The following is a 135,364-nucleotide window of genomic DNA, read 5'->3' as shown; positions in this document are numbered from 1 at the left end:
GATGAGGGGGCCGTGCATGCCAGGATGGGAATGAGGGGGCCGTACATGCCAGGATGGGAATGAGGGGGCCGTACATGCCAGGATGGGGATGAGGGGGCATTGCATACCAGGATAGGGATGAGGCGGCCGTGCATACCAGCATACGGATGAGGGGGCCATGTATACCAGGAGGATATGGGGTACCGAATTGACCATTTTTTAATTCAATTTTTTGTTCTAATTTCCTCCTCTGAAACCTAGGTGCCTCTTATGGTCCGGTGTGTCTTACAGTCCGAAAAATACACGCCAGGTGACCAATTGGATGCATGGTTGAGGGAACTAAATAAGGACAGACAAATGGGAGGAAGATTTTAATCAAGGAAAATTGAAAAAAATATCTCCGAGATGTCTCTGATTATGAAACAAATACAATTTATTGGTGGCAATAAAAGAAGTCCGCTGCCCACCACTCCAGGTCAAGAGACCCCTCTGAAACCTCTACCGTTTCAGGGAATGAAACCAGATATCAACTAGTGACGCCGAACACTCTAGGGATTCGAACCCTCGTAGTGCTGTGAAAAAAATAGTGATCAATTTAAGGTAGTGAACATATGTCATGTAACACAGCACAGTTAAATTTTCTTGAACAAGGCCTAATTTTGTCTCCATCTTCCCGCTTAGATGCATTTATATCGGTAAAGGATTCCTATTTGTTCGCGAGGAAACATTCTGAAAAGACTACATTTTAAACTGAACCTGCAGATGTTTACTACTAATGAGGAAAAAAAGGCTCTGCAAACGCTCCAGTCCCTGGAGAAGGAAAATGAATCAAGTAAGGTCAGCACGATACCTGCCCACCTGTTCACCAAGTCCAAAAAATTCCTGAGTTAGGAATTTGTCCTGTGGTGGAACTTTTTACCAAATTACTATAGTTAGGACTGACATTGACTATCTAGCCTCCAACTACAGTAACCTCTCTAATTTGACCCAAAGCAAATTAACAGCACTATAAGAATTGAAATCATGGTCTGATGTTCTTTATAAGCCTGTGGATAAATTATGTAACTTGATCATTTGGCCTACCCAAATGTACGAAAAACAGGCATATAAGTTGTTAGGAGACAATAAGTGTTTTCGTAAACTCACGTTTAACCCTCTTACCTCATTTCAGACTGGACTTGTTGTCATACTTTAGAAGGCCCATCAGGACGGCATTATATCTAAAAAACTAATATTCAGGATTGCCAACCAAGATTACACACGTTCTAACAAGAATCCAATTGATCCCCCTGGACTTCCCTTTGTTACGGGAATTGGTGGGCTGTGTGAGGTCATCTCCGACATAGTGGATAATTTTTTAAAGCCTTTGGTTTCTACTAGTGATGAGCGAATATACTCGTTACTTGAGATTTCCCGAGCACGCTAGGGTGTCCTCCAAGTTTTTTTTAGTGCTCGGAGATTTAGTTTTCTTCGCCGCAGCTGGATGATTTACCTAGCGTGTCCTGTCCTGACTCTTTCCATGGCTGGTACTTTACATCATTCCTCATTAGGTCACTGTTACCTTTATTAGTGCACTCAAATTAATGAGATTATTCTTGCATTCTAATTAATTATGTGGTATAGGACTATTGTTGTTTCCATAGACCATGCCCTTTTTCTTAACCTGTTGCTATAGGTTTATTGCATGTTTAGGCTGGCGTGGTTTAGATTCCCCTATCTGAATGTGTCCGTATACACTGATCTAATTTTAGTCCTTTTATTGGTCATTACTCTCAGAAAGGCTACACCCACTGGTATCATTACTCCCAGAGGCCACATCTACTGGCATTATTACCATCAGAGAGACCACATCCACTGGCATTATTACTGCCAGGGAGACTACATCCACTGGCATCATTACTCCCACAGACAACACATCCACTGGCATGATTACTCCAAGAGACACCACATCCACTGGCATCATTACTCCCAAAGAGACTACATCTACTGGCACGATTACTATCAGAGACTACACACCGGTATCATTACTATCAGAGAGACTACATCCACTGGCATCATTACTCCCAGGGACACTACATCCACTGGCACCATTACTCTCAGGGAGACTACATTCACTGGCACCATTACCATCAAAGAGACTACATCCACTGGCATTATTACTCCCAGAGACCATGTCCACCGGCAACATTACTCCCAAGGAGACTACATCCACTGGCACCATTACTCCCAGGGAGACCACATCCACTGGCACCATTACTCCCAGGGAGACCACATCCACTGGCATCATTACTCCCAGAGACACCACATCCACTGGCATCATTACTATCAGAGAGACTACATCCACTGGCATCATTACTATCAGAGAGAACACATCCACTGGCATCATTACTATCAGAGAGAACACATCCACTGGCATCATTACTATCAGAGAGACTACATCCACTGGCATCATTACTCCCAGAGAGAACACATCCACTGGCATCATTACTATCAGAGAGAACACATCCACTGGCATCATTACTATCAGAGAGACTACATCCACTGGTGGTATTACTCCCAGGGAGACTACATCCACTGGCATCATTACTATCAGAGAGACTACATCCACTGGTGGTATTACTCCCAGGGAGACTACATCCACTGGCATCATTACTCCCAGAGACACCACATCCACTGGCATCATTACTCCCAGAGACACCACATCCACTGGCATCATTACTCCCAAAGAGACTACATCTACTGGCACGATTACTATCAGAGACTACACACCGGTATCATTACTATCAGAGAGACTACATCCACTGGCATCATTACTCCCAGGGACACTACATCCACTGGCACCATTACTCTCAGGGAGACTACATTCACTGGCACCATTACCATCAAAGAGACTACATCCACTGGCATTATTACCAGAGAGACCATGTCCACCGGCAACATTACTCCCAAGGAGACTACATCCACTGGCACCATTACTCCCAGGGAGACCACATCCACTGGCACCATTACGCCCAGGGAGACCACATCCACTGGCATCATTACTCCCAGAGACACCACATCCACTGGCATCATTACTATCAGAGAGAACACATCCACTGGCATCATTACTATCAGAGAGACTACATCCACTGGCATCATTACTATCATAGAGACTACATCCACTGGTGGTATTACTCCCAGGGAGACTACATCCACTGGCACCATTACTCCCAAGGGGGACCACATCCACTGGCATCACTACTCCCAGAGACACCACATCCACTGGCAGCATTACTCCTAAAGAGACTACATCCACTGGCACCATTACTACCAGAGAGACTACATCCACTGGTATCAATACTATCAGAGAGAACACATCCACTGGTATCATTACTCGCAGGGAGACTACATCCACTGGTATCAATACTATCAGAGAGAACACATCCACTGGTATCATTACTCGCAGGGAGACTACATCCACTGGCATCATTACTCGCAGGGAGACTACATCCACTGGCATCATTACTCCCAGAGACACCACATCCACTGGTATCATTACTGTCAAAGTGACTAAATCTACTGGCATCATTACTATCAAAGAGACTACATCCACCGGTATCATTATTCCCGAGAGACCACATCTACCGGTATCATTCCCAGGGAGACTACTTCCACTGGCATCATAACTGTCAAAGTGACTACATCTACTGGCATCATTACCATCAGAGAGACTATATCCAAAAATCCCAGAAAAACCAAACCGACTGGCACCAATACTCCCAGAAAGACCAAACCTACTGGCGTTTTTACTATCAGAGCGACTATATCCACTGGCAGCACTACTCCTAGAGAAACTACATCCACTCACCAGGTTGTGCTGAAGCATTCTGCTCTATTTCATTGGTGCAGTCTTTGGGCCAGATGCATCAAAGCTTTTACAACATTTTCAAAGCTTTTTAAAGGGAACCTGTCACCCCCCTCTGGCGTTTTTAACTAACAGAGCCACCTTGTGCAGCACTAAGGCTGCATTCTGTCAAGGTGGCTCTTTTTGTGCTCCCTTCCAACGCAGCAATATTAATTTTTATAATTTTGGCGCCATACTTTTAGTCTGTCCGGGGGGCACATCTTTTCTCCCGGACACAACCGCCTCCCAGCCATCAGTCAGCCCCTCCGGGCACCAGGCGCCGCCTCCTCTATCTTCAGTAATGTACCCGGCGCCTGCGCAGTGCTTTTCTTTTTCGGGCATGCGCCGTTTGCGCTGCCCTTCGACTTACATCATCTGATGGAATTCATCTCGTGCCTGCGTGTACCCGAGGCCCGAGATCCCACCCAGCAGTGTGTTCTGATTTATTCACACTGCGGGGCGGGATCTCGGGCATGATGAATTCCATCAGATGATGGAATCTTTGCCAGTCTCACAAGGGGTCTTGAACCTGTGCTTCTATGATTGCATAGATAATACACTGCACTGACCACATAGTGCAGTGCATTATTAATGCTAAACTGTTATGCAGACTAAAAAAAAAAATATATATATATATATATATATATATATATATATCACAAACTTCTTATGTATGCAATAAAACGGTACAAGTGTCACTAGTGTTTTTCACCTTTTTCATCAAAGTTTAATGTGTTAGTTTTTATCATTGGGTGTCTCCGGCGTGCTTAAAACATCCTTTTTTTTCCCTTGAGTCCCCGCGGCTGCATGTCTCGCGGCTGTTAAGAAAACTGCAACACACACAAGGATTGCCTAATAAACAGGCCATCACTGCATGTGTTGCAGCTGTCTAACAGCCGCGGGGACTCAAACATATGTTTCGAGCATGCCGAAATCATTTGGCTAGCACACGAGCATGCACAGATAACACCGTATCAGAGCATATTCGCTCATCACTGATCTTTATGAAAACTGACACGTTCCATACCTCGATAATGGGAATTGGTTAAACTAAACATGTACTGTGGTAATCTTGACTTTGTACTGAAATGATCAAAAACACAATAAAATGCTGAACCTTACATTGCGTAGGGCTTCGTATACAGCTCTAAATGCTGGCTGCTTATTGTCATGGTATACACCTCTATTCCCATGAAGAATGAAAATGCCATCTTCAGCCTCATTACAATTGCTTCCATAGATGCAGTGATCAGGGCGATAATTCCACTGGCAAGGGAAGACATACAGACTTTCTGTTGTAAAGGAATTAAAAAAAAAAATGTTATTTCTACATGGATACCACTGACATAAAACAAAAACGTATAGATATTTAAGATTTATATAAAACTACAATGAAGTTACATGGCATGATCACTGGCAAGTGTCACTTCTACAGACACTAATAGCCTGCATCCTGCTGGAACCTATGTTAGCACCCCCTGCTGGCGCAGTGTCTGTACAGTGACTGGTCTGCGGCATGCCATTTTAGATGTGACGGTTTTATATAGCCCACTGGACTAATCTTCCAGAATTCAGCAGAGATTAGTCCGCTGTATTATATCTGTTTAGTTAATGGGTAGGAAAGGACAGGTCAAATATAGAATGATGGGCTATACGGCAGGCTGGAACTCAAAAGTGATAGATCACTACAGCAACATGTAGGTCAGAGATAGAAATATAAAGCTGGCAAACGTACAGTCTCAAGAACAAAACAACCCATAGCGACCGAATAGATACAGATTATATGAAACTAAATGTTCCCATTGGTGCTAGAAATTTGGTAGTCTGGGTCTTACATTCCAGCTTTTGGTTTACGAACACTGCAGCAAAATAGTGACCAAAAAATTGTTGTGTAAAAGTACCTTACAGACATTGCAGAACAACATAATGTGATATTTGGGCTACAGTTATGGCGCATTTGTCATGGAGGACTGAAGATTATGCTATACGTATTGATAGTGGGTATATGTAAAATAGCAGGTACTCTCATTGCCAAATTATTCTTCTGGCATACATTTGGTAGTATATTTTATTTTGCACTGAAACCTTTCATCATCAGTGGACATCACATTCTGTGTGGCAGATTTATGTATCAGGTCACTGTACAGTTGCACACGTGAGACGTTTTAATGCGGCACCCCTGGATAGGATTTCTCCGGAGCCTAAGATGGATGAAGTACATGCATTCTGCACCACCCTCACTGCTTGCCGTACATATGGAGATCGCTCAGTTAGGACACCGCCTTCTGTAGGATCGGATATCCTCCTCAGTGATCATCACAACCTGGCTGTTAGAGTGTACTAACTTATGGAGTTAGAATCCCCTGAGTATACACTAAGCAGGAGAAAGCAGCTCAATCATGTCTTCACATGGGGAAGGACAACATTCTCATTTTTCTCTGAGTGCAACTGTAACCTGTGGGGCTTTTATTGTAAGGACAAGGATAGTCATGGTAAGAGTGTCCCAAATGGACTGAACAAGTACCACCAAGGAAAACCCAAAAGTCATTATCTCAGTAAATTAGATAATTTTATAACACCAGCTTGAAAAATGATTTTAAAATCTGAAATGTTGGCCTACTGAAATGTATGGTCAGTAAATGCACTCAATACTTGGTCGGGGCTCCCAGTGCATCAATGCGGTGTGGCATGGAGGTGATTAGCCTGTGGCACTGCTGAGGTGTTATGGAAGCCCAGGTTGCTTTGATAGGAGCCTTCAGCTCGTCTGCAGTGTTGGGTCTGGTGTCTCATCTTCCTCTTAACAATACCACATAGATTCTCTATGGGGTTAAGGTCAGGTGAGTTTGCTGGCCAATCAAGCACAGTGATACTGTTGTTTTTAAAACCCATTATTGGTACTTTTGGCAGTGTGGACAGGTGCCAAGTCCTGCTGGAGAATGAAATTATCCAAAAAGCTTGTCGGCAGAGGGAAGCATGAATTGCTCTAAAATTTCCTGGTAGACGGCTGCGCTGACTTTGGTCTTGATAAAACACAGTGGACCTACACCAGCAGATGACATGGCTCCCCAAACCATCACTGATTGTGGAAAATTCACACTAGACCTCAAGCAGCTTGGATTATGTTCCTCTCCACTCTTCCTCCAGACTCTGGGATCTTATTTTCAGATGAAATGCAAAATTTACTTTCACCTGAAAACAGAACCTTGGAACACTGACAACAGTCCAGTTCTATTTCTTCCTGGTCCAGGTAAGACGCTTCTGGCAATGTCTATTGGTCATGAGTGGCTTGACACAAGGAATGTGACACTTGTAGCCCATGTCCTGGATACATCTGTGTGTGGTGGCCCTTGAAGCAATGACTCCAGCAGCAGTCCACTCCTTGTGAATCTCCCCCAAATTTTTGTATGGCCTTTTCTTAACAATCCTTTCAAGGCTGCAGTTATCCCGGTTGCTTGTGCACCATTTTCTACCACCCTTTTTCCTTCCAATCACCTTTCCATTAATAAGCTTGGATACAGCATTCTGTGACCAGCCAGCTTCTTTAGCAATGACCTTTTGTTGCTTACCCTCCTTGTGGAGTGTGTCAATGACTGCCTTCTGGACATCTGTCAAGTCAGCAGTATTCCCCATGATTGTGAAGCCTACTGAAACAGCCTAAGGGACCTTTTAAAACACTTAGGAAACCTTTGCAGGCGTTTTATTAATTATTCTAATTTACTGAGATAATGACTATGGCTTACAGCCAATGAAAACCCAAATGATCAACATTAACAGAAATAAACCCTTGAAATAGATCACTGTCTGTAAAGAATATATAATATACAAGTTTCACTTTTTTGTATTGAAGAACTGAAATAAACTTTTTGATGATATTCTAATTTTGTGAGAAGAACCTGTATATTAACAGAAAGCTGCTAATCGGGGGGGGGGGGGGGGCCGGTCATACACATCTCAACATTGGAGCTCTGCTAAAACTGCAACAGAGAAAACTGATTCTATCATAACTGCTACATCCAGTAAACTGAGTGATACATAGCTGGAATCAGGGTCTCTGTCCCTACCCCCATGCGACTGTCAGATTACAAAGCAAAAGCCTGCTGACAGGTTCCCTTAAACAAAAAATAAATGTCACCAGATCAAAAGTGACCAGTATTTGCTCAGTTTCTTTTATCAGCAACACAGTCCCAGAGTAGTGGAACCTTCTTTTTTAGCGCTAGTCTTTATAGTCTTTACAAGGGGGCATGTCTCAAATGATTCTTTGGGTCTTTAAGATGCTCTAAAATTATTTTATGAGACATGCCCCCTTGATGAAGATCATACAAATCAGCACTAAATAAAAAGGCTCAGAACTCTAGAGCCATATGGCGGATTTCAAAGAATAAAATAAGAGCAGAGACTGGTCATTTTTGCCCTGGTGACAGGACCGCTTTAAGACTTACCTGGGTTGTGGGAAAAAATAATATTTAACAGATCTTGGTCCCCCCAAGTTATGTTTAGCTTGTACTTTTTCAGCAACGGCATAAGGATTTCCCCCCAGTGCAGGCGAACAGTCGTCATGTCATTCTAGTTCAAAAACAAAACCATTTATATTAAAGTTATTCTCATATTTAATTGTGATTGATATTCTAAATTACAATGTACAGAATTGTTTAAGTACACATTGTCAAACCAGCAAAACTCCCACCCTGATCATAGGGGACTGGTTACTGATGGGGCAAGGATTCAACACAGTCATTTCATGTTAAAGACACATTGAGGCATTTCTAACTGGTGACTGTTACAAGATGCAAGGCAGACGCTTGAGAAATGTGAAAGTCTTATAGCGCCACCTTGTGGACACCTTGGTGAACTACTGGAAGTGCAGTAATACAACCTTACATATACAGGAGAGAATACGGTACTTTTGTCAGTGTCTTTGGTACAAACCATCAGTGTAAGGCTATGGTCACACTAGCAGTATTTGGTCAGTATTTTACATCAGTATTTGTAAATATATCCACAAAAGTCTATAAATTGGCTACAAATGGCACTTCAACTATCAATATCAACCAAAAGCGGATTTAAATTTAATTAACCGCACGAAGAGATCCATCAAAGTTAAAACAAAAAATCTTTATTAATAATACTATGTAAAAACACACAACAAGACAAGACCTAATATATAGGCAACAAAGTGTCCAATGGGAGGAGAGACAGCACACACTAATAAAACATATTAATCAATCAATATTATAGGCACATGTAAAAAATCACCTACTATTAAAGTTGCCACTAGATACTATAAAATGAGAGGGCTATACAATTCACTGGTAAAACTGGGCATAGTACAGGATGGGAAAAATACAAAGGGGGGGGGCCCTGATGCCACCGTATGCCTAGGCAATAACCTTGTCCCCGTACCATATCACATATCCAGACTTCCTTTCAATGACTCATATGGCAAATATATAGCAAGTAGTGCAAAATATAAATACATTACCAAATAGCGCCGTGTGTCCCAGCTCCCACGTGCACCCCGTGGGAGCTGGGACACATGGCGCTATTTGGTAGTGGAAGGGGAGTATATTTTTATTTTTTAACCTGTGACATATGTGGCTGGGCAATATACTACGTGGCTCTGTGCTGTATACTACGTTAATGAGCAATATACTACGTGGCTCTGTGCTGTATACTACGTGGCTGGGCAATATACTACATGACTGGGCAATATACTACGTGGCTGGGCAATATACTACGTGGCTGGGCAATATACTACGTGGCTGGGCAATATACTACGTGGCTGGGCAATATACTACGTGGCTGGGCAATATACTACGTGACTGGGCAATATACTACGTGGCTGGGCAATATACTACGTGACTGGGCTATATACTACATGACTGGGCAATATACTACGTGGCTGGGCAATATACTATGTGGACATGTATATTTTAGAATACCCTATGCGTTAGAATCGGGCCACCATCTAGTGTAAATATAACAGCATGTAATTTATTAGTCTATTCTGTAAAAAAAAATGCTGCAATGGACGTCATATGCACACAATACAAGGGTAATGCACAAGCAATTACTTACTGGCAGTGTGTGTAGTAATGAGGACCCCAACCTGCTGCCCCGTTTACACGCGTTTTGAAGTATCTTCTTCAGGTGACGTGGCTAATCTGGGAAACGAGGTAGGTTTATATAGTACCATGGACCTACTGTGAGCGACCCAGGTGGTGACGTCGATCCGGTGCATGCTCCAGCCAGAGCACTTCCCTGTTGGCACTTCCCGTCATGCTCCTGGAACGCAAGTGGTCCACCGCTACCAAGCAGCAGGGGACACTGACGGACCGCGTGAGCACTTCGGAGGTCGGGGTGAACTTGGGCCTGTGCATGAACTAGGACCGAGTACCTAGTATACCCATGTGAGACTTAAGCCGTTCCCATAAGGGGAGTGAGGAAAATTATTAAAAATCAAAGTGCATGATGGTGTTATTGTGAAGGCTTGCAGGGGTGGTGGTCTTTAATATTGTGCATTGAGTTTTTGCCTTAATTCCATAAATATAGGGTTTTTCTTGGTGTCTAAAAAAAAGTTGGAAGCTGGCAAAATGGAAGCGCAAAAAAAAATGCAATGTCGGGAAGGGGTTAAAACAGATAAGTACCGCCAATTATACAACTTAGGATTCATTTCATTCAGCATTGGTAGTGAACGCTCTGAAGATACCCATTCTATAAATTAGAATTAGACACATGAGAGCAAGTTGTCGTGTATTGATATGGTAAAATAGTGCAGGGAATCGCTGGCTATTGTGCTTTATATGAAGCAATCATTCTTTACCTTAAAGTGTTTTCTTCTCATACGGGTCATGTTCATTAACATTACTCCAGAATTAATGCCAGTCTTTCCGTAAAAAGGGTGGCGTGCAAATCTGTTATACCAGCCTATACGTGGCTCTTCATGCTCTGGAGCCATAGCAGCAATCTGAGTAGTATTAAAGTCATGTAAAAAGGACCAAATATCATCCACAGGACGCAAGAAAAGAATGTCTGTGTCAACATACAGCAAGGAGTCCACATCTTTGAGTATAAGCTGGAAAGAAAAAAAACAGACTGTTATGCCGCCACCCAACAAAGTAACAGTCATTTCATCTGTGTCACCCATTGTGAACATCTTCAGTTCCTACTAGTGGGGAGCGAATGTCATCTGAGCATGCTCGTGTGCGGACTGCGTGTATTCCGCGTGCTCAACTACTAGTTTCTTTATACATACAAAACAAAACTTACAATTCTTACAATAGTGACTGGGGATCTACTATACAATTGTCTAAGGGTCACTTATGTTTTTCTGTCTGTACTTCTTTCTGTCCTTCTTTCTGTCATGGATATTCATTGGTCGCAAACTCTGTCTGTCATGGAATCCAAGTCGCTGATTGGTCTCGCCAGCTGCCTGTCATGGCTGCCGCGACCAATCAGGGACAGCCACAGTCCGATTAGTCCCTCCCTACTCCCCTGTAGTCAGTGCCCGGCGTCCGCTGCATACTCCCCGCAGTCACCCCTCACACAGGGTTAATGCCAGCGGTAACGGACCGCGTTATGCCGCGGGTAACGCACTCCGTTACCGCCGCTATTAACCCTGTGTGACCAAGTTTTTACTATTCATGCTGCCTATGCAGCATCAATAGTAAAAGGATCTAATGTTAAAAATAATAAATAAAAAAATTATATACTCACCTTCCGCCGCCTTTCCCGCTCCTCGCAACGCTCCGTTAACCGCTCCATGCAAGCGGCAGGTTCCGGTGGCAAGGGTGGTATGCGACAAGGACCTGCCATGACATCACAGTCACGTGACCGCAACCTCATCACGGGTCCTGCACTACCAAGCCTGGGACTGGAAGCTGCAGAGTGCACCCCACACAGGCGACATGACTACAAGGGCTCCCTCAGAAGGTGAGTATATGTTTATTTTTTAACCTGTGACATACGTGGCTGGGCAATACACTACGTGGGTCTGTGCTGTATACTACGCGGCTGGGCAATATACTACGCGGCTGGGCAATATACTACGCGGCTGGGCAATACACTACGTGGCTGGGCAATATACTAAGTGGCTCTGTGCTGTATACTACGTCACTGGGCAATATACTACGTCACTAGGCAATATAATACGTGGCTGGGCAATATACTACGTGGCTGGGCAATATACTACGTGGCTCTGTGCTGTATACGTCGCTGTGCAATATACTACGTAACTGGGCAGTATACTACGTGGCTGGGCAATATACTACGTGGCTGGGCAATATACTACGTGGACATGCATATTCTAGAATACCCGATGCGTTAGAATCGGGCCACCATCTAGTTTTATATAAGCATCTATAATATAACGCTGGGAGCGTCACTCTGTCCGAAGCCTTTATAGACTGCGCAAGCGCCGGCGCAGTCTGGGCCTCACAGAGTTAAGTAAATAAGGCAGCACTACACTTGCCTTACCTCGCTGAGAATAAACGTCTCCATCTGAATGGGTGCATGTGAAACCTCTTCCTAGACCAAAATTCTCTCTCTCTCTATGGAGGGGTATTGGACCTGCTGTAATTAAAACACCTGTAGGCTAGGAGGCGGAGTGCACGATCAGAAGGCTAGAGAATACATTTCAAAAACCTGACCGGCACATCCAAACATAGACTCAGTGTGAACAGGTGCTGAACCTAGAGTCGCCAACTCGTATATAGTTAAGTAAATAAGGCAGCACACTGCAGCGCTAGAACATACAAACTTGAAAAACGAAATTTGAACTGCATTACTGCACTAGAAATATGAAAAATTAGAGCGTTTAGGTTCAGCACCTGTTCACACTGAGTTTATGTTTGGATGTGCCGGTCAGGTTTTTGAAATGTATTCTCTAGCCTTCTGATCGTGCACTCCGCCTCCTAGCTTCAGGTGTTTTAATTACAGCAGGTCCAATACCCCTCCACAGAGAGAGAGAATTTTGGTCTAGGAAGAGGTTTCACATGTACCCATTCAGATGGAGACGTTTATTCTCAGCGAGGTAAGGCAAGTGTAGGACCTGGTATAAGAGAGATGCCGTAAAGGGGCTACCAGGTACACATAAAATTGGCCATTTTTATGCGCTAAAAGTTCTCATTTTTCATATTTCTAGTGCAGTAATGCAGTTCAAATTTCGTTTTTCAAGTTTGTATGTTCTAGCGCTGCAGTGTGCTGCCTTATTTATTTAACTATATACGAGTTGGCGACTCAAGGTTCAGCACCTGTTCACACTGAGTCTATGTTTGGATGTGCCGGTCAGGTTTTTTAAATGGGCCTCACAGAGTGACGCTCCCAGGAGATCGTGGTATGCGTAAACACTGAACGCACACCGCGATCTCCACCGGAGAGTCAGGGACCGCCAGGAGGGTAAGTATATTCACCTGTCCCACGTTCCAGCGCTGCGTGCGGCTCCGTCTCCCGGGTCCTCTGCTGTGACGTTCCCAGTTCAGAGGGCGCGATGACGCGCTTAATGTGCGCCGGCGCCGCCCTCTGACTGACCAGTCACAGCCAGAGGAGCCGGAAGATGGCGCGGAGCGCTGGAACGGGACAGACAGGTGAGTATAGCAAGTGCTGGGGGCCTGAGCTAGCGGTGACTCCGGCACCTGACCCCCACAGCGCGCCGGTGTCCCCGCCTGCTCAGGCCCCCAGCGACCATAGGCGAGTATGGTATTTTTTTATTTATTTTTTTATATATATGGCAGCAGCATACGTGGCATATATAATGGAGCATCTTATGGGGGGCATATAATACAATGGTGGCGCAAGATGGGAGCAGCACATGACAGAACGGGCGCAGGATGGCAGCAGCACATGACAGAACGGGCGCAGGATGGCAGCAGCACATGTCAGAACGGGGCGCAGGATAGAAGCAGCACATGACAGAACGGGCGCAGGATGGGAGCAGCACATGACAGAACGGGGGCGCAGGATGGAAGCAGCACATGACAGAACTGGAGCGCAGGATGGGAGCAGCACATGACAGAACGGGGGCGCAGGATGGAAGCAGCACATGACAGAACGGGGGCGCAGGATGGGAGCAGCACATGACAGAACGGGGGCGCAGGATGGGAGCAGCACATAACAGAACGGGGGCGCAGGATGGCAGCAGCACATGACAGAACAGGGGCACAGGATGGGAGCAGCACATGACAGGATGGGAGCAGCAAATGACAGAATGGAGGCGCAGGATGGGTGCAGCACACGTCACAATGGGGGCGCAGGATGGGTGCAACACATGACAGAATGGAGGCGCAGGATGGGTGCAGAACATGTCACAATGGGGGCGCAGGATGGAAGAAGCACATGACAGAATGGGGGCGCAGGATGGGTGCAACACATGACAGAATGGGGGCGCAGGATGGGTGCAACACATGACAGAATGGGGGCGCAGGATGGGAGCAGCACATGTCACAATGGGGGCGCAGGACGGAAGCAGCACATGTCAGAATGGGGGTGCAGGATGGGTGCAGCACATGTCAGGATGCGGACGCAGGATGGAGCAGCTCATGACAGGATGGGGACGCAGGATGGAGCAGCACATACCAGGATGGAGACCATATACCAATATAGATGCTAGCCACCCGGGCGTAGAACGGGTTCAATAGCTAGTTAGGCTATAAGGGAGCGTCATGATTAAAATGTACTACTTAGATTAAGTGTATAATGGTGTTATGATGATCTACATCAATTATATTAGTCTGTTTTTAAGTACATTTTTTATTGGTTTTTAATGCTGTTTGTTCGTCACTTTAGGGGGAGATACACTAGTTCAAATCTACACGTGGAGAAGTATGATATGAAGAATAAATCACTAATATAAATTTGGGAAGCGATACATGAAAACTGAGACCCTTGTGCTTCCGCTGCAGTTTATTGACATTAATAAATATACATCAATTGGATTTTTATGGTTTCTGTCTCTCCGTTATCTTGCTCTTACACCTTTTTCATCTGATTATGGGCTCAACTTTGAGGGATAAAAGGAATCTATCAGCAGGATTTTGCTACTTCATCTGAGAGCAGCCCGATGGATTCAGCTTCTTTTTGGCTACATCACTTAGATTACTGGTGCAGTTGTTGTCACAGAGTTTTTAGATTTTGCAATGAAGCAGAGCTGAGGAAGCTAACCCCACCCACACCAGACTGAGTATATACAGACAGTGAGCTGCCTCTCAGAGGAGAGAGCGTGTCGGACCCGCATGCAAGGGTTGCGGTGTTCTAACAATGATAACCTCCTAGTGCTAAAACAACCATTGCAAGCAAACAAAACCAAGGAGCTTGATAACAGAGGCATTTCTGTAATTGGGTTTTAACCCCTACATCATACTTCACATTACTTGGCAAAAACCTGCTGCTAGATTCCTTTTAAAGTGTTTGGCCAAATATATGGAGGCTTTTTTTGGACTACTTTATGTATAAATGCAGACACGAATTTACATTATTTGCACCCAGATGGATACGAAGTAACAATTTTCATGGTGAACCTAGATGCGTTTTTAATTATAGGCATGAGATATGGGGCGTACATGATGGTTTGTATGAGAACTGACCATAATGTGTTTGCACCAAGGAGTGTCTCCTAGATCCAGTCTGTTAGGCTACTTTCACACTAGCGTCGTACGACGCACATGGCAATGCGACGTATTGCAGAAAAAACGCATCCTGGAAAGTTGTTTGCAGGATGCGGTTTTTCTCCATAGGCTTGTATTAGCGACGCATTGCCACATGTCGCAACCGTCGTGTGACGGTTGCGTCGTGTTGTGGCAGACCGTTCGCACCAAAAAAAGGTGCTTGTAACGTTTTTTGGTGCGTTGTGTCCGCCATTTCCGACCGCGCATGCGCGGCCGGAACTCCGCCCCCTCCTTCCCACAACTCACAATGGGGCAGCTGATGCGTTGTAATAATGCATCCGCTGCCCCCGTGGTGCTGCGTTGTCACAGGATGCGTCGGTACATCGGCCCGACGCACTGCGACGGGCCGACTCTAGTGTGAAAGTAGCCTTATATAGGGATGGATTGGGGGGACAGAACTTGTAATATGCTCTAGGCATTGCCTGTAATGTGCTTTTGCCATTTTATAAAACTGGCGATTATTTTGATGATTGGATTGTGTTGCAGTGAGCCAGCTGCCCAGTTTTTGCGTCGTTTGCGGCCAACTGTATTTTCAGTGCACTGTGACTCTGCATGATCGGAGCCCATGGCCCGGTGCAGCTGGATGGAGTTGTAGATGTTGCTATGGGAGACTACTTACCTCTGTTCACAGGGAGGAACCAAGTCTGTTTTGCTGAATACCTGGCATATAGTGTAAGGCAGTGATCCTCTGACGAAAGTAATCATTTAGAAACAACAATACTAATGTTTTACCTCAGGAAGAGTTCAGAAATCAATATTTTGTGGAATAACCGTGATTTTAATTCACAGCTTTCATGCGTCTTGGCATGCTTTCCACCAGTCTTTCACACTGCTTCTGGGTGACTGTCACTCCTGGTACAAAAATGTAAGCAGTTCTTCTTTGCTTGATGGCTTGTGACTATCATCCTCTTGATTCCAGAGGTTTTCAATGGGGTTCAGGTCTGGAGATTGGGCTGGCCATGACAGGGTTTTGATGTGGTGGTCTCTTAATTTTTGCCAAAGTTGTATATCATAAGTGATTGGACGATTGCAGGTTCAAGTAACCCAATTAAAAAAAAAAAAATGTAATCACCTCCCCTTTACCTTATTAAAACTAAAGAAAATTTAGACAAAAAGAAAATTAGACATATTTGGCAATGCATCCACAAACGTCTGGTCTATAGAAGTATAAAATTAAACCAATTGGTAAATGTTGGAAAGAAGAAAACAAAAATGTAAAATTGTGGTTTTTCTGTCACCATGAGTCCCTAAACAAAAAAAAAATGCAATGAAGAATACAATCAAAAAATTACACAAACTGGTATCAATAACACAATCAGCATATGCAAAAAACAAGAAAAAAAAAAAAACTTCAGACAGCTCCCTCAATGGAAAAATAAAAATGTTAAGGTCTTAGAAAAAGGCAACAATTTTTTTCAACATAAAAAAAAAAAAAACAAATTACACAACTTTGGGATCACCATAACCATTCTAACCTGCAGAACTAGGCCATTAGGTCATTTTTAGAGCTGAACGAAAAACGAAACTCAGAAAAACACGGCAGAATTGCACTTTTTCACCATTTCATCTTGCTTGGAATTTTTTTCCCACTTTTCAGTACATTATTGGGCAAAATGGAGTCAATCAAAACTTAGTCTAATCCTGCAAAAAACAAGTCATCATATGACTATGGCTGAGAAAAAAATAAAGTTTTTGCTTTTGGAAGGAGGGGGTGGAAAAAAAAAAAAAAAGTACAAAAAAAACAAACAGAATTTGCTGGTCTTTAAGGGGATAACAAGGGAAGGTCCAGGTCCACAACTGGTTTTATTGTTCACCGCTCCCATGCGATCTATTTCAATGACTACAGACTACCCTGTATGGTCAAATTATAAAGTTATATTACCACTAGATGGTGGCCCAATTCTAACGTATCGGGTATTCTAGAATATGTTGGTAGTATATAGCACAGGCTACGTACTATATTGCAGAGTGACGTAGTATATAACACAACCGACGTAGTATATAACATAGCTACGTAGTATATAACGGAGCTACGTAGTATGTAACACAGCCACATAGTATATAACATAGCCACGTAGTGTATTGCACAGCTACGTAGTGTATTGCACAGGCACATAGCATATTGGTCAACCACATAGTATATAACAGTCACGTAGTATACAAGACAGTCACATAGTATATTGCACAGCTATGTAGTATATTGGTCAGCGACTTAGTATATTGTAGAGGCACGTAGTATATTGCATAGCTACGTAGTATATTGCACAGCCTCATAGTATATAACTGAGCCACGTAGTATATTGCACAGTTGAAGAAGTATCTAACAGAACCGACACAGCCACATAGTATATTGCACAGCTACGCAGTATATAACACAGAGCACGTAGTATATTGCACAGTCACGTTGTATATTGGTCAGCGACATAGTATATAGCAGGGCCACGTAGTATATAACATAGCCACATAGTATATTGTAGAGGCACGTAGTATATTGCATAGCTGCGTAGTATATTGCACAGCCACATAGTATATAACCGAGCCACGTAGGTCCCAGGGTTGGTATGAGTGCAGGACCTGTGATGACGTCGCGGTCACATGACCGTGATGTCATGGCAGGTCCTTCTCGCATAGCATCCTTGGCACCGGAACCTGCCGCTTGCACTGCCGAGGACAGCGCACGACGTGAGAAGGTGAGAATAACCTTTATTATTATTATTATTATTATTATTAGTAACATTAGATCTTTTTACTATTGATGCTGCATATGCAGCATCAATAGTAAAAAGTTGGTCACACAGCTGCGTTAACGGAGTGTGTAAGGCTACTTTCACACTAGCATCGTACTCGGCCTCTCGCAGTGCGTCGGCCCGACGCTAGCAGTGAATGCACCGGCCGCGCATGCGTGGTCGGAAATGGCGGACTGTCGGCAGCAAAAAACGTTACATGTAACTTTTTTGCTGCCGGCGGTCCGCCACAGCACGGCGCAACCGTCGCACAACGGTTGCGACGTGTGTCAATGCAATGCAATGCGTCGCTAATGTTAGTCTATGGGGAAAAAACGCATCCTGCAGACAACTTTGCAGGATGCGTTTTTTCCCCTAAACGACGCATTGCGACGTATTGAAAATGACGCTAGTGTGAAAGTAGCCTTACACCGTGGTCCGTTAACGCTGGCATTAACCCTGTGTGAGCGCTCAGCGCTGACTGCAGGGCAGTAAAGCAGCGGCCATTTTGCTGCCAGACTATGGCCGTCCCTGATTGGTCGTGGCAAATGGTCGTAGGCGTTTTGCCACAACCAATCAGCAACTTAAATTTCCATGACAGACATAGGCTGCGACCAATGAATATCTGGGACAGACAGACGGAACTACCCCTTAGACAATTATATAGTAGATATACCTGCTCCCAACTCGTTACCATACTGATGGAAGGGCACTGGCAGGGGAGGACAACTGACTGGCATTGTATTGTCATTTCCTCCCAGAAGACAGAGCAGTGTAGGCACATAAAGGGAGGGAGCACGGTACCCGTCACATTTAGGAGGCACTGTGGTTGGTTCTGCTGAAATGCTGCCAGGACCATAACACATCATACACCTAATGCATATGCAGAATACAAGACCTTGTAGAGAACAATTTTCACCGACTCCTCTGCTGGCCACCTATGCAGTAAGGCATAAAAATTATATGGATAGAAGAAAAAGCATTTTCTAGAAGAAAAACACAGTAGATATATAATGTAACAAATCTTACCGGCAAGAACAATCGCTGAGATGCACACGGCTTAAAAAGCTTCCTCCATTCTGCTGCATTTTCTGACGGAAAGGATATGGGGTATACTGTATACTTAAACCTTGCTGGAAATCCCCAAGTGTTGAGCTGTAAAACATGGCGGCATTACGGTCTGTCCCCATTTTAATCATCCAAATCAAAAGTCATACTTTTATCATAACTGCTAATGACTTTATTAATCCCTCTATTCTGGCCGTAATCCATGCCCAATGCTAAGTATTTATTCTTAAGACACTTGATTATTCTCAGATTTGATGGGATAGGGCTTTGTATGAAATGACATTCCCTCAGGAAGAAACCACACCAAGTAATCCACGTCCCTTCTAGCAGCTGCCGCTGGAGAAATAGGGCATTTAATTGTGGCTAATCAAATGGATGCTGATCATGCAGGTCTGCCACAGTGGCTTTCCTTCATGGAGAAGGGACCAATTGGGGCAATTCCATTCTACTTCCATATGTCCCAAAATAAGCATAGAAGCCAAAGAGTACTAGAGTGTCCTCCCGACTGGCTAAACATGCTCACATCTCTTTGAGCAAACAGGAAGACATGAGCCATCTCAGTGGGAAGACATTATTTTACTGGCTTACCACCATGGCCTCACAAAACCCATTCATACAAAGAAAACACAAACACTAAAGATTTTGGATAAAAATGGCCGTGTAGTTTATTCAGGGTTACATAAGTTAAATAAATAAATACCAATAAATAAATACTTCAATTAAAACTCAAATTCCATATTACTCCAATAAACCAATCCACCCATACATGGGTGATTTTCCCACCAGGCCAAGGCTCAGCGAGCCAAGGCCCCCCCCCCCCCCCAAAACCACACAGCCGTTTTTCAATTATTGACTGTAAGTCAAGGTTAAAAATATCCAACCCAATATCCGATAAATGAACCAAATCAGGCCTATAGAGGCCTGGTAAAAAACCTTCCAATTCCCTATGCCTAAAAGAGAAACCTGAAATTAAAGGAAAGAATTTCTCCATAGATTTGTTGACTCTTCTCCGAATTTTATCAAGAAAAGAAAGATGATTGTTATGCCATAATAATCTGGGGATGATCTCGGAAAAAACAAAAGAACAAAGGGGCAAAATTTGCCTAATACTAATAAAATCCGATCTCATGGATGCTAACAAGTCAAGAGTCCTGATTTTACCGAGATCATTCCCAGACACATGAAAAATAATCAAATCAGGAGAAGGATACTTAATCAATCATTTTTTAACTTGCTCCACCACCGAAAACCATTTTAAACCTCGAACTCCAAACCACCAAACCTGAATATTGGAAGGATTAAAAGATGAGTTCTCTGAGTAAACTCGCTGACTAGCCCTCTCCTGGGCCCAGAAGATAAAAGAATGTCCCACTATCCAGATTACTAACGGACCTAAAAGAAAACCAAAATTAATAATCAAGGAGATCATGTCTAATATACAATTTGAACCTCTTGGAATTCCATCTACCCATCTCCTTTATTTCAGACTCAGAAATTCCGGCCCTAGCGGCCTCAGTGGCCGCTCCAATTCTAAAAGAATGGGAAGTAATTTTAAGATGCTCCAGATTCAAAAAATTCAGACATTTTTTTAAAACAGAATTAAATTGAAATACTGTGACCGGTGATAGATCCCTATGAATAAATAATGGGCCCTCAATTAAAGGTCTAGTTTTAATCCAATTAGACATCAAATTCACAGGGCAAATGGACGGATCAGAGGCAGAGTGAATTTTCAACCTAGCACCCCTACCTAACTGATCTGTCTTAGATTTTCTAATAAAGAGAGTTAAAAAGGCTTCGTGAATTTGAACATCTAATAACATGAGCCCTGAGGGTTCAGTTTTTTTGGCAGAAACTACCTCGCCAACGCGAAGCGCACCAAAAAAGGACAGAGAAGAAAAAAAAAAAAAAATCGCACTGAATAAAAGGGCCTCATTAGAATTTACACAAACGCAAGAGAGGCTAGAGCATAAATCCTTAAGTAGAGCTAAAGATATAGGCCTTCTAGCATCAGGTATAAAATTGGACTTTTTGAGGCCCTTCAAAAACTGTTTGACTGCAAAGAAACTTGTTAATGGAATGTTGCCAGAAAGTTTGAGGAAAAAAGAAACCCCAGCAAGGCATTTAGCTATAGCTGAATATGACAGACCCATTTGAGCCATGTCAGCAGCAAATTTCAATGCTGCTGATGAGTTAGGAACCAATGGGTCATAACAATTCAAATCACAAAAATTAATCCATTTACGCCATGCGGCTGAATAGTCAGCCCATGATCTCACAGATAACGAATTTTTTATAAAATGTGGTATTAAATTGTAATCACGTCCCATATTGCAGGGGATAAGAAGGTTGCTTCTGGGTCCGCCCTGGGAACCTGTAGAAAAAAATGTGACCACTGACGATTAAGCAAAGAGTCCGTCAAGCCTAAAAATTTACTCTGACCTAGATTAGCCTTCAGCCATATATTACATTTTAGACATACGAACACCAATTGTCTCAAGATCTTAGCTACAACAGTATTTTTTGAAGACAACGTATTAATGGCAAAAACTACCGCCTGGTTAGAGGAAAAAAATAAAATTCTAGAGTTCTGCATTAGCGACCCCCAAATGTAAATTCCAGCAAAAATAGAAAAAATCTCAAGGAGAGCTGAATTGCAAACCAAACGCTCAGATACCCAGCTTGAAGGCCATTGGAAAGAGGTCCAATGAGAACTACAAAAAATGCTACCGCCGAGCCGCTTGTCAAAAGAAAAAACCAAGGGAAAAGAATCAGCTGCTACAAAGGATGACTGCCACAAGGATCTGCCATTATATTCCAATAGAAAGGTGAGCCATAATCTAGCATCCTCTCTGAGATCAGAACGAATCCTGATATGACAATGAGGAGAAGATATGCCTTTGGTGGCATCATATAAACTTCTGCAAAAAACCCGACCAATGGGAATAACTCGAACTGCAAAATTCAATAATCCAAGCAATGACTGAAGCTCTTTAAGCGTCACCTTCTCTTTTGACAAAAATTTAGACAAAGCAACGCGAAGTTTCAAAACTTTTTCCATAGGAAGGCGAGACTCCATTTTTTGGGAATCCAAAGTGATTCCCAAAAATTCAATTGTTCTGGAAGGACCTACTGTCTTTTCGTGAGCAATAGGAACCCCAAAAAAATCGCACATTTGAATAAATTTGTTAAGGGCATTCTCACATGCGGGGGAGCCGAAAGGACCAATAAACAAAAAATCGTCTAAATAGTGGAGAATACCCGCGTCCTTGCAATTATTTTCTAGAACCCAATGAAGAAAAGAGGAAAAACTTTCAAAATAAAAACAGGACAAAGAAAAACCCATGGGTAGGCACTTATCGAAAAAGAAACAGTCATCAAAATAAAAACCTAAAGAGTTAAAACCGGACGGGTGAACGGGGAGGAGTCTAAATGCAGACTTAATGTCCGATTTGGACATCAAAGCATTGCAGCCGAATTTTTTAAGGATCTCTAATGCAGAATCAAAAGAAGAGTAAGCTACTGAAACTAAGGACTTATCCACCTCATCATTCAAAGAGGAACCTGCTGGGTGGGATAAGTGATGAATCAAACGAAAAGAGCCCCCATCTTTTTTAGGTACTAAGCCCAAAGGAGATATACGAAAATTAACAAAAGGAGGTGTTTCAAAAGGCCCAGAAACTCTGCCAAGTTGAATTTCACTGATAATTTTATCCCTAGCAACATCTTGATTGGCCTTTAAGGACGGTAAATTAGGAACGACTAAACAACCATCCCCTTTAAATTGAGGTACGAAAAACCCTTCTAAAAAACCAGAAAACAACAATTCACTGATCACCCGATCTGGAAATTTGCTTAGCCATGGGGACATGTTTGCCAGGCTCACTGGAGTCTGCGCTTTTAGTAATGTGCTCTTTAACAGAGGACTGCTGAGCGGCTTGCTTCTTGAAGCATTTAACCATTGGGTGCGAGTTTCCACAGAAAGAGCATTCGTGACGGAATCTACAATTATTGTTCCATTTGCAAAAGGAATCATTATAAGCAAAACAAACGCCCCGCCTCAAAGTGCCAGCGGGGGTCTGTTTCACATTGCTATTTCTCTGTGGAAGCATAAGGTTAATCCACAAACCGATATCCTTCACTCCCCAATGTAGCTCAGGGTGAACCGACAATTTGTGCCTGAAAGCTTCATCATAGTTCAGCCAAGCGAACCCGCCGAAATTCCGATAAGCTTCCAGTATTATATCTAAGTGTTGGAATAATTTGCTACAGAGATGGGGAGATTTTTCACCCAACACTGCAGCAAAAATGGTAAAGGCCTGAACCCAATTGTTAAAAGATTTATAGCTAGTGCATTTAAATTCATCAGAATCAGCCTTATCCTCCTTTTTATCAGGTTTAAAAGGCTGATCCTTCTTGGGTAATAAAGAAAAGATATCTACATATTGATTATTCCAAATAAGCTCTTTAACAGAAGAGCTCAAGTGGAATCCCAAAGGAGATAATTCACAGGTCAATGATTCCTTAAAAGTATTAACAGGAATAATGTTGTCGGGCAACGTGTCAGAGACTGCAGCACTATATGTACCTGATGTGCGTGCAGTAGAAGGAATAACTTCCCTCAATGTATCCGCCAACACTTTCCTAATGATATTTGTGAGCTGTGAGTGAGGGACAGACGTAGGCAAAATAACAGTCTCACCCCTCGATGAATGTTGTCCAGTCTTGGGATCTCTGCAGGAGCTGGAGCTCAAGCCCTCCATGTTGGGCGAGCCCATGCGATCAGCTGCTGCAGACGGCGACTCCTCTTCATCCTCCTCTGACTGCGACGCTGGAGCGTCCCGGATAGCGTCGCGGATCAACGACGTAGATGCTGACGCTGCTGCGGGAGCCGCTGACACCGCAGCGCTTTTACGGCCGCGGTGAGGTGCAGGCCTCCCATCTGGAACAGCTGATGAAGACGGGGCCCCGTTCCGGTGCTGGCTGCGGAGGTCTCGCGCAAGGCTGCGAGACTTCTGTGACAGGCGGCGTCGCGACTTCCCCCTCACTTCCTGTCTTGACCGGCCGGAAGCAGGAGGCGACGCCGACGGAGAATAGGGAATCCTCTGTCTTCTGAGGCGCACAGAAGCCGGAGATGCCGGCGTGGCTGGAGAGGCTTGACACGCCGGCTGAAAGGAAACTTCTGGAGGGGGAGGTAACGCCTCAGCTGCCGCGGAGCAAGGTTCTATAGCCAAGCAGCGCTGAAGCCATTCCACTCCACCCTCAGCGCCGGCTCTGGTCAGGAGTTGCTGCAGGAGATCCTCCATCCTCAGGTGCTTCTTCTTCTTTTCTTCTTCACCAGCAGAATGACTAAATCCCCTGAATCCAGGGTTTTTATACACAAATATCTGGGCGCCCAGCACTTCAATAACCAATCAAAACAGTTAAAATTGGGCGCCAGGCAGACCAGAAGGAACTGGATAAAACCAGTTTCTCCTCACCTCATCTGACTGACCTGACCTCTAAATGACCCATAGAAAAATTGTCATATTAAAACCTATAGGGTCTATGAGGCCATGAGACCCCCACTGTATTTCTTCTGGGTTCACGCGGGGGGGCTAACATTATATTCCACAGCGCTTGATGGACATCATCACGCCTGTCCCTATTGGAGCTCACAATCTAAAATCTCTAGCAGTATGTCTTTGGAGTGTGGGAGGAAACTGAAGGAAACCTAAGCAAACACAGGAAGAACATACAAACTGGTGTACTTTACTAGATGGTGTAGTTCAAGAGATGTGTGTCATCAATTATTGCAAATCCTGTTTTTGGCTTACAAAGTCCATTAAAGTAGCCTATAGATTTCTGGTAGTTATCAAGCCGGAAGGAAACTACCATGGCCTTCCTCAATGGTGCTTCTTAATTAGTTTAAAATCATCAGTTGAAGGCCAAAAGTAGTCCTTTAAGACCACATGCACACGTTCAGTATTTGGTCAGTTTTTTACCTCAGTATTTGTAAGCCAAAACCAGGAGTGGGACAGTCAGAGGAAAGCATAGTAGACACACGTCACCACTTCTGTATTTGGTCAGTATTTACCTCAGTATTTGTAGCCAAAACCAGGAGTGGAACAAATAGAGGAAAAGTATAATAGAAACATATGCACCACTTCAGCATTTGGTCAGTATTTTACTTCAGTATTTCAAAACCAGGAGTGGGTGATAAATACAGAATGGGTGTATGTGGCCTAAGACAGCGTTGGCAAGCTACATATACACAGCTGATCTTGCCCAGCGGTACGTTGATGCCCTAAACATAACAAAACCACCGTCTTAGGAAATGCTAGATTGTCAAACTTAATCTAGGTTCTACAGAATTACTCACAATTGTGCTGAAGTCCTTGTGCAGCTGGTCTTCAGCAAAGATATGAAACTCAAGAGGCTTTATGCTGAAAAGAACTGCAGACTTCAGCATGGTAACGGTCTCTTCTAGCCGATCCCCACAAGCCACGACTGCCAAGTGCATGGGACCCAGATCCAGTTCTTGTTTCTTAAGAAGGGTGTAACTGCAAGAAAAAATAAATAAATTAAAAAAAAAAAAAAAAAAAAAAAAAAAAAATCACACCTATAAACAGGTATATTTCAGTGTGGAATTCATGCAACGTGTAGGCTGGCATGTTCTAATGGTTTTCCATACAATCCTTTCTAGAAAAAAATACAATAATTAACCAGTGATTAGTTACATACACAAATGGATAAAACAACAAGTGATAGATATGCCCCTGAAATGTTTATGACTAATATTGTACTCCATATGTGCATGGATTCCTGACAGCTCCGTATGCACATGTAGCACAGCTGAAGCCAGGCTTACGTGTCTGGAATTTGTTTTAGGACCCAATACACATTAGACAGCCGTCAGTCCATCAATTGTTTGGCCAACCATTAACTTTCAAACTTCCCCATACACAGGGATGCTTGGCTTAGTCGAGCACTCCGGTGTTCTCATTGAGAAAAGCTTTAAAGGGGTTTTTCCACAAACAAAATGTATTGTAATAAATAGATCGTGGAATAATAATAAGTCCCACAATTGGAAGGGTTTCAAAAAAAAAAAAAATGTTCCTGTGCTGAGATAATCTAATAAATGTGCCCCTGCTGTGTACTGTGTAATGGCGGTGTGACAGTACAGGACTATGTCATCATTTTGCTGCATATTTCTGGTATTCCTCAGCAGGAGTATTCCTATAATGAACAACGGAGAAAGCCGTCAATCAGTGACAAGTTGGGGGGGAAAGCCGCCAATCATGAACATCAAAGACTCGGCAGCAAGAACACTTATGGACACTTACATTTATGTTTCCATAACTATTTTATGTGTCAGTGGAGCTGTGTGACTGTGGGATGAACTGAAGGTTTATATTGGCAATATTTTGGGCGTCCTGACATTTTGATGATTTTTTTCTGGAGTGTTGAGGAGTTTGAGTCTGCACTAACAACAACAGTAATGTTGGTACAGTTTTCCATTCAATTTTTTTTCCCATTAATATATTTTTTTTTAAAAAGCATCATTGGTATTGTATTTGTAATTTTAATTTCTACACAAAGCATTTTTGGGTAGCACGGTGGCTCAGTGGTTAGCACCGCAGCCTTGGGGTCCTGGGTTCAAATCCCAAAGACAACCTCTGCAAAGAGTTTGTATGTTCTCCCCGTGTGTTTGCGTGGGTTTCCTCTCATATTCCAAAGACCTACTGGATTCTAGATTGTGAGCCCCATCAGGGACAGTGTTAATGATGTCTGTAAAGCGCTGCGGAATTAATGAGGATACGCAAGACAGAAGAATAAATAAAATAACGGGAAAAGATGTATTTATCTTTTTCCAACATTTAAAATGTAATCACTCATACACTGATACTTTGGCTATGCAGGGTACTGTACCTATCAGCGTGGTGCCTTGTCAACCACTTTGGTGCCACAGTCTACATTGACTATGACATCCAAGGGGTATGTGGCCAGGTAAGGACTCTCTCTGATACCTCCCGTTGAAAAGTAAGCCGACTCGTGTCTGTGTCACCTTTTGAATTATAAGATGGCAAATAATTAATTGTGCTGCATCCACTTGCTTGTGTGAAGAGGTTAAAGGGAACCTGTCATCCCAATTTAGGATATTAAAATAGAGATCTAGCATAATGGCGCTTGTTTACTCACGTAAATACACTGCTCAAAAAAATAAAGGGAACAGTTAAACAGAATATAACTCCAAGTAAATCAAACTTCTGTGAAATCAAACTGTCCACTTAGGAAGCAACACTGTTTGGTTTGACAATTTCACATGCTGCTGTGCAAATAAAATAGACAACAGATGGAAATTATTGGCAATTATCAAGACACCCTCAATAAAGGAGTGGTTCTGCAGGTGGGGACATCTCAGTACCAACGATTTCTGGCTGATGTTTTGGTCCCTTTTGAATGTTGGTTGTGATTTCACACTCGTGGTAGCATGAGACGGAGTCTACAACCCACACAAGTGACTCAGGAAGTGCAGCTCATCCAGGATGGCACATCAATGCGACCTGTGGCAAGGTATGCTGTGTCTGTCGGCGTAGTGTCCAGAGGCTGGAGGCGCTACCAGGAGACAGGCCAGTACACCAGGAGAGGTGGAGGGGGCCATAGGAGGGCAACAGCAGCAGGACCACTACCTCAGCCATTGTGCAAGGAGAAACAGGAGGAGCTCTGCCAGAGCCCTGGAAAATGACCTCCAGCAGGTCACAATTGTGCATGTGTCTGCACAAACGGTTAGAAACCGACTCCATGAGGATGGTCCGATTGCCACAGATAGGGGTTGTGCTCACAGCCCAACACAGTGCAGGACGCTTGGCATTTGCCACAGAACACCAGGATTGGCCAATTCGCCACTGGCACCCTGTGCTCTTCACAGATGAAAGCAGGTTCACACTAAGCACGTGACAGATGTGACAGAGTCAGGAAACGCCGTGGAGAGCGATCTGCTGCCTGCAACATCCTTCAACATGGCATGAGTAAGACCCGTTGTGGTCGAAAGGCGTAGCCGTTCTCTGCGCAATCACTTATTCTGTCTGCCATCTGTAAGGATTATCCTGTTTTTATTACGTTGGATCGATAAATAAAAAGCTTTTTACCATTTATCTGGAGCTGGAGTATATACATGGTTGGATCTGCTGCTGCTTGGAGTCCCGGGTCAGGACTTAAGGCCCCTTCACATTAAGCGACGCTGCAGCGATACCGACAACGATCCGAATCGCTGCAGCGTCGCTGTTTGGTCGCTGGAGAGCTGTCACACAGACCGCTCTCCAGCGACCAACGATGCCGGTAACCAGGGTAAACATCGGGTAACTAAGCGCAGGGCCGTGCTTAGTAACCTGATGTTTACCCTGGTTACCTTCCTAAAAGTAAAAAAAACAAACAGTACATACTTACCTACCGCTGTCTGTCCTCCAGCGCTGCGCTCTGCTTCTCTGCACTCCTCCTGTACTGTCTGTGAGCCGGAAAGCAGAGCGGTGACGTCACCGCTCTGCTTTCCGGCTCACAGCCAGTACAGGAGGAGTGCAGAGCACAGCGCTGGAGGACAGACAGCGGTAGGTAAGTATCTAGTGTTTTTTTTTTTTTACTTTTAGCATGGTAACCAGGGTAAACATCGGGTTACTAAGCGCGGCCCTGCGCTTAGTTACCCGATGTTTACCCTGGTTACCAGTGAAGACATCGCTGGATCGGTGTCACACACGCCGATCCAGCGATGTCAGCAGGAGTCCAGCGACGAAATAAAGTTCTGAACTTTATTCAGCGACCAACGATCTCCCAGCAGGGGCCTGATCGTTGGTCGCTGTCACACAACGATTTCATTAACGATATCGTTGCTACGTCACAAAAAGCAACGATATCGTTAACAATATCGTTATGTGTGAAGGGGCCTTTACTTTCGTGCTCCACATCTGATGGTCTGGTTGGTGAGCTGGCTGCGGCTTTTGTTAGCCGTTTTTCTTTTTTATCCTTCAACATGACTGGTTTGGCAGTGGGTCAGTAATGGTATGGGGGTGGCATTTCTTTGGAGGGCCGCACAGCCCTCCATATGCTCGCCAGAGGTAGCCTGACTGCCATTAGGTACCGAGATGAGATCATCAGGCCCCTTGTGAGACCATTTGCTGGTGCAGTTGGCCCTGGGTTCCTCCTAATGCAGGACAATGCCAGACCTCATGTGGCTGGAGTGTGTCAGCAGTTCCTGCAAAATTAAAGAGAACCTGTCACCCCCAAAATTGAGGGTGAGCTAAGCCCACCGGCATCAGGGCTTATGTACAGCATTCTGTAATGCTGTAGATAAGCCCCCGATGTATCCTAAAAGATGAGAAAAAGAGGTTAGATTATACTCACCTGGGCGGGCGGTCCGATTCGGTGGGCGTCGTGGTCCGGTCTGGGGCCTCCCATCTTCATAGGATGACGTCCTCTTCTGGTCTTCATGCTGCGGCTCCGGCGCAGTCGGACTTTGTCTGCCCTGTTGAGGGCAGAGCAAAGTACTGCAGTGCGCAGGCGCCGGGAAAGGTCAGAGGCCCGGCACCTGCACACTGCTGTACTTTGCTCTGCCCTCAGCAGAGCAAAGTACGCCTGCGCCGCAGCGTGAAGACCAGAAGAGGAAGTCATCTGATGAAGACGGGAGGCGCAGGACCATACTGCGACAGCCATCGGACTGGGACCGCCCCTGGGTGAGTATAATCTAACCTCTTTTTCTTATTTTTTAGGATACATCAGGGGCTTTCCAGAATGCTGTAGATAAGCCCCTGATGCTGGTAGGCTTAGCTCACCCTCAATTTTGGGCGTGACAGATTCCCTTTAAGGCATTGAAGCTATGGACTGGCCCCGCCCGTTCCCCAGACCTGAATCCGATTGAACACATCTGGGACATCATGTCTCGCACCATCCACCAACGTCACGTTGCACCACAGACTGTCCAGAGTTGGTGGATGCTTTAGTCCATGTGGAGATCAGACTGAACTAAAACAATCCATCTTGTCTTCTTCCTGAGAAATCTCGCTTACAACAAGATACATTTCTGCTGACTTGACATTTCCTTTTATGGAAGTAATCATGTGTGCATTCCTTCTTTCAATAGCAGCCTTTATTCACCTTCCAGATGATGTAACTTTCTACTGATAAAGACTGGTATAGATTGTTTATGTAAGAGATAGTGAAATATGAGCGCTTGTGCGCATGTCTGTAAAAGAATAATTCTTTTCTATATAAAGGAAAGGCAAAGCCCAGAGAGAGAGATGTGCTCCTGGGCTTCCCCTGTATATGATCACACAATACCTTGTTTGCGTGTCATTTACTCTGGATCCCTACCTCTAGTAAGCCAGGGACTGAGAAGAAGGACTTAACATTTCTTTGGCGCACCGAACAGGGACCCGAGATGAGAGTATTTGCTCGAGATTCACCTGCGGATACGGACAACGGAGATCTGGGATAATGGACGGCAAATGAACTGAAAAACCTGGCCAGGTAAGAGACATTATTAGTTCTCTTTTATCTGCCTTGTATTATCCGAAAGATCTCTATGAGCCGTGTCACGCTGGGTTAGTCTAGTAGTGAGTAGATACCTATAAAACTCGGGTTACTATATTGTATAGATTTATGAGTCCTGTCCCTGGCAGTGTGTGAACAGAGTGAAGGTTGTGGTATGTTGTGAAAGAAGAGCAAAAGTGCGTAGAAAAATAAGCCGAAATAGTTGGGGTATAAGCCTTATACACGGAAGTCAGCCTAACTGGGTCATGTGGTTGCGTCCTTTCGGGGAGACCTCCGCCCATGCTTGACTCTCATTTAAGTGCTTAACCTCCTTCATTTCTGGATAAGGTTTGATAGAATGAGCCCAGGACGCGGGTCCATGAGCCTGGGACAAGTATGCTAACTGACACAGAAAGTTTTGTGATCTGTATGGTGTTGCTGGGTCTGTTTGCGTGCATAATAGCACTTAAGTACATTCTGCACATTAGAAAGAATGGAGCAGATCAGCCCTTCAATATTTTAGCTCCCTAGGAGAGAAGGCAACGAGACATCACCTAGGATAAGTGATTGTCCAAACGTCACCTGGGGTAGAAATAGCTAATATTGAAAAAAAAAAAGAAAAATGGGAAATAAACAGACAAAAACCGTCTTAGGACAAGTGGAAGCAGCAGATATCATACAGGAAAGATGTGGGAAGACAGTCAGAAGTCAGATTAGAAGGGTAAGAGAAAAATTGGGAATTTCAGAAGCACTTATGTTTAGCACTGAATGGGAAAGACTGAGTAAAGAACGAGGTGGAATTATCAAAGACAATGGGTGGGAAGAAATCATACACTGTATGATAGAGGTCTCAAAAACAGCTAAAGAGGAGAATTGGAAGTATGATCCAGACACTTCCAAATGGATTATGGGGAAGGGAAAAAGTTGTGACATAATCCCACCACCTTACCTAGATCCAAAAGCCCAATCATTTGTACCATCTGGAGGAGCAGAAGGAGGAAAACAATTTCCAGCCTTGTATCCCAATCTTGGTGGGGTAGGAGGATGGGTATGTTCACACTGTGGACAACAAAATCCAGATTGGAGAAATGATTGCCTAGTCTGTGGTACACCTAGACATGGCGCTGTACTTGCCCCTGTTAGGGTAGTACCAAGACCCTTTAGGGAACCTGGTGCTGACGGGGTAATGGGAACTAGATATCACCAGACCCGACAGTATTTTCCTTGGTCCCCTGCTGAAGGTATGTCCCTCCTGCATAATGCGCCTGATCCCACTCAATATCCCATCCGATTTGCACAATACATACAACAAATCATGCAGACTCATGCTGGGGTCTGGGCGGACGGGGAAGAATTATGTAGAATGAAAATGTCCCCCGGACTTTTTCAGGAATTATTGACACACCTACAGCCCAATAGACCAGTGGCAGAAGGGGGTGCCTTACAGACAGAAGCATCAGGTACCCAGTTCACAGAGGCATTAATAATTTTCATGAGAGAAAAACAGAGGGAAAGGGGATCTACGGGTGTGATTATGCAGAAATTTGGGCAAAGTATTGAAGAATATAGTCAAGAATTAGAAAATAGCTTTAGGGATGAAGGATTGGATTTGACTGATGCTTCAGTAAGGAGACTTTTTACAAAACAATTAATAGAGGGGCTAGATCCGAAAATCAGAGAAAAATTTAAATCCTCTACTCCAGATTGGAGAACAATTGAACAACCAAATATTGTGAAACAACGATGTTTAGGAATAGTCATGGATATGAGAGAGAATCGTAAGCCTGTTAGAATAGCACAAGCTAATACAGGAGGAAGAGTGAAACACAACTTTCCTTGCCACTACTGTAAAAAGCCAGGTCATTTCCAAAGAGAGTGCAGGAAGAAGTTGGCAGATATAAAGTCAGGCAAATTTGTTCCCAGAAATAACCCTCCCCAAACGGACAACCAGCAGAAATCTACCATCATAGATGGTCCCATACCAGATTCAGATTGACTCGATGTGTTACAAACTTCCCTACCAGCTAGAAGACCTATGATACAGGTGAATGTGGGGGGGAGAGAGATTCCATTTTTGATAGATACAGGTGCAACTTCCTCAATTTTGAATCAAGATTTTCTTCCGAATCCGGAAGATATTTCAGAACAAACAACTTTTGCTGAGGGTTATGATGGGGTAATTCGAACACTGCCATATACTGTGCCCCTAGAGGTCTCATTAGGACCTAAATGTTTTGCATCCAGATTTTTGTATGCCAGAGGTGCCCCAACATGTTTGTTAGGAACTGATGTCCTAAAGAAATTAGAAGCTAACATCAATTTTAGGGAAGATGGCACAGTTATACTGACTATCCCTGATGATGCAGAAACATTAGAACAATATGTTAGAATTCAGGCTTTTGAGGATTATGCTGAAGAAAAAGAGTACACCACAGATCTAGACCTCTCAATGGTCCCAGAAACACTGTGGGCACAGGGTGACACCGATGTGGGACTATTGCATATCTCTCCTGTAAAACTATCTGTGCAACCAGGAACTGTTCTCCCACAGCTCAGACAATACCCTGTGAGTGCCCAGCAGGAACTAGCGATTACAAAACAGATAGAGGGATATAGAGAGAAAGGGGTTTTGGTAGAGATACAATCACCTGCTAACACTCCTCTGTATCCAGTCAAAAAGAGAACTCTTGATAAGAGTTCTATGCCCAAATATCATATGGTACATGATTTAAGAGAAATAAACAAAGTTCTAGATCCAATCACCCCAGTTGTACCCAATCCTCATACGTTACTATCACAGATACCAGCCAGTTCTCAAGTATTTACTGTAATAGATCTTTCAAATGCATTTTTCTCGGTTCCTTTACACCAAGATAGTTGGCATTTGTTTGCATTTACATTTAAGGGCAAACAGTTGGCGTGGACACGCCTTCCACAGGGAATGATACACTCCCCTACTCTTTATTCAAATGCCCTACAAACAGTCCTTCAGAGGTTTGAACCCGAACCACAGGTAGTAATTTTGCAGTATGTGGATGACCTACTACTTTGCTGCCCAGATCTAGAAACTGCAGAAAGGTCCACTGTGAGTTTACTATGTTTTTTAGAAAAAGAAGGGTGTAAAGTGAATAGACAAAAGCTACAAGTTTGTCAGACCAAAGTGGTCTTTCTAGGTCATTGCATTTCTCAAGGTAAAAAGCATCTTACACCACAAAGAACTGAAGCAATAAGACAGATGAATGAGCCTAGAAATCATAAACAGCTATGAGCATTTTTAGGAATAGTGTCTCATTGTAGACAATGGATTATACATGCAAGTCAACTAATGCAACCACTGTATGACTGTGTAAAAAGTGAACCTTATTTGTTGACAAAAGAAGGTCAGATTTCGTTCCAACAATTAAAAGATGCCCTTGTTTCAGCTCCAGCGTTAGGGCTACCAGACTACACCAAACCGTTTCAGCTTATGGCTGCAGAAGTTGATTCCCATGCTACAGGAGTTCTTACCCAGAAGCATGCAGGGAAACAAAGACCAATTGCATATCTTTCAGCAAGGTTAGATCCCGTAGCTAGAGCAGCGCCAACCTGTGTACGTGTAGTTGTTGCTGTCTCACTATTGTTGGACAAAGCATCAGAAATTGTCCTAGAGCATCCACTCACAGTTCAAACTACACATGATGTTTATGGGATATTAAACCAGGTCCAACCAAAACACATTTCCATGGCCAGACATTTGCGGCTTCAGTGTTCTTTGCTGCTCCCCTCTACTATCACATTTGCTAGGCTTCAGACTCTCAATTTAGCTACACTGCTACCTCTCGAGTCTGAAGGGGGGAATAAGGACACTGATACACACACAAATTTTTTCCCTACAGACACACATGATTGTACAGAGCTCATTTTACAAGAAACGGTAGGCTTACCCAATGTATCCGAAACACCACTTCAAAATCCAGATTTAGAGCTGTTTATAGATGGTAGTAGGTTTGCAGATGACACAGGTAACTTCCATACAGGGTATGCAGTTGTGTCAGAATCTGAAACTCTCAAAGCAGAACCACTTCCACCGAAACAGTCTGCACAAGAAGCAGAACTAACAGCATTGATTGAAGCTCTTAAAATAGCTGAGAACCAGACAGCTAATATATACACTGATTCTAGGTATGCACATGGTATTGTGTTTGATTTTGGAGTAATCTGGAGAGCTAGAGGTTACATGACAGCGTCAGGACAACCTGTAAAACATGCTTCTCTGATCAAACAGATCTTAGAGGCTGCACAAGAAACAAAAGAAGTAGCAGTAATCAAGGTAGCTGCACATGTGAGACTCGACACTAGGGAATCTAGGGGAAATGATAGGGCTGATAAAGCAGCCAAAGCAGCAGCTGTCAAACCCTTACAACAGGTTCATACTGTAAACCCCACAGAAAATACTGAAGATAGACTGAGACAAGCACAGGAAGATGCAGGAGAAGAGGAGAGGGACAGGTGGAAAAAGGAAGGGGCAGAAGAACAAGCGGGAATTTGGAAGAAAGATGGACTAATATGTCTACCTAGAGCCTGGTATCCGATTGTAGTTGGTGGACTGCACCACCCTACTCATGTGTCTGCAAATGCAATGACACTACTGGCAAAGCAAGTCTGGTTGGCTCCAGGTTTTGGCAACTATGCAAGAGACTATTGTGCTGCATGCGCTATATGCCTGGCACATAATCCCGGACAGACAACAAAGACCCCTATGAAGCACCACGTCCGACCTCTCTACCCGTTTCAGCGATTACAAATAGACTTTATCCAGCTGCCAAAAAGTAATGGGTATGAGTATGTGTTGGTATGTGTGGACATGTTCTCGGGGTGGCCAGAGGCCTATCCAGTTCGGAAGGCTTCAGCTAAAAACACTGCTGTAAAGCTAGTTGCCGAACTGATACCCCGTTACGGTCTCCCTGAAGTGATCGAGTCAGATAGGGGTACTCATTTTACTGGAGAAATATTTCAAAATGTACTGAAAATGTTGGGTGTTGAAAGTCAGTTACACACTCCGTACCATCCTCAAAGTTCTGGTAAGGTGGAACGCATGAATGGAACTTTAAAATTAAAAATACAGAAAGCCATGGCTGAAACAGGAAAGCCTTGGACAGAATGCCTTCCACTGGCCCTTTACTCAATACGCAATACCCCAAGGGGTAAGACTAAACTGTCTCCATATGAAATTTTGTTTGGCAGGACTGCCAATTTAGGATGTTATTTTCCACAGCAACTTGTGTTAAATATTGAGTCATTGACTTCTTATGTGCAAAATCTTCAGAAACAATTAACTAAGGTGCATGCACAAGTTTTTGCTTCCCTTCCAGATCCTGACAACACAGAAGGAAGTCACAAGTTGGAACCAGGTGATCAAGTCTATGTAAAAAGACACACCAGAAAGGCTCTAGAACCAAGGTTTGACGGACCCTTCCAAGTCCTGTTGACAACACCTACATCAGTCAAGCTTGAAGGAAAGGCATCATGGATACATGCAAGCCATTGCAAGAAAAGCAGTATAAACTCATGATATTGATGTTAATAATGATAACCTCAACGGAGGCGTGGGATAGACTGAATTCTCTAGCCCCTTTGAACAATAGATTCGTACAACATCATAGAAAATTAGTGCATGACTTGTTAAACAATACACAAACCCTGACAGATTGTTGGATCTGTACCCATTCGCCGGTATCAGCCACAAGTATACCTTTTCTAGCAGTTCCCGTTTTAGCAGAAGAAATATTCGCTTGGCCTAATTGTTCAGACAACCTGGCCAACAACCAAATTGGTAATGCTAGGCTGTGGAATACTACAATCGCCATACCAATTGTGGGATGGGTAGAATTTCCTTGGTGGCAGGGTAATCTCTCAGGGAGTAACACACATCTACAATATTTAGCATTTAGGGGAGGAAAATGGGTACCTAGAAATAAGACTGGATTAACTAATTTAGGACAGGTCCCCACAGAAAATCTACAGCTTAGTTTCAGTACAACCGTCCCCCCCTCTGATGCTTTCAAACCTGTAGTATTGGAAAGATACATACATAATAGAAAATGGAAACATTCTAAATTGTTCCCCCAAGGTGATGCAAACAGTTGTACAAGTAAGCCGGGGAACCTGGTTTGTAATGAATCCAATGAGTATATCAAAGGAATGCCTGTATGTGGGAATCCCGCAGCCGGGTACTGTAGCCCCTTGGGACAAAAACCCTCTTGGTGTATGCTTCAGAATGTATCTAGATTTGTGGACTTGGCTCACAGATTGGTATTGCAGCACTCAGCTCTATGGGATCTGCCTGAAGGTACATTTTGGATATGCGGAGAAGGAGCATATAAATGGCTTCCCGTAGGTATAAAGGGTACTTGTACATTAGGACGCCTAACCCCGGCTACATTCATAATTTCAAATAAACAAGTGAATATGCAAGCCGTGCCCAAGCACACACTGTATAAAAGAGCTGCAGATAACTCACCACGTCCCTCGGGGAGGCCGCATATAGTACAAATGGGAATTCCCAACAAAATTGCTAGTACCATTTTTATTTATCCTATGTTAACACAGATGTGGGATAAATTAGTTAGAGCCACGGATTATCTAGATGATCAGATCTGGGATATATTGGATATACTAAACACTAGTATAGCTGTACAGAATCAGCTTATAATAGTCACTAACCAACATACCCTGGTATTGGATTACCTAACTGCCTCACAAGGGGGTATGTGTCAAATCATCGGACCCACCTGCTGTCATTATATAGACCCGAATAGTACTATGAGTATGACATTTAAATTAAAGGACGTACAACGACTCAGAGATCAGTATGACAAAGACAATGACCAGAATAAGGATAGCTGGTGGTCAGATACCTTTTCTTTTCTTAACCCAGCCAACTGGTTCAGAGGAATCGGTGGGTGGGTTGCTGGGATTATGCAGAGCATAATACATATAGTTATGATTATTGTAGTCATATACGTACTATTCCAGATTGTGCTCAAGAGTATCTCAGTATGCACAGATAAACTTTGTGTAATAGATGCAAGAGTATAAAGTTTTTTTTCCTTCTTCTCTTATGTTATCCTTTGCTAATACTGATTATTGCGCTTATTTTGCTATCCCTTTGTAATATCTGTACTTATTGCAAAACAAAGAAAAGGTTGCGAGAGTTAAACGGAAGAATTAATACTAGATTTGATTCTCTTATTGAATACAAGCATGTACATGTGTAATACCAAATAAAGGCTTTGTCTTTGGCCCTGTGGTAATAAAATAAATAAAAGAAAATGTCAAAGGGGGGAATTGTGGAGATCAGACTGAACTAAAACAATCCATCTTGTCTTCTTCCTGAGAAATCTGGCTTACAACAAGATACATTTCTGCTGACTTGACATTTCCTTTTATGGAAGTAATCATGTGTGCATTCCTTCTTTCAATAGCAGCCTTTATTCACCTTCCAGATGATGTAACTTTCTACTGATAAAGACTGGTATAGATTGTTTATGTAAGAGATAGTGAAATATGAGCGCTTGTGCGCATGTCTGTAAAAGAATAATTATTTTCTATATAAAGGAAAGGCAAAGCCCAGAGAGAGAGATGTGCTCCTGGGCTTCCCCTGTATATGATCACACAATACCTTGTTTGCGTGTCATTTACTCTGGATCCCTACCTCTAGTAAGCCAGGGACTGAGAAGAAGGACTTAACAGTCCAGGTCTGGGAGGAGATCCCTCAGGAGACCATCCGCCGCCTCATCAGGAGCATGCCCAGGCATTGCAGGGAGAGCATACAGGCATGTGGAGGCCACACACACTACTGAGCATCATTTCATTGAGGCATTTCCACTGAAATTGGATCAGCCTGTAACTTCATTTTCCACTATGATTTTGAGCATCATTCCAACTCCAGACCTCCGTGGGATATTAGTTGTGATTTACGTTGATCATTTTTAGGATTTATTGTTCTCAACACATTCCACTATGTAATGAATGAAATATTCCAGTGGTAAACATTCAGTGATATCTAGGATGTGGGATTTTAGTGTTCCCTGTATTTTTTTTCAGCAGTGCATACAGCCATGGCCAAAAGTATTGACACCCCTGCAATTCTGTCAGATAATACTCAGTTTCTTCCTGAAAATGATTGCAAACACAAATTATTTGGTATTATCTTCATTTAATTTGTCTTAAATGAAGAAAAAAAAAAAAAAAAAAAAACACAAAAAGAATTGTCCTAAAGCCAAATTGGATATAATTCCACACCAAACATAAAAAAGGGGGTGGACAAAAGTATTGGCACTGTTCGAAAAATCATGTGATGCTTCTCTAATTTGTGTAATTAACAGCACCTGTAACTTACCTGTGGCACCTAACAGGTGTTGGCAATAACTAAATCACACTTGCAGCCAGTTTAAATGGATTAAAGTTGGCTCAACCTCTGTCCTATGTCCTTGTGTGTACCACATTGAGCATGGAGACAAGAAAGAAGACCAAAGAACTGTCTGGGTAAGAGAAACCAAATTGTGAGGAAGCATGAGCAATCTCAAGGCTACAAGTCCATCTCCAAAGACCTGAATGTTCCTGTGTCTACCGTGCGCAGTGTCATAAAGAAGTTTAAAGTCCATGGCACTGTGGCTAACCTCCCTAGATGTGGACGGAAAAGAAAAATTAACAGAGATTTCAATGTAAGATTGTGCGGATGTTGGATAAAGAACCTCGACTAACATCCAAACAAGTTCAAGCTGCCCTGCAGTCCGAGGGTACAACAGTGTCAACCCGTACTATCCGTCGGCATCTGAATGAAAAGGGACTGTATGGTAGGAGACCCAGGAAGACCCCACTTCTTACCCCGAGACATAAAAAGCCAGGCTGGAGTTTGCCAAAACTTACCTGAAAAAGCCTAAAACGTTTTGGAAGAATGTTCTCTGGTCAGATGAGACAAAAGCAGAGCTTTTTGGGCAAAGGCATCAACATAGAGTTTACAGGAGAAAAAAAAGAGGCATTCAAAGAAAAGAACACGGTCCCTACAGTCAAACATGGCGGAGGTTCCCTGATGTTTTGAGGTTGATTTGCTGCCTCTGGCACTGGACTGCTTGACCGTGTGCATGGCATTATGAAGTCTGAAGACTACCAACAAATTTAGCAGCATAATGTAGGGTCCAGTGTGAGAAAGCTGGGTCTCCCTCAGAGGTCATGGGTCTTCCAGCTGGACAATGACCCAAAACACACTTCAAAAAGCACTAGAAATTGGTTTGAGAGAAAGCACTGGAGACTTCTAAGGTGGCCAGCAATGAGTCCAGACCTGAATCCCATAGAACACCTGTGGAGAGATCTAAAAATGGCAGTTTGGAGAAGGCACCCTTCAAATATCAGGGACCTGGAGCAGTTTGCCAAAGAAGAATGGTCTAAAATTCCAGCAGAGCATTGTAAGAAACTCATTGATGGTTACCGGAAGCGGTTGGTCACAGTTATTTTGGCCAAAGGTTGTGCAACCAAGTATTAGGCTGAGGGTGCCAATACTTTTGCATGGCCCATTTTTGGAGTTTTGTGTGAAATTATCAATGTTTTGCTTCATTCTCTTTTGTGTTTTTTTTCATTTAAGACAAATTAAATGAAGATAATACCAAAGAATTTGTGTTTGCAATCATTTTCAGGAAGAAACGGAGTATTATCTGACAGAATTGCAGGGGTGTGAATACTTTTGGCCATGACTGTATATCTGTAGGGAAGAAATCTGCACCCTGGTTCTTGTTTAATTCACGTGAGACATTTTGGTGTAGTGTTCCCTTCGTGCATAGGCGGGTGGGGGGGGGGGGGACTTTAGGGTGGGACTGTAGATAGGGTTTTCGGATCTGCCGTGGTTTGTACGAGCCTCCATTAACCCTTTCACGACCTTGGGGTGTTTCCTTTTTTGAGAGCTCGCTATTTGCAGGATGAGTTGTACTTTAGAAACACAATTGATTTTACCATACAGTGCACTGAAAAAAAATAGGGGAAAAAAAATCCAAGAGCGGTGAAATTACAAAAAAAAAAAAAAAGTACAATTCCACAATTGTTTTTTTATTTACCATGTTTAGGGAGGGCAGACTGGTGGAAGTTCGGGTTTTGATACCTGACCAGCAGTTTTTAAAAAGTTCAGGTACCAGAACAATACCATTGGAAATAATGGATTCCTGAACAGTTAAGAAAAAATATATTCATTCTCTTTACATATTCGTCATAGGTCGTGAAGGGGTTAAAGTTCTCTCCAGTGCCCCCCTTGTTGCTGGTGGCAGTTACACACAATAATTTCCCAGTGGTCTTCAGAAAAATGGCGCCAGTTGCAGCGCATGCACAGATTGACATTTGAATGTTTTCACCAAAATGAGGCCGGTGGCGGAGCATGAGCAGGTTCAGACCTCGGCTCAATAACGAGCCAAGATCTCACTCTACGCCACCAGACCACCGGGAGATGAATGTGCACAGGCGCAGACAGCAGCAAGGGCGGCGCTAGCACAAGCTTTTAAAAAAAAAAAATGTCTCGTACAAACACAGATCTCATCCCTACAGGTATCTATTAAATTGGTATATTTGCGCCATCATGGCCATACCTTTATTTCAACATACTAAAATCGTGATGACAGGTTCCCTTTAAGGGTAACATGTGCATGAGGAGTAAAGATTACTTTTATTGCACAATGATAAAATGGCTGTTAACTTCTGATGAGAAAGGACCAAATTACGGCTTGTTGAACCAAAATTGGACAGTTCCCTGGCAAGAATCTCTTTCTATACAATCTAGAGACTAGATACAAAAAGGTTACACTCTCCTTCTAAATAGTCATTCTTGGCAGCACCCAAGCTGACGAATCGATCCCATAATCCAGAGATTGAAAAGATAGTTTCCAGACAAGACAACACCCTCAATGTCATTAATTCCTTTAATCAAAGATTACAGATATTGAAAAAGAAAATTGAGGTTAGACTCAAGTAAATAACTGAACAGAATCCCTAAAGAAGGCATCTATTCCTTTAACAAATCCATAAAGACAAGTCCTACCGAAGAGCAGCCTCCCAAAAGCAGTCTTTTCCACAAACACCAGGGGGCAGCATCCAATAGGGATTCCAGAAAGAGACAGAGAAATCCTTACACCTGACAGAATGAGATACAAAAGTGTCCAGCTATTAGAGAAAGTCAGAAATGTACAATTACACAGATACAGAACTTCTCCACAATTAAAAGACTGGCTCATCCTTACATGATAAAGTACCGGCACTACGCTAAACATCAAGGCTTGGGGCCACACAGACACAGAATCACAATGTCTGACCGGATCCCGGCCTGCTTACTCCACTTAATATTCCCAATTCCACCCTCAGATTACTTTAATGAGAGTATTTAAAAAATTAAAAAAAAAAGATTAATCTGCAGACAGGTGAGGCAAAAAGGAGCGTAGCAATATGGCAGCTTTACCAAGCAATGAGTTTGTTAACCAACTTTTTTTCTTTTTCACTAAACTTACCTTTTCTTGGATTTTATTTATTCATTGTACTCGCTTATATAGCGCCATTAATCCAACAGCGCTATGCAGACATCATCACTGTCCCCGTTGGGGCTCACAATCTAGATTCCCTAGCAGTATATCTTTGGAGTGTGGGAGGAAACCCACACAAACACGTGAGAACATACAAACTCCTTGCAGATGTTGTCCTTGGTGGGATTTGAATCCAGGACCCCAAAGTTGTAAAGCTCCAGTGCTAACCATTGAGCCACCGTGCTGCCCATTTCTTCATTTACATGCAGTAAGTTTTAGATTGGAGTCTTATATCTTCCTTTTCCCTGGAGGCTTGAGAACACCTGTACACCACGGCTAGTAACTTTATATTGGGACTGTGGGGCTGATTGGATACTGCCATTGTCCTCCTAGTTTATTCCATATTTCCAGTAATTTGACAAGTTTTTACGCCATAATTGGTATGGATATCAGTTTTTAATAAAGTTTATATACCTTTTTCATCATATCTTGGATAGAAATATTTACCGTTTATACTCGAGTATAAGCCGAGATTTTCAGCTCATTTTTTTAGGCTAATAGTGTCCCTCTCGGCTTACACTAGAATCATTGTCCCAGGGGGTCGGCGGGGGAGGGGGAGCAGCAGCTGTCACATCATACTCACCTGCTCCCGACGCGGTCATTGCACTTCCCTGCTTCTCCGATGGTCTCCGGCGCCCACAGCTCTATCTGTGTTCAGCAGTCACATGGTACCGCTCATTAAAGTAATGAATAAGGACGCAACGCCACTCCCATAGGAGCTGAGCGCATATTCATTACTTTAATGAGCGGTACCATGTGACCGCTGAACACAGTAACAAGCTGCCGGCGCCAGAGACCATCTGAGAAGCAGAGACTGCACCAGGAGGGGGTGAGTATCATGGGGGAGGGGGAGCAATAAGATATTCACCTGTTCCCGTTCCACCGCTGCGCTGCGTCTTCCGTGTCCTCTAGCTGTGATGTTCAGGTCAGAGGGCGCGATGACGTGTTTATTGCGCACCCTCTGCCTGAACAGTCACTGCAGAGACCCGAAAGACACAGCAGCGCACGGTGGTGGAACGGGGACAGGTGAATATCGCAAGTGCCAGGGGCCTGAGACAGCGGCGACACCGGCACCAGGCCCCCATAGCGCGCCAGTGTCCCTGCCTGCTCAGGCCCCCAGCACCTGGCCCCCAGAGGTGAGAATGTCTTTTTTTTTTTTTTTTAAATCGCAACAGCATATGGGGCATATTATTCTATGGAGCATCTTATGGGACCATCAACCTTTGTGCAACATTATATGGGGCATAATTTAATATGGAGCATCTTATGGGGCCATCAACCTTTATGGAGCAGCATATGGGGCATAATATGCTATTGAGCATCTTATGGGGCAATTATTAACCTTTGTGCAGCATTATATGGGGCATAATATTCTATGGAGCATCTTATGGGGCCATCAACCTTTATGCAGCATTAAATGGGGCATAATATTCTATGGAGTATCTTATGGGGCCATCAATAACCTTTTATGCAGCATTATATGGGGCATATTTTAATATGGAGCATCTTATGGGGCCATCAACCTTTGTAGAGCAGCATATGAGGCATAATATGCTATGGAGCATGTTATGGGGCAATTATTAACCTTTGTGCAGCATTATATGTGGCATAATATTCTATGGAGCATCTTATGGGGCCATCAACCTTTATGCAGCATTATATGGGGCATAATATTCTATGGAGCATCTTATGGGGCCATCATTAACCTTTTATGCATTATATGGGGCATATTTTAATATGGAGCATCTTATAAAGGCATCAACTTTATGGAGCAGCATATGGGGCATAATATGCTATGCAGCATCTTATGGGGCCATTATTAACCTTTGTGCAGCATTATATGGGGCATATTTTTTGTATGGAGCATCTTATGGGGCCCATCATGAACTTTATAGAGCATTATATGGGGCGTATTTTGTATGGGGCCCATCAAGAACTGTTTGGAGCATTATATGGGGCTCCTGATTCAATATGGATATTCAAAAACACTTAACCTACTGATGTCTCAATCAATTTTACTTTTATTGGCATCTATTTTTCAAATTTACCAGTAGCTGCTGCATTTGCCACCAAAGGCTTATACTCGAGTCAATAAGTTTCCCCAGTTTTTTGTGGCAAAATTAGGGGTCTCTGCTTATACTCGGGTCGGCTTATACTCGAGTATATACGGTAAAACTTTGTTAGCTTCAGCCATATTCAGCTGGGTCCCAAGCCTCAGGAACACAATTATTTTGTGGGGTCTCGTAAAAATGAATGAGGCCTTACTGCACCACAAACAGAAAAAAAAAATAGAAGTTTTGCCATGCTTCAATGCCCCACTATCATACAAGGGTCTGTTCACGCTACCACCATAGTTACAATTTTTAACTAATGCAATAAACAGACCCAACAGATGCCAATAACATGGTTGGTCAGAGTTTCCTTGAGGTTTTAGCATTTTGATGCCAATAATGGGGTGGACTGTTACTATTGCAGTCAAGGTAGACAAACCTCTATGGAAATTCCAAAAGTTTTCAGTGCAAATATGATCAGAAAGTTTCAGAGCTCTTTTCTTTTAGAAATAAAACGCCCCCTACAGGTAGCATCCCACAGAACATAGTATGGTGGCATGAGGCATGCCATACCAGGCGTCCAAGGGGTTTATTGTTTCTGAAGAGGACAGAAGAGTGCTTTTACGTCTTTATGATGGGACAGTGCCCTAGCGCATATCTCATCAGGAGCCGCACCAAAGTGACATGCACTTTCTTTTCTACCACCAGGAGTTTTTCAAAACCTGTAGTGAAAGAACAATGCTGAAAAGCCTCAACATATTAACAGGAAAGGTTTCACAATAAAAAAAGAACAGCAAGAGTCTTTAAAGTGTTTGTCTGAAGGATTTGTCTCCTCAAGAAACTATGTGCACATGTCCATAAGGAGGAGTTGTACTGAAGAGGAAGAACTCTGTGTGGAGCAGGCAGCGAGACCGATGTGGTCACATGGTGCAATGAAATGCTGACAGTTTCCGCACACGATGGGACTGAATTATAGAACTTCCATTGCCAAGAGCACAGGAGACGTGAATAACACCGATCTTGATGAATAAGCCCCAAAGTTTTTGTGAAGCAATCAAAAACGACGAGATTTTCCATCTGAATATGCTTCAGGAAGTTTTTTCTGGTTGTTTTTTTTTTTTTTTTACATTTCCTAAAACATTTAACTTAAAGCTTTGCTAATTATTTACGTGGGCGATTTTCTCTTGTGTTTTGAAATCCATCATGAGAGCCTGTCAGCACGATGTTGTAATGTAGAATAAAGACATGGCTGTAGTGGCACTAGAATACTGATTAATTTTCCATTTTTGGTGAAGAACTACATTTTGTGGTTCTTCTTTAAAATGGAATCTGTGAGCAGGTTATTGCTCTCTTATCTGGGAGCAGTATGATGTAGCGAAAGAGAAGCTGAATCCAACGATGCATCAATTACTTTATGTAGCCATTCAAACAATAAGAGTTTGTAGATTTAGCAATGCAGCAGAGCTGGGGAAGCTAACCCCGCCCACAACAGGATCTATATGTACAATATCTATAGAGAGTGAGCTGCTTATCACAGAAGGGGGCGGAGTCAGACTACCAGGCACAAGCTGCTGTAGTCCAGCAATAAGCTCCTGGTGCTAAAACATTTATTACAAGTAAACAACAGCGCAGAGCCTGATAGGAGAGGCATTGCTGTGTTATATCCCCTACCTCACGTTGTCTTCAGATTACATAGCAATACCTGCTAAAAGATTCACTATAATCACCATTTGAAGTTTTCTGCTGATTAGATTCCTGATTCCTATACCCCACCCTGGAAACATCCCCTATCCTCTAAAAGGAATTTGATATTCCCTGGAGCTCTATATGCTCCCCTCCCCCACCCCCCCGTATTTTTACCATATGCTTTGGCAATGCTAACATGTACTTAGTCCTGCCAATAAAGCTCATTTGAATTGAATTGATGTCGGTGCACAGGGGCCAGACTGCATGCTGGTTCTACTCCTCCCTGTCTGTGAGTCCACGGCCGCGGGCCCTCCGCCTGCTTCCTCTGTTTGAAGAGGAGATTTCAAACATAGCGGGCAACTCACTGAAAAGGTAGTGCCCTGGTACTCACAGACCAGAGGCAGGCGGAGGAGCCGGGCAATCACAGACAGGGAGGAGACCCAGTGCACCAAAATCTAATCAGCAGGAAAATGCAAATGGTGATTAAAGAAGAACAACAAAGGCATCTATGTAATCAGTATGACAGCGCCATTAGGGTACCGTCACACAGTGGCATTTTGATCGCTACGACGCCACGATCCGTGACGCTCCAGCATCGTAACAATATCGCTCCAGCGTCGTAGATTGCTGTCACACTTTGCAATGTACGACGCTGGAGCGATAATTTCATGACGTATGTGCGATGTAGAAGCCGTTGGTTACTATGCGCACAATATCGTGCACACCTCGAATCGTGCCGTCGTAGCGATCAAAATGCCACTGTGTGACGGTACCCTAACAGCCAAGTCTCTACTGGACATTAAAGAATTGTGCCGACAAGACCTCTACAAGCTCAGGAGCATTTGTGGCATTTTTGTAGGCTTCTCATTGACTTGTATTGTACAGTATGGAGCACCTTCGCAGCAGATACCACATGAAGAATGACACTCTCGCTCCTTTTAACCACTTGGCGATAATGACCTGAGGCTAATAAACACTGACTTGTTGAAGAAAAATCAATTAGCAAGGAGAGATTCCAGAAACTAAAACATAACTTTTAACCGACCAGACTGTGGAAGGTCTCCGCGGTCTCCCTACACGTTTCCTCCCCCTTTTGGGGGATTCATCAGGGGGGTAAATAGTATGTGGGGAGCTAAACGTTCCTGCATTGGCTGGTAAACTGCAGGTCAGGTCCAACTAATTGTGTCATAGCCTGTCAGATTAATGCCTGGACCTTACACAATCTGGTGGGTACATCTTAGTAGCCTTACTTGGGGACTGTCCTTGTAAAGGCTGGAGCAATACAGGGGCACAACAAGGGATATTAGAAATTTCCCCCTTTCATATAGTCATCTTCTGTGCTCCTGCGACCTGCAGAGAACAAGTTCAGCAGTGGTGAGAGCAAACCATTTATTGAGCACTGATACAGGAAAGATATATATCTTGGTACCGGTGTTAGCCAGGAGATAGAAAAATATGTTCTGTGCTATGTTGTGCATAAGTACCGTATATACTCGAGTATAAGCCGACCCGAGTATAAGCCGACCCCCCTAATTTTGCCACAAAAAAACTGGGAAAACTTATTGACTCGAGTATAAGCCTAGGGTGGAAATGCAGCAACTACCGGTGAATTTCAAAAATAAAAATAGATCATTATTTCCCCATAGCTGTGCCATATAGTGCTCTACACCATTCATATTTCCCCATAGCTGTGCCCCATATAGTGCTCTGCACCGTTCACTGTGCCCCATAGCTGTGCCATATACAGTGCTCTGCACCGTTCACTGTGCCCCATAGCTGTGCCATATACAGTGCTCTGCACCGTTCACTGTGCCCCATAGCTGTGCCATATACGGTGCTCTGCACCGTTCATTGTGCCCCCTAGCTGTGCCTTATACGGTGCTCTGCACCGTTCATTGTGCCCCCTAGCTGTGCCATATACGGTGCTCTGCACCGTTCATTGTGCCCCCTAGCTGTGCCTTATACGGTGCTCTGCACCGTTCATTGTGCCCCCTAGCTGTGCCTTATACGGTGCTCTGCACCGTTCATTGTGCCCCCTAGCTGTGCCTTATACGGTGCTCTGCACCGTTCACTGTGCCCCCTAGCTGTGCCATATACGGTGCTCTGCACCGTTCACTGTGCCCCCTAGCTGTGCCTTATACGGTGCTCTGCACCGTTCATTGTGCCCCCTAGCTGTGCCTTATACGGTGCTCTGCACCGTTCACTGTGCCCCCTAGCTGTGCCATATACGGTGCTCTGCACCGTTCACTGTGCCCCCTAGCTGTGCCTTATACGGTGCTCTGCACCGTTCATTGTGCCCCCTAGCTGTGCCTTATACGGTGCTCTGCACCGTTCACTGTGCCCCATAGATGTGCCATATACGGTGCTCTGCACCGTTCACTGTGCCCCATAGATGTGCTCCATATACGGTGCTCTGCACCGTTCACTGTGCCCCATAGATGTGCCATATACGGTGCTCTGCACCGTTCACTGTGCCCCATAGATGTGCTCCATATACGGTGCTCTGCACCGTTCACTGTGCCCCATAGATGTGCTCCATATACGGTGCTCTGCACCGTTCACTGTGCCCCATAGATGCTCCACATTAATCTGTGCTGCCGCTGCTACTGCTGCAATAAAAAAAAAAAAGCACATACTCACCTCCCTTGATTGCAGCTCCCAGCGTCTCGTTCCGGCGCCTCCATCTTCCCGGCGTCTCTGCTCTGACTGATCAGGCAGAGGGCGCAGACGCCGGGAAGATGGAGGCGCCGGCCGGGAAGATGGATCGGCGCCCGGCGGCTGGAACGAGGACAGGTGAATATAACATACTCACCTAGTCCTGGCGATCCTCGCGCTGTCCCCTCCTGTCTTCGGCGCTGCAGCTTCTTTCTCTATCAGCGGTCACCGGCACCGCTGATTAGAGAAATGAATAAGCGGCTCCGCCCCTATGGGAGGTGGAGCCGCTTATTCATTTCTGTAATGAGCGGTCCCACGTGACCGCTGAAGAGAGGAAGAAGCTGCAGCGCCGAAGCCCGTGGGACGGCAGGGACAGCGCGAGGATCGCTGGGACTAGGTAAGTATGCCTCAGCGCCCTCTCCCCCTCACCCGCCGACCCCACCGCTACCGTGACTCGAGTATAAGCCGAGGGGGGCACTTTCAGCCCTAAAATTTGGGCTGAAAATCTCGGCTTATACTCGAGTATATACGGTATGTGATTCTTCAGAATTTCTTTTAGTCTTTGCCTGATGAAGAGACCTGTGTAGTCTCGAAAGCTTGCAATTTGTTACCATCTTTTTAGCCATTAAAATGTATCAACCACTGAGGACTCTCAATTCTAAATATTATTGAGCACTGGTAACTTCTGCGCCAGCACTTTATCACTTTGGGTTGCTTGTATGATTTATCCAGTTTTAAGTCAATATATTAAAAGTTATGTTTTAGTTTATGGAACCTCTCTTTGCTAATTGGTCAAAAATCTTTCGGAGAGTATTGACTAGTGGGTTACACTGACCACACTACTGCGGATTCGGACACTGAATGAAAATCAAGTTGTTTTTGAATAGACAATAATAGGAAGAGCATTAAAGCATTTTTTTGGGGGGGGGGATTTTGAGGAGTGGGGTGGTGGTTTGGCAATTTTCAGGCTTTAACAACTCCGTCTGCACATCTCGGTCAGGAAAAAAAACTCTAGCCAATACTGGGACTAAACAATGCAAATCCGCCTGCTGAATGTTTATTTAACCCACCGCTGATACGCCTTTTAACGGCGGCAGTTAAGGGTACTTACTCCTCAGCATCGCTTTTCAACAGCGCTGATAAATAAGGTTATAGCGCCCCCCAGCATCGTAAAATCTCCGGGGTCTCTGCGGCTGAGGGTAACCGAGACCCCAGAGAACATGATTCAGGTCGGTTTTTGCCGTCCCCAGTCTCGCGATTACCGTTCACGGAATAACAGCGTTCACAAAAGAAAAAAAAAACGTCTGATTTCCCATTAATTTCTCTCTCCTCTGATATGATCTGGCATACCAGAGGAAAGAGAAATAGGGACCCCCGAGCCCCCCAGTATCCCTGAACCCTCTGGCTCTCTTCCCCGGATCTTCTTACTGGAAGAAAATGGCGAGTGCAGTGCGCCCGACGAGATATGCCGGCTGGCAACAATAGATTTTTCCTATTGGTTCATTTTGATCACGGTGATAGACTACCACAGTGATCAAAATAAAAAAAAAAAGGATATCAAACCTCCCTTTATCAACCTCTTAGTTAGATAAGTGGTACACTCTGCCTGCACGCTGTATGGCACGGTGGTACACTCTGCCTGCACACTGTACACCCAGCACGCTGTATGGTACGGTGGTAAACTCTGCCTGCACACTGTACACCCAGCACGCTGTATGGTATGGTGGTACAATCTGCCTGCACACTGTATACCCAGCACGCTGTATGGTACGGTGGTACACTCTGCCTGCACGCTGTATACCCAGCACGCTGTATGGTACGGTGGTACACTCTGCCTGCACACGGTATACCCAGCACGCTGTATGGTACGGTGGTACACTCTGCCTGCACACGGTATACCCAGCACGCTGTATGGTACGGTGGTACACTCTGCCTGCACACTGTACACCCAGCACGCTGTATGGCATGGTGGTACACTCTGCCTGCACGCTGTATACCCAGCATGCTGTATGGTACGGTGGTACACTCTGCCTGCACGCTGTACACCCAGCACACTGTATGGCACGGTGGTACACTCTGCCTGCACACTGTACACCCAGCACGCTGTATGGCACGGTGGTACACTCTGCCTGCACGCTGTATGGTACAGTGGTACACTCTGCCTGCACGCTGTACACCCAGCACGCTGTATGGTACAGTGGTACACTCTGCCTGCACACTGTACACCCAGCACACTGTATGGCATGGTGGTACACTCTGCCTGCACGCTGTATGGTACAGTGGTACACTCTGCCTGCACGCTGTACACCCAGCACGCTGTATGGTACAGTGGTACACTCTGCCTGCACACTGTACACCCAGCACGCTGTATGGCACGGTGGTACACTCTGCCTGCACGCTGTATGGTACAGTGGTACACTCTGCCTGCACGCTGTACACCCAGCACGCTGTATGGTACAGTGGTACACTCTGCCTGCACACTGTACACCCAGCACACTGTATGGCATGGTGGTACACTCTGCCTGCACGCTGTACACCCAGGGCCAGCACACAGTGGCTCATGGTAACCGGGCTATGGCTCCATTATGACCAGTGCCCCTCCCATAATCTGTCATGTGACTCCTGCACTTACCTGTGCCGCTCCTCCGCCGCCCCCCGCCACCACACCGAGGAGGCGGCTGCCGGCTCCTGCACCTCTGTGCTCCCGCTGCCTCTCTGACTTATGGCGTACAGCAGAGAGCAGAAGCCACAGGCCAGGCATAGCAGCACCAGCCGCCATGGCGGCCGCCTCATCACACCGTCCCCCGGCCAGGGCCAGCTCGTCAGCGGCTGCTGCTACAGTACACAGCCGTTTCCTTCCGGGACCTCGGTCCGATCTCTGGATCCGGGGGCGTGGCTGTAACTGGTGGGCGGAGACGTTAGGAAGAGCCTAAATAATGAGCTAATACTATACATAGTACTGGGGGTGACACGAGACGTCTGCAGCACTGTCCTGCGGGGACACCCACACCGTGACCCGGGACTAGACCCACGGAGTTATTTATTCTCTGCTGATTGAATGTCCCTTCCCCCCAAGCCTATGTCCACCTTCCTGACCAGGTCAATGTTTCCCTTTATGAGGTAATAACTCTAGAACGCAACGGATCCCGGTGATTCTGGGACTTTTTTTCGTGACATATTGTACTTCATGTTAGTGGAATGTGGAATAAACATTTACTTTTCTTTCACAAAATTTTTCCTTTAGACCTATTTTCTTTTACTTTCCTAAGGCTATGTGCACACGTTCAGGATTTCTTGCAGAAAATTCCTGAGAATTCCGGACATTTTCTGCAAGAAAACCGCATGCGTTTTTGCCGCGGTTTTGACGCGTTTTTGCCGCGGTTTTTTCCGGACACTTCCCAATGCATTTTGGAGTGGGAAATCCGCAAAAAAAAATGGAAAATTAATGAACATGCTGCGTTTTTTGCCGCGATGCGTTTTTTTCGCGGAAAAAAACGCATCATGTGCACAAAACATGCGGAATTCATTCTAAATGATGGGATGCTTATTGTATGCGGTTTTTTTGCAGTTTTATAGCGTTTTTATCGGGAAAAACCGCGAAAAAAACCGCAAAAAAACCGCAATGTGTGAACACAGCCTAAGGCTAACAGCAGAAAGTGGACCATACATTTTGCTGTGCTATTTCTCCTGAGTGCGGCGCTGCCCCATATATGGGGGGAAATCTACTGTTTGGGCGCACGGCCCGGCTCAGACGGGAATGAGCACCATTTAACATTTTGAATGTGAAATTTGCATAATTAGCGGACGCCATGTTATGTTTGGAGAGCCCCTGATGTGCCTAAACAGTGGAAACCCCCCCACAAGTGACCCCATTTTGGAAACTAGACTCGTTTGGGAACTTATCTAGATGTGTGGTGAGCACCTTGAACCCCCAGGTTCTTCACAGAAGTTTATAACATTAAGACGTGAAAATTGTGTTTTTCCCACAATAATCCTTTTTAGCGCAAAATGTATTTTCACAAGGGTAACAGGAGCAAATGGACCCCAAAATTTGTTTTGTAATTTCTCATGAGTTCACCGATACCCCATATGTTGTCGAAAACTACTTTAGAGGCACAGTGCAAAGCTTAGAAGGGAAGAAGCACCACATTAGGGTAGCTCCACACAGGGCGTTTTTGCTGCGTTTTTTTTCTGCTAATTTTCAGCTGCTTTGTACAGTACCAGCAAAGGCTATGAGGTTTCAGAAATCTCATGGACACACATTGGGTTTTTGTGTGATCAGTATTTTGTGCTTTGCTGCTTTTTTTTTTTTTACATAGGGCATGTCACTTCTTTCAGCGTTTTTTCAGTGTTTTTCACCTATTGACTTGAATGGGTGGTGAAAAAAACACTGCAAATACGCTAGGTTATCTTTTCTTGCAGCGTATTTGCTGCAGAAAAGTCAAGGACAGTCAGATGTGACATCACATTCGGCTCTGCTACATCTAGATGGCAGGCTGCATGATGCGTTCATGCAGCATGTCATCCAGTGTTTGACACGCTGTCATATGCATGACAGCGTGGCAAATACCGCTTGTGATCGGCGGGGAAAACCTCCCCGCCCGTCAGAGAGCACGCTCCCCGCTGTCAGAAGACAGCGGGAGCACTCGGCTGTGGTCGGAGGTATAAACTTCACCTCCGATCACTGGTGTCAGCTGATGGCACTACTGCTCCCATCATCTGACACCTACAGCCCGCTAATTACAGTGAGAGCAGGAGCGGTGGATGGAAGTTTTCATCTTCCGCTCCTGCGCTGTCTATATAATCGTCTGTCTGTCTTTCACGGAAATTCCGCGTCGCTGATTGGTCGCGGCCGGCAGCATCAATAGTAAAAAGATCTAATGTTAAAAATAATAAACAAAATAACAAATCATTGTATTCTCACCTTCCATCGCCTTTCCCACTGCTCCTCGCGACGCTCCGGTCCATGCATTGCGGTCTCGCGGGACCGCTATGTCATCATCTCGCGAGACCGCAATGCATTCTTGGGACCAGCGCGTTGAGAGGAGCATCGGTAAACGCCTCGTCTGGATCTGGGGGCTGACGGAAGGTGAGTATATAACTTTTTTATTTTCTTTTTTTTTTAACAGGGATATGGCGCCCAGATTGCTATATACTGCATGGGCTGTGTTATATACTACGTGGCTGTGGTATAAATTACATGGCTGGGCAATATACTACATCGCTGTGCTCTATACTACGTGGCCTGTGTTATATACTGCATGGGCTGTTATATACTACGTGGCTGTGCAATATATTACGTGGCTGGGCAATATACTAGGTGGGCTGTGTTATATACTGCGTGGGCTGTTATATACGTCTCTGCTATATACTACATGGCTGTGCAATATATTACGTGTCTGTGCTATATAATATGGGGGCTGTGCTATCTACTACGTGGCAGGGCAATACACTACGTGGGCTGTGTGATATACTACGTGGGCTGTATGCTACTTGGCCGTGCTATATTTCTCTGCTGTCTCTGTGCATCATGAATCGTAGTATGTGTTAAAGAGGGGGGCCCACTGAGACTCTTTCGCCCGGGGCCCTCAAATACCTGGAGCCGGCCCTGGCTTCACTGATTGTTCTCGGCCGGCGAATCCTGTGTATAAATTGCATTATTCTGAAAACTTCATAAACTACATACATATTCTAGAATACCCGATGCGTTAGAATTGGGCCATCTAGTTAATTTAAAAAAAAAAAATCGAGATGGGTTCCCCCTTAATTTTGCTAACCAGCCAGACAAAACTCACAGCTGGGGGCTGCAATTCCCAGCTGTCAGCTTCAGCAAGGCTAGTTATCAAGAATAGAGGGTCCCCACGCTGTTTTTTTAAAAAAAATATTTAAATAAATAGTTAAAAAAAGGATGTGGGGTCCTCCCTATTTTTGACAAGCAGCCTTGCTAAAGCTCACAGCTAGGGCAGGTATTCTCAGGCTGGTAAGGGGTCATTGATATAGGCCCCCAGCATAAAAATAGCAGCCAGCAGCTCCCCAGAAAAGGCGCATCTATTAGGTGTACTGGTCTGCTTAGCCACTTTGCCCGACTCTTCACACTTGCCCTGTAGAGGTGGCAAGCAGGGCAATAAGGGGTCACCTTGCTATTATAAGGTGACATTAAGCCGGCTTAGTAATGGAGAGGCGTCAATAAGACACCTATGGATTACATATCCTTTAGTAATTAAAGGGTTAAATAAAAACACTCACATCCAGAAAAAAGTCTTTTAATGAAATAAAACACCACACAGTTTTACCATCTTTTTATTATTCTGCCAGTGCAAAGCGAAGCCATCGATCTTCTGAAATAAAAATAAAATAAAAAAGCAAAAGTATACTCCCTGATCCGTCGTAGTCCGATATAAAGAGTGTCCCATGCAATGTCTGGGGGAGATAAAGCCATTTAATCCATTCTCCATTTGTGTGCTGACTGCAAGTGTGAACAGAACCAGATATAGCAAGCTTTGCTCATGGTATTTTAACCCCTTTACCCCCAAGGGTGGTTTGCACGTTAATGACCGGGCCAATTTTTACAATTCTGACCACTGTCCCTTTATGAAGTTACTAGCTGAAGAGCCCGGCGTTGCCTGGACATAGTAAATATCTGTGGTTAGTTATAGCACCTCACTTCTCTTATTTTCCCATCACGCGTCTCATTTTCCCAATCACATCTTTCATTTTCCCCCTCACATCTCTCATTTTCTCCCTCACACCTCTCATTTTCTCCCTCACTCCTCTCATTCCCCCCTAACACTTGTCATTTCAACATCACATCTGTCATTTTCTGATCACTCCACTATTTTTCCTCACTCCTCTCATTTTGCACTCACACCTTTTCATTTTCACCTCACACCTCTCATTTTCACCTCATCACCTCAGTATATACATGTTTGTCATCTCCCTGATATATAGTATACATCTGTATGTCATCTCCTGTATATAGTATATACCTGTATGTCATCTCCCCTGTATATAGTATATACCTGCTGTGTGTCATCTCCCCTATATATAGTATATACCTGAATGTCATCTCCTTCTATATATAGTATATACCTGTATGTCATCTCCTCCTGTATATAGTATATACCTGTGTGGCATCTCCCCTGTATATAGTATATATCTGTGTCATCTCCTCCTGTATATAGTATATACTTGCATGTCATCTTCTATATATAGCATATACCTGTATGTCATCTCCTCCTGTATATAGTATATACCTGTAGGTCATCTGCTCCTGTATATAGCATATACCTGTGTGTCATCTCCTCCTGTATATTTATGTACCTGTATGTCATCTCCTCCTCTATATAGTATATACCTGTGTGTCATCTCTCCTGTATATAGTATATATCTGTGTGTCATCTCCCCTGTATATAGTATATACCTGTGTGTCATCTCCTCCTGTATTACACCTTGTTCACACGTTATTTGCTCAGTATTTTTACCTCAGTATTTGTAAGCTAAATTGGCAGCCTGATAAACCCCAGCCAACAGGAAGCCCTCCCCCTGGCAGTATATATTAGCTCACACATACACATAATAGACAGGTCATGTGACTGACAGCTGCCGCATTTCCTATATGGTACATTTGTTGTAGTTTGTCTGCTTATTAATCAGATTTTTATTTTTGAAGGATGATACCAGACTTGTGTGTGTTTTAGGGCGAGTTTCGTTTGTCAAGTTGTGTGTGTTGAGTTGCGTGTGACGACATGCATGTAGCGACTTTTGTGAGATGAGTTTTGTGTGGCAACATGCGTGTAGCAACTTTTTGTGTGTCGAGTTGCATGTGACAGGTTAGTGTAGCAAGTTGTCTGCAGCAAGTTTTGCGCATGGCGAGTTTTGCGCGTGGCGAGTTTTATGTGTGGTGCCTTTTGAATATGTGCAAGTTTTGTGTGAGGCAACTTTTGCATGTGTTGCAACTTTTGTGCATGTGGCAATTTTTCCGCGTGTGCAAGTTTTGCGTGTGGCGAGTTTTCCATGAGGTGAGTTTTGCACTTGTGGCGAGTTTTGCAAGAGCCTAGTTTTTGCATGTGGCGAGTTCTGCGCGGCGACTTTTGTGTTTCGACTTTTATGTGGCGAGGTTGGTGTATGTGTGGTGAAATGTGTCCTGAGGGTAATGTGTTCAAGCACGTGGTGGTGTGTGGCGCATTTTGTGTGTGTGGTCATATTCCCGTGTGTGGTGAGTATCCCATGTCGGGGCCCCACCTTAGCAACTGTACGGTATATACTGTTTTGTGCCATCGCTCTCATTCTTTAAGTCCCCCTTGTTCACATCTGGCAGCTGTCAATTTGCCTCCAACACTTTTCCTTTCACTTTTCCCCATTATGTAGATAGGGGCAAAATTGTTTGGTGATTTGGAAAGCGCGGGGTTAAAATTTCACCTCACAACATAGCCTATGATGCTCTCAGGGTCCAGACGTGTGACTGTGCAAAATTTTGTGGCTGTAGCTGCGACGCCTCCAACACTTTTCCTTTCACTTTTTTCCCCATTCTGTAGATAGGGGCAAAATTGTTTGGTGAATTGGAAAGCGCGGGGTTAAAATTTCGCCTCACAACATAGCCTATGACGCTCTCGGGGTCCAGACGTGTGACTGTGCAAAATTTTGTGGCTGTAGCTGCGACGGTGCAGATGCCAATCCCGGACATACATACATACACACACACATTCAGCTTTATATATTAGACTAGCTGAAGAGCCCGGCGTTGCCTGGGCATAGTAAATATCTGTGGTTAGTTATAGCACCTCACTTCTCTTATTTTCCCATCACGCCTCTCATTTTCCCAATCACATCTTTCATTTTCCCAATCACATCTCTCATTTTCCCCCTCACTCCTCTCATTCCCCCCTAACACTTGTCATTTCGACCTCACATCTGTCATTTTCCGATCACTACACTATTTTCCCTCACTCCTCTCATTTTGCACTCACACCTTATCATTTTCACCTCACACCTCTCATTTTCACCTCAGTATATACATGTTTGTCATCTCCCTTATATATACTATACACCTGTATGTCATCTCCTATATATAGTATATACCTGTATGTCATCTCCCCTGTATATAGTATATACCTGCTGTGTGTCATCTCCCCTGTATATAGTAAATACCTGTATGTCATCTCCTCCTATATATAGTATATACCTGTATGTCATCTCCTCCTATATATAGTATATACCTGTATGTCATCTCCTTCTATATATAGTATATACCTGTATGTCATCTCCTCCTGTATATAGTATATACCTGTGTGTCATCTCCCCTGTATATAGTATATATCTGTGTGTCATCTCCTCCTGTATATAGTATATACCTGTATGTCATCTTCTATATATAGCATATACCTGTATGTCATCTCCTCCTGTATATAGTATATACCTGTAGGTAATCTGCTCCTGTATATAGTATATACCTGTGTGTCATCTCCTCCTGTATATAGTATATACCTGTATGTCATCTCCTCCTGTATATAGTATGTACCTGTATGTCATCTCCTCCTCTATATAGTATATACCTGTGTCATCTCTCCTGTATATAGTATATATCTGTGTGTCATCTCCCCTGTATATAGTATATACCTGTGTGATCTCCTGTATTAGACCTCGTTCACACGTTATTTGCTCAGTATTTTTACCTCAGTATTTGTAAGATAAATTGGCAGCCTGATCCCCAGCCAACAGGAAGCCCTCCCCCTTGGCAGTATATATTAGCTCACACATACACATAATAGACAGGTCATGTGACTGACAGCTGCCGCATTTCCTATATGGTACATTTGTTGCTCTTGTAGTTTGTCTGCTTATTAATCAGATTTTTATTTTTGAAGGCTAATACCAGACTTGTGTGTGTTTTAGGGCGAGTTTCGTTTGTCAAGTTGTGTGTGTTGAGTTGTGTGTGGCGACATGCATGTAGCGACTTTTGTGAGATGAGTTTTGTGTGGCAACATGCGTGTAGCAACTTTTTGTGTGTCGAGTTGCATGTGACAGGTTAGTGTAGCAAGTTGTGTGCAGCAAGTTTTGCGCATGGCGAGTTTTGCGCGTGGTGAGTTTTATGTCTGGTGCCTTTTGAGTATGTGCAAATTTTGTGTGAGGCAACTTTTGCATGTGTTGCAAATTTTGTGCATGTGGCAATTTTTCCGCGTGTGCAAGTTTTGCGTGTGGCGAGTTTTCCATGAGGTGAGTTTTGCACTTATGGCGAGTTTTGCGTGAGCCTAGTTTTTGCATGTGGCGAGTTTTGCGCGTGGCGAGTTTTGAGCGGCGACTTTTGTGTTTCGACTTTTATGTGGCGAGGTTGGTGTATGTGTGGTGAAATGTGTGCTGAGGGTGGTATATGTGTTCAAGCACGTGGTAGTGTGTGGCGCATTTTGTGTGTGTGTTCATATCCCCATGTGTGGTGAGTATCCCATGTCGGGGCCCCACCTTAGCAACTGTACGGTATATACTCTTTGGCGCCATCGCTCTCATTCTTTAAGTCCCCCTTGTTCACATCTGGCATCTGTCAATTTGCCTCCAACACTTTTCCTTTCACTTTTCCCCATTATGTAGATAGGGGAAAAATAGTTTGGTGAATTGGAATGCGCGGGGTTAAAATTTCACCTCACAACGTAGCCTATGACGCTCTCAGGGTCCAGACGTGTGACTGTGCAAAATTTTGTTTCTGTAGCTGCGACGCCTCCAACACTTTTCCTTTCACTTTTTTCCCCATTATGTAGATAGGGGCAAAATTGTTTGGTGAATTGGAACGCGTGGGGTTAAAATTTCGCCTCACAACGTAGCCTATGACACTCTCAGGGTCCAGACGTGTGACTGTGCAAAATTTTGTTGCTGTAGCTGCGACGCTTCCAACACTTTTCCTTTCACTTTTTTCCCTATTATGTAGATAGGGGCAAAATTGTTTGGTGAATTGGAACGCGTGGGGTTAAAATTTCGCCTCACAACGTAGCCTATGACGCTCTCGGGGTCCAGATGTGTGACTGTGCAAAATTTTGTGGCTGTAGCTGCGACGGTGCAGATGCCAATCCCGGACATACACACATACACACACACACACGCACATACATACACACATTCAGCTTTATATAGTAGATAACTCTGGAACGCTTCAACGGATCCCGGTGATTCTGACATTGTTTTCTTGTGACAAATTGTACTTCATGATAGTGGTAAAATTTCTTTGATATTACCTGCGTTTATTTGTGAAAAAAACAGAAATTTGGTGAACATTTTGAAAATTTCACAATTTTCCAACTTTGAATTTTTATGCAATTAAATCACAGAGATATGTCACACAAAATACTTAATAAGTAACATTTCCCACATGTCTACTTTACATCAGCACAATTTTGGAACAAATTTTTTTTTTTTTGTTAGGGAGTTGTAAGGGTTAAACGTTGACCAGCAATTTCTCATTTTTACAACACCATTTTTTTAGGGACCACATCTCATTTGAAGTCATTTTGAGGGGTCTATATGATAGAAAATACCCAAGTGTGACACCATTCTAAAAACTGCAACCCTCAAGGTGCTCGAAACCACATTCAAGAAGTTTATTAACCCTTCAGGTATTTCACAGGAATTTTTGGAATGTTTAAAAAAAAAATTAACATTTAACTTTTTTTAACAAAAAATTTACTTCAGCTCCAATTTGTTTTATTCTACCAAGGTTAACAGGAGAAAATGGACCCCAAAAGTTGTTGTACAATTTGTCCTGAGTATGCCGATACCCCATATGTGGGGGTAAACCACTGTTTGGGTGCATGGCAGAGCTCGGAAGGGAAGGAGCGCAGTTTGACTTTTCAATGCAAAATTGACTGGAATTGAGATGGGACACCATGTTGTGTTTGGAGAGCCCCTGATGTACCTAAACATTGAAAGCCCACACAAGTGACACCATTTTGGAAAGTAGACCACCTAAGAAACTTATCTAGATGTGTTGAGAGCTTTGAACCACCAAGTGTTTCACTACAGTTTATAATGCAGAGCCGTGAAAATAAAAAATAATTTTTTTCCCACAAAAAGGGTTTTTAGCCCAAATTTTTATTTTTCCAAGTGTAACAAGAGAAATTGGACCCCAAAAGTTGTTAGAGCAAAAGAGGGGAGAAGCCAGCGCAGCCTAAGGTTAAGACGCAATACATAAAGTGCAAATGCACATATTAATTTCTAACTGTATTTTCAAAATGAGACATTTAGCAAACAATTGATCAATTCTTTGAGCCACCCCGCCTCTTCACGGCATTCTCATATTGGGGCAGTCCTACACTACGTTTTTTATATTCGCTGTGCCGTAAAGGCCTCCTAAATGAACTAAAAGCAAGACCACATTAAATGCAAGCTGTACCTGGAGCATTACTGAGTCACCGCCATGGCGCCAGAGTAGGCAAGCGAGGATAAAGGTTGACCAGGTCCAGACAGACATTTCAGATCCAACCTCCACACTGCCCATCCAGAACCACAGATAAAGAGTGATACAGGCTGAGGAACAGGTGCATGATTAAACAAAGCCTGAGGCAGGGCAGGGCTGCTGTGTGTGTGTACAGCAGCCTATCAATCACAGAGACACAAAGAATGGCGCACATAACCAGGCGCGGCGCACGGCAACAGTGGTGGTCAGCTGTACACACACACAGCAGCCCTGCCCTGCCTCAAGCTTTGTTTAATTATGCACCTGTGTCTCAGCCTGTTTCACTCTTTATCTGTGGTTCTGGATGGGCAGTGTGGAGGTTGGACCTGAAATGTCTGTCTGGACCTGGTCAACCTTTATCCTCGCTTGCCTACTCTGGCGCCATGGGGGTGACTCAGTAATGCTCCAGGTACAGCTTGCATTTAATGTGGTCTTGCTTTTAGTTCATTTAGGAGGCCTTTACGGCACAGCGAATATAAAAAACGTAGTGTAGGACTGCCCCAATATGAGAATGCCGTGAAGAGGCGGGGTGGCTCACAGAATTGATCAATTGTTTGCTAAATGTCTCATTTTGAAAATAGTTAGAAATTAATATGTGCATTTGCACTTTATGTATTGCGTCTTAACCTTAGGCTGCGCTGGCTTCTCCCCTCTTTTGCTCTGATATTGGTAAGTGGCTGACCACCACTGTTGCCGTGCCGGGTTATGTGCGCCATTCTTTCTGTGTTTCTGTGATTGATAGGCTGCTGTACACACACACAGCAGCCCTGCCTCAGGCTTTGTTTAATTATGCACCTGTGCCTCAACCTGTCTCACTCTTTATCTGTGGTTCTGGATGGGCAGTGTGGAGGTTGGATCTGAAATGTCTGTCTGGACCTGGTCAACCTTTATCCTCACTTGCCTACTCTGGCGCCATGGGGGTGACTCAGTAATGCTCCAGGTACAGCTTGCATTTAATGTGGTCTTGCTTTTAGTTCATTTAGGAGGCCTTTATGGCACAGCGAATATAAAAAACGTAGTGTAGGACTGCCCCAATATGAGAATGCCGTGAAGAGGCGGGGTGGCTCAAAGAATTGATCAATTGTTTGCTAAATGTCTCATTTTGAAAATACAGTTAGAAATTAATATGTGCATTTGCACTTTATGTATTGCGTCTTAACCTTAGGCTGCGCTGGCTTCTCCCCTCTTTTGCTCCCAAAAGTTGTTGTCCAATTTGTCCTGAGTACGCTGATACCCCATATGTTGGGGTAAACCCCTGTTTAGGTGCACGGGAGAGCTCGGAAGGGAAGGAGCACTGTTTTACTTTTTCAACGCATAATCGGCTGGAATTAAGATCGGACGCCATGTCGCATTTGGGGAGCCCTTGATGTGCCTAAACAATGGAAACCCCCAATTCTAACTGAAACCCTAATCCAAACACACCCCCAACCCTAATCCTAACTCTAACCATAACCCTAACCACACCCCTAACCCGAACATGCCCCTAACCCTAATCCCAAACACACCCCTAACCCCAACCACACCCCTAACCCTAATCCCAACCCTAACTACACCCCTAAATCCAACACACCTCTAACACTAATCCCAACCATAACCCTAATCACACCCCTAACCCTGACACACCACTAACCCTAATCTTAGCCCCAACCATAACTCAAAATTTAGCCCCAACCCTTACTGTAGCCCTAACCCCAACCCGAACCCTAGCCCCAACCCTAAAATGGAAATACTTTTTTTAATTTTATTATTTTTCCCTAAAGGGGGTGGGTTTGATTTACTTTTATAGCGGGTTTTTTAGCGGATTTTTATGATTGGCAGCCATCACACACTAAAAGACGCTTTTTATTGCAAAAAATAGTTTTTCCGTCTCCACATTTTGAGAGCTATAATTTTTCCATATTTTGGTCCACAGAGTCATGTGAGGTCTTGTTTTTTGCGGGACGAGTTGACGTTTTTATTGGTACCATTATTGGGCATGTGACATTTTTTGATCGCTTTTTATTCTTTTGGGGGGGGGGGGGGTTGGCGTTTATACCATTCCGTGTTTCGTAAAATTGATAAAGCAGTTGTATTCTTCGGGTTAGTACAATTACAGCGATACCTCATTTATATTATTTTTTTATGTTTTGGAACTTTTATACAATAAAAACAATTTTATATAAAAAAAAATATTTTTGCATTGCTTTATTCTGAGGACTATAACTTTTTTTATTTTTTCGCTGATGATGCTGTACGGCGGCTCTTTTTCTGCGGGACAAGATGACGTTTTCAGTGGTACTATTGTTATTTATATCTGCATTTTTGATCGCGTGTTATTCCATTTTTTGTTCGGCGGTATGATAAAGCGTTGTTTTTTTTCCTTTTTTTACGGTGTTCACTGAAGGGGTTAACTAGTGGGACAGTTTTATGGGTCGGGTCGTTTTGGATGCGGCAATACGAGAATATGCGTACTTTTTTTTATACTTAGATAAAGAAGTGTTTTTATGGGAACAATATATATTTTTATCTTTATTTAGGAATTTATATATATATATATTACACTATAACATTGCCCGGGGGGGGGGGGGACACATCATGTTATAGGGTCAGATCGCTGATCTTTGCAGAGCACTGTGTCAGATAAGCAATCTGACAGGCAGGGCTGCTCTGAGCAGGCGCTGGTAAGCCACCTCCCAGCAGGACCCGGAAGGCCCCCCGCGGCCATTTTGGATCCGGGTCCTGCAGGGAGGAGGCAGGAGACCCTCAGACCAACGCGAGCACATGGCGCTGCTCCGAGGGTTTCAGGGAAGCCCGCAGGTAGCCCCCTCCCTGCGCGATGGTTCCCAACGCCGGAACACTGCGATCATGCTTGATTGTGGTGTTCCGGGGGTTAATGTGCCGGGGTGGTCCGTGACTGCTCCTGGCACATAGTACCGGATGTCAGCTGCGATAGTCAGCTGACACCCGGCTGCATATGATGTACTATCCCGTTGGTGGTCATACGGGCCCACCCCACCTCGATGGGATAGTAGGTTATGTCAGAAAGGGGTTAAAGGGGTGGTCCAGTAAAAATAAGTTACCTATTCAAAGGAGGTCTGACTATTGGGACCTGCTTTGAAAGGGTTTTTTTTTTTAATGCTCTTTAGAATGGATCACTATTGTGCATGCTTGACCAGTTCATTCAGTCCTATAGAAAATGAATGGAACGCTGGTTGATTGTCCGAACTCTGGCACCATCTTATAAAAGGATTAAAAGTGCCATTCCTGTGATAAACTTACCCCGATCTGCCGATGGGTGTGGGAGACCCATCTGTAATTTATCACCTATCCTGTTAGATGACTTAGGTTCACTGGACAATCATTTTGGCATTGATTAGAAAGACTAGACTATCGGAAGAGCATGCTTACTTTTTCCTTAGCCACAGCATATAGGCGAAGTATGTAGAGCAGACCAATTATTATTATTATTATTATATTATTTAACCCCTTAGTGACCGAGCCAAATTTTTGAAATCTGACCAGTGTCACTTTATGTGGTAATAACTCTGCAACGCTTCAACAAATCCCAGTGATTTTGAGATTGTTTTTTCGTGACACATTCTACTTTATGATAATGGTAAATTTAGTTCAACATTTTTTGTGTTTATTTATAAAAAAAATCAAAAATTTGAGAAAAATGTTAAAAAATTAGCAATTTTCTAAATTTGAATGATTATCCCTTTAATCCAGATAGTCATACACCAGCAAACCATTAATAAATAACATTTCCCACATGTCTGCTTTACATCAGCACCATTTGTAAAATGTTATTTTAATTTTTTAGCATTTTAGGAGGTTTAAAAATGTAGCAGCAATTTTTCATTTTTTCAAAGAAATTTACAAAATTTATTTTTTTAGGGACTTATACATGTTTGAAGTGACTTTAGGGGTCCCATATATTGGGAAACCCCCAAACGTGATCCCATTTTAAAAACAGCACCCCTAAACATATTGAAAACTGCTGTCAGGTAGTTTATTAACCCTTCAGGTGCTTTACAGGAATTAATGCAAAGTGGTATGACAGAAATGAAAATGTGTATTTTTACCACCTAAATGTTGCTAACTTCTAAACAGATTACTACATCCATCAGACTCTAAGGCCACTATTTGGTCATGAATTGCCATGGCAAACATCAGGACAACAAAATCATGATCTGAGGGCACCAATTGGGATAAAGAGGAAGCCCCCACACTCTGTTAACCATTTATAATGATGTAGTCACTATTGACAGCAGCATCTAAGGGGTTAAACAGATTTAGAAGGTGCAAATACTGATCGTGGCTGATACAGCAAGTTGTCAGCTATAGTGTACAACTGACAGATGCTGGATTGTCATCTGTATGGGGAGGCTATTCTCTTATATCTAAGGTCAGTTAAAAGACGTATTGGCGGTCATTAAGGGGTTAAAGGCCTTAAGCTCAGGCTAGAGCTATGGAAGAATACAAATAAACCACCGACACCTGCACTTCCGGAGTCAGGGAGCCAATCAGCTTGCACATGTAGTGGCGTTCAAATGCTGCGGACGTAGCTGCAGGGCAGTAAAGGTGACCTCACCACGATGCAGAGGTTACAGCACAGCAAAGCACAGGAGGGAAAATGTCATCTCTGGGAGCAGGTAAGCACTAAGGGTGTGTGTCCACGTTCAGGATTACATCCAGATTAGCTGCAGATTGAACGCTGCGTACAGCCGCAGCATTCAAGCCGCAGCGTCCAGATGTTACAGCATAGTGGAGGGGATTTTATGAAATCCCATCTCCATTATGCATGCGAACATGCACCCGGCGGCCCTGCGTTAACGGACATGCGGCGCGTCTTTTTAGGAGCATCACCGCTAGGTAAATCACAGGGCTCTATGTATGGGGTGCGGAGATTCCGGATGTGTTCACTGAACACATCTGGAACAACCGCGCGTACAGAAGGAGGCGGCGCTTTGGGCGGAGCGGTGTTTCCGCTCCGTCCAAAGTTAAGCCATTACGGAACGTGGACACGCACCCTAATAGAGTTGAAGATGAGAGATGTGACATCTTAAAGTGCATAGGAAAGCAAAAAACCGCTTGTAATTCTAAGGGATCATGCAAACGTCCATGCAACACAACACGAGCACAAGAGCTGTGCCAAGTACGGTACTGGCCGTGTCTGCCCTGATTCAAAGATGGAACCTACTTCCTTTGTGTTGAGTGCTGGCTGATTACTTCCGCTCAGATTCCAGGATAACACCAACTCCCTTGTCCTGGTGCTGCCCCTTCTGCCATGTGATAGCTGTGTTAACATAGAATGTAGCCTGTACATAGTAAAGGGTGTGGTGACAGCACATCTTGGATTTTGAGCTCAGACACACTACACTTTAAAAAGAAAAAAACCTCACAGGCAGTGGATGCAGAAGGACCAGCTCTCCATACGGGGAAGGTGGAGAGGCGGTCCTTCTGAGACCTGACCTTGCTGGTCACATGAATTGAAGTGACGGGCTGCAGGTCTAGTATTTGATCCTCTAAATTTAAAGGGAACCGGTTGTTATCAGGATTTACTTTATCAGCCTGACATACCAGTATGTGCATGGAGAAGGGGGATGGCTATTCATCCCCGCTCTTCCCGAACATACAAGTATGTCAGATACACTTGTGTGGGCATGCTCCCAACGCGCTGTGAAATTGATTGGCAGTGGTCCCAGACTAGTGCAGTGACTGCAAACGGGAACAATTAAACTTTAACACTTACATTTAGCGTTTAGGGCTAATATACGCACCATTACATAGGGTATTAGGAGGCTGATAGAGAACATCCTTTAATGAAGCCTGGTTGCTACATGACCCAGACGGTACTCCATCTCCGGAGCCCTCCCTTTGGTTAGACATTGCATCCAGCCACACTCCAGAAATAAACACATCACAAAGGACAATGGATGCGTACGATGTATATGGGAAACATAACACAGAAGACATTTTTTCTTTAACTAACTGTATTTCACAGCTAACATCTTACAAAACCCAGTACCACTGTGCATAGGAGTACTGACTTGAAACATTACGTACAGAATTTGATACAACACAAATGGCAGGAAATACAAAAGTCTTTCAATGGGAAACATTACATGTTTATTGAAGGGGTGGTTGGAAACAAAAATGCAAAACCTGTGTTCATAAAAATATTTTATTGATACATATAAAGGGTACCAAAGAATGGATTTTCACAACAGCCAAGAACGAGCAAAGTAAAAGTGTTTTGTACTTTACAATAGTCATCATGGTACAAGGCAACCCTGGCCTTCATGTGCGTATTCATAGGGCTGGGAATAAGAATTATTAATGAGGTATTCCAGCGATCGGATCTTTTCTAGTAGTCAAAAGAACTGGCTACTCATCATCTGAAATGACTCCAGTTTAGGATGTACGTGGAGATCCTTAGCTCCAAACCCCATCAATATGGTGGTGTGCATGTCTGATATACAAGATCTGTCATTGCAGGGTCCTGATGGAACAAACTAAGTGGTTTACAAAAAATACTGGAAACGTCAGACCCCTACAGTCACCTCAATCCTCTCGTTTTCTATGTTGTGGTAAGCAAGCAAAGAAAGGAAGCACAGGTTTATTTTGGTAAATTGTACAGTATGTCAAAGAGGATCACAAAGTAAGTTTTCTCATTGATTTGACTCTACAGTTCACAGAATTCAGAAGTTAATACACTTTCATAGCACCATTCTTTTCTATTCACCAAAGCAATTACTATCATTGTCGTATCACCAGATTAAAGGGAACCTGTCACCCCCAAAATCGCGGGTGAGGTAAGCCCACCGGCATCAGGGGCTTATCTACAGCATTCTGTAATGCTGTAGATAAGCCCCCAATGTTACCTGAAAGAGGAGAAAAAGACGTTAGATTATACTCATCCAGGGGCGGTCCCGCTGCTGGTCCGGTCGGATGGGCGTATCTGGTCCGCTGCGGCGCCTCCCATCTTCATTCCAAGACGTCCTCTTCTGATCTTCAGCCACGGCTCCGGCGCAGGCGTACTTTCTGCCCTCAACAGGGAAGACAACAAAGTACTGCAGTGCGCAGGCGCCGGAAAGGTCAGAGAGGCCCGGTGCCTGCGCACTGCAGTACTATCCTCTGCCCTCAACAGGGCAGAGCAAAGTACGCCTGTGCCGGAGCCGTGGCTGAAGATCAGAAGAGGACATCTTGTAATGAAGATGGGAGGCGCCGCAGCGGACCAGAGACGCCCATCCGACCGGACCAGCAGCGGGACCGCCCCTGGGTGAGTATAATCTAACGTCTTTTTCTCCTCTTTCAGGTAACATCGGGGGCTTATCTACAGCATTACAGAAACTGTAGATAAGCCCCTGATGATGGTGAGCTTACCTCACCCGCGAATTTCGGGGTGACAGGTTCCCTTTAACACTGTCATTCTTAGGGTATGTTCACACAACGTTTTTAACCAGGTGGGATTGGAGTGCTTCCGCTCTTAAAACCACTGGAAAAAAAAACACTAAATTTTTAACAAACTTGTGGATACGTTCAGGCTTTTGAGGGTCTTTTAACGACTTCAGGTTTCCAAAAATTCATAGTGGTTAAAAGCGAGTGAACCATTCTTCAGGCAATTTTCATTTGGAGGATACTCAATACTTTAGAATATAATTCAATGGGAAGGCTAAGGAGATACATGGCCTTTCTTTTTTTTTAGTATTCTAACAGCATTTTTGCTTTAAGAAAAACAAAACCACAAGCGCCTTCTTCATTGTTCAATTAAATTAAAAAAAAGTATGGAAAACAGCCATAAAAAGAAGCACAAAAACCATCAGCAGAAAAATGTTGAAAAAATTACTCTGAAAATTGCAACAACAAAAAAAAAAAAAAAAAAAAAAAGACTTAAATTTTCAAAACTCCAGAGAAAATGAGCAATTCCTGGAAAAAAATTTTGTTGACCGCCTGACAAAAAGCATTGTGTGCACATACTCTTAGGTTTCCGTCAGAAATGCAAGTATTTGTTAATAGGGTAACCCTGCTTGAAAGGGAAAAAAAATAAACAAGAAATTATATATAGTCAACTGGTTTGAGAGCTACATATATGAAACCGGTTGCACACCATTATCGAGGTCCATCGCGATTGGATAAGATCTGTTTGGGGAGACACTAAACTTACGGTATCCTCGAAACAGCAAAATAATACAGATTATTATAATACTTAGGTGTTGGCAGAACAAAGCTGTTTCCGGAATTATATTAGCAAGCATTAATATAAAATGAGAGAATTTAATTTCTTCCCAGATGTGCAATTATCTTTTTAAATCAGTAAAACATATTGTAATGAAGGGTCAAAAATGACACAAAATACTTTAGGTCACAGAAAACTAGGAGAAAGCTGCATTATGGTTCATGAGGAGTATGACGTACATAACTTATGGAAGTTATAGGACTCATTTCATTAAAGCAATGGAAACAGTAGTGAAGATAATAACATGCCAGCATTTTAATTCATGACACGTGATTACAGCCAGCAGTAACAGTTGCCCAAAATACATGTAGAAAAAAAAACAAAAAATAAATGGCAAAATTCCATACAAAGGCTTTTATTTATACTCTTCCTATGTAATTCACACCAAAGACCAGCAGGTGCTTTTACGATAGTCACTTTAAAGTTCGCCGTTCAAGTCGATTTGTGAGCTCTTTACATAACTATGCCTTACAATTATCCAAAGAATACATATGTAGGCAGCTTCATCTATGTTAGAGATGTCCAATTCATGCCCAGAGAAATCTATTGAAGAGGTGTTAGTACTCAATAACCTAAATGTGAAGATGGATTTACCAATAACACTGCGTAACAAAATGATCATCACAAGTCCATGGCACTTCAACATTAATCCGAGACATTAAAGACTAAAAATATGGATGCCCTACTATTCTGTGGCAGAAGAAATGGAAACACAAAGATGGTATCACCAACAGCGGCTCTAAGAGAAGTATTCGGTCAGGAAAGATTCAATTTGGGGAAACTTTGCAATTTCAGATAAAAATGATTATTAAAAATAGTAAAGGGAATGTCCAGGTTCTTTTCTGTGCTTTCATCAGTTGCTGGGCGTGATCCCCCTTACAAGGATTTCTGTAGTCATGACAGCACATGGAGACGCGTCACCCAACTTAAAGAGAATACGGGCTATTAAAGGTCTGTCATACAAGATGAATATTAAAAAGAATGTTTTGTATATAGTGAAATCACGAGTGTCATCTACCAAAGCTGCACAACTCCAGTGTTAGAAGTCAGTAGTCCGGACAGCCAGAATGTAGTTACCAGCTACAACCATCTCATTTTCACATCCACAGGATAAGCCATAAACGTCAGATTGATGCAAGTCCCTCCGCGAGACCTTCTTGTCTTGCCTTTGCCACTAATAATGGAGAGATGGCCGTGCATGTGCATTTCCCCTCTATCACTTCTATGGAGGGTTTTTGGGTAAACTATTTGATACAGATGTGGGTCCCGGCATTTATAGCACGCTATAAATGTTCAAGATGAGAATAACCTTTAAAAGAAGTACTCCTCCCATCAAAGTTATTATCCTCTTTATCTATTGCAATCATCATATTATAGAGCACATTGTTCTTACAACTGCTCATTTCACCTTTCTACCAAGCTAATTCTTCTCTTTTCTCTGTTGTATGCAAAAAAATGAAGTCTCATTTCCCAGAAGTAAACTTTCATCTCTAATTGAGTTGAGCGACTGTCCCCACTTATTCGGCAAGTTATAGCGCTTACCGAATATGCTGCAGAGGGAACCCGGAAGCATTGAGCGCTCCCAATGATCAGCTGTTTGGCTCCGCAGCTGCGTGTGACAGTCACAACAGCTGCATGTGTCGCCTGTTTGTTGGGCTCTCCATGCATGTGCTGCGACTGTGACACAGCCGCGACAAATGCAGCTGCGGAGCCGATCAGCTGATCATCGGGAGCGCTCAATGTATCCGGGTTCCCTCTGCAGCATATTCGGTAAGCACTATAACTTGCCGAATAAGTGGGGACCCGAACATATTCGCTCAACTCTAATCTCTAACTCCTGACCCAGTGGCTCCGCTGGCAGCCAAGGATGTTTCCAGTGACGACTGATACAGTGTAAAGAGACTCCCTGTTTCTACAGAAATTAGAAGGATTCAGCTAGTCAGTTTTTAAAAATGTGAGGTCATAGACCTAATGGAAAACAAATTCACTAGGAAGAAGGGAAAAATGAGCAATTGTAAGTACACAGCTACATAAAATGATGACAGAAATATATTAAGAGGATAAAAACTTTGATGGATGTGCTTCTTTAAACTAGCCCAACTTGCATCCCTATAGTAAGCTCTCACCTTGGGCCCATGAATCATCTCGTGGTTCATCTATACTCAAGAACGCACAAAACAATCATAGTAAGGGCGTAATAGCACAGTGCAGTGGTTTATTGCCGCAGTTTGACAGCAATATGCAAACACACCCTTAGGTTTTGCTATCAGTGCAGTTTTTATATGCGTGCTTTTAAAGGGGTTGACCAGCATGAGAATCACCCATGTATCTTTTATGAAATAGGACCTTACAAATATACATTTTTTTCCAATCTGCATGGATTTTCCTATTTTATACGCACCCCTTCTGTTTATTTGAACCTCCACATCTGCATTCATTCGACACAGACTTGAGCTCCGTCTCCGCTATGTTTGTCAGATGGCACCGTTCATTCGCTAAACCATCCCCCTTCATTGGTTTACACTAAGACTTATGGTTAGACCACTTTCTTGGCTGGTTCTAAATCTCCTGTTAATTTTAAAAGGCAGTGGCCGCACTTGTGTGACTGACATAGTGGAAAACTGCCTGAATGGAAACTACAACCCCTGCTGTAACTAATCACTAAACCACAGAGTAAGCACCTCTGAGTGCTTGCCTATCACTTCTTTCTCACTCAATAGCGCCACTTAGCCCATAAATTGGGTTAACCTGGTTTAAACTTTGGCTCCACACAGTCTAATGTTGGCAAAACCCTCAGTTATCGGTGGGATTGTCCGACGGTCAAATGTGTACGTTGGCCTCCTGACCCTAATGGGAGAATGTCGGCGGGGAAGGGTTTCCTTCGTTTTGGTTTTCCCAGGAGATAAGCTTCTACCAGAGAAGTCTGGAAGCAACTCTCTCATGAGGGGGCTTTAGCATTGAAATAGTGTTATACACTGCAATTCCACAAACGACAATCTACTGTTTTACAAATTCTGCCATTTACAAGAGTCGTCTGCTCTTAGAAGTCCTTAATTTATTGGCTTGTACATACTGCAAGGCTATCCTAACTGCATTTGATCTGCGTAAAACAGATAGGAGGATGACTTCCTGATCGTTTCCAATCTCTCCAGACATAATGCTAACCTACTCCTTTACCGTGAACTGCAGTCATTTTCATAATTAAAACTTGTTCTACCACCAAATGATATAGTAACCACAAAGGAACAATCAAGAACAAAAATAGCAAGTTTATTTACATTTCTTTAAAAAGATAGACAGATAGATAATGGATAGATAGATGGATAGATATACACCATATACAATGTCAAGGTCTAATAAGGAGGAAACATGAAAAATGTAAAGATGGGCAGGTTTAATGTGCAGTTTGGGAACAACAAATGGAAGCCCCAACATATAAGCCAAGATCTACAGCAATTCATTTTAACATCAGAGAGCAATCAATCTGCTGGCAGGGGACCCCAAGTTTGTGGTCCGGGGACAATATGGGCAAGCACCATCTATTTCTATTTTGAACTTTAGACATACTATTTTCTATGTATTTTGATGTTAGGGGTCTCCTACCAGCATACTGATTGTTCTCTTATGTTAATATATATTGCTTTTGATCTTGGCTTGTATGTCGGGGCTTCCATTTGTTGTTCCCAAAACCCACATTAGTAACATAGCAACATAGTTATTAAGGTTGAAGGAAGACTAAGTCCATCTAGTTCAACCCATAGCCTAACCCAACATGCCCTAACATGTTGATCCAGAGGACCTGCCTTTATATATATTTTTTTTTAAAAAGTTGCTTGGTGGTTTGTGGTTACTCCATATTTCGGTGGTAGCACAAGTTTTCAATATGTATAGGAGCGCTTCACCGCTCTATCCTTTTTTCCACTAAGTAGAGGGAGAACACCGTACAACAATGTGAATATGTTCTCAACCTGGAAACATTATCTGTGCTATATGAATTTTGTTACAGTCATTTTCATAATGTAGCTCTTTCAGGGATCAGTTTCCTCTACGTTTCTCCCAACACAATGGATGACAATCCAGTACCTCTCAGGCCATAGTAATGCTAAAGTAGAGAATCTTTACCATAATGTTTCACAACCAAGTGCAAACTAAAATGGATTTACTACAAGTACACAGAATATTGACTACAAAGTTGGAAGGTGCCACATACAAACCAATAAATTAAATGGCATCTAACCATTGATAAGTCTCTTTAAGGGCTAGCAACACCTGAAAATGGAAAGGGTCTATATACACATCTCCTCATGACTTACATTACGTATACATGTGAACCATTGGGCCCTATACTTCCTGCGGGATGTCCCATATGGAAGAATAGTGGGAAGTACTGTTCTCCTCTCCAGGGGTGAATGTAATTTACAGGGATCTACTATTGTGTGCCATACAGTGATCTGTCCCAGAAATCTTCCAATATAAACTTCCTCCGCATTTTCCTACTGTAGAGCCTTCTCCAACACTTCACTCGTTCTACTTGGTGACTAGCTGAAGCTATGGATGTACTGTACAAGACAGCTGCGTGTGGCTGCCCACGCAATGTGATGGCAGCTCAACACATGCAGGAAAATTGGCTTATGTCATTTCTTCTACACCCACACGCTGTAAAAACAAATATATATACTGTATATTCGTCCACAAATGCTTGCTGGAGACTTTCAGCTAGATGGCCACCTCCACTACAAGGCAAAGTGTCAAGTTAGAGGACATTAAAAGGAGTTCTTCATTTTAGACAATCCCTACAGGATGATCTCATGACAAAGTGACCACCTTGTTGGACCCCAGTGATTAGCTCGAATTTGTGGCAACTCTGGTAGTAAGAGCTCATTTTCCATGTTGGGCCGCCAAGTGGGAGAGAATTACACAATGCTTCCTCACATCAACGTGCTGACTGTGTAAAGCAGGACATGACAAGTCGTAACCTCGGTCACTAAGAGATGGACGGGCTACACAGAGGACACCCTCATGGAACGGATTCTCTAACCTGAAGAACCCCTTTAAGGAGAAGTCACAGGTCCAGCAATACATCTGGTAAAACTGACAATTGTTGCTGGTACACATGCGATTTCAGTAAGGTATAGCTATGTCTGAGCAGGAGAAGAAAAGCCTTAATAATAAAGTCAGTGATACTGTCCCTGTCCCTTGGGTTTAATGAGGCTTGCAGACATGGCAAGTGGGGGGGGACTACTATTCAAGAGCCTACATCAAGCGACATGAGCCGAGCCAGGAATATTGGTGTATGGTAACATTTGCGTTTATGCAAACCATTGTCATCTTCTGGTGTCACCGACCTAGGACGTCTTATCTGGGCGCACTTACAATATAGAATTAAAAAAATAAGTGCATACATACTCACTTTCTTTCTCAAAAATATCAGATTTGCGTCAGATTTTTTTTTTTGCCATGTAACTGTGGTGACTATTGGCAGAAAGAAGTTTCTTGTCACAATATCTAGAAAACACTAGAGAAACTTTAATGCGATTCTCCATTTACAGATGAGGTTTCTCCCCTGGGCGACGATGACCTGGATATTCCCCGCTCTGTGTTTTCTGAGCCAGATCCACTTTGACTATGTTGGTCCACGGACGTGGCACTGGACGTAGGCGGGGACTTGGTTTTCTCTTTAAAGTCTGTAATAATGACCGTTAGGTCCCCCACAGTAACTTCCAAATGCTGCGCACTGCTTCTGTCCACATTTTTCAACCGTGGCCTAGAGAAAGCAAATATAGAAGGAACAGGTAACGTTATGGCAGGAACACCCTGTAAGGCTATGTGCACACGTTCAGGATTTCTCGCAGAAAATCCCTGAGAAAAAACGGACATTTTCTGCAAGAAATCCGCAAGAAAATCGCATGCGTTTTTGCTGCAGTTTTGATGCGTTTTTGCAGCGTTTTTTTCCGGACACTTCCCAATGCATTTTGTAGTGGGAAATCCGCAAAATTAATGAACATGCTGCGGTTTTTACCGCGATGTGGTTTTTTCGTGGAAAAAAACGCATCATGTGCACAAAACATGCAGAATTCATTCTAAATGATGGGATGATTATTGTATGCGGTTTTTTTTTTGCGGTTTTATAGCGTTTTTATCGGGAAAAACCGTGAAAAAAAACGCGAAAAACCGCAACGTGTGCACACAGCCTAAAAGGCTATACGTTACCAACATAGATTCATTGTAGCAGATTTTATTCTTAATAGTTATCTGAAAACTGATCACTATTTAGGATTTATTGTTTTTATATAACTCTTTTTAACGAGGTTGTGCCAATGAGGCAGACAGGGGTCCAGAGTTGGAGTAGACTTGGATAGACCCCTTTAGAAAAGAAGATCTTTCTAAATCAAATGGTGGGATAGTCATCCAACATGCCGCTATATGCTAATGAAAAATTGGCAAAAGGCAACAACTACCCAAGGAAAGGCATTCTAGAGCTAAAGAAACACAACAATGTGGTCCCTCTCTACAGCCACATTTTTTTTGTTAGATTTTTAAAGGCGAAACTCATTTTTTAAATATCATTACATACAGTTACATGTCCCCCCTTGCAAAATCTACACCAAACTCCCGTGTAAAGAGGCCCTCATGGTGTTTTAGAATTAAATGAGCTGTTCGGGATTATGGGCCAGACACTGATCTGCATGAGAACCTGCCTCCAGAGCTTATTATATATGAGAGGTGGCGTTACCAGTGTGAGACATGTAACTGACACAGAACCGTAGAAGTGAACTTTGTCTCCTTACAAGAGTGTGCTGTAGCGCTCATAGCTCTGCTGTATTACAATAATATAGCAATACTGGCTGCCAGTGAGATGGAAGCTGAGAGGAACCTGCTTATGTGTTAGTTATCTCTAGTTAGATCTTCTTTTCTAAAGGGGTCTATCCAAGTCTACTCCAACTCTGGACCCCTGTCTGCCTCATTAGCACAACCTCGGTAAAAAGGGGCAGCACGGTGGCGCAGTGGTTAGCACTACAGCCTTGCAGCGCTGGGGTCCTGGGTTCTAATCCCACTCAGGACAACATCTGCAAAGAGTTTGTATGTTCTCTCCGTGTTTGCGTGGGTTTCCTCCGGGCACTCCGGTTTCCTCCCACATTCCAAAGACATACTGATAGGAATTCTAGATTGTGAGCCCAATCGGGGACAGTGATGATAATGTGTGCAAAACTGTAAAGCGCTGCGGAATATGTTAGCGCTATATAAAAATAAAGATTATTATTATTATTATTATAACCGCACACAGCTCTGCAGTGAGATCAGGAGAGCGGAGAGCCGCTATTACACATCACACTGGTAACTAGTACATGTCTCACACTGGTAAAGACCATCATATTTAAAATAAGCTCTGGAGGCAGATTCTCATGCAGATCAGTGTCTGGCCCATAGCCTGGAATCGCTCATTTATAAATAAGAAAAATGTGAGTTTCTCTGGAATAAAACATCAGATCACAGATATCAAGGTATCACTTTATTAAGCTTCCTATAACCTACATGCCCATATAGATGGCTTAGAAGGGCTGATCCTAGTGGCAGAATCCCTCAACTCATCAGCATTTTCAACAACAGTCTGTGGTTAGCAGAGTAAACAATTTTGCATCTATTCAGTGATACTTGAGAGTGATTGTGATTTTCTTTATAAGGTTAGGTATGCCTGAAACTTTATTCACATTGAAGGGGTTCTCCAGGACTATACCACTGATGACAAATTAGAAGAAAAACAGCAATCAGCTCCTCAGTGCCCAGCCATAGCACTCAGAGCAATATGCAGATCCCAACCTGTAAGCCAGCACATTAATCTACTATATAAAGCTGAATGTGTATGTATATGTGTGTGTGTGTGTGTGTGTGTGTGTGTGTGTGTGTGTGTGTGTGTGTGTGTGTGTGTGTGTGTGTGTGTGTGTATTTGTGTATGTCCGGGATTGGCATCTGCACCGTCGCAGCTACAGCCACAAAATTTTGCACAGTCACACGTCTGGACCCCGAGAGCGTCATAGGCTATATTGTGAGGCGAAATTTTAACCCCGTGCGTTCCAATTCACCAAACAATTTTGCCCCTGTCTACATAATGGGGAAAAAAGTGAAAGGAAAAGTGTTGGAGGCGTCGCAGCTACAGCCACAAAATTTTGCACAGTCACACGTCTGGACCCTGAGAGCATCATAGGCTATGTTGTGAGGCGAAATTTTAACCCCGCGCTTTCCAAATCACCAAACAATTTTGCCCCTATCTACATAATGGGGAAAAGTGAAAGGAAAAGTGTTGGAGGCAAATTGACAGCTGCCAGATGTGAACAAGGGGGACTTAAAGAATGAGAGCGATTGCACAAAACAGTATATACCGTACAGTTGCTAAGGTGGGGCCCCGACATGAGATACTCACCACACACGGGGATATGAACACACACACAAAATGCGCCACACACTACCACGTGCTTGAACACATAGGCTATATTCACACTTAGCGGTTTTTACCGCGGAACCGCCGCGATTTTGATGCTGCGGGTCCGCAGCAGTTTCCATAGCGTTTACAGTAACATGTAAACCCTATGGAAACCGCAAACCGCTGTGCACATGCTGCGGGAAAAACCGCGCGGGAACGCAGCGGTTTACAACCCGCAGCATGTCACTTCTTTGTGCAGAATCGCTGCGATTCTGCACCCATAGGAATACATTGAACCGCTTACTTCCCGCATGGGGCTGTGCCCACGTTGCGGGAAGTAAGCGGATAATGTGCGGGTGGTACCCGGGGTGGAGGAGAGGAGACTCTCCTCCAGGCCCTGGGAACCATATTTGGGGTTAAAAAATAAAAAATCTGGTTATACTCACCCTCTGATGTCCGGAGCTCCTGGGCGCTGCACGCGGCTGTCCGGTCAGAGTTGCTGTGCGACCAGGACCTGCGGTGACGTCGCGGTCACATGACCGTGACGTCACAAAGGGTCCTTCTCCCACAGCATCTTAGGAACCGGACCGCCGGGTGCAGCGCCCAGGAGATCCGGACATCAGAGGGTGAGTATAACCAATTTTTATTATTTTTAACATTACTATTGATGCTGCATATTGCTGCATATGCAGCATCAATAGTATAGGCGGAAACCCGCAGCGGAAAACGCGGAACAAACCGCGATAAATCTGCAGGGAGAACCGCAGTTGTTTTGCCCTGCAGATTTATCAAATCCGCTGCGGGAGAACCCGCAGGGACCCGACGCAAGGTGTGAACATAGCCTTATACCACCCTCAGCACACATTTCACCACACATACACCAACCTCGCCACATAAAAGTCGAAACACAAAAGTCGTCGCTCAAAACTCGCCACGCGCAAAACTCGCCACATGCAAAAACTAGGCTCACGCAAAACTCGCCACAAGTGCAAAACTCACCTCATGGAAATCTCGCCACACGCAAAACTTGCACACTCGGAAAAATTGCCACATGCACAAAATTTGCAACACATGCAAAAGTTGCCTCACACAAAACTTGCACATACGCAAAAGGCACCACACAAAACTCGCCACGCGCAAAACTCGCTATGCGCAAAACTTGCTGCACACAACTTGCTACACTAACCTGTCACATGCAACTCAACACACAAAAAGTTGCTACACGCATGTTGCCACACAAAACTCATCTCACAAAAGTTGCTACATGCATGTCGCCACACACAACTTAACACACACAACTTGACAAACGAAACTCGCCCTAAAACACACACAAGTCTGGTATTATCCTTCAAAAATAAAAATCTGATTAATAAGCAGACAAACTACAAGAGCAACAAATGTACCATATAGGAAATACGGCAGCTGTCAGTCACATGACCTGTCTATTATGTGTATGTGTGAGCTAATATATACTGCCAGGGGGAGGGCTTCCTGTTGGCTGGGGATTTATCAGGCTGCCAATTTATCTTACAAATACTGAGGTAAAAATACTGAGCAAATAACGTGTGAACGAGGTCTAATACAGGAGATCACACAGGTATATACTATATACAGAGGAGATGACACACAGGTATATACTATATAGAGGAGGAGATGACATACAGGTATATACTATATACAGGAGGAGATGACACAGGTATATACTATATACAGGAGCAGATTACCTACAGGTATATACTATATACAGGAGGAGATGACATACAGGTATATGCTATATACAGGAGATGACATACATGTGTATACTATATATAAGGGAGATGACAAACATGTATATACTGAGGTGAAAATGAAAAGGTGTGAGTGCAAAATGAGAGGAGTGAGGGAAAATAGTGGAGTGATCGGAAAATGACAGATGTGAGGTCGAAATGACAAGTGTTAGGGGGGAATGAGAGGAGTGAGGGAGAAAATGAGAGGTGTGAGGGAGAAAATGAGAGATGTGAGGGGGAAAATTAAAGATGTGATTGGGAAAATGAGAGGCGTGATGGGAAAATAAGAGAAGTGAGGTGCTATAACTAACCACAGATATTTACTATGCCCAGGCAACGCCGGGCTCTTCAGCTAGTCTTCCATAAACATGCATATGTCAGACTGTCAGAAACGTGTAGTCTGGGGAAAGTGAGTGTTCTGCTGCCGATATATATTTATTTTTGTATGCTGTTGTTTTCTCAGCCACTAATGTTTTTATAAAGATTCAATAAAGGTAGAAGATGATGTGCATTGGCTACAGTATGTGATCATAGTATAGATGACGTATATACACACACATTTTTTTGTCCTCAATGAAGGAAAAACTACAGCACTTGGCGGTGGCCAGTAAACGATATAATGGGCGGCTCGGTACCACTCCGTATATTGCTTACATCCAATCGCTGCCAGTGCAGATAACTGATCATTGGGGTGCTGGATCCCTACTGAGCTCATGTTGTAAACCTACACATAGGTCTGATCCCTATTAAATAGTTTGATCCCTATTAAGACTGGACCTTCCCATTGTTATTCATTTAGGGTATGTCCACAAATGTGCAGTAGTCATCTGTTAGAATGGATCCAGAAGCAATCAGTTGGCAAAAAAGTTGTTTTTGAAAAAAAAAAAAAAAAAAAATGATTTCAGCTGTATCCATTTTTTAACACTGAAGTCTATGGAAAACAGATCCCTTAAATAGTGATCAGTTTTTCTTTCATTAGAAAGGCATCAATTTTTTGCTTACTGGATCAGTTTTAAATGGAAGATAATAGATGACTAACAGATCTGAGCTCCACATCCTTCAATGTTAAAAAAACACAAACAAACAGATCCATTCTTTTAAAAACAGACACAAAAAGGTGTGTCTGCACAATTTTATTCCAACAGATTGCTACTGGATCTGTTTTAACACATGATTACTGGATATGTGAACATAGCCCAATATATTCAAGAATCAATGCTTGATGATTGAAAGTGTGAATATGGTTCTATAGAAAACGCCCTTTCCTCACTTCCCAGGGTTATTTACCGCAGACACCCTATAATTGTATTTAAAACACTTCCTTCCCTATGCCTGCACAGTCTGTATGATTAAATCTGTTGCATAGTTGGTGACTATTTCAGCTCTTAGGGTAAGTTCACACAGGGCGTTATTGCTGCTTTTTTTTTCTGCAGCAAAACCTGATCATCTTGGCAGGAAAGAAGCTGCGTCAAAAACGCAGGTTTAGGTGCGTTTTTTCTCTTTGTCCAGGCTAATGTCCTTGGATTTCCAGCAGCAAAAACACAGCAAATAATGATACCTGCGTTATTGCTGTGTTTTTTTCAACACCCATTCAAGTCAATGTGTGAAAAAACGCACCAAAAATGCTGAAAGAAGTGACATGCTCTATGTCCAAAAAAACGCAGCAAAGCACAAAATACTGATCACACAAAAAACCCAATGTGTGTGCATGAGATTTCTGACATCTCATAGGCTTTGCTGGTACTGTACAAAGCAGCTGAAAATTAGCATAAAAAACCGCAGCAAAAACGCCCTGTGTGAACTTACCCTTAAAGGGTTAAACACTAAAGTCAGCTAAATGTGTAAACTTTTATATGTAGATGCAGATATTTAGTATTTGAAAAATATTAATTTTTTGCTATTGCTTTCTCATTGGCCAATGACCAGCTAATTTTTTTTTTTTTTTTTTCATGTTTGTATATAAAACACGTTATTTTTTCGAGATGCACAATTTATCCAATAATGCATTTCATGTTTGGAGAGTTGAGGGGATTTGTTATCTAATGAAATGTATACTAATTATTTATCCTATTGCAATAGAGGTGTGTTTGATAGTTCTGGACTGGTTGTGGCTTTTTTTCTACTAATTTGTATACCAGAAAAGCACCCAAATAGTTCACTATTTTAGATCATTTAGAGTATTTCAAATATCCTTAGGTTCAATTATATGTTTCATTCTAATAAAGGGAATTGGCCATTAGAAAAAGGGCCACATGAAATCAAGAGAAACACACGACGTGGCCGAAGCGCTGTCAGATTGATGGAGTGCAAGGGTCATGTAGGATGATGAACTCATTTGCTTTACAGTGCAGCCAGTTAGGCTGGAATCACCCATGCAATAGGAAGGGGAGTTTTACTAAGCACTATCCTAACCCTATCTCCTAAAGGTACCGTTACACTAAACGACTTACCAACGATCATGACCAGCGATACGACCTGGGCGTGATCGTTGGTAAGTCGTTGTGTGGTCACTGGGGAGATGTCACACAGCTCTCTCCAGCGACCAACGATCCGGGGAAAGACTTCGGCATCGTTGAAACGGTCTTCAACGATGCCTAAGTCCCCGGGTAACCAGGGTAAACATCAGGACACTAAGTGCAGGGCCACGCTTAGTAACCCGATATTTACCCTGGTTACCATTGTAAAAGTTAAAAAAAAAAAAAACACTACATACTTACATTCCGATGTCTGTCACGTCCCCCGCCGTCAGCTTCCCTGCACTGACTGTCAGCGCCGGCCGTAAAGCAGAGCAAAGCGGTGACGTCACCGTTGTGCGCTGCTTTATGCCGGCGGCGCTGACAGTCAGTGCAGGGAAGCTGACGGCGGGGGACGTGACAGACATCGGAATGTAAGTATGTAGTGGTTTTTTTTTACTTTTACAATGGTAACCAGGGTAAATATCGGGTTACTAAGCGCGGCCCTGCACTTAGTAACCCGATGTTTACCCTGGTTACAAGTGAACACATCGCTGGATCAGCGTCACACACGCCGATCCAGCGATGACAGCGGGTGATCAGCGACCAAAAAAAGGTCCTGATCATCCCACGACCAACGATCTCCCAGCAGGGGCCTGATCGTTGGTCGCTGTCACACATAAAGAGATCGTTAGCGAGATCGTTGCTACGTCACAAAAAATCGTGACGTTGCAACGATATCGTTATGTGTGAAGGTACCTTAAGGCTTTTTCACACTTGCGTCGGTATGGGTCCATCGCGACGTACCGACACATGTTGTGAAAATTATACACGACATGGGCAGCGGATGCAGTTTTTCAACACATCCGCTGCCCATTCTAAAGTCCGAGGAGGAGGGGGTGCAGTTCCGGCCGCGCATGCGCGGTAGAAAATGGCGGACGCGACATATGAAAAAACGTTCCCTTGAACGTTTTTTTCATGCCGACGGTCCGCCAAATCACGACGGATCCAGTGCACGACGGACGCGACATAAGGCCATACGTCGCGATCCGTCGGCAATACAAGTCTATGGGCAAAAAACACATCCTGCGGGCACATTTGCAGGATCCGTTTTTTGCCCAAAATGACCGATTGTGACGGATTCAAAAAAACGCTAGTGTGAAAGTAGCCTAACATTAGTACATGAAGTGTCAGACAACTACTTCCATCAACAAAGCCCATCTATTACGTTACGTTACATTACATTAGGAACCCATTTCTCAGAATAGGATCTCGGCTGTAGCAGGATCATATTCAGGGCAAGTACTGGTTTTGTTACCATCAGTCACAGTTGTGTCTGCCTAGTGGAATTCAAAGAACTTAACTCAAAGTCATTATGTAATGCACGTTCTTAAAGGGAACCTGTCACTATGAAAATGCAGTCCCCCCCTTTAGCCACCATGTTATAGAGCAGGAGGAGCTGAGCAGATTAATATATAGGTTTGTGAGAAAATATTCAGCATAACCAGTCTTTCAATTATTTAAACCCATGTTATAGAGCAGAGAGCGCTGAGCAGGTTGATATACATGGTATAGTTTTGTGAGAAACGATTCAGTGTGACCTGTGTTTTCATTAATTTCATGTTGCTCTTTCTGGGATTTTAGGTCCAGTGGGCGGTCCTATCAGTGACTGACAGCTTTATTTGTGTATATGTGCATATAGAGATAGCTGTCAGTCACTGATAGGACCGCCCACCGGACCTAAAATCCCAGAAAGAGCAACATGAAATAAATGAAAACACAGGTCACACCGAATCGTTTCTCACAAAAAATATAGTTCTTACCGATAACGGTATTTTTCTGAGCCCATGACGGCACCACGGAGAGAGGGGATCCGCCCATCAAGGACAGGAAACCTACAGATAAAAAGGCGGTACCTCTCTCCCGCATCAGTTGTTTACTAGAGAACGATGGGAGACTAAGGAATAGAGTCTTAATTTTAACATTACTTGAAAACTTAATTGATATACCGCGTTACTATTTAGATAATTGGCATAGGGCACTATATTAATGTGCACACCCATAAGTGAAGGGAGGGAATGTACGGGTGCCGTCATGGGCTCAGAGAAATACAGTTATCGGTAATAACTCTATTTTTCTCTGACGCCCATGACGGCACCACGGAGAGAATTGCAGAGATTGTACATTTAGGGAGGGACCACCGCTTCCAGAACCCTTTTACCGAAGGTAAGGTCCGAAGAGGAGATAAGGTCCAATCTATAGTGCTTATAGAATGTAGATGGTGAAGACCAGGTAGCAGCTCTACATATCTGATCGATTGAGGCTCCGGCCTTCTCCGCCCATGAAGTTGCAACTGCTCTCGTTGAGTGAGCCTTGACATTTCCCGGGACGGGTACTCCGCTTGATGAGTACGATAGGCTGATGGCGTCTGTGATCCATCTTGCCAAAGTGCCTTTGGAGGCTATTTTCCCCTGAAAGCACACAAAAAGAGAGCCGTCCTCCCTACTCTCTCTGGTGGCTTCTATGTAATGAATCAGACATCTCCTAACATCCAATGTATGTAAGGTCTCTTCCTCTTTGTTTTTAGGGTTAGGACAAAAGAAGGGAAGAGTTATCTCTTGTGTCCTATGGAATCGGGATGCTACTTTTGGGAGATACGCTGGATCTGTTTCGAGAACAACTCTATCATCAAGGAATTGAGTAAAATGGGGGTTAGCAGATAGAGCCTGTATGTCGCTAAGGCTGGGTTCCCATTGCGTTATGGGACCGCGTGAAACGGACAGCGTTGCACGGCGAAATTAACGCCGTGCAACGCGTCTGTTAACGCGCCCATTCACGCTAATGGGAACGCGCTACACTAGCGCGTGCCATGATCGGCACGCGCTAGCGACGCGCCGGAGATTCCTGGCGCGCCGCGGACGCTGCTTGCAGCGTCCGAGGCGCGCCCGCGGTCCGTTCCCCGCTCTCGCAGATCAGGGATCTGTGAGAGCGGGGACGTTACCGCGACCCCGACCGCAGCCCCATATAAAACATTGCGTTAGCGCAATCCGCTAGCGCTAAACGGATTGCACTAACGCAATGTGACCCTAGCCTAACTCTACATGCAGAGGTGAGAGCGACCAGCAGAGATGTTTTCAGGGATAAGATTTTTAATGGGATATCCGCCAAGGGTTTAAATGGAGGTTTAGTCAGGGCTTTAAGGATTAAATTTAAATCCCACTGAGGGGTGTTCCTTACAGGAAGAGGTCTCGATCTACCGGCTGCCCTGATGAACCTGGAAACCCACCGATTCCCCGCCAAATCGTAGTTGAATAGAGCTCCCAAAGCTGCTACATGGACTTTCAGGGTGCTTGTGGCCAGACCAATTTCTAACCCATTTTGCAGGAATTCTAGTATGGCTTTAAGAGGGACTCCCTCATCTATTTTGGCACCCGATGATGATAGGAATTTTTTCCATATTTTCCCGTACTGCCTGGTTGTAATTGGTTTCCTACTTTGTAGTAGTGTAGATACCAGCCCCGGAGAAAATCCTCTGTTTTCTAGTAGCTCCCTTTCAAATGCCAGGCTGTCAAGTGTAAACTTGCAACCTGCAGATGATGAACTGGACCCTGGGAGAGGAGGTTTGGGAGGTCCGGGAGTACCCAAGGGTCGGAGATGGACATCCTCATCATCCAAGAAAACCAAGGCCTCTTCGGCCAGAACGGGGCTATTAAGATTACATGAGCCCCGTCCTCCCGAATCTTCCTCAGCACTGCTGGAATTAGAGCAATTGGGGGAAAGGCATATGCTAGTTGATGGTGCCAAGGAATCAGAAACGCATCTAGCGATTCGGGACTCCCCGATGGTGTTATGAAGCAAAAGGTGTCTACTATTTTGTTCAGATTGTTCACGAAAAGGTCTATGCTCGGTACACCCCATTTTTCCGAGATCTGGATGAACACTGTTTGGTTTAACTCCCATTCCCCTTGTTTTAGAAGGGAACGACTCAGAAAATCCGCTCTGTAATTGTCCACCCCCTTTACTTGAAGGCCTGACAGAGATTAAAGGTTGCCCTCGACTATATGGAAGATCGATTTGGTCACTTCCATCAGACTCTGAGAGCGGGTACCCCCTTGGTGATTCAGGTATGCTATTCACTATTCTGTTGTCCGACACAATCCTGACATGGTGGGAGTGAAGGGGATCTAGGAACTCTAAGAGTGCAAACTTGACTGCCAGCAGTTCTTTCATGTTGGAAGATACTTTCTCTAGACTTGGCGGCCAAGTACCCTGAGCTAATAGGTTATTCAGTTGTGCCCCCCACCCGCTGGGGCTTGCGTCTGTAGTTACTACTTTTGAGACCGGAGTTACCCAAGGGACTCCTTAAGAAAAATTGTTTTGCGATGTCCACCAACCTAGTGACAGAATTGTGTCTGGAGATAAACTGAACTGACCTTTTAAATTCCCTTTTAGAGAGACGACTTCTGACAAAATTTGCCATTGAAGGTCCCTCGAATGAAGCTGAGCCCATTGAACTGCAGGGATGCAGGCCGTCATGGATCCCAAGAGGGACATAGCTTGGCGGAGGGTTATGGAGGCAAGATCTCGCATTCTGGATACTAGCCCCACAATCTTTTGCATTTTTTCTGCTGGAAAGCGGCATTCCTGCGTCCCAGATCCCGTGCATGCGCAGACGGACAATGCTGCTCACAAGATGGCGCCGCGCATCACCGCGCGCGTGTGCTGGTTCCCGGAGCCTCCGGGAGTTTTAGACAGGCAGACTGACGATTGGGGTAAGCGGTGTGCTTTATCCCCCATCCACAGAGGGACCCCTCCGGACGCTGCTGTTTCTTACCTGGAGAGGTGGCCGCGATTCCTCCTTGCCACCCCTCCTCGCGCACCCTAGAGGCTCACTAGCCCCCGCGGTGGTGCTTCGGGTCACCACACCAGCCGAGGCAGCGGGACCCCCGCTGCCTGAGTCGGACTTATTGGCCCCGGACTCCCACGACGATGTCGTCTTCTGTAGGTGAGTCTGTAGGTCTCCCATCAAGGGCAGGAAACCAACTGATGCAGGAGAGAGGTACCGCCTGCTCAGCGCTCTCTGCTCTAAAACATGGGGCCTGCAGATCGGACTAGATTTTCATTTTGACAGGTTGCCTCTAAAGAGCAAAAAATTTTGATTTAAAAAACATTTCAAATCAGGCAATCATGAGATGGTATAAAGACAAAACGTGACTAAAGCTGGGCAGATAGATAAATCCAGCAGGAGCTACTGGAATTAATCTAGTATAGTTTTCAGCAGTTTAAGATTAAAGGGAATCAGACAGCAGTCTTTTAATTTACAGGAAGCCACCACTGAGGGCTGTGGGCACTTTTTTGTGCTGAAAACTCTTATAGCAGCGCACAGTGACAGCTGCCAGCTTCCAGAAGACATCCTACTCACCCCAACATCGTGCCCTCGCAGCATCTCATTGGTTCCATTGCACTGCTCATTAAGGTAATGAATATGCGCTCCCATAGGCGTGGAGCGCATATTTATTACCTTAATGAGCAGCGCCACATGTTCGCTCAGCACAAGAAGAGCTGCAGGAAGCAGGAACCATCGAGATGCTGCGAAGGCACCTGGACCACCGAGATGCTGCGAGGGCACACTGGAGGGTGAGAAGGATAAGGGATAAGGAGCCATTCATACCAGGACAGGAAGCAGGGAGCCATGCATAGCAGGACAGCGATGGGGGGAGCCATGCATACCAGGACAGCGATGGGGGGAGCCATGCATACCAGGACAGCGATGGGGGGAGCCATGCATACCAGGACAGCGATGGGGGGAGCCATGCATACCAGGACAGCGATGGGGTGGAGCCATGCATACCAGGACAGCGATGGGGGGGGAGCCATGCATAGCAGGACAGCGATGGGGGGAGCCATGCATAGCAGGACAGCGATGGGGGGAGCCATGCATAGCAGGACAGCGATGGGGGGAGCCATGATACCAGGACAGCGATGGGGGGAGCCATGATACCAGGACAGCGATGGTGGGAGCCATGCATACCAGAACAGAGATGGGGGAGCCATGCATACCAGGACAGCGATGGGGGAGCCATGCATACCAGGACAGCGATGGGGGAGCCATGCATACCAGGACAGCGATGGGGGGAGCCATGCATACCAGGACAGCGATGGGGGGAGCCATGCATACCAGGACAGGGATGGGGGGAGCCATGCATACCAGGACAGCGATGGGGGGAGCCATGCATACCAGGACAGCGATGGGGGGAGCCATGCATACCAGGACAGCGATGGGGGAGCCATACATACCAGGACGGGGATGGGGGGAGCCATACATACCAGGACAGAGATGGGGGAACCATGCATACCAGGACGGGGATGGGAGAGCCATGCATACCAGGATGGGGATGGGAGAGCCATGCATACCAGGATGGGGGAGCCATGCATTACAGTAAAGCGATGGGGGGAGCCATGCATACCAGGACAGAGATGGGGGAGCCATACATACCAGGACGGGGATAGGGGAGCCATGCGTACCAGTACAAGGAGGTGGGGACAATGTATACCCGGCTTATACTGGAGTCAATAAGCTTACCCAGTTTTCCGTGGCAAAGGTAAGTGCCTCGGTTTATACTTGGGTTGGCTTATACTCGATTATATACGGTAAATGCACTATATAAATCTTTACTTTAAAAGGCCAATACCTTGCTTTCTTGTTACTGTTCTTTTTAATAGGAGTTTCTTTTTCACTTTTTTCTTTTTCTGTTCTGTCTTTTTTCTCTTTCTTCGACTGCATGGGAGGCACAAATTGCTGCGTTACCTGCTGTGCAACCAACTGTGATACAGGTCGTGGTTTCCTGCATAAAGAAAACAAAGTTATTTCTGGAAAACATATTTTTTATATAAGATAAAGACCAAGACTGTTGTACCCCTCATTGCTGGCAGAACACTTAAAAGTTTGGTGCTGCCGCAGTAATAATATGTTGGGCTGCTGCTCAGGTTGCCAGCCCTAGTTATATCATCTCATGGTGCAGACTGACAAACAGAAATTTTAAACTTATTTGAAGGGTCAGTTTCAACCAAAATGCACTTTGTTCATTACCATAAGAGATTTCCAAGGTTTCTCAAAATCTGACAAAGAATGGGGAATGTTCTCCTCTTGCTCGTTCTATATAGACTCTCTTGCTATATACATATAGTATATATTATATCCTAGATGGTGGCCCGATTCTAACGCATCGGGTATTCTAGAATATGTATTTATGTATGTATATAGCAGCCACATAGTATATAGCACAGGCCACGTAGTATATAGGAGCCATGTAGTATATAGCAGACAAATACTACGTGGCCTGTGCTATATACTATGTGGCTGCTATATGCATACATATTGTAGAATACCCGATGCGTTAATACAGGCCACGCAATAAATAACAGTGGCCACGCAGTATGTAGCACAGCCACGTACTATATAACACAGCCCACGCAGTATATAGCAGCCACGCAGTATATAACACAGGCGATGTAGTATATAACACAGGCCACGTAATATATAGCACAGCCCACGCAGTATATAGCAGCCACGTAGTATATAACACTGCCCACGCAGTATGTAACAGTGGCCACGTAATATATAGCACAGCTCACGCAGTATATAACGCAGCCCACGTAGTATACAACAGTGTGGGCACCATATCCCTGTTAAAAAAAATAATTAAAATAAAAAATAGTTATATACTCACACCCTGGGATCCAGCGAAGCTCCGGCGATACGCGCGCGGCTGCCGCCATCTTCCGTTCCTAGGATGCATTGCAAAATTACCCAGATGACTTAGCGGTCTCGCGAGAACGGAACGGGAACGGAAGACGGCGGCAGGCATGAGCACATCGTCGGACGACAGAGGGCGAGTATAGCAGGCTTTTTGTTTTTTTTTACATTAGATCTTTTTACTATTGATGCCGCATAGGCAGCATTAATAGTACAAAGTTGGGGACACACAGGGTTAATAGCAGCGGTTACGGAGTGCGGTACCTGCGGTCCGTTACCGCCGGCATTAACCATGTGTGAGCGGTGACTGGAGGGGAGTATGCGGACGCCGGGCACTGACTGCAGGGAGTAAGGAGCGGCCATTTTCTTCCGGACTGTGATTGGTCATGGCAAAACAGCCACGACCAATCAGCGACTTGGATTTCCATGACAGACAGAAGCCGCGACCAATGAATATCCGTGACAGAAAGAAGGAAAGACGGAAGTGACCCTTAGACAATTATATAGTAGACTAGCTGAAGAGCCCGGAGTTGCCCGGGCATAGTAACTAACTGTGGTTAGTTATAACAAATTTTAAATGATTATATATATATATCATTTATATATATACAGTGGGGCAAAAAAGTATTTAGTCAGTCAGCAATAGTGCAAGTTCCACCACTTAAAAAGATGAGAGGCGTCTGTAATTTACATCATAGGTAGACCTCAACTATGGGAGACAAACTGAGAAAAAAAAATCCAGAAAATCACATTGTCTGTTTTTTTATCATTTTTTTGCATATTATGGTGGAAAATAAGTATTTGGTCAGAAACAAACAATCAAGATTTCTGGCTCTCACAGACCTGTAACTTCTTCTTTAAGAGTCTCCTCTTTCCTCCACTCATTACCTGTAGTAATGGCACCTGTTTAAACTTGTTATCAGTATAAAAAGACACCTGTGCACACCCTCAAACAGTCTGACTCCAAACTCCACTATGGTGAAGACCAAAGAGCTGTCAAAGGACACCAGAAACAAAATTGTAGCCCTGCACCAGGCTGGGAAGACTGAATCTGCAATAGCCAACCAGCTTGGAGTGAAGAAATCAACAGTGGGAGCAATAATTAGAAAATGGAAAACATACAAGACCACTGATAATCTCCCTTGATCTGGGGCTCCACGCAAAATCCCACCCCGTGGGGTCAGAATGATCACAAGAACGGTGAGCAAAAATCCCAGAACCACGCGGGGGAACCTAGTGAATGAACTGCAGAGAGCTGGGACCAATGTAACAAGGCCTACCATAAGTAACACACTACGCCACCATGGACTCAGATCCTGCAGTGCCAGACGTGTCCCACTGCTTAAGCCAGTACATGTCCGGGCCCGTCTGAAGTTTGCTAGAGAGCATTTGGATGATCCAGAGGAGTTTTGGGAGAATGTCCTATGGTCTGATGAAACCCAGCTGGAACTGTTTGGTAGAAACACAACTTGTCGTGTTTGGAGGAAAAAGAATACTGAGTTGCATCCATCAAACACCATACCTACTGTAAAGCATGGTGGTGGAAACATCATGCTTTGGGGCTGTTTCTCTGCAAAGGGGCCAGGACGACTGATCCGGGTACATGAAAGAATGAATGGGGCCATGTATCGTGAGATTTTGAGTGCAAACCTCCTTCCATCAGCAAAGGGCATTGAAGATGAAACGTGGCTGGGTCTTTCAACATGACAATGATCCAAAGCACACCGCCAGGGCAACGAAGGAGTGGCTTCGTAAGAAGCATTTGAAGGTCCTGGAGTGGCCTAGCCAGTCTCCAGATCTCAACCCTATAGAAAACCTTTGGAGGGAGTTGAAAGTCCGTGTTGCCAAGCAAAAAGCCAAAAACATCACTGCTCTAGAGGAGATCTGCATGGAGGAATGGGCCAACATACCAACAACAGTGTGTGGCAACCTTGTGAAGACTTACAGAAAACGTTTGACCTCTGTCATTGCCAACAAAGGATATATTACAAAGTATTGAGATTAAATTTTGTTTCTGACCAAATACTTATTTTCCACCATAATATGCAAATAAAATGTTTAAAAAACAGACAATGTGATTTTCTGGATTTGTTTTTCTCAGTTTGTCTCCCATAGTTGAGGTCTACCTATGATATAAATTACAGACGCCTCTCATCTTTTTAAGTGGTGGAACTTGCACTATTGCTGACTGACTAAATACTTTTTTGCCCCACTGTATATATATATACTAGCTATTGAACCCGTTCTACGCCCGGGTGGCGAGCATTTATATTGGTATATGGTCTCCATCATGTGCTGCTGCCATCCTGCGCCCGTTCTGTCATGTGCTGCTGCCATCCTGCGCCCGTTCTGTCATGTGCTGCTGCCATCCTGCGCCCGTTCTGTCATGCGCTGCTGCCATCCTGCGCCCGTTCTGTCATGCGCTGCTGCCATCCTGCGCCCGTTCTGTCATGCGCTGCTACCATCCTGCGCCCGTTCTGTCATGTGCTGCTGCCATCCTGCGCCACTATTGTATTATATGCCCCCGTATGCTGCTGCCATATATAAAAAAAAAAAATACCATACTCACCTATCATCCGGCTCCACTGCAGGTGTGTCTTCAATAAAATGGCGCCGGAAAGCGCGGACTGCGCAGGCGCCGATTCCGGCAGCAGGAATCGGCGCCTGCGCAGTACGCGCTTTCCGGCGCCATTTTATTGAAGACACTGCCGGAAAGCGCGTACTGCGCAGGCGCCGATTCCGGCACCAGGAGGAGAAAGAGAATGGCGGCGGAAATGCCGTAAGTAACAAATGGCTGTGGCATGAAGTGCCACAGCCTCATGGCACAGCAATTTGTTACTTACGCCAGTTCCGGCGCCATTGTCTTGCTTCTCCTGGTGCCGGAATCGGCGCCTGCGCAGTACGCGCTTTCCGGCGCCATTTTATTGAAGACACTGCAGTGTGTCTTCAATAAAATGGCGCTGGAAAGCGCGTACTGCGCAGGCGCCGATTCCGGCACCAGGAGGAGAAAGACAATGGCGCCGGAACTGGCGTAAGTAAAAACTTTCTGTGCCGGGCGCACATACGGCGCCCCCGTGCTCCCGACCCCCTGCTCTCGGCGGCATCTCCCCGTACTCCCGACCCCCTGGTCTCGGCGGCATCTACCCGTACTCCCGACCCCCTGCTCTCGGCGGCATCTATAATGTAACGCTGGGAGCGTCGCGCCTGCGCAGTCTATTAAGGCTTCGGACAGAGTGACGCTCACAGCGTTATATTATAGAGATATATATATATATATATATATATATATATATATATATATATATATATATATATATATATATATATACACACACACACACATTATATATATATATATATATATATATCTATATATATATATATATATATATAGAGATATATATATATATATATATATATATATATATATATATATATATATATATGTATATGTATATATCTATATATATATATATTATATATATATATATACCCCCACGCCGCAAAGCCACATTCACTCTAATATCCCACATCACCTGTCAGCCAGAGCCACCAGACTACTGCCCCTATTATCCCACATCATCCCGTCAGAGCCACCGGATTACTACCCTTAATATCCCATATCATCCCATCAGCCAGAGCCACCGGAATACTACCACTAATATGCCACATCATCCCATCAGCCAGATCAACCGGACTACTACAACTAATATCCCACATCATGCCGTCAGCGTGAGCCACTGGACTACCACCACCAATATCCCACATCATCCGTCAGCCAGAGCCACTGAACTACTACCCCTAATATCCCACATCATCCCATCAGCCAGAGCCACCGGACTACTACCCCTAATATCAAACATCATCCTGTCATTCAGCGCCACGGACTGCTATCCCTAATATCCCAAAATATCCCGTCAGCCATAGCCACCGAACTACTACCCTTAATATCCCACATCATCCAGCCAGAGCCACCAAACTACTGCCACTAATATCCCACATCATTCCGTCAGAGCCAACATTGCTCTGCATAGGCAGCATCAATAGTAAAAAGTTGGGGACACACAGGGTTAATAGCAGCGGTAACGGAGTGAGTTACCCGCGGCATAAAGCGGTTCGTTACCGCTGGCATTAACCCTGTGTGAGCGGTGACTGCTGGGAGTATGGAGCGGGCGCCGGGCACTGACTGCAGGGGAGTAGGGAGGGACTAATCGGACTGTGGCTGTCGCTGATTGGTCGCGGCAGCCATGACAGGCAGCTGGCGAGACCAATCAGCGACTTGGATTCCATGACAGACAGAGGCCGCGACCAATGAATATCCGTGACAGACAGAAAGACAGAAGGACGGAAATGACCCTTAGACAATTATATAGTAGATACCTGGGTTGGAGAAATCAGTTTTAGTTTTCTTTTTTTAATCTGTGTTTTAATTTTTAAGTTAATGAGATGCTTCATGCCAGACAAAGAACTTCCTGATTCTGGGCTCCCTCTGCAGTCTATGGTAGAGGGTGGTCTGTGTCGGCACTGTAATAAATTGTGTTATTTCCAGAAGGATGATAACACCATAGAAATGATAAGAATAATAGGCCTCAGTTACCACAATTGTCTACAAGGAAAACTGTTGCTCATAGCAACCAATCACAGCTCAGCTTTCATCTTTTAAACAGCTCTGGTGAAATGAATGATTAGTGATTGGTTGTGGAGTGGGCGGGGCTATGTGGAGTGGGTGTGGGCTATACATACACACAAACACACACATACAGTTGTGCTCAAAAGTTTACATGCCCCAACAGAATTTTTGCTTTCTTGGCCTTTTTCAGAGAATATGAATGATCATACCAAAACTTTTTCTCCACTCATGGTTAGTGGTTGGGAGAAGCCATTTATTGTCAAACTACTGTGTTTTCTTTTTTTAAATCTTAATGACAACCTAAAACATCCTAATGACCCTGATCAAAAATTCACACACCCCATTTCTTAATACCGTGTATTGCCCCCTCTAACATCAATGTCAGCTTGAAGTCTTTTGTGGTAGTTGTGGGCGAGTTTCTTTATTTTCTCAGATGGTAAAGCTGACGACTCTTCTTGGCAGAAAGCCTCCAGTTCCTGTAAATTCCTGGGCTGTCTAGCATGAACTGCGCGCGCTTGAGATCTCCCCAGAGTGGCTCAATGATATTGAGGTCAGGAGACTGAGATGGCCACTCCAGAACCTTCACTGTGTTCTGCTGTAGCCAATGATAGCACGACTTTGCCTTGTGTTTTGGATCGATGTCATGTTGGAACGTCTAAGTATGTCCTATGTGCAGCTTCCAGGCTGATGATTGCAAATTTGCCTTCAGTATTTGCTAATAAGTGCTGCCTTCGTCTTTCATTCAACTCTGACCAAGTTTCCTGAGCCTTTGTAGCTCACACATCACCAACACATCAGCGATCCAACTCTGTGCTTTACAGTAGGAATGGTGTTCCTTTCATCACAGGCCTTGTTGACCTCTCTCCAAATGTAATGTTTATGGTTGTGACCAAAAAGTTCAATTTTGGTCTCATCACTAGAAATTCCTTGTTCCAGTAGTTTTGAGGCTTGTCTCCGTGTTGTTTTGTGTATTGTAGGCGAGATACTTTGTGGCATTTGCGCAGTAATGGCTTTCTTCTGGCGACTCCACCATGCAGCCCATTTTTCTTCAAGTGCCTCCTTATTGTGCACCTTGAAACAGCCACACCACTAGTTTTCAGTCCTGTATTTCAGCTGATGTTATTTGTGGGGTTTTCTTTGCATCCAAAACAATTTTCCTGGCAGTTGTGGATGACATTTTTGTTGGTCTACCTGACCGTTGTTTTGTTTTTACAGAGCCCCAGATTTTCCATTTGTTACTCACTGTTTGAACGCTGCTGACCGGCATTATCAATTCCTTACATATCTTTTTGCATCCCTTTCCTGTTTTATACAGTTCAACTACCTTTTCCCATATATCCGTTGACAACTCTTTTGCTTTCCCCATGACTCACAATCCAGAAACATCAGTGGCTGGATGAAAGATGCAAGAGTCTGTCTGGATCCCAGAAACTCACTCAGCTTTTATTCACCCACATTGATTACAAGCTAAAAGGTCACAGGTGAGGATGCTACCTTTAGTAGCCATTCAAACCCATTTGTGTCAACTTCTGTGCACGCTATCAGGCCAAAATCACCAGGGTATGTGAACTTTTGATCAGGGTAATTTGGATGTTCTGGGTTGTCACGGTGATTTAAAAAGAGAAAAACACAGTAGTTTGACAATACCGTTTTTTACTTACCGGTACCTACAGGTTAAAAAGGGGCGGTCACCCCTCACCACTCCAGTTTGTGTTTCAAAGGGACACCGCCATTGAATTAGTACATGATAATTTCCGCTCAAACAATACTAAATACCAACACCTCTACAGAGTGAAAACTAAAAGTACACTTTCCAATAGAGTGCAGGAATCCAGTGATTAACTATGGGGGGGAATGTGCGGGTGCTGTCGTGGACTCTAAAATCCTATTATTGGCAAGTAAAACCAGTTTTCCTATCGCCACGACAGCACCCTACGAGAGACTTTGAGAGACTAATCACTAAGTACTGATCGCCCAAAGTCTAGGCTGGAATTGGAGGATAGATCAATACGGTAGTGCTTATAAAAGGCGTAAGGAGATGACCACGTTGCCGCCTTACATATCCTGTCAATGGAGACATCCGCTTTGTACGCCCAGGATGAGGCCATGGCTCGAGTGGAGTGGGCATTGATGCCTTTTGACAGCGTTTCCCCCCTTGGCGGAATAGGCTAAACATATTGCATCACTGATCCATCTGGTGATAGAACTTTTTGTAGACACTCGCACCTCTCTTCTGATTCTGATAAGAAACAGAGCCCTACTCTGCCTCCATGTTTGTGTCTTGTCTAAGTATTCCAATACTGCTCTTCTAACATCTAGCGTATGACATTTCTGTTCTTCTGCTGAAACTGAGTTATCGCAACAGGAAGGTAAATATATCTCCTGGCTCCTCCTATGGAACCTAGAAGCTACCTTTAGTAAATATGCTGGGTCTGGCTTCAAAACAATTTTATCCTGAAAGACCATTAGATAGGGAGGGTCTACTGATAATGCCTGAATATTACTGACCTGCCTAGCAGAAGCAAAGGCTAACAAAAGAACTGTTTTTAGGGTCAGAATCTTAATTGAGGCAGAACCGGCTCAAAAGGGGGTTCTGTTAAAGCATCTAATACCAAGTTTAAATCCCATGGCGGCAATCTAGCAATATGAACTGAGTTACTACGTTCAATAGCCTTAATAAACCTGGACACCCTTCTATTTCCCATCACATTGCTGTTATATAGGGCTCCTAAAGCTGACACTTGAACCCTAATGGTATTAACTGCCAACCCCAACTCTCGGCCTTTCTGCATGAGTTCCAGAATTGCCGGAATCGGAGTATGGTCTGTTAGGGGATGCTGATGGAATGCCAGAAACTTTTTCCAGACTCTAGAATAAATTTTGGTAGTGACCTCTTTCCGGCTATTTAGCAAGGTAAATACTAAGGCCTCCGAAAATCCTCTCCGTCTTAGTAACTCCCTCTCAAATTCCACACCGTCAAATGAAGGCCCTCCACATTGGGATGACTAAATGGACCTTGAGAGAGGATCCCCGGACTTGAGGGCAACACCCAAGGGTCGGTCACTGACATCGATCTGAGTAGAGAAAACGATGGTCTCTTGGGCCAGAAGGGGGCGATTAGAACTACCCTCGCCCTCTCCTCCCTGATCTTCCTGAGAACTAGAGGAATCAGACACATTGGGGAAACGCATATGCTAAGGGGAAAATCCCAACGGACTTGAAGGGAGTCTACTATGCATGTTCTGTCCTCTGCCTGAAGTGATGCAAACTTCCTGACCTGCCTGTTACTTCTTGTAGCAAACAGATCTATAACCGGCAATCCTCAGAGACTGACTACCTGTTTGAATATTTGCCGGTTCAGAGACCATTCCCCCTGACGTAGGCAATGACAACTGAGATAATCCGCTTCCACATTGTGTTCCCCTCGTATGTGGAGTGCTGATAAAGAAAGGAAGTTTTGGCTAAGGTGAGTATGTCTGCAGTGGTGGACATTAGAGACTGTGATCTTGTGCCCCCTTGATGGTTGAGGTAGGCCACTACTGTCGTGTTGTCGGTCTGCACACGTACATGCGAACCCTGCAGGGCCAGTAGAAACTGAAGCAGTGCATATTTGACTGCTGTGAGTTCCTTCAAATTTGAAGAGTTTTGGGCTTCCAGAAGTGACCACCGGCCTTGGGCTAGAACGTCTCCCATGTGAGCTCCCCAACCTACTGGACTGGCATCGGTTGTGACTATGTTGTCTGGTATTATTCTCCACTGCACCCCTTTTGACAAGTGGCAAACATCCAGCCACCACTTTAGGTCGCAGAAAGTGGCTGTTGACAATCTGAGTCTTCCATTTAGACAACCCTGAAGACTTATTTCTGCGTTGAGGATCGCGGACGAGTGTGGGACTGAGCCCACCGAACAGCCAGTATGCAAGATGCCAATGACCCCAGCAGGGACATTGCGTCTCTCAAAGTTAGATCTGGATTCCTTCTCACGGTCCTGACCTTGTGAATAATCCTTTGTTTCTTGTCCTCTGGTAGAAAACATAGTGGATCTCCTGAGCTTAGAAGAATTCCGAGGAAAAACTGATGCGTCAATGGTTCTAGTTTTGATTTTTTTAAAGTTGATCAACCAACCAAGGTCCTGCAGAGATGATATTATACAGTTTAGGCGGGCCTTACATTGGAAAACCGAATTCCCAATTATGAGGAAGTCGTCCAAGTAGGGTATAACCAGGGTATCCTGCTCCCTGATATAATCTTGGTGCCATAGACAGCCCAAATGGCATTGCCGTAAACTGAAAGTGCCTGACCTGATCGTTTAGCCGCACCGCCATTCTGAGGAACTGCTGGTGATCATTGTAAATGGGTAGATGGTAGTACGCATCTTTTAGATCCAGCACAGTCATATACCACCTGGGAAATAGAAGTTTAGTTGCGAACCTAATGGACTCCATTTTATAGGCATGATATTGTAGAAATTTATTCAATTTCCGCAAATTTATGATGGTCCTAAAGGATCCATCAGGCTTGGAAATTAAAAATAAAGGGGAATAAAACCCCTCCTTTTCCTAATGTTTTGGTACTTCTACAATAACCTCCTTTTCTCTCTCAACAGCTGAATTTCTATTTCTAGGGCCCGCTGTTGATCTGGAGAATTAAGGGTAGTTAATATATAGTAACTCAGAGGTACCTATTTTAACCCTGACGCAACTATAACCAAGATCCAGCTACTGGAAGTTATCTTGGCCCATTGGTTAAAAACATATTTTAATCTACCCCCCACTGGAAGGTCTGATTTATCTGTAGTTGCGTCTACGTCTCGATGATGAAGAGCCACTGAAGTATGCACCTTTCTTCTTTGGCCCCGCCGGTTCCCAATCCCAGTCTAAATAAGTTCTCCGGAAGGGCATACGTCTCCTGAAGGCATTTCTGAAAGTAGGATTAAACACTTTAGGAAGTCCCTTCTTCCTATCCTCTGCCTTCGCAAGGATGTCATCCAGCACAGGGCCAAATAAGTATTCACCCCTGCATGGAATTGTACATAGTTTTGCTCTAGCTTGAGCGTCACCTTTCCAGGTCTTAAGCCAGAGAGCTAGCCGGGCAGCATTCTAGAGGCCTGCCGACCTGGCTGCCAGCTTTAAAAAGTCTACAGATGCATCTGCCAAGTACGCTACACCTTCACGGATCTGAGACAGAGAATCCAGTACTTTATCTCTAGGGACTTTAGCTCGTAGCTGCTCCTCCAGCTGACCCACCCAGACCATAACCGATCTGGCAGTGCAGGTACTAGCAACTGCAGGTTTAAATGCGACGACTCCCAAACCTTCTTTAAGAACATGTCCGCCTTTCTGTCGGATGGATCTTTAAGAAGGCCTACGTCTTCTAGTGGTAAAGTGGCTGACTTTGAGGTGGAAGCCACAGCTGCGTCCACTTTAGGGACCTTTACCCACTCAGCTAAAACTTCGTCATCAAAGGGGTATCTCCTCTTTGCAGATGGCAAGAACCCCTTATCCTGCTTATCCCATTCACGCTTAACAAGATCTTTAACTGTGTCAACCACCGGAAATGATCTAAGATTTCTCTGACACAAACCCGCAAGCATAATATCTTGGATTGATCTGGGTTCCTTATTCTCTGCAACCCCCATGGTCATGCGAACCGCTTTAACTAATACATCCATATTTTCTACGGAAAAGCATGGTCTTCCCTCTTCGTCTGAAGAGGATGGCGATGAAGAGCCTGAACATTCGCCCTCTTGTAAAGATGGGCTAGAATCTGGCGATAAGCCCTTAGTAGGTTTTTCATACCATCTGCATTTAAGGGAATATTTGATCTCTTCCCTGATAATGGCCCTGAGGTCCGATGTACGGAGGGGAGCTTCTTCCTCTAAAGTTCGGCAAATACAAGTCTGACAAAGCTTTTTAACATAGCTATCTGGCAAGAGTACTGTGCATAACGCACACTGCTTGTGTTTAGTTTTGGCCGTCTTTTTGACCTATAACAAAGCACAAAAAACGGACCATATCAGCTACTAGGTGTATTTATAACACTCACCAAAGGCTGACCCAAAGAGTACCAGTTCCGGAGGAGGTGAATTGCCACGTGACGCTGGGGCGCTTGCAGATGCAGACCCCGTACTACACCGCTGCTGCTCCTTGAGCGGCTGCTACCGCTCTTCCTGTGCTGCTCAGGCACCTCCACCTGAAGGTGCTCTGCGTCCCCCACAGAGGACATCTTGCCGCACACTGCCAGCAGCTCTGGCTTCTTATTTAATACATGCAGCCGCGCCTCCTCCACGGCCTCCCCCTGGATTCACTTCCGGGTCACGAGTGCTTCAATTCCTGGATGAGACGCCGAGACCAGCGCTGCACTCACGCGACCCAGGGCGGCATTCCCCGGCCCCTGGGATCGCGAAATCCATGTGCCCAGACGAGGGGTCTGCGGGCAGGACACCGCCGACGCTGCTTTCAGTGCCCCGTCTCTGCAGTTCCCACTGATACCGCACAGAGGCTGACAGACCTGGATAAGCCTTCACCTGTCTGTTCCCATCTAGGACAGGAACCCAAACTGGAGTGGCGAGGGGGACCGCCCCTTTTTAACCTGTAGGTTCCTGTCCTGATGGTGGGCGGATCCCCTCTCTAGTAGAGTGCTGTCATGGCGATAGGAAAAAATGGCGTCACCCAACCACTAATAATGAGTTGAAGACACAAAAACGCACAGAGAGGTCAAAAATACTCTGTTGTAAAAAAGTCACAGTAAATAAGCAAGTGCTAGTTAAAAAATGAAAAAAATACAGGGTATTTAGTAAATAATGAGTACAGAAAAAGTTTTTATCATTCATATTCTCTGAAAAAAGGCAAAGAAAGCAAAAATTTTGCCGGGGCATGTAAACCTTTGAGCACAACTGTTCATACACTTAGCTTTACATATTCGGTATATACATATATACACACAGGTATGTGTGTATATACATCTACTATATAATTGTCTAAGGGTCACTTCCGTCTGTCTGTCTGTCCTTCTGTCACGGTTATTCATTCGTTGATTGGTCTCGGCAGCTGCCTGTCATGGCTGCCGCGACCAATCAGCGACGGCCACAGTCCGATTAGTCCCTCCCCTACTCCCCTGCACTAACTGCCCGGCGCCCGCTTCATAATCCCCTCCACTCACCGCTCACACAGGGTTAATGGCAGCGGTAACGGACCGCGGTGTAACGCACTCCGTTACCGCTGCTATCAACCTTGTGTGTCCCCAACTATTTACTATTGATGCTGCCTATGCAGCATCAATAGTAAAAATATGTCATGTTAAAAATAATAAAAAAAACAAAACCTGCTATACTCACCCTCCGCCACCTTTTCCGCTCCTCGGGACGCTCCCGGGATCGCTCCATTGCAAGCGGCAGCTTCCGGTTCCAGGGCTGGTGTGCGACAAGGACCTGCCGTGACATCATCCCAGGCCCTGCTCATACCAGCCCTGGGACCGGAAGCTGACTCTTGCAATGGAGCGATCCCGGAGCGTCCCGAGGAGCGGGAAAGGCGGCGGATGGTGAGTATAGCAGGACTTCAACGGGCCTTCGGAAGGTGAGTATGTTTTTTTTTTAAAGTGTCTATACTACGTGGCTCTGTGTCGTATACTCCGTCGCTGTGCAATATACTATGTGGCTAAGCAATACACTACATCGCTGGGCAATAAACTCCATCGCTGTGCAATATACTACGTGACTGGGCAATATACTACGTGGCTGGGCAATATACTACGTGGCTGGGCAATATACTACGTGGCTGGGCAATATACTATGTGACTGGGCAATATACTACGTGGCTGGGCAATATACTACGTGGCTGGGCAATATACTACGTGACTGGGCAATATACTACGTGGCTGGGCAATATACTACGTGGCTGGGCAATATACTACGTGACTGGGCCATATACTACGCGACTGGGCAATATACTACGTGGCTGGGCAATATACTACGTGACTGGGCCATATACTACGTCGCTGGGCAATACACTACGTCGCTGGGCAATATACTACGCGACTGGGCAATATACTACGTGGCTCTGTGCTGTATACTACGTGACTGGGCAATATACTACGTGGACATGCATATTCTAGAATACCCGATGCGTTAGAATCGGGCCACCATCTAGTATTTGTATATAAACTCAGACACATACAGTATACATACAGGTGCGTGTGTGTGCGTATATATTTATATATGCACACAGATATAGATTATATATATATATATATATATATATATATATATATATATATAATAATCTTTATATAGCGCTAACATATTCCGCAGCGCTTTACAGTTTTTGCACACATTATCATCACTGTCCCCAATGGGGCACACAATCTAGAATCCCTATCAGTATGTCTTTGGAATGTGGGAGGAAACCGGAGTGTCCGGAGGAAACCCACGCACAGAGAGAACATACATATACATATATATATATATATATACATACATATATACATACACACACACAGTACACACCAAAACTTTGGTCACACCTTCTCATTTAAAGATTTTTCTGTATTTTCATGACTATGAAAATTGTAAATTCACACTGAAGGCATCAACACTATAAATTAACACATGTGGAATTATATACTTAACAAAAAAGTGTGAAACAACTGAAAATGTCTTATATTCTAGGTTCTTCAAAGTAGCCACCTTTTGCTTTGATGACTGCTTTGCACACTCTTGGCATTCTCTTGATGAGCTTCAAGAGGTAATCACCGGGGATGATTTTCACTTCACAGGTGTGCCCTGTCAGGTTTATTAAGAGGGATTTCTTGCCTTATAAATGGGGTTGGGACCATCAGTTGTGTTGAGCGGAAGTCTGGTGGATACACAGCTAATAGTTCTACTGAATAGACTGTTAGAATTTGTATTATGGCAAGAAAAAAGCAGCCAAGTAAAGAAAAACGAGTGGCCATCATTACCTTAAGAAATGAAGGTCAGTCAGTCCGAAAAATTGGGAAAACTTTGAAAGTGTCCCCGAGTGCAGTGGCAAAAACCATCACGAGCTACAAAGAAACTGGCTCACATGAGGACCACCCCAGCAAAGGAAGACCAAGAGTCACCTCTGCTTCTGAGGATAAGTTTATCCGAGTCACCAGCCTCAGAAATCGCAGGTTAACAGCAGCTCAGATTAGAGACCAGGACAATGCCACACAGAGTTCTAGCAGTAGACACATCTCTACAACAACTGTTAAGAGGAGACTTTGTGCAGCAGGCCTTCATGGTAAAATAGCTGCTAGGAAACCACTGCTAAGGACAGGCAACAAGCAGAAGAGACTTGTTTGGGCTAAAGAACACAAGGAATGAACATTAAACCATTGGAAATCTGTGCTTTGGTATGATGAGTCTAAATTTGAGATCTTTGGTTCCAACCACCGTGTCTTTGTGTGACGCAGAAAAGGTGAACGGATGGACTCTACATGCCTGGTTCCCACCATGAAGCATGGAGGAGGAGGTGTGATGGAGCTTTGCTGGTGACACTGTTGGGAATTTATTCAAAATTGAAGGCATACTGAACCAGTATGGCTACCACAGCATCTTGCAGCAGCATGCTATTCCATCCAGTTTGCGTTTAGTTGGACCATCATTTATTTTTCAACCGGACAATGACCCCAAACACACCTCCGGGCTGCGTAAGGGCTATTTGACTAAGAAGGAGAGTGATGGGGGTGCTACGCCAGATGACCTGGCATCCACAGTCACCAGACCTGAACCCAATCGAGATGGTTTGGGGTGCGCTAGACCGCAGAGTGAAGGCAAAAGGGCTAACAAGTGCTAAGCACCTCTGGGAACACCTTCAAGATTGTTGGAAGACCATTTCCAGTGACTACTAGTAATGAGCGAATATACCGTATATACTCGAGTATAAGCCAAGATTTTCAGCCCAAATTTTTGGGCTGAAAGTGCCCCTCTCGGCTTATACTCGAGTCAAGGTGGGTGGCAGGGTCGGCGGGTGAGGTGGTGAGGGCGCTGAGGCATACTTACCTAGTCCCAGCGATCCTGGCGCTCCCCCTGCCGTCCCACGGTCTTCGGTGCTGCAGCTTCTTCCCCTCTTCAGCGGTCACGTGGGACCGCTCATTAGAGAAATGAATAAGCGGCTCCACCTCCCATAGGGATGGAGCCGCCTATTCATTTCTCTAATCTGCGGTAACGGTGACCGCTGATTAGAGAAAGAAGCTGCGGCACCGAAGACCAGCTGTGACATGCAGAGGGAGCCGGACGTCGGGACCAGGTAAGTATGTAATATTCACCTGTCCGCGTTCCAGCCGCCGGGCGCCGCTCCATCTTCCCGGCGTCGCTCCATCTTCCCGGCATCTGCGCTCTGACTGTTCAGGTCAGAGGGCGCGATGACGCATATAGTGTGCGCAGCGCCCTCTGCCTGATCAGTCAGTGCAGAGACGCCGGGACGAGACGCCGGGAGCTGCAAGCAAGAGAGGTGAGTATGTTTTTGTTTTTTTTTACTGCAGCAGCAGCGGCAATGGCAGAGCTTTCCATGGGGAACTATGAATGGTGCAGAGCACTATATGAGGCACAGCTATAGGGAAATAATGAACGGTGCAGAGCACTGTATGGGGCACAGCTATAGGGAAATAATGAACGGTGCAGAGCACTGTATGGGGCACAGCTATAGGGAAATAATGAACGGTGCAGAGCACTGTATGGGGCACAGCTATAGGGAAATAATGAACGGCGCAGAGCACTGTATGGGGCAGAGCTATAGGGAAATAATGAACGGCGCAGAGCACTGTATGGGGCACAGCTATAGGGAAATAATGAACGGCGCAGAGCACTGTATAGGGCAGAGCTATAGGGAAATAATGAACGGTGCAGAGCACTATATGGGGCACAGCTATAGGGAAATAATGAACGGTGCAGAGTACTGTATGGGGCACAGCTATAGGGAACTATGAACGGTGCAGAGCGCTATATGGCACAGCTATGGGGAAATAATGATCTATTTTTATTTTTGAAATTCACCGGTAAATGCTGCATTTCCACCCTAGGCTTATACTCGAGTCAGTAAGTTTTCCCAGTTTTTTGTGGCAAAATTAGGGGGGTAGGCTTATACTCGGGTCGGCTTATACTCGAGTATATACGGTAATCGTTACTCGAGCTTTCTCGAGCATGCTTGGGGGTTTTAATGCTCGGAGTTTTAGTTTTTAGGGCCGCAGCTGAGTGTTAGCCAGCTTAAGTACATCTGGGGATTTCCTAGCAACCAGGCAACCCCCACATATACTTATGCTGGCTATCAGATGTAAAGCATTCAGCTGCGGCAAGAAAAACTAAATCTCCGAGCACTAAAAAATACTCGGAGGACCCCCGAGCATGCTCGAGAAATCTCGAGTTATGAGTATATTCGCTCATCACTAGTGACTACCTCTTGAAGCTCATCAAGAGAATGCCAAGAGTGTGCAAAGCAGTCATCAAAGCAAAAGGTGGCTACTTTGAAGAACCTAGAATATAAGACATATTTTCAGTTGTTTCACACGTTTTTGTTAAGTATATAATTCCACATGTGTTAATTTATAGTGTTGATGCCTTCAGTGTGAATTTACAATTTTCATAGTCAGGAAAATACAGAAAAATCTTTAAATGAGAAGGTGTGTCCAAACTTTTGCTCTGTACTGCAATATCTATCTATCTATATACACACATATGCACACACACACATACATTATATAAGATATACGCGAACATGAACATACACCTCTGGCAAAAATTAAGAGACCACAGGAAAATGTTCAGTTTGTCTGATTTTTCTCTTTATAGGTATATTTTTGAGTAAAATGTAATTTGTTCTTTTATTTTATAAACTACTGACAACATATCTCCAAAGTTCCAAGCAATACATTTTGTATTTATTTTCTGAAAATGAGAAATGGTCATAATAACAAAAATAACTTTTAACCATGCCAAAGGAGTTGAAAAGAAGTCTTGAGTGAGGAAAAGAAGGGCTCAATTCTGGCTTTACTAGCAGAGGGACACAGTGAGAATCATGTTGCCTCCATCCTTAAAATTTCTAAGATGGCAGTCCATCATAACAAGGTCAAACAGCAGACATTGGCGACAAAAAAGCTACAGACTGGCAGCTATATCCTGTTTTTCCAGGATAACCTTGTATGCGGATTGATTAATGAATCCTTCGCAAAGATAATCTGCCCAATTTCAGCCTTGCTGAAGCATCCCCAGATGAACACTTGGTTGTCTAATGGTTAGACGGAGACCTGGAGAGGCGTACAAGCCACAGTGTCTTACACCTACTGTGAAATTTGGTGGAGGATTGGTGATTAACTGGGGATGCTTCAGCAAGGCTGGAATTGGGCAGGTTGTTCTTTGCAAAGGGCGTATGAATAAAACCGCATACAAGGTTATCCTGGAAAAATATTTGATTTCTCCTGCTCAGGCAATGTTCCCCAACTCTGAGGACTGGTTTTACCAGCAGGACAATGCGCCATGCTACACAGCTAGTTCAATCAAGGTGCGGCTGAAGAACCACCACATCAAATCCCTGTCATGGGCAGCCCAATCTCCAGACCTGAACCCCATTGAAAACCTCTGGAATGTAATCAAGAGGAAGATGGATAGTCACAAGCCATCAAACAAAGAACTGCTTAAATTTTTGTACCAGGAGTGGCATAAGGTCACCCAAAAGCAGTGTGAAAGACTGGTGGAAAGCATGCCAAGACGCATGAAAGCTGTGAATAAAAATCATGGTTATTCCACAAAATATTGATTTCTGAACTCTTCCTGAGTTAAAACATTAGTATTGTTGTTTCTAAATGATTATAGAACTTGTTTTCTTTGCATTATTTGAGGTCTGCAAGTAATGCATTTTTTTTCACTTCTATTACTTTTGGGATATTACTAGCACTTGTTTTACCATCCAGCTTGTCCTATTGAAAGAAGATTGTGAACACCACAGCGGTGTTTTTTATACTTTCCTTCGCTAAATAAGATTTGGTCCAGGTGATCACCTAATCAGACACACATTAAGTAGAATGAGGTGTACTCTGGTTGGAATTCAACTGACACTGGAATGGAATGGAATGGCTGTCAGACATGTAGAGAAGCGTATTTTTCTAAAACTGTGCAGTGGTCTCTTTATTTTTTTGAGCAGTGTATATACAGCTACAGTTCTGGCAAAAATTAAGGGAACACTAAAATCCTACATCATTATTCATTACAGAGTGGAATGTGTTGAGAACAGTAAAACCTAAAAATGATCAACCTAAATCACATCTAATATGCCACGCAGGTCTAGATTTTGAATGATGCTCAAAATCATAGTGGAAAATGAAGTTACAGGCTGATCCAACTTCAGTGGATATGCCTCAAGACAAGGAAATGATGCTCAGTAGTGAGTGTGGCCTACACGTGCCTGCATGACCTCCCTACAACACCTGGGCATGCTCCTGATGAGGCGACGGATGGTCTCCTGAAGGATCTCCTTCCAGACCTGGACTAAAGCCTCCACCAACTCCTGGAGAGTCTGTGGTGCAACGTGACGTTGGCGGAAGGTGCGAGACATGATGTCCCAAATGTGTTCAATCAGATTCAGGTCTGGGGAACTGGTGGGACAGTCCATAGCTTCAATGCCTTCATCTTGCAGGAACTGCTGACACACTCCAGCCACATGAGGTCTGGCATTGTCCTGCACTAGGAGGAACCCAGGGCCAACCACACCAGCATATGGTCTCACAAGGGGTTTGAGGATCTCATCTCTGTACCTAATGGCAGTCAGGCTACCTCTGGCGAGCACATGGAGGGCTGTGCGGCTCTCCAAAGAAATGCCACCTCACACCATTACCGACCCACTGGCAAACTGGTAATGCTGAAGGATGTTGCAGGCAGCAGATCGCTCTCCACGGCGTCTCCAGACTCTGTCACATGTGCTCAGTGTGAACCTGCTTTCATCTGTGAAAAGCACAGGGCGCCAGTGGTGAATTTGCAAATCCTGGTGTTCCATCAGGTGTCCTATCAGCGCTGAGGGGATCACGGACATCACGGAGAGTTTTCTCTCCTCCCCCTCAGCGCTGGGATGGCCGGAAGTGGCGTGTTGCGGCTCGGCGTCCGTCCCACATACACGTCATGGAGCGATGCCACTCATCATCTGGTCTGTTATAAAAAGCTCCTCCATCCAGCAATCTACATATGCCTCCCGAAGAAGCTAATCACGGCGAAACGTACGTCGGGGCCTTCAACCCGGTGTGTACCATTTCCCACATGCGTAAGCACCTTATATAATATAGATCCTTAGCACTTTACTATGGGGCAGTAGCACATGGGTTTCCTTGGCAGTTTGTTGCACTTTTTCTGCTTATTGGTGGTAATGCTGGTGTCTCCCTGTGCTCTGTTAGATGGACATTTGTCTATATGACCTGTGGGTCAGACCTTCATAGTGTGGTCTGACACTCCCCTGATCTATCTTTTTGGACTGCTTTAAACTGTTTTATGGTACCTCCATGGTTGTTTACCTTGTCATCACCAATTTTCCATTATCATACTGTGTTTTTATTGTGTTTTTGTGTTCACCAATAAAATGATATATACTTTTCACTATATTATGTATAGCGTTATATATTTTTTGGGGCATCACACTCCCCTGTTCATTATAGGTTCTAATCCTGGTGTTCTGTGGCAAATGCCAAGTGTCCTGCACGGTGTTGGGCTGTGAGCATAACCCCCATCTGTGGACGTCGGGCACTCAGACCATCCTCGCGGAGTCAGTTTCTAACAGTTTGTGCAGACACATGCACATTTGTGGCCTGATGGAGGTCATTTTGCAGGGCTCTGGCAGTGCTCCTCCTTGCACAAAGGCTGAGATAGCGGTCCTGCTGCTGGGTTGATGCCCTCCTACGGCCCCCCCATGTCTCCTGACCTGTCTCCTGGTGGCGCCTCCAGCCTCTGGACACTACGCTGACAGACACAGCAAACCTTCTTGCCACAGCTCACATTGATGTGCCATCCTGGATGAGCTGCACTACCTGAGCCACTTGTGTGGATTGTAGACTCCGTCTCATGCTACCACGAGTGTGAAAGCACAACCAACATTCAAAAGTAACCAAAACATCAGCCAGAAACAATTGGTACTGAGATGTGGTCTGTGGTCCCCACCTGCAGAACCACGCCTTTATTGAGTGTGTCTTGATAACTGCCAATAATTTCCATCTGTTGTCTATTCCAATTGCAGAACAGCATGTGAAATTGATTGTCAAATAGTATTGCTTCCTAAGTGGACAGTTTGATTTCACAGAAGTTTGATTTACTTGGAGTTATATTCTGTCGCTTAAGTGTTCCTTTTATTTTTTTGAGCAGTGTGTGTATAATATATATATATATATATATATATATATATATATATATATATATATATATATATATATATATATATACACACACGTAATGCACACACAAATATACATACAGTACAGACCAAAAGTTTGGACACACCTTCTCATTTAAAGATTTTTCTGTATTTTCATGACTATGAAAATTGTAAATTCACACTGAAGGCATCAAAACTATGAATTAACACATGTGGAATTATATACTTCACAAAAAAGTGTGAAAATCGAAATTATGTCTTATACTCTAGGTTCTTCAAAGTAGCCACCTTTTGCTTTGATGACTGCTTTGCACACTCTTGGCATTCTCTTGATGAGCTTCAAGAGGTAGTCACCGGAAATGGTTTTCACTTCACAGGTGTGCCCTGTCAGGTTTAATAAGAGGGATTTCTTGCCTTATAAATGGGGTTCGGACCATCAGTTGTGTTGAGCAGAAGTCTGGTGGATACACAGCTGATAGTCCTACTGAATAGACTGTTAGAATTTGTATTATGGCAAGAAAAAAGCAGCAAAGTAATGAAAAATTGGTGGCTATCATTACTTTAAAAAATGAAGGTTAGTCAGTCCAAAAATTGGGAAAACTTTGAAAGTGTCCCCAAGTGCAGTTGCAAAAACCATCAAGCGCTACAAAGAAACTGGCTCACATGAGGACCACCCCAGGAAAGGAAGACCAAGAGACACCTCTGCTCCTGATGATAAGTTTATCCGAGTCACCAGCCTTAGAAATCGCAGGTTAACAGCAGCTCAGATTAGAGACCAGGTCAATGCCACACAGAGTTCTAGCAGCAGACACATCTCTACAACAACTGTTAAGAGGAGACTTTGTGCAGCAGGCCTTCATGGTAAAATAGCTACTAGGAAACCACTGCTAAGGACAGGCAACAAGCAGAAGAGACTTGATTGGGCTAAAGAACACAAGGAATGGACATTAGACCAGTGTAAATCTGTGCTTTGAAGTCCAAATTTAAGATCTTTGGTTCCAACCACCGTGTCTTTATGCGACGCAGAAAAGGTGAACGGATGAACTCTACATGCCTGGTTTCCACCGTGAAGCATGGAGGAAGAGATGTGATGGTATGGGAGTGCTTTGCTGGTGACACGGTTGGGGATTTATTCAAAATTGAAGGCATACTGAACCAGCATGGCTACCATAGCATCTTGTAGCGGCATGCCATTCCATACGGTTTGCGGTTAGTTGGATCATCATTTATTTTTCAACAGGACAATGACCCCAAACACACCTCCAGGCTGTGTAAGGGCTATTTGACCAAGAAGGAGAGTGATGGGGTGTTACGCCAGATGACCTGGCCTCCACAGTCACCAGACCTGAACCCAATCGAGATGGTTTGGGGTGACACGCCTTTTTCATGTAAAGATTTTTCTGTATTTTGTAGATTCGAACTCGGGTTCAGGAAAATGGCCGCCGCGATGTCCATCTGCGCACGCGCGGCATCCCGCGGCCATTTTCCTGAAGCCACGGGAAGCAGGAGACTCCATCTGTGCACGCGTGGCCTCAGGAAGATGGCCGCGCCCACCGAGAAACCGCTGAATAGCGGCGAGCGCGCTCTTTTTCTACAGCTGCGCAGTGCATTCGGCACTTGCGCATGCGAGAAGCACTACGCCACCAACGGGAACATAAGCAAGATGTGGGGGAGAAACAGCGCTGTGACCACGCCCATCTGACCCGACCAGCCTGACTGACAGGCGAAAAAGGACACTTTTGTAAGGTATTTCGGCAGCATAGGTAGGGAATCAGGGGACAAAAAATACCCTATTGTAAAGCACAGCTCAGGCCCTATTTAAAGGTATTTTTATCTCCTACTGAAAAAACGGGGTGACAGGTTCCCTTTAATATGGACAAAACAGAATTTTTCCCCATCTCACTTGATCCCCCAACGGACCTATCCATTAAAGTAAATGGCTGCTCACTCTCCCCAGTCCCACAAGCTCGCTGCCTTGGGGTAATCCTTGACTCTGATCTCTACTTCAAAACACATATCCAAGCCCTTTCCACATCCTGCCGCCTTCAACTCAAATATTTCCCGGATCTGTATATTCCTCAACCAAGAATCTGTAAAAACCCTAGTCCATGCACTCATCTCCCGCCTTGACTATTGCAGCCTCTTGTTTTGTGGCCTCCCTTCTTACACTCTCACACCCCTCCGATCTATTCTAAACTCTGTTGCCCGACTAATTCACTTATTCCCTGCTATTCCCAGGCTTCAACCCTCTGTCAATGCCATCACTGTCTTCCCATTACCCAGAGACTCCAGTTCAAAACCCTAACCATGGTATACGAAGTCATCCATACCCTGTCTACTCCATACGTTTGTTGTGACCTTGTCTCCTGGTACTTGCCTGCACGCAACCTTCAATACTCACAATGAGAAGAGCAGCATATACGGCACATTTAGGCTATGTGAATATGTTCAGGAATGCTTGCAGAATTTTCCTGAGCGAATCCGGACTACTTTCACAGGAAATCCGCTCGCGTTTTTTTTCGTGTTTTTTTTTTGCAGCTTTTTCCAGAGGTTCCCAATACAATATAGCGGCAAATCTGCAAAAAATCCGCAAAATTAATGAACATGCTGCGTTTTTTCCCACAATGCGTTTTTTTCGTGGAAAAAAAACGCAACATGGGCACAAATTGCGGAATGCATTAAAATTGATGGGATGCTTAATGTAAGCACTTTTGCAGCAGAAAACCGTTGAAAAAAAAAAAAAAAAAAAAATCACAAAGAAACCCGCAAAAAATCCAGAACGTGTGCACATAGCCTAAGCATTTCTGACCTGCACGGTCCTTAATTTGAACAAGCCTAAAACTGTGCAGGTAAGAAACGGGTCACCTGGAATTGTGTGCATTTTTCCTGCCTGCCATTATGCTTAATTTACATGCTGCTGTTCTCAGCCATCCATGTTTTTAAAATGGCCTAATAAAGTATTTATTTTACGGGAGGTATGAGTGCTGGCTCCTACGTGGATCTACAAAACAAAAATAATGTGGTTCATATGTTTGAACACCGCCTTATAATTGAGGATGTAGTTGTGCTCAGAATAAGCCAGTCACATTTAAACTCATGTTAAAATAATAGTCAGTACACAGCTGACATCATTTACAGTAATTCTGATTAACCTCATGTAAAGTTGAGCTGTTCTAGTAGGATTGTCCTGACATTTTCTAAGTTGCATTTTACAGCAAAAGACATACAGGTGCATCTCACAAAATTAGAATATCAAAAAGTTAATTTCAGTTCAATACAAAAAGTGAAACTCATTATATAGTCATTGCAAACAGAGTGATCTATTTCAAGTGTTTATTTCTGTTAACCCCTTCATGACCCAGCCTATTTTGACCTTAATGGCCTGGCCATTTTTTGCAATTCTGACCAGTGTCCCTTTATGAGGTAATAACTCAAGAACGCTTCAACGGATCCTAGCGATTCTGAGATTGTTTTTTCGTGACATATTGAGCCTCATGTTAGTGGTAAATCTAGGTCGATAATTTTTGCGTTTGTGAAAAAAAGGGAAATTTGGCGAAAATTTTGCAATTTTCAAATTTTTAATTTTCATTCTGTTAAACCAGAGAGTTATGTGACACAATAGTTAATAAATAACATTACCCATATGTCTACTTTAAATCAGCACAATTTTGGAAACAATTTCTTTTTTTTGTTAGGAAGCTATAAGGGTTAAAAGTTGACCAGCGATTTCTCATTTTTACAACTAAATTTACAAAACCTTTTTTTTTTTTTTAGGGACCACCTCACATTTGAAGTTAGTTCGAGAGGTCTATATGGCTGAAAATACCCAAAAGTGACACCATTCTAAAAACTGCACCCCTCAAGGTGCTCAAAACCACATTCAAGAAGTTTATTAACCCTTCAGGTGTTTCTGAGCAGCAGAAGCAACATGGAAGGAAAAAAAGAACATTTAACTTTTTAATCTCAAAAAACGGTAATTAGACCTACCAGTAGTTGTATTTCCAGGAATCCATCCCGACAGCACCATGGAGGTTTTCCTTCTTATCCATAGTGGGACAGGAAACCACAAGAGTAGAAAAGGACCCTCCCCCTACCACCCATCAGTGATTTTCCATAGTACCACATCTGGATGGATGCAAAAATGAATAATTTAAATAACAAAACAAGATACAAATGTTACATCACATTTTTAGTGATTTAGCATAGGGAGGGAAACTAATAGTGCTGCCAGGATGGATTCCTGGAAATACAATTACCGGTAGGTCTACTTACCGTTTTCCAGGTCACCACCTGACAGCACAATGGAGAAGTACCAAAGAAGATTGGTTCTTAGGGTGTGACTACTGCTTGGAGTACCTTCCGCCAAACCCTAGTTGTGTCGACATTACATCTAGTTTATAATGTTTGGAAAAGGTACTGAGATTAGACCAGGATGCGGCGTTGCAAATTTGATCGTCAAAAGACCCCCCAACCCATGAGGCTGCCATTGATCTAGACGAATGGGCTTAGGATACTGCCTATGGGATTCTTTCCCTGAGCTTTATAGGCAGAAATAATTGTGGATCTCATCCACCTCAGGATAGTAGATTTAGACACTTTTCTACCTTTGTTTGGGCCTCTAAATTGAACAAAAATATTATTAACCTGCCTTCAGGGTCCAGTTACTTCTAGGTATTTAAGGTAGAGACTCGCTTTTTGATTTTTAGGCGATTGGAAAAAAGAGGGGAGTATGACCTCCTGATTCATATTTGAATCTGAGACCACTTTCGGGAGAAAGGCTGGATCAAGTTTCAAAACCAACCTGTCATTAAAGACCTGCAAATAAGGATCCTGGATAGAAAGAGCCTGGAGCTCTCCCAATCTTTTCGCCGAAGTGATGGCTACAAGAAAGGCAGTTTTTAGGGACAGATTACTAATATCTAGTTCACTCTCTAAATGGCCTGGGTAAATTGGGACGTGATAGTACGCACTCTTTAGGTCTAGAGTACACATTACCACTCCTTTCCCTAAGAGGGGAATCGTGGACCTTATAGATTCCATTTTGAACCTCTTGTATTTTACCCATGTGTTTAGATGTTTGAGGTTTATGATTGTTCTTGATTCTCAGGAGGGCTTTATTATGGAAAAAAGACTTGAATAAAAACCCTGTCCTAATTCCTGGGGAGGCACCGGAATGATTACGGCTGTTTTTAGGAGGTCCTGAGTGTCTACCCACATGGGAGAGGTTGAGACAAGGTGGGAGCTGGATATTAGGAATTTTTGTGGGGGCAACGAGGAGAACTCTCTTTTGTATCCCTGGGAGAGTAGTTGCAGGACCCACGGGCTTGTGGTAATCTCCTGCCAACCCCCCAGGAACCTGGTTAGGCACCCCCCTACTCGGGTGGCGTCATTTCCTGTGGTATCCCTAAGTTGAACCTGAAAATGTGGACTCTTTACGTCTGGTTCTAGTATCCCCAACTTTTGGATAGCTCCCTTGTTTCCCTTTCCCCCTATAGTCAGTTCTCTGGTTAAAACAGGGCCTACGAAAGGGCTGAAATTGTTTGCGTTTCTCTTCCGGAAATCACTTTTTATCATCTGAGGCCTTCTCTAAAATGTCAAGAACCGGCCCAAATACTCTTCCACCTGAAAATGGGATAGCACAAAGCTTGGTTTTGGAATGCATATCCCCTGACCAGTTTTTGAGCCAGATGGCTCTTCTGGCTGCATCTGACAAGGATTGACTCCTGGCCGTGAACCTCACCGATTCTGCAGAGGAGTCTGCAAGAAAATCGGTTGCAATTTTTAGAAGGGGTAGTGATTTCAATATAGTCTCTCTAGGGGTTTTGTATGATAGTTGATCTACCAAATCATCTACCCATAAGTGCATAGATCGCGCCACTGATGTTGCCGCTATATTTGCACGTATCACAGCCGCCAAACTCTCCCTGGCTCTTTTTAAGAGTCCGTCCCGCTTCCTATCCACAGGCTCCTTTAGGTTAGGGGAGTCTTCAAAGAGAATGGTGGTTCTCTTGGAGACTCTGGCTAAAGGAATGTCTATTTTGGGAATGTGCTCCCAGTCTTTGACCTCCTCTGAATCAAAAGGAAGACGAAGTTTATAGTCTTTGGGAATAGTCAGACGTTTTTCTACCTCCTCCCATTCTTCCAGAATCATTGATCGAATATGAGGGTTCACAGGGAACACTTGAGGTTTGAGTACGTAACCACCCAAACATTTCATCCTGTATTGAGCAGGATGTTGGAGTTTCCTCAATTTGCATGGTGCGTCTCACTGCACCTAGTAGCTAGTCCGTGTCCACAGAAGAGAATAAGTACCTCTTTCCTCTTTCTGGAGGATCTCTATACTCATCCTCCTCTAGATCAGACTCGGACAAAGCTCCCTCAAGAGGAGACCGAATCTCTCATCCTTTTCCTGGATAGGCTTTCAGGCTGCGTGGATTGAGGAACAACAAGGCTAGAAACAGACGCCTGCACCTCCTCTCTGATAACAGCCTTCATATTTGACACAAGAGAGGCTTGTTCTTCTCCCACAATGCGATTAGCGTATGTCTCACAAAGGGGTTTTTGCCATTAATCCTTCAGCCTTTAAGGTGCAAATAGGACACTTCCTATATTTCCCCGATTTTTTTTTTTAACTTTTTTGTCAGTAGAAGTAGAGGTACCCTATAAAAACAGAAGTAACCCTGCTTTAGGAAGCTGCACACTGGTGGGGGATTAAGTGATAACCCATTTCCTGGGTACTCACATGCATCTGGCTCTCCGTCTCCAACCTAGCGGTATCCTCCATATTGCACAGATTGCGCCCTGCTCAGCGGAGACATCGCACCCTAAACCCCTTTACCTTACATCCTCAGCGTTGGAGCGCCTCAGCCGCGCTCACCGACTTGCCCCGGAAACAGCCTCAGTGAGGAGGAGACGCCGACCCGCACACCGCTGACCGCAACCCGGAAGTGACTATGCCGGGTTTCAGCAATGGCCACCGGTACACTTCACTCCGGGGCCGCATGATGAAACCTTCAGCCCACAGAGGTGGTCCCGGACCAGGGGATACTCCGGGCGGCGTGCTTGGTCGAGAGCCCCCTTCAGGAAGAAGCGACCTGATATCCCAGGAGCAGCGATGCACTGGGTAAGCTGAGGGACCCTGTATCGGGTTTCAGCATACGGAGGTCTTGAGGTGGGGAGGGTAACAAGGGCCGAGACCGCCCCGATATACACCCTCCGAACGGAGCCGGTCGGCGTTACTCTCGTCATTCCTATCCACAGTGGGACAGGAAAAACACTGATGGGTGGTAGGGGGAGGGTCCTTTTGTACTCTCGTGTTTTCCTGTCCCACTATGGATAAGGCTACTTTCACACTAGCGTTGTACGACGCACGTCGCAATGCGTCGTTTTGGTAAAAAAATGCATCCTGCAAAGTTGGCTGCAGGATGCGTTTTTTCCCCATAGACTAACATTAGCGACACGTCGCAACCGTCTTGCGACGGTTGCATCGTGTTGTGGCGGACCGTCGGAACAAAAAAAGTTACATGTAACTTTTTTTGTGCGTCGTGTCCGACATTTCTGACCGTGCATGCATGGCCGGAACTCCGCCCCCTCCTCCCCGCAACTCACAATGGGGCAGCGGATGCGTTGTAATAATGCATCCGCTGCCCTCGTTGTGCTGTGTTGTCACAGGATGCACCGGTACGTCGGCCCGATGCACTGCGACGGGCCTACGCCAACGCTAGTGTGAAAGTAGCCTAAGAAGGACAACCTCAATGGTGCTGTCAGGTGGTGACCTGGAAATGAACTTTTAGCAACATTTTTTTTCCCAAGGGTAAAAGGAGAAACTGGACCCCGAAAGTTGTTGTACAGTTTGTACTGAGTACACCGATACCCCATATGTGGGTGGGAACCACCGTTTGGGAGCACGACAGGGCACGGAAGGAGCGCCATTTGACCTTTTGAATGAAAAATTGGCTCTAATCTTTAGCGGACACCATGTAGCGTTTGGAGAGCCCCTGTGTGCCTAAAAATTGGAGCTCCCCTACATGTGACCCCATTTTGGAAACTAGACCCCTCAAGGAACTTATCTAGATGTGTGGTGAGCACTTTCAACCCCTAGGTGCTTCACAAATTGATCCGAAAAAATAAAAAAGTACTTTTTTTTCACAGAAAAATTCTTTTAGCCTCAATTTTTTTGTTTTCACATGGGTAGCAGGATAAAATGGATCCTAAAATTTGTTGGGCAAATTCTCCTGAGCACACCAATACCTCACATGTGGGGGTAAACCACTGTTTGGGCACACGGCCGGGCTTGGAAGGGAAGGAGCGCCATTTGACTTTTTGAATGAAAAATTGGCTCCAATCGCTAGCGGACACCAAGTCGTGTTTGGAGAGCCCCTGTGTGCCTAAAGATTGGAGCTCCCCCACAAGTGACCCCATTTTGGAAACTAGACCCCCCAAGGAACTTATCTAGATGTGTGGTGAGCACTTTGAACCCCCAAGTGCTTCACAGAAGTTCATAACGCAGAGCCGTGAAAATAAAAAAAATCATTTTTCTTTCCTCAAAAATTATTTTTTAGTCCGCAATTTTTTATTTTCACAAGGGTAACAGGAGAAATTGGACCCCAAAAGTGGTTGTCCAGTTTGTCCTGAGTACGCTGATACCCCATATGTGGGGGTAAACCACTGTTTGGGCGCAAGGCAGAGCTCGGAAGGGAAGTAGTGATGTTTTGGAATGCAGACTTTGATGGAATGGTCTGCGGGCGTCATGTTACGTCTGCAGAGCCCCTGATGTGCCTAAACAGTAGAAACCCCCCACAATTGTCCCCATTTTGGAAAGTAGAGCCCCCAAGGAACTCATCTAGATGTGTGGCGTGTACTATAAACCCCCAAGTGCTTCACAGAAGTTTATAACGCAGAGCCGTGAAAATAAAAAATCATTTTTGTTTGCCACAAGGGTAACAGGAGAAATTAGACCCCTAAAGTTGTTGTACAATTTTTCCTGAGTACGCCGATACCCCATATGTTGGGGTAAACCACTGTTTGGGTGCACGTCGGGGCTCGGAAGGGAGGGAGCACCATTTGACTTTTTGAATGCAAGATTGGCTGGAATCAATGGTAGCACCATGTCGCGATTGGAGACCCCTGATGTGCCTAAACAGTGGAAACCCATCAATTCTAACTCCAATACTAACCCCAACACACCCCTAACCCTAATCCCAACTCTAACCATAATCACAACACTAACCCCAACACACCCCTAACCCTTATCTCAACCCCAACACACAACCAACCCTAATCCCAATCCTAACCATAACCCTAACCAACACACCCCTAACCCTAATCTTAACCTTAATTCCAACCCTAACCCTAAGGCTATGTGACCATTTTGTGGATTTGTGTGCGGATTTTTTCGCACAGTTTTTTAAAAATCCGCAGGTAAAACACACTGCATTTTACTTGCAGATTTCCAGTGTTTTTTGTGCGGATTTCACCTGCGGATTCCTATTGAGGAACAGGGGTAAAACACTGCGGAATCCGCACACAAGAATCGAAATGCTGCAGAAAATACAACGCAGTGTTTCCACACAGTATTTTCCGCACCATGGGCACAGCCTAATACTAACCCTAATTCTAACTCTAACCCTAATTGCAACCCTAATTCTGACCCCAATTGCAACCCTAACCCTAGTGGAAAAATAAAAATGAATATATTTTCTTTATTTTCCCTACCTATGGGGTAATAAGGGGGGCTTTATTTACTTATTCTTTTATTTTGATCACTGTTATAGAACCTATCACAGTGATCAAAATGTACATGGAATGAATCTGCTGGCAGATTCAGCGGGCGCACTGCGCACGTGCCCGCCATTTTGGAAGATGGCGGCGCCCATCTCTGAAGACAGACGGGACCCCTATGGGGGGGTGGGATCGGACAGCGGGGGGGGGGGGAGGCCGGGTTACAGCGGAGGGGAAAGGAGAGCAGCGGAGGACAGAACGAAGGGGAGGAAAGACTGACAGCGGCGGCAGATCGCTGCTGTCAGTCGGTGGAGGGGGCAGATCGCGGTCTCCAGCCATGGCCGATGATATTGCAGCATTGGCCATGGCTGGATTGTAATATTTCACCAAGTTTCATAGGTGAAATATTACAAATTGCTCTGATTCACTTTTAACAGCCAATCAGAGCGATCATAGCCACGTGGGGGCAAAGCCACCCCACCCTGAGCTGAAGTACCACTCCCCCTGCCGATCGTGTGAAATATTAGTTAACCCTTTCACCTGATCTGCAGGAACGCGATCCTGCCATGACGCCACATAGGAGTCACAGGTCGGATTGGCACCGACTTTCATGACGCCTATGTGGCGTCACAGGTCGGGAAGGGGTTAATGTTGAAGATTATGGCTTACAGCCAATGAGAACCCAAAAGTCATTATCTCAGTAAATTAGAATATTTTATAACACCAGCTTGAAAAAAAATGATTTTAAAATCCGAAATGTTGGCCTACTGAAATGTATGTTCAGTAAATGCACTCAATACTTGGTCGGGGCTCCTAGTGCATCAATTACTGCATCAATGCAGAGTGGCATGAAGGTGATCAGCCTGTGGCACTGCTTAAGTGTTATGGAAGCCCAGGTTGCTTTGATAGCAGCCTTCAGCTCTTCTGCATTGTTGGGTCTGGTGTCTCATCTTCCTCTTGACAATACCGCATAGATTCTCTATGGGGTTAAGGTCAGACGAATTTGCTGGTCAATCAAGCACAGTGATACTGTTGTTTTTAAACCAGGTATTGGTACTTTTGGCAGTGTGGACAGGTGCCAAGTCCTGCTGGAGAATGAAATTTCCAGCTCCAAAAAGCTTGTCAGAAGAGGGAAGTATGAAGTGCTCTAAGATTTCCTGGTAGACGGCTGCGCTGACTTTGGTCTTGATGGAACACAGTGGACCTACAGCAGCAGATGACATGGCTCCCGAAACCATCATTGATTGTGGATACTATTTAGTATCAGCCATGATACTTGTTAGTTGACTTGATGAAAGATTATGCAGATGGGGATCTTTGTCCTATTTGGAATCTGTCCGGTTACTTTACATCTCTTACTTTGTACATGTTACTGATGCCACGTCTAGAAACATTCTGCTTTGGTATATGCATGTCTTTTGTATTTAAATCTTTTTAAGTATATTTAATAATTAGCTTTTATAAGACCTTTGTGTGCACTCGTTTTCATATGTAGGTTGGTAGATTAGTTTCAGAGTATGTCTCTCTAAGGGTGCGTGTCCACTGTCCGGATTGACGGCGCTTTGGACGGAACAGAAAACCCTGCTCCGCCCAAAGCGCCACCCCCTTCTGTACGCACGGTGATTTCGGATGTGTTCATTGCACACATCCGGAATTGCTGCACCCTATACAGAGGGCCCTGTGATTTACCTTGCGGCGACGGAGCGTCACATGCTGCATTCTGAAAGGACGTGCCGTATGTCTAAACGCAGGGCCGTCGGGTGCATGTTCGCACGCATAGTGGAGACGGGATTTCACAAAATCCCCTCCACTATGCTGTAACATCTGGACGCAGCGGGTTGAACGCAGCGGCTGTACGCAGTGTTCAATCCGCAGCTAATCCGGATTTAATCCGGCCCGTGGACACATACCCTAATATTTTCCTTATGTTTGCTCAGTCTATTGTGTTGGTATTCATCATATAAATATACTAAGCCTATGAATATGGAGGACTACATGGCAGCAGGCTTACTAGTCCTCTAGTGAGGTTTTCCTGCTGATAAAATTGTAATGTTATCATAACGACAGCAAGAAGCCCAGTAAGTGTTAAAAGCTGGAATCTGGGGCCCTGCCCCTACACGATTAGGTGGCAAATGCCCTGTGATATATTCCCTTCAATTAATACTGTAGATTTAAGCCATGATGTGTGGCGTTTAACACCTACTACAACTACAAAAAAAAAATCTTAAGTGAACTTTGTACGAGGGGCGATCCAAAAGTAATGATAATCGGTTATTTCTATTGCACACAGAAATTAAAATAAAATGTTTTCTTCTCTCTTAGGTACCCACTATTCCAGGAAAAAAAAAATCACTTAAATAGACCACGATTCCCGGGAGCTACATTCATTTGAATATAAACTGCCGAGGAGTGAACATCAAAATGGAAAAAAAATGAGCTCAGAGCTGTCATCAAATACCTCTGCTTGAAAAAAATGACTACCAAAGACATATACAGCGACTTGGTGGAAACATTGGGGGACTCTTCTCCTCCATATTCCACAGTTGCATGCTGGGCCAAGGAATTTAAGCTGGGAAGAACATCGACGGAAGATGAACATCGTCAAGGACGCCCATCCACGTCCCTCAATGAAGAAAACGTGAAAAAAGTTGAAGAAGTTGTATTGGCAGATCGAAGAGTGACTATCAGGCATGTAGCTGAGGTCCCAGGAATCTCATATGGCAGTATTCAAAGAATCCTTGCAAAAGAATTGCATATGAGAAAGGTCTCCGCGCGTTGGGTGCCAAAAATGTTAACCGACGAGCAAAAGAAGAAACGAGTTGACATTTCAATAGCAAATCTCGAAAAGTTCCAAGCAGACAAGGAAAATTTTTGGATCCACCACTTTGATCCCGAAACTAAACAACAATCGATGACGTGGAAACGAGCCGACGAACCAACGCCGAAGAAATTCAAAGTGTCAAGCTCAGCAGGGAAGGTTATGGCATCCGTTTTTTGGGACGATGAAGGAATTATTATGGTGGACTATTTGGAGAAGGGAGCCACTATTACGGGCTCCTACTACGCAGAACAAATAAGAAAATTGCGGGAGGCTATCAAGGAGAAAAGGCGCGGCAAACTGCGGGCTGGAGTGCTGTTTCACCAAGATAACGCACCGGCTCACAAAGCTGCAGTTGCCATGGCTACCATTCAAGAAACGTGCTTTGAACTGGTGGAACACCCCCCTATTGGCCAGATCTAGCCCCCAGTGACTTTTTTCTCTTTCCTCGACTCAAGGAACACCTCCGGGTCAAGAAATTTGATGACAATAGCGACGTGATAACCGCTGTTGGGGATTTTTTGAGGGTCAAGATCAAGAATTTTTTTCTAAGGGAATTCTAAGTTTAGAAAAGAGATGGACTAAATGTATAGACTTGATAGGAGACTATGTAAAAAAATTAAAAAAAATTTTGACTATATTCATTGTGTTTAGTATTGATTATCATTACTTTTGGATCGCCCCTCGTAATTCCACACCAAACATAAAAAAGCGGGTTGACAAAAGTATTGGCACTGTTCGAAAAATCATGTGACGCTTCTCTAATTTGTGTAATTAACAGGACCTGTAACTTACCTGTGTGGCACCTACCAGGTGTTGGCAATAACTACCGTACATCACATTTGTGGCCAGTTGACATGGATTAAAGCCGACTCAATCGCTGTCCTGTGTCCTTGTGTGTACCACATTGAGCATGGAGAAAAGAAAGAAGACCAAAGAACTGTCTGAGGACTTGAGAAACCAAATTGCGAGGAAGCATGAGCAATCTCAAGGCTACAAGTCCATCTCCAAAGACCTGAATGTTCCTGTGTCATCAAGAAGTTTAAAGCCCGTGGCACTGTGGCTAACCTCCCTAGATGTGGACGGAAAAGAAAAATTGACAAGAGATTTCAACGCAAGATTGTGTGGATGTTGGATAAAGAACCTTGACTAACATCCAAACAAGTTCAAGCTGCCCTGCAGTCCGAGGGTACAACAGTGTCAACCCGTACTATCCGTCGGCGTCTGAATGAAAAGGCAGTGTATAGTAGGAGACCCAGGAAGACCCCACTTCTGACCACGAGACATAAAAAAAGCCAGGCTGGAGTTTGCCAAAACTTACCTGAAAAAGCCTAAAACGTTTTGGAAGAATGTTCTCTGGTCAGATGAGACAAAAGTAGAGCTTTTTGGGCAAAGGCATCAACATAGAGTTTACAGTTGAAAAAAAAGAGGCATTCAAAGAAAAGAACATGGTCCCTACAGTCAAACATGGCGGAGGTTCCCTGATGTTTTGGGGTTGCTTTGCTGCCTCTGGCACTGGACTGCTTGACCGTGTGCATGGTATATGAAGTCTGAGGACTACCAACAAATTTAGCAGCATAATGTAGGGCCCAGTGTAAGAAAGATGGGTCTCCCTCAGAGGTCGTAGGTCTTCCAGCAGGACAATGACCCAAAACACACTTCAAAAAGCACTAGAAAATGGTTTGACAGAAAGCACTGGAGACTTCTAAGGCGGCCAGCAATGAGTCCAGACCTGAATCTCTCACCAGTGGAGAGATCTAAAAATGGCAGTTTGGAGAAGACACCCTTCAAATATCAGGGACCTGGAGCAGTTTCCCAAAGAAGAATGGTCTAAAATTCCAGCAGAGCATTGTAAGAAACTCATTGATGGTTACCGGAAGCGGATGGTCGCAGTTATTTTGGCTAAAGGTTGTGCAACCAAGTATTAGGCTGAGGGTGTCAATACTTTTGTCTGGCCCATTTTTGGAGTTTTGTGTGAAATGATCAATGTTTTGCTTAATTCTCTTTTGTGTTTTTTCATTTAAGACAAATTAAATAAAGATAATAATACCAAATAATTTGTGTTTGCAATCATTTTCAGGAAGAAAATGAGTATTATCTGACAGAATTGCAGGGGTGTCAATACTTTTGGCCATGACTGTACCTATCGCCTACCCAAATCATATCAAAATACTATGAACACCACAAATACAGCATGTATTCCTCAAAGGCTGGTGGTCCAAACTGGGCAGGGGTCCCCTAAAAATACAGCGCAGGAGTTCACACTTTTATACACTCAGGTGGGCATGACGTAGATGTGAGCCATGAGAACATACACAGATTACAGAGTGCAAAAGATATTCCTGCGGAGTAAACTGTTCTAGGGGTAGTGTTCCCAATAGGCTATGTGCACACGTTCAGGAATTCATGCAGAAAATTCCTGTGGAAATCCGGACATTTCTGCCAGATTTCCGCATGAAATCCGCATGCGTTTTTTTTTTCTTGCGCGGTTTTGATGCGGTTTTTGCGCGATTTTTCCCAGACATTTCCCAATGCATTAGACAGTGGGAAATCCGCAAAAAAACCGCAAAATTAATGAACAGGTTCATTATTTTTCCGCAATGCGTTTTTCATGCGGAAAAACGCACATCATGGGCACAGAAATTGCGGATTCCATTATAAATGATGGGATGCTTAATGTATGCAGATTACTTGCGGTTTTATTGCGGTTTTATAGCGTTTTTATAGCGCAAAAACACTAAAAAAAACGCAAATAATCTGCAACGTGTGCACATAGCCCTAAGGGTAGTGTTCCCAAACCTAGGGTGCACTCACCACAGGCTGTGTCTACAGAACCGCCAAAAGGCCAGAAGGAAGAAAGGAAATGTCCCATATTCCATTCTCCATCAAGGATTGCTAAGGAGCTACAGGTCTCCATATAAAGTATGCCCAACCTTTCCAGGACCAGGCGACACTCTAATGTGAGATTAGATTGGACATTTTGACGTATAACATCCAACCTTTCCTTTCTAGGGAAGATAAATCACTCTTGGGAGGTGACTGACAGGAGGCTTACTCCACATTTTCTATTAATACACTACCGTTCCAAAGTTTAAGGTCACTTAGAAATGTCCTTATTTTTGAAAGAAAATAAATTTTTCCAATGAAGCTAACATTAAATGGTTCAGAAATACACTCTATACATTGTAATGTGGTAAATGACTATTCTAGCTGCAAACGTCTGGTTTGTAATGCAATATCTTCTTAGGTGTATAGAGGCCCATTTCCAACAACCATCACTCCAGTGTTCTTATGGTACTTTGTGTTTGCTGTGTAAGAAGGCTAATGGATGGTTAGAAAACATTTGAAATCCCTTGTGCAAGTACGGTATGTTAGTGCAGCGCCCCAGGGTCCTGGTCGTTGCAGTAATATCATTCTCCTCTAGGGGGGAGTGATGTTACATTTGAAGGTAATAAAGGAGATCTATTTACTAGGTATCACAAACCATGCAACACACTTCATACTCCAGTCCACCAGGGGGAGCTATGCTCCTATTTATTAGGGCACTCTTCACAATTAGGTAAAACTGGTGGTCTGGATACGAAGTTAGGCAGAAGCTGGCTGGGCTTCATCCAGTGAGCTGCTAGCTGAGCTCCGCTCAGTTAGTGGGTCCCTGACAGGGGTGGGATCCTGTCAGAGGCCTAGACAGAAGGCCACGGAGCTGCGCCTGCCCCACGTGCAGCAGCATCCTAAGAAAGAGACACGAACAGCGAATTGTATTGTAGAGGGTGAGAAACTAAGTCATAGCAAAAGGAGAGGAAACCAGAAGGAGTTCTGCCCTGCAAAGGCTGCCTCCTTCTGAGGCGCAGGAACCGGTAGCCGGAACACCGAGGGAGCAACAGTCCTTTATGCCTTGCTCCAGAGACCGGCAGGACAGCCAATTTCAAATTACTGATCCGCCCGATACCCAGGAGGCACGGTGGCAACTTGTGGGGGCCGGGGCGTGCTCGAGTCCCTGTAAAAAGCCTCAGGCCATCAGTCATACGGGTTTGTTCCTATCCATCTGGGGGACAGAGAAAGACATAACATCTATAACATCTACAACAGTTGTGAGGACCTTATGAGAGGCTCAGCAGTAAGGTAAAATAACACCCAGGCGCTAGAGGAAGGCTGATTTCCACCTGGTTAAGGGGACTCTGGATTTGCCTTCAGACAGGCCGGACTCTGCCTGCCCTGTGATCTGGTGCTCTGGACTGCGGATGCTGAAGCCTTCAGTAAAGGTAAAGAGACTGCAACCTTGAGTCCTCGTTCTTCACTGCGCCTCACACCATTCACCATCTACATACTGGGAAGCCCTGGGGACATACTTCACCTGTGGGAAGGTAAACCATCTAGCTGCCATAACATCACCCCAGCGGACCCCTAAGCAGCGTCGGTCACCCTGACCGAATACCACAGGTGGTGTTACGAACATTATCCCTTTAAAGACCTTTCCCTTATTTCAACAGACCTCCCGAGGGCCACGGACCGAGTCAGCCACCGTGACATCCCCCTTGAGAAATGAAGTTCCCGGTACAGAGTACCCCTAGCCCTTGGGGGGTGCTCCATTAGCACAGCTGAAAACAGTTTGGCTGATTAGAGAACCTATAAACCTGACCTTCCTTTGAGCTAGTTGAGAATCTGAAGCATTACATTTGTTGGTTCCAATAAACTCTCAAAATGGCCAGAAAAAAAGAACTTTCATGTGAAACTCGACAGTCTATTTTTGTTCTTAGAAATGAAGGCTATTCCATGTGAGAAATTGCCAAGAAAGTGAAAATTTCCTACAACGGTGTGTACTACTCCCTTCAGGGGAGAGCACAAACGGGCTCTAACCAGAGTAGAAAAAGAAGTGGGAGGCCCCTCTGCATAACTGAGCAACAAGATAAGTACATTAGAGTCTGTAGTTTGAGAAATCGAAGCCTCACAGGCCCTCAACTCAGCTTCATTAAATTGTACATGCAAAACTCCAGTGTCAACGTCTACAGTGAAAAGATGACTCCGGGATGCTCAAGGGAGAGTAGCAAAGAAAAAGCCATATCTGAGACTGGCTAATAAAAGGGAAAGATTAACATGGGCAAAAGAACACAGACATTGGACAGAGGAAGATTGGAAAAAAAAGTGTTATGGACAGACAAATCCAAGTTTGAGGTGTTTGGATCACACAGAAGAACATTTGTGAGAAGCAGAACAACTGAAAAGATGCTGGAAGAGTGCCTGACGCCATCTGTGAAGCATGGTGGAGGTAATGTGATGGTCTGGGGTTGCTTTGCTGCTGGTAAAGTGGGAGATTTGTACAAGGTAAAAGGGATTTTGAATAAGGAAGGCTATCACTCCATTTTGCAACACCATGCCATACCCGGTAGACAGCGCTTGATTGGAGCCAATTTCATCCTACAACAGGACAATGACCCAAAGCACACCTCCAAATTATGCAAGAACTATTTAGGGAAGAAGCTGGAAGCTGGTATTCTATATGTAATGGAGTGGCCAGCACAGTCGCCAGTCACATTGAGCTGTTGTGGGAGCAGCTGGACCATATGGTGCCCATCAAGCCAAACCAACTTGTGGGAGGGACTTCTGGAAGCATGTGGTGAAATTTCTCCAGATTATCTCAGAAAATTAACTGCTAGAATGCCAAAGGTCTGTAATGCTGTAATTGCTGCAAAGGGAGCATTCTTTGACGAAAGCAAAGATTGAAGGAGAAAATTATAATTTCAAATAAAAATCTTTGTTTTGAACATTGTCAATGTCTGGACTAGATTCTCAATTCATTTGGCAACTCATTTGATTAATAAAAGTATGAGCTGTCAAGGAACACACTAAATTGTGTAGGTGATCCTAATCTTTGGAACCGTAGTGTATATATGCCAACTCCGCTACACAGATTGTGCATGTGTATGTAAGAGTCCGGAGGAATTGATGTCAGACAGATGAGACACAGGCTGGCGGCTATCTAGGATAGATGGGCACCTTTGGCCTATAGCCGAGCATGGTACATGGCAAACAGCAACTTCTCCTAAACACTGAATCCAGGGGAAGCAAAGAGTGGAAGGAAGGAACTGGTCGGATCACGGCTTTCATTGTGGAGACAGCCGGCTATGGGGGATTAGATCTGCCACCAAACATACAGAAGACTGGATCTCAGCTCAGAGACTGCTGCCCCAAATCAGACCCCAAATGTACGGCTGTGTGGACCCCAGCTATGAGGCTGCTGATCTGGATCAGCCAATAAAAGTTTAACTGTCCTAGATCCAGGTCAACGAGGCCCAGACGCGCGGCCGCCCCACGGGACTACAACCCGACACGCCGCTGCCCCCCGGACAGCCACCAGACGCGCTGCAGCACCCCCACGGACAGTCACCAGACACGCCGCTGCCCCCCGGACAGCCACCAGACGCGCTGCAGCACCCCCACGGACAGTCACCAGACGCACCGCTGCCCCCCGACACACCACTGACCCCAGGACAGCCACCAGACGCACCACTGACCCCAGGACAGCCACCAGACACACCACTGACCCCAGGACAGCCACGAGACACACCGCTGACCCCCGGACAGCCACGAGACACACCGCTGACCCCAGGACAGCCACCAGACACACCGCTGACCCCAGGACAGCCACACCACTGACCCCAGGACAGCCACCAGACACACCGCTGACCCCAGGACAGCCACGAGACACACCGCTGACCCCAGGACAGCCACCAGACACACCGCTGACCCCAGGACAGCCACCAGACACACCGCTGATCCCAGGACAGCCACCAGACGCACCACTGATCCCAGGACAGCCACCAGATGCACCACTGACACCAGGACAGCCACCAGACGCACGGCTGCCCCATGGATAGCCACCAGACGCATCGATGCCCCCGGACAGCAACCAGACACACCACTGACCCCAGGACAGCCACACCACTGACCCCAGGACAGCCACCAGACACACCACTGACCCCAGGACAGCCACACCACTGACCCCAGGACAGCCACCAGACACACCACTGACCCCAGGACAGCCACACCACTGACCCCAGGACAGCCACCAGACACACCACTGACCCCAGGACAGCCACACCACTGACCCCAGGACAGCCACACCACTGACCCCAGGACAGCCACACCACTGACCCCAGGACAGCCACACCACTGACCCCAGGACAGCCACACCACTGACCCCAGGACAGCCACACCACTGACCCCAGGACAGCCACCAGACACACCACTGACCCCAGGACAGCCACACCACTGACCCCAGGACAGCCACACCACTGACCCCAGGACAGCCACACCACTGACCCCAGGACAGCCACACCACTGACCCCAGGACAGCCACACCACTGACCCCAGGACAGCCACCAGACACACCACTGACCCCCGGACAGCCACCAGACGCACCGCTGCCCCCCGGACAGCCACCAGACTCACCGCTGCCCCCCGGACAGCCACCAGACGCACCGCTGACCCACGGACAGCCCCCAGACGCACCGCTGACCCCAGGACAGCCACCAGACGCACCGCTGCCCCCCGGACAGCCACCAGACGCACCGCTGTCCCCCGGACAGCCCCCAGACGCACCGCTGCCCCCCGGACAGCCCCCAGACGCACCGCTGCCCCCCGGACAGCCCCCAGACGCACCGCTGCCCCCCGGACAGCCCCCAGACGCACCGCTGCCCCCCGGACAGCCCCCAGACGCACCGCTGCCCCCCGGACAGCCCCCAGACGCACCGCTGCCCCCCGGACAGCCCCCAGACGCACCGCTGCCCCCCGGACAGCCCCCAGACGCACCGCTGCCCCCCGGACAGCCCCCAGACGCACCGCTGCCCCCCCGACAGCCACCAGACGCACCGCTGCCCCCCGGACAGCCCCCAGACGCACCGCTGCCCCCCGGACAGCCCCCAGACACACGGCTCCCCGGACCCCGGCGCCGCATTGTTCCTCTCACCGGGTGGACGTCCCCTTGCGCACATCACACATCAGGCACTTGAAGGCCTCGGCGCTGTTCTTGAACGTGCACACGCTGCAGTCCCAGTACCCCTCGTCTGACGACGGCTTCGGCTGCCGCTTCGGCCTGAAGAAGAGAGAAGTGTGAGCCGCAGACATGGCTACATGCAGCACACAAGGCCCGCCAACATCTGCCGCGGCCTCGGGCGCTGGAGGCGCAGGGCTCCTTCCGTCCCCGCACGGCCGCCGCCTCTGCTCACCTTGTGGGACTTTTCTTGTCTCCCATGCTGCGGCGAATGACAGGAAGCGGAGGCCGAGCACCCAAGCCCCGGCACACAAGCGGCTGCACCGACCGCGATCCGCCGCAGCCAGCTGTCCGCCGCCACACGTGACCCGGGGCGTCCAATCACACGAGTCCGAGCAGCGGGAGAGGCGTCAGCTCATCATCTGCCTGGTATGTGATGGAGCGGCTCCCGGTAATGCCCCGCCGTGCTCACCAGCACCGCTCACTTACGCGGGAGACGTGGACGTGTCCATGGTGCCATATCGGTAGGGTCGCACCGCTTGGAAGCATTGTTCCATTCCAGATGCCGCTCAGATTTACTGTGTACGACCCTTCCAAAAGGAGCCCCCCTTACAGCATAGCCCTCCAATTGGTGAGGTAAGGGGCCCGTCACTGTGCCAATAAGTAACCTAAAAAATAACTGTCAGAGGCAAACAAATCACATGGGCTCGTCACATAGATGGGGATTGGTGGGGTCACCGAGGGGTAGGAGCGAGGGTACATATGGGGATGATTGGTGGGGTCACCGAGGGGTAGGAGCGGGGGTACATATGGGGATGATTGGTGGGGTCACCGAGGGCCACATATGGGGATTGGTGGGGTCACCGAGGGGTAGGAGCGGGGGCCACATATGGGGATTGGTGGGGTCACCGAGGGGTAGGAGCGAGGGTACATATGGGGATGATTGGTGGGGTCACCGAGGGCCACATATGGGGATTGGTGGGGTCACCGAGGGGTAGGAGCGGGGGCCACATATGGGGATGATTGGTGGAGTCACCGAGGGGTAGGAGCGGGGGTACATATGGGGATGATTGGTGGGGTCACCGAGGGGTAGGAGCGGGGGTACATATGGGGATGATTGGTGGGGTCACCGAGGGCCACATATGGGGATTGGTGGGGTCACCGAGGGGTAGGAGCGGGGGCCACATATGGGGATGATTGGTGGAGTCACCGAGGGGTAGGAGCGGGGGTACATATGGGGATGATTGGTGGGGTCACCGAGGGGTAGGAGCGGGGGTACATATGGGGATGATTGGTGGGGTCACCGAGGGCCACATATGGGGATTGGTGGGGTCACCGAGGGGTAGGAGCGGGGGCCACATATGGGGATTGGTGGGGTCACCGAAGGGTAGGAGCGGGGGTACATATGGGGATGATTGGTGGAGTCACCGAGGGCCACATATGGGGATTGGTGGGGTCACCGAGGGGTAGGAGCGAGGGTACATATGGGGATTGGTGGGGTCACCGAGGGGTAGGAGCGGGGGCCACATATGGGGATTGGTGGGGTCACCGAAGGGTAGGAGCGGGGGTACATATGGGGATGATTGGTGGAGTCACCGAGGGCCACATATGGGGATTGGTGGGGTCACCGAGGGGTAGGAGCGGGGGTACATATGGGGATTGGTGGGGTCACCGAAGGGTAGGAGCGGGGGTACATATGGGGATGATTGGTGGAGTCACCGAGGGCCACATATGGGGATTGGTGGGGTCACCGAGGGGTAGGAGCGAGGGTACATATGGGGATGATTGGTGGAGTCACCGAGGGCCACATATGGGGATTGGTGGGGTCACCGAGGGGTAGGAGCGGGGGCCACATATGGGGATGATTGGTGGAGTCACCGAGGGGTAGGAGCGGGGGTACATATGGGGATGATTGGTGGGGTCACCGAGGGGTAGGAGCGGGGGTACATATGGGGATGATTGGTGGGGTCACCGAGGGCCACATATGGGGATTGGTGGGGTCACCGAGGGGTAGGAGCGGGGGCCACATATGGGGATTGGTGGGGTCACCGAGGGGTAGGAGCGAGGGTACATATGGGGATGATTGGTGGGGTCACCGAGGGCCACATATGGGGATTGGTGGGGTCACCGAGGGGTAGGAGCGGGGGCCACATATGGGGATGATTGGTGGAGTCACCGAGGGGTAGGAGCGGGGGTACATATGGGGATGATTGGTGGGGTCACCGAGGGGTAGGAGCGGGGGTACATATGGGGATGATTGGTGGGGTCACCGAGGGCCACATATGGGGATTGGTGGGGTCACCGAGGGGTAGGAGCGGGGGCCACATATGGGGATTGGTGGGGTCACCGAGGGGTAGGAGCGAGGGTACATATGGGGATGATTGGTGGGGTCACCGAGGGCCACATATGGGGATTGGTGGGGTCACCGAGGGGTAGGAGCGAGGGTACATATGGGGATGATTGGTGGGGTCACCGAGGGGTAGGAGCGGGGGTACATATGGGGATGATTGGTGGGGTCACCGAGGGGTAGGAGCGAGGGTACATATGGGGATGATTGGTGGGGTCACCGAGGGCCACATATGGGGATTGGTGGGGTCACCGAGGGGTAGGAGCGAGGGTACATATGGGGATGATTGGTGGGGTCACCGAGGGGTAGGAGCGGGGGTACATATGGGGATGATTGGTGGGGTCACCGAGGGCCACATATGGGGATTGGTGGGGTCACCGAGGGGTAGGAGCGGGGGCCACATATGGGGATTGGTGGGGTCACCAAGGGGTAGGAGCGAGGGTACATATGGGGATGATTGGTGGGGTCACCGAGGGCCACATATGGGGATTGGTGGGGTCACCGAGGGGTAGGAGCGGGGGCCACATATGGGGATTGGTGGGGTCACCGAGGGGTAGGAGCGGGGGCCACATATGGGGATTGGTGGGGTCACCGAAGGGTAGGAGCGGGGGCCACATATGGGGATTGGTGGGGTCACCGAAGGGTAGGAGCGGGGGCCACATATGGGGATTGGTGGGGTCACCGAGGGGTGGGAGCGGGGGCTACATATGGGGATTGGTGGGGTCACTGAGGGGTAGGAGCGGGGGCTACATATGGGGATTGGTGGAGTCACCGAAGGGTAGGAGCGGGGGTACATATGGGGATGATTGGTGGAGTCACCGAGGGCCACATATGGGGATTGGTGGGGTCACCGAGGGGTAGGAGCGAGGGTACATATGGGGATTGGTGGGGTCACCGAGGGGTAGGAGCGGGGGTACATATGGGGATGATTGGTGGGGTCACCGAGGGCCACATATGGGGATTGGTGGGGTCACCGAGGGGTAGGAGCGGGGGCCACATATGGGGATTGGTGGGGTCACCGAAGGGTAGGAGCGGGGGTACATATGGGGATGATTGGTGGAGTCACCGAGGGCCACATATGGGGATTGGTGGGGTCACCGAGGGGTAGGAGCGAGGGTACATATGGGGATTGGTGGGGTCACCGAGGGGTAGGAGCGGGGGCCACATATGGGGATTGGTGGGGTCACCGAAGGGTAGGAGCGGGGGTACATATGGGGATGATTGGTGGGGTCACCGAGGGGTAGGAGCGGGGGTACATATGGGGATGATTGGTGGGGTCACCGAGGGCCACATATGGGGATTGGTGGGGTCACCGAGGGGTAGGAGCGGGGGCCACATATGGGGATTGGTGGGGTCACCGAAGGGTAGGAGCGGGGGTACATATGGGGATGATTGGTGGAGTCACCGAGGGCCACATATGGGGATTGGTGGGGTCACCGAGGGGTAGGAGCGAGGGTACATATGGGGATTGGTGGGGTCACCGAGGGGTAGGAGCGGGGGCCACATATGGGGATTGGTGGGGTCACCGAAGGGTAGGAGCGGGGGTACATATGGGGATGATTGGTGGAGTCACCGAGGGCCACATATGGGGATTGGTGGGGTCACCGAGGGGTAGGAGCGGGGGTACATATGGGGATTGGTGGGGTCACCGAAGGGTAGGAGCGGGGGTACATATGGGGATGATTGGTGGAGTCACCGAGGGCCACATATGGGGATTGGTGGGGTCACCGAGGGGTAGGAGCGAGGGTACATATGGGGATGATTGGTGGAGTCACCGAGGGCCACATATGGGGATTGGTGGGGTCACCGAGGGGTAGGAGCGGGGGCCACATATGGGGATGATTGGTGGAGTCACCGAGGGGTAGGAGCGGGGGTACATATGGGGATGATTGGTGGGGTCACCGAGGGGTAGGAGCGGGGGTACATATGGGGATGATTGGTGGGGTCACCGAGGGCCACATATGGGGATTGGTGGGGTCACCGAGGGGTAGGAGCGGGGGCCACATATGGGGATTGGTGGGGTCACCGAGGGGTAGGAGCGAGGGTACATATGGGGATGATTGGTGGGGTCACCGAGGGCCACATATGGGGATTGGTGGGGTCACCGAGGGGTAGGAGCGAGGGTACATATGGGGATGATTGGTGGGGTCACCGAGGGGTAGGAGCGGGGGTACATATGGGGATGATTGGTGGGGTCACCGAGGGCCACATATGGGGATTGGTGGGGTCACCGAGGGGTAGGAGCGGGGGCCACATATGGGGATTGGTGGGGTCACCAAGGGGTAGGAGCGAGGGTACATATGGGGATGATTGGTGGGGTCACCGAGGGCCACATATGGGGATTGGTGGGGTCACCGAGGGGTAGGAGCGGGGGCCACATATGGGGATTGGTGGGGTCACCGAGGGGTAGGAGCGGGGGCCACATATGGGGATTGGTGGGGTCACCGAAGGGTAGGAGCGGGGGCCACATATGGGGATTGGTGGGGTCACCGAAGGGTAGGAGCGGGGGCCACATATGGGGATTGGTGGGGTCACCGAGGGGTGGGAGCGGGGGCTACATATGGGGATGATTGGTGGAGTCACCGAGGGCCACATATGGGGATTGGTGGGGTCACCGAGGGGTAGGAGCGAGGGTACATATGGGGATGATTGGTG

The 135,364-nt window shown here is 45.3% G+C and overlaps 2 protein-coding genes across 4 annotated transcripts in view; both read right to left on the bottom strand.

The window, feature by feature from the left end:
• GXYLT1 (glucoside xylosyltransferase 1) overlaps positions 1-51,696 on the bottom strand; it is a 63,923-nt gene extending 12,227 nt beyond the window's left edge. Inside the window, exons 1-7 of one of the 3 annotated variants that reach the window (XM_069764754.1) lie at positions 51,431-51,695; positions 41,872-41,964; positions 25,672-25,852; positions 19,272-19,397; positions 10,683-10,934; positions 8,302-8,425; positions 4,985-5,154 (exon numbers count right to left, since the gene is read on the bottom strand). In XM_069764754.1, the coding sequence (XP_069620855.1) occupies positions 4,985-5,154; positions 8,302-8,425; positions 10,683-10,934; positions 19,272-19,397; positions 25,672-25,852; positions 41,872-41,964; positions 51,431-51,591 (1,107 nt within the window). In that variant the 5' untranslated portion in view covers positions 51,592-51,695. Of the gene's footprint in view, positions 1-4,984; positions 5,155-8,301; positions 8,426-10,682; positions 10,935-19,271; positions 19,398-25,671; positions 25,853-41,871; positions 41,965-51,430 lie in introns of all 3 variants that reach the window. The other 2 variants (XM_069764756.1, XM_069764755.1) reach the window with 2 other exon arrangements.
• A 23,263-nt stretch (positions 51,697-74,959) lies between these two features.
• Positions 74,960-130,750, bottom strand: YAF2 (YY1 associated factor 2). The gene is made up of 4 exons (XM_069764757.1): positions 130,598-130,750; positions 130,339-130,464; positions 88,786-88,938; positions 74,960-75,219 (listed from the first exon to the last, which is right to left on the bottom strand). Exons 1-4 carry the CDS (start codon positions 130,621-130,623, stop codon positions 74,982-74,984), a joined length of 543 nt encoding a protein of 180 aa, XP_069620858.1. The 5' UTR covers positions 130,624-130,750; the 3' UTR covers positions 74,960-74,981.
• Between the last annotated feature and the right edge of the window lie 4,614 nt (positions 130,751-135,364).

The sequence above is a fragment of the Ranitomeya imitator genome, chromosome 4 (assembly GCF_032444005.1).
Source record: "Ranitomeya imitator isolate aRanImi1 chromosome 4, aRanImi1.pri, whole genome shotgun sequence".
Classification (NCBI taxonomy): domain Eukaryota; kingdom Metazoa; phylum Chordata; class Amphibia; order Anura; family Dendrobatidae; genus Ranitomeya; species Ranitomeya imitator.
This window is presented reverse-complemented; position numbering and strand designations above follow the sequence as displayed.

Excerpts from the sequence above, each read along its gene's own strand:
- YAF2 (XM_069764757.1), bottom strand. The coding sequence starts at position 130,623 with ATGGGAGACAAGAAAAGTCCCACAAG. Across the intron at positions 88,939-130,338 it reads CGCAAGGGGACGTCCACCCG|GAAACCACGACCTGTATCAC; the intron begins GTGAGAGGAACA and ends TTCTTTATGCAG. Across the intron at positions 75,220-88,785 it reads AACAGTAACAAGAAAGCAAG|GCCACGGTTGAAAAATGTGG; the intron begins GTATTGGCCTTT and ends TGCTTTCTCTAG.